The 128033-nt window shown below is 52.0% G+C and overlaps 1 protein-coding gene across 2 annotated transcripts; it reads right to left on the bottom strand.

The window, feature by feature from the left end:
* Positions 1-21203: 21203 nt before the first annotated feature.
* Positions 21204-84378, bottom strand: LOC108921964 (leucine-rich repeat transmembrane neuronal protein 4-like). 2 transcript variants are annotated; one of them, XM_029259579.1, is made up of 3 exons: positions 83711-84378; positions 73006-74601; positions 21204-22442 (listed from the first exon to the last, which is right to left on the bottom strand). In XM_029259579.1, exons 1-2 carry the CDS (start codon positions 83712-83714, stop codon positions 73049-73051), a joined length of 1557 nt encoding a protein of 518 aa, XP_029115412.1. In that variant the 5' UTR covers positions 83715-84378; the 3' UTR covers positions 21204-22442; positions 73006-73048. The 2 variants fall into 2 exon arrangements, with proteins under 2 accessions (XP_029115412.1, XP_018587278.2); XM_018731762.2 differs by having other exon boundaries at positions 73055-74601.
* Between the last annotated feature and the right edge of the window lie 43655 nt (positions 84379-128033).

Genomic DNA, 128033 nt, shown 5'->3' with positions numbered 1-128033 from the left:
GAATGTTTTCAACACAATTAGTTCCTCCGGAGCTCAATCTCTGCTCCTGTTGGAAAATTAACACAACAAACAATGGAGACAAGCAGAAAAAAGTGTGATGTGTGTGTGTGTGTGTCTGTGTGTGTGTGTGGGGGCGTGTGTGTGGGGGCGTGTGCGTGTGCGTGTGTGTGTGTGTGTGTGTGTGTGTGTCTGTGTGTGTGGGGGGGTGTGTGTGTGTCTGTGTGTGTGTGTGTGTGTGTGTGTGTGTGTGTGTGTGTGTGTGGGGGGGGGCGTGTGCGTGTGCGTGTGTGTGTGTGTGTGTGTGTGTCTGTGTGTGTGGGGGGGCGTGTGTGTGTCTGTGTGTGTGTGTGTGTGTGGGGGCGTGTGTGTGTGTGTGTGTGTGTGTGTGTGTGTGTGTGGGGGGGGCGTGTGCGTGTGCGTGTGTGTGTGTGTGTGTCTGTGTGTGTGGGGGGGCGTGTGTGTGTGTGTGTGTGTGTGTGTGTGTGTGTGGGGGGGGGCGTGTGCGTGTGCGTGTGCGTGTGCGTGTGCGTGTGTGTGTGTGTGTGTGTGTGTGTGTGGGGGCGTGTGTGTGCACAGGTCAGAAAGAAGAGGACCAGATTCGTAAATTACAAATAACATTTCATGTATTAATTTCTGTGACAAAAGCTCTTGTGTGATTACTCTTTCTGTGCAGTTTGAGTCCTTCAGCTTTTCAGTAGCACCTTGAATGGCTAATTCAGGGTCCCCCTCCCTGGATCCCCTCACTGGATTCTCACCCCTCCCTACTGGATCCCCATCACTCCCCACTGGATCTCCTCACTGGATCCCCATCGCTAGAACCTCCAGACTCCTCACCGGGTCCTGCTCTCTCCTCCTGGCTCCTCGGTGGGACCTCCAGACGGAAGCCTTATGACGAGAGAAAATTTCAGAAGGACTTTAATAAGAATGGAGAAGCTTTCAGAGACGGAATCGTTAAAAATGTAAATGTATGTAAATTTTCCTCATCGCTCTAATTTTCCACAGGGGAATCACCGAGCGCAACGTGTCGCTTCCTCGTTTGTCTGCCAGTGGAAACGACACACGTGACAGTGAGTGTGACGGCGCCCGTCCCGGGCAGGAGCCGCGCAGCCGACGCAGCCTGGAGGACAAGACGTCTTTCGCGAGGCCTTGTGCGCGTTGCGCGTCTGACGCTGCCGACGACGTCCCGGCAGGGAGGGCGCGGTGGGCGGAGCTCCGCTTTGGGGGGGGGGTCGCGCACGGGGAAGCTGTTACAGGACGACCTTTGCGGTCTCTCGCTGCTACGGAGGAGACGGGGTGAGGGACAGCTGTTGGCGAACCGCCGGACACATCTGGGCGGAGCACAGCCTCCGGCAGGACCGGGGCCCACGTCTCCAGGCGTGTCCTTCGCCAGCGCTGCGGCTCCCGTCCCCGAGTCCGTGCCGAGCGTGTACGGTCTCCCCGTGTCAGCGTGAGTCAGCGGTGTGTTTCTCTCAGCGCCACGCGCACTCACGAATGCACACGCACGCACGCACACAGAGACACAGACGCGCACGCACACGCACACGAACACACACAGACGCCGGCAGCACTAGTAATCACGTTGCACCAGAGGCTGTGCTCACACTCAGTGAGTAGTACTGGTGCAGTAACGCGGTAAAGCGGCTGCGGAAAAGCTCACGGATATGAAAAGAATAAGAGACACACAGACTCCACTTTATAGTGTCGGATTTTTACGCCGCACCAGAAAAACTGTGAGAAAAAGCAATTCTGAAAAGTTTTGTTTTATTATTATTTTTTTCTCAGAAAAGAACTTCTTTGAGTCTAAAAAGAACATCTGCTGGATGGTTTCGCTGTGGAGATAAATGCGAACAGGTCAGAGGTCAACTGCACTTTTAAATTGACTCTGGCATGGCTGAAGAGTTCCTCAGGAAGCACTTATTTCAGCTCCATACATCACTGGCATCTCCATCGCTTGTCACAAGTTTGGCGCGTGAGGGAGAGAACAAGAGATGGGGGGGGAGAGCGAGGGAAAGAGAGGGAGGGGGGAGAGGGAGGGGGAGAGAAAGAGAGATGGGAAGAGAGAGGGGGGGGGGGAAGAGAGGGGGAGAGAGAGATGGGGGAGGGTGGAGAAGAAGGGGGAGAGAGAGGGGGGAGAGAGAGAGAGCGGGAGGGGGGTTGGGGGGTGGGGCCGAGCCCAATCCCAGTTAATGCCACAAAACTGAAACAGCGAGTCGAAGGCGAGTTGTGACGATTCGGGCAAAACACTCGTCGGTTGGCGCTGCAAGCCGCCCTGGGAGGAAGGAGGCTGGGAGACGGTTGGGTGTGTATGTCGCACGTGAACACTTGTGTGACTCAGGCAGTCACGCCCCCTGACCGCACCCCCGACCGCACCCCCGACACCATCCGCTGACGTAATAGCAGGAAGGAGCATGACGGTGACGGCAGCCGTAGCACCGCTCCCAAACCTCTCCCGGTCTCTCCGAGGCAACGTCCCCTCCGTGTTTCAAACTGCTTCCCAACCCGACTCGACCCGACCGGACCGTTGGCTCCCGTCCCCTTCACCTCTTCACCTGCCGAGCCCTGATCCTCGTCCCATTGTCTCGTTCTCCTTCTTTGCTGACCTTCGTTCACCTCCTTCGCTACGACCTCGGACTCTCCCACGAAGCAACGTTCGCACCTCGAGACCCCAAACTGGACCGCTGATCGCGGCCCCAGCGCAGCCTCTACTCGGGAACCCCCGCAAAAGGCCCCAAGACACACGTGGAACTATAGCGCAAGGAACAATAGTGTGATTTTGTGGTCGGTCTGTTTTCTCCTGCTGTTGAACGATTTACCGCAGGCGAAAGAGACGCAGTGACTTGCGGACAAGACAACGAGCGACTGATGGGGAGAAGCGGGAGCGGGAAGGACGGCAGCCGTTCGTCTCGCCGGTTACTCAGGCAGGGCCCTGTTGGGTCCCGGACACTTAAACCTCAATTCGTGCGGAAAAGAAACGGCGACACCGACGATAAGTGCGGCTCGTGTTTCCCTCCGCCCCCCCACACTGGTCACGTGACCTGGGAGAGCCACGGGGGGTGACGTGCGTGTTCGCTCCTCGACGAAGCTCCGCCCCCCCGCTTCCCGCGAAGAGCGGCGGAAAGCGGCTCCCGCCTGTTCGCACGGCCCTCCGCAGCTCTCGGCGCAGAAACAGTGACCTCGGACGAACGAAAGTTGTTTGGAGGAGCGCTGATGAAACACGGTTCGCGTATCGACCGCGTTCTCCGTGCCTCCGAGTAGCTCATTAATTAATTGAGCCTCGTCTCTGAGCTGAAACGAACTTAAACGAATTCCTCCTACGTTAATGAAACGGAACAAGCGATGCACTAATTAGCAACAAAATCCTGCAAACCTCTTTTGTGGTTATTGGAAATGTGTTGTGTGCGCGGAACGCGGTAACGTCTTCATCCGGCACAGAAGGAGGCGAAGCAGACGATAAAAACGCGGTAAATGACAGCCGCGGGGCACGGGTTTATTTCGGGGACTACGTGAGTGTGTGGGAAACGCAAATGCGAAGAGAGCCTGTGTTTCAGGTGCCGGGGGGATACAATGAGAAAGGATCAATAAGGGCTCAGCGAGGCCTCGAGGGGGATGGGGGGGCGGGGGATGCTCTTTCGGGGGAGATCGATCCCGCCTGAACACTAACAGCCTCCTCACGCGACATCGAGCATCGGCGGCGAAACAGGTGGGACTCTGGCAGTGCGGCGCGGCGCGGCGCAGTCCTCACCTCCCTCCCTCGCACTCCGAGTCTCTTCCGCAGCAGTCGGAACTTGACCAGCTGGGCTACGGGCCGTGGCGCCGTCCGCTTGCGGAGAAGTTCAGGAGCCGCTCGGGTCGTCATGAAATATCGACGCAAGCAGAAAGTTCATATTCGGTTCAATCAAATGTGTTTTTATAGAGCTCTTCTCACCCAGTGACACAGAACACTGAACGCAAGCGTGAGGCCAGAAGAACAAGCGCATCACATACAAGACAGCTGACCACTCACACTCACACACATTTTCTGAACCGCTTGTCCCATTCGGGGTCGCGGGGAGCCGGAGCCTAACCCGGCAACACAGGGAGGGGACACACGCAGGACGGGACGCCAGTCCGCAGCAAGGCACCCCAAGCAGCACTCGAACCCCAGACCCACCGGAGAGCAGGACCTGGTCCGACCCGGTCCAACCCACTGCACCACCGCGCCCCCCAGTTGACTACTGACTATCATAATATAGTACTTTTATAGAGCTATAAGTGTGTCTACTGGGCACGGAGGAAAGGAGCAAAAACTCCCAACTGGAAGTTGAGGGAGAGAAAAAACCTCTGGGGGTCCAAGGGTCAGTGGCTTCCCCCCCAACCCCACCCCTCCTGGACATTCGATTATGAGTAATAATGATATTGTTTCTCTATGGCAGCTTGGATCCCCAGCTCAGCATGGAACATCTTGTCCATCATGACAGTTGGTCATCATCTTCAGTCGGCATGGGGTGCGACTGAAACCGTCTGCCGACCTCCTCAGGTCTTGTGTAGGGAGACAATGTTCAACAAGAAGAAATAGTTTGTAAAGCTCTGCTGGTCCATGGCAGAGACCAGGACACCCGCTTAGAAGAATCCACTTGAGCCACATGACCATTGAGGTACAAGACCAGAAGGTCTACAAGAGAGATCTGAAGTTGCACGTATAGGAGCAGGAGCGGACAGGAAGGCCCAGCAGATCGGTGTGAAATAGCAGGTGGTCCAAAGGACAGAGCAGACCACCGAGGTGCAGTCCAGAAGGTCCACAGGACGTATCAGGAGCACAGTGTAGAAGACCAGGTGTCCACAGGAGAGCTCAGCCACGTGCTCTTCCTCTGCCACATCTCTTTGAGCAGCTGAAGTTACTTTCTCTTTGCAAATCGATGCGCAGTTGTGAGAAACTCGTGATTTTGTTCGCAGAGTATTGCGAAGTCTCTGGGCGATGACGTCTTGCGTTTATTCTTTTCCAATTCCGCTTCAAGCACTATTCCACAAGTCTCGTTGTAATACACACACACACACACACACACACACACACACACACACACACACACACACACACACACACACACACACACACACACACACACTTTCAGAACCGCTTGTCCCATACGGGGTCACGGGGAACCGGAGCCTACCCGGTAACACAGGGCGTAAGGCTGGAGGGGGAGGGGACACACCCAGGACGGGACACCAGTCCATCACAAGGCACCCCAAGCGGGACTCGAACCCCAGACCCACCGGAGAGCAGGACTGCGGTCCAACCCACTGCACCACCGCACCCCCCTCTCGTTGTAATATCCATTATTATTATCCTTATTATTGAAATGTTTTGCCATGGCTATTTTCTGTTTGGGTCAATGTGCGGCTGTGTCTGTGTGTATGTGCGTGTGTGTTTGCGCACAGAGGGTTTAGGTAAAGTCCTCCGGTCGTCTCCCAGGTAGGACGAGGAGAAACGGAAACAAACGATCGCGTTTCCAGAAACGTCTCGCGTTCTCGGCTTTTGATGGTCCATCGCCGTGGTTCTCGTGGAGCAAGACGGACGGCTCTGTTCCAGCTGAGACGCCGCAGCGCAAGACCTTCCTCCTCAGACTCGTCACCTCCTTCATTGTTCCAGAAGCCCTCGGTAGCCTGACCTCCTACATGGAACTCTTGTGAAGCAGGTCAACTCTTCTCTCAAAGCTGTTGACTGCAGGCCCTTTGTGAACTTCCACAGACTGTGGGCAGCCAGGGGCGAAGCGGTTAGGGCCCCTGACTTGGGCCTGAAGGACACACTTTCGAATTGTGCTCCTGCTGTAGCCCCTTCGTCGAGGTACAGTGTCTCCCCAGAACGGACAGAGTAAAAATGACCCTGCTGTATAAATGGGTAAATTGGTGGAAGTGTCTCCGTGTAGGGGGTGCGGTGGTGCAGTGGGTTGGACTGCAGTCCTGCTCTCCGGTGGGTCTGGGGTTCGAGTCCTGCTTGGGGTGCCTTGTGACGGACTGGCGTCCCGTCCTGGGTATGTCCTCTCCCCCTCCGGCCTTACGCCCTGTGTTGCCGGGTAGGCTCCGTGACCCCGTATGGGACAAGCGGTTCTGAAAATGTGTGTGTGTGTGTGTGTGTGTGTCTCCGTGTACAAACCTCACGGTGGAAATTACACTGGAGAAAAGTGTCACATAAAGTAACGGTGAAGAATGATAATTAAATCCCAGCACTTTTGTGACACTGAGCTGACGACAGTGTGCACAATGTGGCAGTTTTTGATCTCTCAACACTGAAAATGAAATAATATTTCACTGTGAATTCTAAACAGATCGTTTTCGCTCCGCTTCAACAGAAATGGAAACACTTTTATCCTTCGCTTTATCAGGCATTTGAAATAACTTGAAAGAGCTAAAGGTGATGTCAGAAGAAGCTGATCTTCACGAGGACCCTGAGAGTCAGAAGGCTCGGAACAGACGTGATGTTTCTGGAAGCTCGTACCGCAGCTGGCAGCAGAGACATGGAGCGATCCTTCTTCCTCTATCTGGAGACAGGAGACGTAACGTTCTGCAGCCGGCGGCGGACGGGAGGAGCGGCGGAGAGACAGGTGAGGAGAGACCAGCTTCTGGAGGAGGTGAAGAGCCGAGCCGTAGCATCTGTACATCGCGGTGAAGGCCGCCAGCTGAAGGCCATTCCAATCCCAGGGCCGAGAAAAAAAGCGAATGGAGGAACATCTGGACATCTTCTGCGGAGAGGTGAGAATAGGACTGTTTCTAATGCTGAAGGAGAAAATAAGAGGTCCCAGGACTGAGCCTTGAGGCACACCTCTGGAGAGCTTCTGCCCAGTTTCCTCTGGAGAGAAGACAGGACCAGCTGGAAAGGCAGCATTTTGATAAGTCGAGCACTTTACCGCCGCACAACGGAGGGAAGAGAGGAGCAGAGCGGTCAGCGGCATCACAAAGCCATCAGAGGTCAAGACGGGTGAGGACAGGCGAGAGGGACACACCCTGAGCCGAAAGGCGCGCGGTCTGAAGAGTGACCTCCTCGAGAAGCGGTCCGCGGCGGATCCAGCAGCAGTGCCGAGGGACGGCTGCGATTGGCACGTCCGCAGGAAGCCACGGTCTGCAACTGTGTCACACCTGATTAACCTCATAAAAGGCACTTGAGGTCAATCTCTGAAAACTAATCAACACCTTAATATTCTCATTTAACGGGTTTGTCTGAGTGGCGTTTGAAATTAAATGTGAGTTGTGTGAGAACAAAAATACAATCAGTATTCAGACATGAAGCCGCTGCGTTTATTTGGATGCAATAAGAACTCGGAGCCGAGCGCTTTCCACACACACTCTGCTTTCAAAGCGAAGGCTACAAGGCCGCCGAACACACACCGCAAGAACGCCAGTAAAGAGCTTCTTCGAAGCAGTTTCACAATCCTCACAGGAGCTCGTGTGTCGAGCCCCTTGTCTTTGAGGCACCGCCGAGTGACGGCGGGATCGTGAACACGGTGCTGGCAGGTTGTGCGCTCGACATGTTCCTCAAGAAGAATAAAAAAGCTATTAAATAGCTCTAATAAAAGCGTCGTGGGAATTTACGACCGCACCGTTCAAGAAAATGATACTTGGCGGTGCGGTGGCGAGACGGGTGTGTGCGCGGGTGTCTCTTCTCAGTGACCGGGGGGACGTTTCATCCCTATTTACTCGGCGTGGAGTTTGCATGTTCTCCCCATGTTCGCATGGCTATCCAGGTGCTCTGGTTTCTGCCCACAGTCCAAAGACATGTGCCTCAGGTGGACTGGACTCTCCAAACTGCCATTAGTGTGTGTGTGTGTGTGTGTGTGTGTGCTGTTGGCAAGCAGTGTCAGAAGACCACTTTCTGAATGTTTAAATTTCTGTAACTCAAGGGTCATGTATATATATATATATATATATATCTTGTCTATTTTCCTGCTTGTACCTGTACCCTGTGTTGAGAGTGGCACTCAAAGGTCCTCCAACCTCATTCCAACCTCATTCCAACCTCTTTCCAACCTTTTCACATCTTCCAGGCTCCACGCTGGCAGAAGAACAAACACTTTACAGTTCTGAGCTACGAAAAGGAGCGAAAGGCCCGAGGAAAACAGACCGGCTGAAATATTCTCCGAGTCGACGGTAAACGCCTATACGATGCTTACGACGCTCCTCGAGCCCCGTTTTCGCATTTCGATTTCTCGCCCGTGGAGCTGTCCTGCTCAGGGAGATACCACATATACGCAAATGGCGGAATGAGGCCTTCGCACCACGGAAACCCTCGCGGCTCCAAACCCGGGCTCCTCCCGCGTGCGCTCAACCGCTCCTTCCTTCTCCCGACAAAACTTAATCTGCGGCCGCAGGTGCCGGGTCCCTCCTCCCGACGGACGACTGCGCGGAGACGCCGCTGCCGCGGGGCGGAAACCAGAGCGCCTGAGGATGGGAGAGGAACGCGCCGGCGAACTCTTCCCGTCGCCAAGGGGAGGAGCCTCCCGCACCTTCCGCCGTATCCTCGTTCGCTTCCGACGGTGTGTGAAACGTAACGCGAGCTGGGCGTCATCTTCACTCTGGACACGGCCGACACACTCGCTCATTTGCATACATTGCATTAAAAAAATACACTTTAACACCACATCTGTACAGAGTGCAGGATAAGAGATGTGAGACGTGTGTGTGTGTGTGTGTGTGTGTGTGTGTGTGTGTGTGTGTGTGTGTGTGGAAGACGTGCAGCAGCTTGTTTCAACAAAGAGTGTGTCAGTGACTCACGTGAGAATGTCATGGTTACTCTTTGTTTGTGGGGCATTAACACACACACACACACACACACACACACACACACACACACACACACACACACTGAGCTGAAGCCCTTAACCAGAAGAGGAGGAACACTCTGCAGTGTCTAATTAATAATAATTCACAGAGCTGTCAGTTGGTGTGTGTGTGTCTGTGTGTGTGTGTGTGTGTCACTAATGAACAGGAGTGTTTGGATCTGTGCCCACATTAAAATGTAAGAACTTCATCCTCCTTTGAAGGTCTCACGGTCCCCGTCTGCGAGCATCACGTGCTGCCGGTGCTGATGCTGAAACGAGTCACCAGGTAAGAGTGCAGGTGAACGTTCTGGAAATGTTCTGTCGGCCAGGTGAACACATTTAGAACAGCAGCTTAAGGAAGAGGTACAAAATATCTGCTTTTTTACCTGAGCTCAAAAGAGAGGCGCTCCGAGTACCATTCTGAGTACTGGATACTGGGTACTGTGTACTATGTATTGAGTACTGCGCACTTTGCACTTCAACGTGAGAGGGATTCAGCAGCTCTGAAGGACAGGGGTATCTTTTTCTACCAAAGTGAGTTGCAACCCGAGAACCGACACACTAAGTTTCGGACCCTTGCGGGTGGGACCCCCAAGCGGCCGGCGGTGTATTTTCTGCATTAATGCGCACATATGGACCTCATTAATGTTTACGCTCGGCAGTTACCGCGTTTGAGCTGGTGTTCAGCGGTTCACACAGATCCACGGTGCCAGCTGAGTGCGTGCCAACGGACCCCCGGCAAGGGGTGCTCAGGTGGTGCGATGCCGAGAGACTAATTTGCGCTCGAGCCCCCTCGGACCACTGCCCCACCGTGCGCTAATTCCTCACGAAACCCTCCAGCTGCTGCACGAGGCAGCTGCGAACCACGTCCCCCCCCCCTCCCCGACCCAGGGAGGATGTGCGGTGCGGCAGGAGCTGCTCTCCGAAGCCCTCGATCGCTGCGAGACCCGGAGCAACGTCCATCTACGAAGTTCCCGCACGTGAGCTTGGGGTGAGCTGACGAGGACGCGAAGGAGACACTTACCGTCCCGTCTGTGCTCTCAAGGGACCGCACTCACACCCTCGTCCTGCGCTCGTTCTGTCCCCTCCAGGTTTCAGCAGTCAGCCTTCCTCCTTCTTGCCCGCAGCAGCCGCTGGTGTCGCGGCTAGAATTCCTGCCTTCGGGCCCGAAGGCGACGGGTTTGAATCCCACCTTCGGCTCCGTGAGCACGGGACTTACCCTGCGTTACTGCAGTAATTTAATGCTGCTGTACCCAGTTGTCTGAATGGGTCCATAGCGGTGAGTGGCTGTGGAAAAAGGTACCCTGTGAATGTAAATCCCTCCACTTTGAGGCACTCAGGGTTCCCTCTGTCTCTGAAACTGTCCCAGTGAGGGGTCTCCTCTCGCTCCAAGATGTGCGGTAAAAGTTGACTTGCAGGTGCCTTGCGCATGCTGCTCAGTGACGTGTGTGTGTGTGTGTGTGTGTGTGTGTGTGTGAGATCACACGAGAGCTGTGACACGGAGCCACTGAGCTCCAGGAGCTGGAACAATAGCACTCTTTCATTATTGTTTCACAGTCTTCATGGGCAAGATGAAAACTTTACAGACCCGGACAATTACTTTGGGCCCAGCAGTGTTGTGTTACGTATTACTGTGGATGCGCGCACACGCGCACACGCACACGCACACACGCACACGCACACGCACACGTGCACACGCACACGCACACACGCACACGCACACGCACACGCGCACACGCACACACGCACACACACACACGCACACACGCACTCTGTGTTAAAGGCTGCCATCTGGGCTCTCATTTCAGTCGCTGTTGTTCCATGAAGGTCATCACTTCCCCAGAGTACGCGTTGAAATCTTCGGACCTTGGGAGGAACCTGGGCGTCGTGGCGACCCAGACAAACAGAGGAAAAACACGCAAAGCTCACGCGAAGAGAGCGGCGTTCAAGCGCACATCCAGTCGCAGCAGCCAGGCGCTGCAAATTCCGCCCCTCACGTCTCCCTCTTCGTGTCCTGTTATTTGTTACCTGAAGGGCCCGTAGAGCCGTGGGTTTCTGTGCACGACACACACTGTGTGTGTGTGTGTGTGTGTGTGCGTGTGTGTGTTTTACTCGCAGCTGCTACCCTCTGGGGTCACGGCAAACTGCAGCTCCCGTTAACAAACAAGCTGCGATGGCAGCGGCGGCGCTGCAGTCCCTCGTTTAGCACTAACCCTCGGCTCGGGAAAATACTCGAGAGGAAAAGTGCTGTAAAAACAGCGCAATTTACTGAACGGTAGCGCGTCCTCGGCGCTCTCGGAATCGCCGCTTCGTTATCAAAATAATGCTGCGAGGATGTGTTTGTACAGTTATTGTCGTAAGTGAAGCCCTTATTTTGGGCCTGAATCCTGGACTTAATTTCAGTGCTGCTCATTATTATCCTTATCATTATTATTATTATTTACTCATCTTAATTCATCTTTATTTATTATTTACTCATTCTAAATTTTATCCCAAACGTAGTTCTAATTTTACCCCGTATTTTAGTCCTAATGAAACCCAAAATCTAGTCCTTATTCTTCAAATTTCAATCCTTCTTCTAGTGCTGCTTATCCTGTCTCTTCTAGTCCCGCATCTCCCCGTTTATTAGTCCAAATTCGAGTCCTAAATGACCTTCTAAATGTGGCCCTCATTCTGGTCCTAATTATTCTCCTAAATTGTGTTCTGTACGCAGACCTTGCTTTATTGCACGTTCTAGGTCCCAAATGTAGTCCTTATGTTAGTCTCGAGTTCAGCCCTACAGCCCTTTCTAAACCCTGTCGAGTCCTTGTCTTTGTCCTCATTTTCACCCTAATTCTGTCTTTTCTCAGTCCGAACTCCTAATTCTAGTACTTTTTCTTCACGTAATTTCAGGCCTAAAACCTAGCCCTTGACGCGATCCTAGGTGCGGTCCGATGTCCAGCGCTGACTCCTTACACATCCCGGGTGAAAACCTTCAATATCTCCTTGTTTCTACGGAGTGGCAAAGCGCACACATGCAAACTTAAAAAGCTCCAGAGATTTGAGCTTCTGCTGTTGTGTCGTCATCACACACACACACCATCTGAACCGCTTGTCCCATACGGGGTCGCGGAGCCTACCCGGCAACGCGGGGCGTAAGGCCGGACGGGGAGGGGACGCACCCAGGGCGGGATGCCGGTTGCAATGCACCCGAAGCGGGACTCGAACCCCGGGCCCCCCTGAGAGCGGGACCCGGTCCGACCCGCTACGCCACCTCATGCGGCAACAGTTTAACATTTTAAAACGAAAGAGCAGCTGCTCTCCCGCTTTGCTGCCATTTTTACATCACTTTAAAGCATCGAGCCCCTAGGATGCGCGCAGAGAAACAGATTTCCACGAAAAACAAATTGAGGACACGAAAAGCTTGACTCCGGTCCGATGTCGTGAACAAGTTAAAATCTTCTTTGTTTCCGGTCAGTTTTCGTCACTTTGCACGTAATACAGCGCCTCTTTAGCGGAACATTCACAAGAGCTAACGTCGGAGTAACGGGAAAGGAAATTTTCGTCGCCAAAGGAGGACTGACGTGACGGAACGGATCGCGTTCGTGCCGTAATGCGGCCACTGGGTAACGAAGGCACTGACGTTTCCCGCCCCGTGTGGACCGCGTCTGCGCTTGCAGGGTTTCGTGCCCTCTTATCTCATGTGCGGATTTGCTTCTTCCGCCGTCATGAACTGAACTTCACAGCCCCCCCCTCCCAAGCACTTCCTACGAGCGTTTTCCACTTCCGTTCCGAGCCCTACGCGGCCGCAGCGTGTCGAGATCACGGCTCGGCTGCAGTCCTTACTCTGCGTCGGTGCTTTCGGAGGGGCTCCCGTGAAGCTCGCGAGCTCGTCGATGTGCGGCACGGACCCGGCGACGGGCCCCGGTTGCCGCGGGGAAGAGTAATGACTTGTCGGCAGGCGCCGCGAATTCAATGACGGTTTTATTCCGCAGCAGGATGTGCAGTAATCATATCAATTTGCTCGTACAACACCTAGGAGTCACGGGCGATTTTGGCAGGAGAAAGAAACGAAAGAAGAATGCCTGTTCGGCGCGGAGCGGGCGGACCTGGCAGGAACGTGTCAAATAAGCAACGAAATCAAGGTAAGGCAGCGGAGCTCAGTTTCCGAGAGAAGGTCGCATCGGAAAGCGGGACGTAGAGCAATGATGATTATGCGAGACGGGACAAAACGCAGGGATGTCGCGTCTGCCGAAGGACCTCGCCGGAGAGGAGGGTGAAACCCGCGATTCCGCGCGTGCGGAAGGACCTCGGCCGGACGGGAGCGTCGAAGATCCGCGCCGTGACGCGAGGGCTGGGGAAGCGCTGCTGTAGGATGAGAGCGACGAAACAGTGGAAGCTCCTCACTTTGTGGCTGGTGCTGTGTGCACAGCTGCTCCTTTACCGAAAGAGTGTGAAAACCGCAAAGGCACACACGCATTACTTTTGCCAATGTGTACAACAGCCGTGTGATCAACATTCAGAGCGAAAATAGCACTTGAAGCAGCTGCACCAGAAGCTGCAAATTCACGTCTTTCCAGAACCGCTTATGACAGGACTCCATGAGACACGCAGCACGCATTGGACATTTTCCGCCGCGTCTCCATCTTTGAGACGTTCCGTCCTCAGGTTCTGGAAAACGGTGCTTTCTCACTTTTCGGGACAGATGCCGTGACATTGTGACGCTGTAATTTGAATTATTTGCGCTTCTTCCCGTATTGTTGTCGAGTCTCGTTGACCGCATAGGGCACATGGAGTCTTTCCGGAAAGTTCTGCGCTCCACCGCTGTCCGTGGCGTTAAAGGGCCGTGTCCACCGTCTCCGTGGTCGATCCATTCATCTGGTTGCCGCTTGTCCTCTTCTTCTGTGTCCCCCACCCTGTCCCACCGTCACCGTCTTCTCCAGAGACTCCGACCTCTGTCTCACCACCCGTGCTTCCAGTCACAGTCCTGCACTGATTTGATCCAACAACCACCCGGTTATTTTCCTGCCTGTCCACGTGTTTCCTGTCCTGCTTTTTCAGTGTCCGACTTTCACACCCTTGTAGCGTTACTGAAAATACATCAACGGAACAATTTTAATTTTCCACTAGTGACACATCAGCATGCTGGAGGACTGTTTCCAGATGTTTCTCCGGCCTTCACTGTAACTTCTGATCGCTGTCATATTGCTCCTCCGAAAACGATGGCGGGTCAGAAGACCATCAGAGCTGTGCACACGCTCCTCGCTGTGATCTGCATCATTCCGTCGCGTAAAATTTGGAAGCACTAAATGTGTGTCACGTACAGTACGTGCGTGCGATGCACGGTAAACTCAGCGGACGGCAGGCTTTGCGGACGCAGTGGGCGCCTGCGGGTTGTTTTCATCTTGAGGTCTGCCGGCGCTCATGAGGTGAAGACCGTGTGGCGAAGGGTGTGTGTGTGTGTGTGTGTGTGTGTGTGTGTGCGTGTGGTGGACACACGTCCCGGTGCTCCTCGCTCTGAGGACTCGATGAGACGATTCCACCGAGCTGGACCTTCAGTCGAGGTCAGTTTGACGAGGGCGGCGGAGCCGGACGTTCTCATCATCGCGCCGACATCGTCGGGGCCTTGGCCACGAGACCCGCGACTCCCGGACGAGGACAAAGTCCACGTTCGATGTGCGAGCGACGGTACTCGCGCACAAAGTACCGCCGTCTTTCATCCAGGCATTAAAAATTGAAAACAAAATTCCTTCTGATGTTTCATTGTTGACTCCGGACTGATCGAAATGAGCTTTCATGTCACTCGATGAGGAGAGGAGTTCTCTTCAGGAGAAAGCGCTGCAAGACGAGCTCTTCAGGTATTAAAGGCAACAAGAGTAACTGAGCTGCACGATTAGAGGCTGTAATTAGACTGTAATTAGAGAGGATCTCGCAATTACTTGGGGAGACATGAGCGTGGAAGTCGGCGTCTTCGTCGCTCGCTCTGCTGCGAAGCTGTGAAGCGACCTCACGAGTAGCTGGGGCCTTGAGCACCACCTGTACGCTGGCGTCTCCTCTCGAAGCGCTCCTTCCCGAATGTGTCCCTAGACGGCGGCGCGCGGCCTTCCTTCCTTCCTTCCTTCCTTCCTTCCTTCCCCATTTCCTGCTCAAACGTGACGCTATTTTGGATTTTGCGCCCGTGGGGCGCGCCTCCTCTGATTGTAGTCGTCTGATGAGAGCCGCCCCGCAGATCTCTGCAGGATTTCATCAGACGGCCCATTGTTTCCCGTTTTCTCCTTCATCAGCGTCTCATCTGCGCTGGATGTAGCGAGAAACGTAATTTAACAGAGGAGATGGATTCAGTCGGGAAGCAATTACTGAGATTTATTTGATTAAAATGCCGCCGCTCACATATAATTATAACAGACGTCTTTATCGTTTTCTTCCTCTGTTTTCCCAGTTCGCCGCAGAGCCGCTGCATCAACATCCTGCTGTCAGTCACTCGCGTTCACCACACGGACGCCTGTCCAGGCTGCCCCTCCTGGCACTTGCCCCGGGGGTCCGACCGGGTGTGTGTGTGGGGGGGGTGCCGGGACCCGTACGGCGCAGCTCCGCTCGGACACCGCAGGCTGAGCGGTCCTCAGGAGACGGGTCACACGCCTCACGGCCGCATCTCGCGTCCCTCAAGCAGCCACCTCGTTCAGAGGTTCAGGGTTAGACGCTAGGGATAGGGGTTCGTTGGGTTTATGATTAGGGGTTAGGGTTACTCTTGCGGTGCGACTGATCACACTTGCTGTGGTCTCCATCATCCCTCAGAGCGGTAGGGTGAAGGTGATCGGATTTTGTGAACGTGTCACTGCCTTCCTCCCTCGCTGTGTATCCAGTCCAGTTATCATTTCCATACTTGCTCTTGTCCTCTGTTTGGCCCTCGCAGTGTGTGAGCTAACAATGAGAGCGTTTACCGTGGTGAAGCACAACAACATCAAAGTGCAGCTGCAGGAGAGTCCAGAGAACGCAGTGTGAAGGAACTGTGTGTGTGTGTGTGTGTGTGTGTGTGTGTGTGTGTGTGTGTGTGTGTGTGTGCGCGCGCGCACGCTAAGGAAGTGCAGTTATGCTCATGTCTTGGTCACATTAAGGCTGAATGGACATAAGCGTTCTGCTCCACGGTCGTTCACTGTGCTCCAAAGTCCTGACCGTGATCTCGGCGTGAGCTGTCTGGAGAGGTCAAAGGTCACCGTGTCGCCCGTGAGCACAGCCCCAAGGTGCCCAAAGCCGAAAGAGGCACGACTGGCAGGTAACACCCCGAGCGCGGTCCCTGTCTCCAGTGGTCCAGCGGGCGGTCCCATGGGCCTCCTGTGGGGTCCTGTGTCAGAGAGCAATGGCACAGAGGCGGCAGGCGGTGCGGCGGGCAAAGCTGTGCAGTGCACTTAAAGGAGCCGGGTTCGAATCCCGTACGGTACGTACACATGAGCGATGTGACAAATGACAGGACCAGTGCCGCAGCAGAGGCTCCCTGTGCTCAGCATGAGTCCAGACTGTTTCCTTTAGGGTTAAGTCTTTGCCATCACTCCTGACCTTTTCGGTGTGTCCAGGAGAACCGAGGGGAGGAGCTTTGACCTTCCCTCCCCATCATCCCCTCACGAGTGAACGGCACTCATAAAAACAGAAACTTCCCTTCAGACCCCAGTGCCGATCCAGAACGAAAGTGAGAAACGAGAAGATGCTTTCACACCCTCTTTGTGTAATTTGTCTGCAGGGTGAAGGAAATGACATTGAGTGTTGAGGCTGTGGTGGTGGTGGTGGTGGTGGTGGTGGGCGGGGTCACAGGGGTCACTGTTCCATATCCCTCCATCCTGGAGAGGCTCCTGGATGAAGTACCTCGGCAGGGGCACCATCGGACATAATAGTTAGAGTTGCCACCTTGCGACTGAAAGACTTGGAAGCTGGGTCTGGACTCAGAGGTCGTAGGTTCGAGTCCCACCTCCTCTACAGTAGCCTTGATCAAGAGACTTACCCTGAATCGAAACAGCAAAAACTACCTGGCTGTATAAACAGGTGAACCAGTTTAAGTTGCTTTTTGTACAAAAGGAACATTTTAAGTTGCCTTGGAGACAGATGTTTGATAAATAAAGAAATGTAAACAGACACATGCATCTGTTTCCGTGACAACAGCAGCCCGGATCCGCTACCCCTGGAGCCACGGGACGACGGATCCGAAGGTGCTGCCCCCCCACCCCATGTTCGTATTCCGGAGAGTCGCTCGCGACGTGGGGGGAAAACGAAACATTTCCTTCATTCGCTGATATCACGCGGTTGAGGACGCTCTTTGAATAATTAATGAAACATTTAAATTTCAATTACGAGTGTGTGTCTGCGGGCTCACTTCGGTGTTTCTTTAAAAAGGAGAAGCGAAGGAGTGGAAACCTGAATGGAAGATTTTGAGCTTGTGCTCCATTCTCCGTTCTTCAGGCGATGACTCACCCTTTCGCACCGCGAAGCTCGACTTTCATTTATGATGTCGAAAGTAAAACACAAGTGCAGCACTTTGGATGAGATCTTGGAATTTGTTTTTAATGTCATCATGAAAGTTTTAGAAAAGCGTTTGACGGTACTACAGCGAAAGAGACTGGACAGCGCAGCGGAGCACGTCGCCATAAAACCCACGTTAGAAAAGGCCAAGAAAGAGAGAATACTTACATTTTACCACACTGGTGCTCTGAATGCGGGTACAGACAGTGGAGCCCCTGAAGACCAAAGGGTCTTGCATGTTTGCACCCGCTCTTCATTCAGTCCTCAGTGCAGATCAGTGTGGCGCTGTGTGAGTGTGTGTGTGTGTGTGTGTCATGGTGTGAGCACATGGGACACACAGCTCTCAGACAGTGAGACAGCGGAAGGTGTGTGAAGGGAAGGGAAGTGCACACACACACACACACACACACACACACACACACACACACACACACACACACACACACACACACACTCTCTGCCACACGTGGAACAGAGTCGGGCCACCGGTTCCCCACCTCTTCGGGATCACGGTCCTCTTTGGACAGGTGCTCTCACAGTTTCCTGCAGAATACTGCGGTACAGAGAGGGACTGATGGCGGACAGCGGAACAGCCCCAGGTCTTCGCGGTGCCTCCATGAGGATCCTGCGCTGACGTGCGCTGCTGGGCTTTCGGGTGTTACGCTCAAACATCTCCGGGATGTCGTTCATCGTCCGGAAGGACCGCGATTCATTTCGAAGAGGTGTGCGGCAGCGTTCTTCTAGAAGCTTCCGAGGGCGGCTTCACGTCCCCCGGCGCTGCACTCTCCAGGCTCGGGGTCCAGAGCGCCGACAGAGGCCTGCAGAGCAGGGTGTGTAATGGCGGCGATGACTATCAATACAGAGCACACGCTGTGAGCGTTGCGTGCGGCTACATTCCGTTTGTGTCGGGACCTGCAGTGAACGAGACCAACGTGGGACCTGTGGGAACATGTAAAACCAGAGAATCTTGCGGCGGTAAAGCAGGGTAAAAACCATGGACCATCTGACGAGAAGCAGCTGAACGAAGGCAGGTGTCTTTTGCAAATGTTGGCTGTCCGTGAGAACCGTGCTGTAGCTGCGTTATACGTTATGTTTACGTTACCTCTTTTAGCAGATGCTTTTCTCCAAAGCGACTTCCAGTGAACTCTATGTAGTGTTATCAGCCCGCACCTTATTTACCAGGGTGACTTACACTGCCGGAAGTGGGTCGTTCATCCATACATCAGTGGAACACACACACTCTCTCTGTGACCCACCTGAACAGCATGTCTATGGAGTGTGGGAGGCAACCAGAGCACCCGGAGGAAACCCACTCAGACACGCAAACTCCACGCAGGCCGAGCGGACATCGAACAGTCACGTTACATCCGTGTTCACAGATCTCCTTAGAGCACCTACAGTATGTCTGTTCAGTGATTGTCAAGCGCTCATATGAGGGGTGTATCTCTCCTCTGTGAGAAATGTTCAAAAGGAGAATCGGGGCAGAACCGCAGTCACGTGCACACACTCTTAGGTTCGCAGGGCGTGTGAAACACACTTTAACATTGTCTACAAGGGCAGACACCCACATGTCTGTGTGGCTAATCATGCATGGCCCAGTGAGCACCAGTCATAGACACGAGCACACACAGGCACACACACACACACACACACACACACAGACGCACAACACCTTCCAGCAGCATCGCTGCCAGGGGTCGGCGAACCGACGACGAGGGCCGGGTTCTTCGCAGAACAGCCGCAGTTTGTTGTCTCCCGTCGCCAACGGAGACGCTGCTGAAGCCTCCGAAGACCCAGCGTTAAAGAAGGAGACACGCTGGCGATGCGGCCAGAGGATGAGGGGTCACAGCCCACACTGTGGTTCTCAGGCCTTCGCTCCCTTCGCCCCCGGCAGGTGTAAACATCCACGCGGCACAACGGAGACGCGTGGAGACGTGTGGAGCTGCAGCTGGTTATGGGACCCGAGCGACGCAGTCTGCCGATGGAGCGCAGCGGAGGCGGCAGAGCGTGCAGGAATGCGGTGCGTGAGTCACATGGCCTACAAAGAGTGCAAACTGCGCCGCTATTAAAGAGCTCAAATATCCCAAATTCCTCGTCTCTCGCAGCCTTTCATTCCACGGGGAAGAGGCAACGACTGCGTGTGAATTCAAAGGTCACGGGACACACACACACACTTAAACGTTTTTTTGTGCGGACGCACTTTGGCAGACAGGTTCCGCTGACGTCCGCTGAACTTCGGGGGGCACCGTCCGCTTCACCGCTTTACCGCGGTCAGGCAGCCTGACAACGGGAGCAAAACGCACTCTGGGAAGGTAGACGGCTGCACGCAGTGCATGCTGGGAAGATGGCTTGTATGCGACGCGCGACGGTGGGAAGAACCCATCTGCGCGGCGCGGGACGTCGTCACAGAGGAGACGTCGGTTGCGGTTCGACCGGAACGCTCCTTTCTGCGAAGTTACAGGGAGCAGGAAGAGAAACGACCGCTGCGTCACTGCTGGGAGTGCGAGGGCAGAGCGGCGGCGCTCTCGTCTCTCGCACACCGACACACACTCACGTTCACCTGCTTTTCCAAAGGAATGTGCGAGTTCCTACTGTGACAAACGTATATTTTTAGACATAAAGTACACGTACTGCAGTGTGTACCGCGGTACAGAGCGAGGGGCGTCCGCCTTTGGTCCGTGTGCGGATACACAGACGTCTCGGAACCGAGCGCCGCTGTACACAGCAGCCTTTGATGAAGACACTCTGTGGGACGTGGGGTGAGGAACCTCACATGGAATTGTGCGTTCACCTCTAGAGCGGAGAGACACACACACACTCGCACACACACACCGAGAATAAGACCGCTCTGTGGAACACGTGTGTTTTCAGTCGCACAGCTACAGGACCACTGTGTTTCACGGTCCTTCTCGCTGCTGTCCCTCGAATGCCTCTGAACGTTCGCCTCCTTCCCTGGAGCAAGAAATGCGTTGGCATGAGGTCCAATCCCCCGGGTCGACCAGTTGGGACCCCCAGCCACCTGTTCCCGGGATTTCTAGCCGGACGCACAGCCTTCTGGGTAAAGGCGGCGAGGCGGGCGAGGCGGGGGAGGCGCCGTATAGGCGGCCGACACAAGCATCACCCGGGGCTGCTGGTGCCTCGGGTTCGCCTCCCCGGGGACGCGGGCAGGACTCTCTGATCGGTCAGTGGGTGGCAGGAAGCGAAGCACCTCAATCGCCAACGGTCATCGAGCTCTTTACAGAGCAGTGTGGGAGTGCGGGTGTGTGTCAGTGTGTTCCGTGCAGCGAGGCAACGGCAAAACGAGCGTTTCTAAATAGCGAGCTCTCCCGAGAAGAGCGGACCAGCCCTCGAAGGCCCCGAAAGGCTCCGAAGACGGCCCACGTTTGTGTTTTACTGCGTTTTTGTGGGGTACTCCTGCAGGCTGGAAGTCTGCTTAACATGTGGCCTGGGAGAGCAGTGCTTAGAAACAGTGCCTGGAGGCCTGAAGGTCATGGGTTCAAATCCCACTTCCAGCTGTGGTACCTTTGAGTAAGGTACTTACCCTGATTTACTCACTTAAAATGACCCTGCTGCGGAAGTGAGTAGATACTCGTCATCTTTGCACAAGTGCTCTTAACTCCACAGTGACTTTTACCACTTCATTGCACAGTCGTCCCTTCGTTTATTTCCGTTTACTATTTTGCGTACAAATCTCACATATAGCCATAATAAAAGAAATACTTAATATTTCAGTATTTTAATTAACTTTGAGACACAGTGAAGATCATTTGAACTCGTTGGAAACAGCAGTACATTCTCTCCTATTCGGTGCTCATCGTTCGCTAAGGGAAAAGCGCAAAGTTGTTCGCGCCGATTGGACGCGAGCTGCGAACTCCGTGGCGCCGAATCGAAGGGCGGCGGTTCCCTCCTCTCGCGTGTCGGGGCTCTTTACTGCCACCTATGGGCTCGGAGGGTAAACGCAGGTGGCTTTCCGCTCCGCTGCGGACGGAACTTTAGAAAGAAGGTGAGCGAAGAAAGCGCAGTTTCGAATATCGAGATAAACTGGACAATGTGTGTGTCTTGAGGAGTTCACAGCGCGACGACTCGTAGCAGCAGGAGCCAGTGCGCATCGACGGGGGGGCACGCGCCCACGTGAGCGAAGAGATGACCGCGGTAAACAGAAATACGCATCGTGTAGGAGCGGACGTGCAATGAGTCATAATGAAACAGCGCGGTATTTTAAAAGCAACAGAGTGTATAAAACAGAGCATTAAAACACACAGAAAAAATACAGATACTTGTCGTTTGGTGAGACATACAAGCCATTGTTGCAGATCAACAAACCACAACAGAAGAAGTGAATCGTACATCATTTATAGCGAAATCCCGGCAACATAACAGAGCGGACTCCCTCTGTTCTATAGTCAGACCTGCAGGGTGATTTACCGCGGTCGCCGCCTGCGGGCGCCGCTAGGAGACCTTCGGGAAGGCGTCCATCTGCCGTCCGCTCCTCCTGCGTCTCTCTTCCTTCCCGCTTGGCTTTATTGCACATTTCCATGAGCTACGAAGCACTGAGGGAATTCCTACGTTAATTGTTCAGAAATGTGCCGCGTGGAGCTCAGGGAACAAGTGAAGGAGCAGAAACCGAATCGTTTCTCAATACTTGGGTTTTTTCAACAATTTGCAAAAAAAGGAAAAAAAAAAACTTTCCCAAATAAAGGTGTCACAGAACCGGCGAGTGTCTGCATGGAGGAGGAAGTGCTAACACACTATGTGGACACAGAGAGAGGTGCAGCCTTCGGGGGCGGGGGGGGCGGGGGGGGCGCTCTGGCCTTCGCCGGGACACCGTGGACCGTCTCCGTGTCTCCGGGCGCTCCGAACGCAGGGTCCGCGCCAGTCCGTTCCCGCTTCCGTGTCGCTTCCCGCGAGGTGGACCCCGCAGGGGGGGGGGGGGGGGCCTCACTGCGGAGGGGTCCGGGGAAGGGGACGGGGGAGAGGGGCAGCGGGCCCGGCGGGCGGGGCGATAGTCTTCGCCGTGCCGCGCTCGCGGGGCCCCCGCTCCTCCGGTCCTTGGGGGGGGCCCTCAAAGCCCACGTTGAGGTGCAAAGGCTGGTGGGCCTGGCAGTAGTCCATCATCGGCTGCTCGTACCTGTAGAACGTCAGCGCGCTCACCTGGTGTGGAACCTGCGAGGGGCACAAAGGTGGACAGCGGTTACAGGGGTCTTTGCACGCTCAGGTACGCAGCACTCGCGCGAAACGCACGCGTCCCTCCGCTCGCTAACGCGACAGGGGACAACTCAAGCTGTTTGTTACGTCGACTCGGAGTCTACCGAGGGGAAACAGCACCACGGAGGGTAAAACGGTGACGTAAAGCTAGAGCGGATGAAAAATTCTCCGAATTAAAAACACTCCGAATGAAGGCGGTTCCGCAGAGCTCTCTGAAACTGTGCCCGCCCCCCAAACGCACGCGCACACACGCAGACCCCGCCGCTCAGTTTCAATTCTATCTGAGTGTTTGCTGCTGCCAACTAATGGCGGAAAGTGGAACTGCAGCTCGTTCTACATTTTCAACCTGTTGCGAAACTGCGATAAACAGTCGGGTGGAGAAAAGGCCGTTAAAAATAAGTAAACCGGCATCAAATGTTTTCAGAAAAAATAAAAAACCCACAGGTCACGTGTTCGTAGCGCGAGTGCCACGTTTTCGTCCGGAAGGAGAAGGCGGACTCAATTGCGGAGTACACGGGAGTTTATTTAGGGGCTGGACAGGAACCGTAGTCAGGGACAGGCTTGGGTCTTCGGACCGCAAACGTCGTTTATCGGGAAATCCAGAATCGTGGTCGGTGAACGCAGGCGACGGGTCAAACGCGAGAACACGGATCAGATCGCAGGAAGGGAAGAGGTTTCGGAGAAGGACTCGGGCGGGTCGGCTAGGAACGGGGAACGAGGATCAGAAGCGAGAAGCGGGCTGACTCGAAACGAGCGAGCTGTCGGCGAACAAGGTTCCGCGTCCTTCTACGTTTGCTTCTGCCTTATATCCTGCCAGGTCCCAGGCGTGTCTGATTATGTTGATGGCATGGCTGTGGCAGTGAGGTACACAGAACACAATACGCACGGAACACACAGCCGGCGCAACAGACACAGTGCAGCAGAAGGATGAGAAGCAGCAAAAAGCAAAATTTCAACGTGTCGCCGCTTCATCCTTCAAGGGTCCGAGTGCATCGGGTTCAAGGCCGACGGGTGCGCTGGGTGCGACGGGCTCCCTGTGGGGTCGAAGCATCACCTCCCGGTCATCAGTGAGCCAGAGGACCGCGAACGGAATCGGGTCCCCCCCCCCCACACCCCTCAGCGCTTTTGTGCCCCGTAGGACATGACTAAAATGAGCGTCTTTCCATAAAGTGCTCAAGTGTTTCACAGCGGGTCAGACACACACACACACACAACACAATTCACTGTTTTCTAGGGTTTCCTGTCTTTCGGTGAGCTGTGATCTACAGTCCCTCGTCGAGATTAAAACAGCAGAGTACAGCAGGGTAAAACTGTGCACATGTACCACGGTACATGAGTTCATCATAACCTATTGACTGGCGTGTCGTGTAAATGACACGTGAGGAGATGTGTCTTGTTAAGAGACAAAATTAAATCTCGCTTCTCGAGGCAAAGATTCCTCTTTCGTAACACTGATCAGGGGACAGAAAGTCATTTGTTTTCCTTCATTTGGCTCCGGTGACTTACGGTGCTGTGACAGAAAACGTTTTTACGCTGATTTACGCTCATTTATCTGCCTGATCCTTTTCTTCAAAGCAGTTCTACAATGTTAAGATCATTATTTATACAGCAGGGTAATTTTTACTGTTTCACTTCACACTAAGTACCACGATGAAGGGGACGTGAGCAGGAGGAGGGATTCGAACCTGGGAAACGAACACCGTTTGATCAGTCCCCTTGTCTCTCGGGCAGAATTTCCTATTTGAAAGAGCAAATTCAGCAAGAGAAAAGCTGTGCTGCGTTTGCGAACGACATCAAGCGCGACATGAGCACCATCTTACCCTGCAGTGACTGCAGAGCCATAAAGACGACCCATTTTAAGCTTTTTGTCTAATTTCCCCCCCCCCAGTGTTGGCACTTCTTTCTCTGCTGCCTCCCCGTTACTGAGAAATTAAAAGAAAGCTGAAAACCACAGTGTGCGTGGGACACTTTGCAGCAGACAGGGCGTTGGATCGCATCCCTCCGGCTCGGACCCCACCGCCCGGGCCTCGTTCGCGGTACAAAGGCTTTGCCCCGTGTGCGAATGGCCTCCCCCCTCGCCCCCCAGAGCAGCTCGGCTCCATCAGGTGGAAAGTGCTCATTACATCACAAATTTCACAGCTTCCTTCAGCTTCACGCTCCACTGCTTCGTATTCATTAAGCGATATGAACTTCTGATCGTTTTAGCGAGTTCACTCGAAAGCCTGGACACACACACACACACACACACACATCTCACCTTATGTAAATCCATCAAGAACTCTGAGATAAATACACACGCCCACATTTCACCCGACACATTCACACACTCTGGCAGGGGGGAACCCCTGAACATGGATATGACATAACTCCCGTGTTATCAAGACCCACGTGCGTTTGTCGGACCCCTGGGCCAGCGCCCCCACAATGTCCGTGCTGTCGTCACGGAGCTGATGGAACCTCAGCAGATCTGTCTTAGTGAGGCTCTGGTCCCGACCTTCGAACCGCCATCCGACAGCGTCCCAAACCTGCCAGGGAGGGAAAAAACAAGGGGGCCGGAAAGAAGCATCGGGTTCGACCGAGTCTCCCTGTGGTGAGCAGAGTCACAGCGCCTGTGGGAATTCCTAGAGCCCCCCGCAGGACACGCCATCCTTTACCATGGACTGCCAATTGGGGCAGCAGGGGGCGTAGTAGTTAGAAGAGCCACACTGCAGCTGAAGGTCAAAGGCTGGCATCCCTCCTCCTGCTATAGTACCGTTGATCAAGGTACTTTCCCCGAATCAGTACAGTAACAATGACCCCGCTGCACACATGGGTAAATGAGCGCACGTAGCCGAACGCGGTACACGAGTGTCAGCTAAATGAATGCATGTGGACCGCGGTGAATCCGAACGCATTGGCTGCGAATCGGGAGGGAAGGAAACGTCCGGTTTGGCCCAGCGGACCTGAGATCGGTGTCCGAGTGCCGCGGGACGGCGCCTCCCTGGGACACTCACACTTTTCTACGGAGAAATGTTTTCATTTTGCACGCTTGTCTACACAGTGTGAATTTTTTTATCCTTTGCTTGTCACGTTATTAGACATTTGCTTCACAAAGAGACTCATTTCCACTCGTGGAAAGAGATCAGATGGGGCAGCGGGGGGTCGACGCCGCTTTGAGCCGCACAAACATGATAAAACGACGAGACGATGGGCTTAGTGGCACTTTTGCCTAATCGGAGAGCGAGGCAACGAGGACAAGGTATTTGGTGCTGCGGACGGAATCCGGGATTTCGGCAGCATCCAGCAGACAGACCTTCGATGGTGTTTGCCGCGGGATTCCGGGGAAACTGGTTATCGCGTCTCACAGCCGATGGAACCTAGAGCTCCACCGCGGCACGAGCGCTTCCCAAAGGGCCCGATTTGTGAAATGAGAAATAGGTGAAATCATCACCTCGCAAGGTGCTCATGGGACCGGTGGTGCCTTGGTCACTGCCCTGGTCCTTCACCGGAGGGTTTCTCATGACACTCCAGCTGTTCTTTGTGCAAAGGGATGTTTCCATCATTCCTTCACTGCCGCTCACTTAGGAGCCGTAAGTTTCCTCAGACCTAAAGTGCACCGCTTCCCTAACCCTCTGTGGCGACCCCGGGGAGGTCACGCCTGAAGGTAGTGGCCAGTTCAAGGAAAGCAGCATGAGAAGAAGAGCCTCATCCTGCTGCTTCTGGTAAACTCATCTCCATCCTGGGCACTGCCCCCACCAACCCCGTGCCAAAAATAGGATTATATCTGCAGCTGAGTGATGAATATTTGAAGAATAAAAGGCTTTTTGGCTCAGCGGTGGCAGCAGCAGCAGCACCCTTCCCACTTTAATCAGGGTTATTGGGCCGTTGAGAGCTGGACTTGGCCCGTGGAGCGTCGAGGGTCGGAAGATGTAGCGAGCGACACCGTCTATGGCACCCGACTCTTCGGTCCCGACTGTGGGCTCTCGCTCTCGGCTCTGACCACGGAATCCGACTTGGCTCCTTGACTCTGGGACCTGCGTGGGGCAATTCTGGAGGGCGTAACTCTCCTGTGGTCCCGGGGTCTAATGTGGGACTAGGCTCAGGTGGGTCAACAAACATTCGCTGCCAGTAGCAGGGTCGCGGTGCTCCAGAGCCTATCCTGGAAGCACAGGGGGTGAGACAGGGCACAGCCTGGACTGGACACCAGTCAGTCAGTCATTGGGCAGTCTATCTCTCTCTCTCTCTCTCTCTCGCACACACATACACACACACACACAACAGGCAATTTAGAGGGGACTGTGGGAGGAAACCAGAGCACCTGGAAAAAACAGTATGACATGGGGAGAACATGCAAACTGCACACAGACTGAGCTAGAGTCGAAGCCAACACACACACCATCTCTTCCCCCATCGATTTTTTCTCCGCACAACATTGCACACATTGCACTTTTTTCTTATTTAACCTTTAATATTGGACTCTAGATGGACTGGCGTCCCGTCCTGGGTGTGTCCCCTCCCCCTCCAGCCTTATGCCCTGTGTTGCCAGGTTAGGCTCTGGCTCACCACGACCCCGCTTGGGACATTCGGTTTCAGACTGTGTGTGTGTATTGGACACATATTGCATTTTTCTTCTCAAATACATTCTATTTTGCCCTATATAGCTAATACATTTTTATTACATTTCTATATTATTCCACATTTTTCGACCACTATATTTTTTCTCTTACTTTAGTTATTTTATGCTATTTTCATCATTATATATTCTTAATATTTCTGTAGTATGATTCTAATTTCTACTTTATTTGTACCGCCTTTGTTTATTATCGCTACTATTAGTCTGTATCACGGACAGTCGGAGAAGCATTTCACTGGATGCCGTACTAAGAGCGGTTGTGTATGTGACACATAAAACTTGAACTTGACCCAAAAGGCATTCAGCACGACATCGTCTGAACACAAATTAAAGTTTGGTCCATCAACACAGGCAGCAGTGGGTGTTGTGGTTTGAGGTGCTGCTTACCATTTGAAGGACCCTGATTCGAAACCCCCCTCCTGCTGTAGGACCTTGAATCAAGGTACTTACCCTGAATTGGTGGAGTAAAAATGACCCTGCTGTGTGGGGAGATGGGTAAATAACTGTAAACAGCTTAACACCATCAATGGCTTTGGAGAAAAGCGTCAGATAAATGAATAAATCATAGTTGTGAATCTGCTCTTTCCGTTGTTTTTATTGACATTCAGCAATGGCTGTAATTGGCTGAGGCTCAGGGTGACCGTGAGGACGTGGGGAATGTACACAATAGCTCGGTTTGTCATGGAACGGGTGGGATGTTCATAAACTGCTCAAAGGGATACCTGTCTCCATGCGCATCAAAAACAGATACAAAGTAGCTGAGGTTCATAAACCCTTTTAGTATTCAGTACTTAAGCAGTGATTGATTGAAACAATTACACTTTCATCTTTGCTCTCTAACAAAAGATTTGTCTCCATACATACAAAGTGAAAGGAAGCGCACCCTCCGCGTGTTTGGTTGGGCATGGTGCAAATGATGGGAAGAAGGAGACCAGCACCCCAAGCAGGCCATGAGGATGAGCATGATGACCAAGATGACCAAATGGACCATCGCTGTTCCGTCCGCAGCGAGGTCCTCTCATACCTCCTCGCACCACTTTCACGTTCAGTGGGACAGCGGCAGGAAGGGTATGAAACATGAGGACAGAATGGGTGTGTTTTCGTAAAGCACCCATTTGTGTCACGCAAGGGTGCGTACGCACACACACACACACACACACACACACACACACACACACACGGCACAGGAAGCTCCCCAAAAGGTCTTTGTTTCATTTTTCCCCGAAATGCGGGCCTGGACCCCTCCAGGACATTTCAGCTCCGACTCACTGGACTCTTCATTCATCACCTCGACCGAGCTGCTGATTCTCAGAATCAACCGAATTAAACGACATGAAAAAGAGGAGTTCAAGTGCAGAGAGGAGCAGAGCTCTCAGCGAGAACGGTGTACGTTACCGTAGGAGATGTAGACACAGGAAGCCGAAGCACGGATGTGTTTCGGCTACAGGCCTTCATTAGTGCGCGCTCACATCAATGCGTCACGTAAATGAGGAGGCAACACGAGACGTCACGTGACTCGCAGCGTTACGCAATGAGGAAAATCACTGGCCGAAGAACGGCTGACAGCGAGAGCCCCGAGCGGACAAACGACGAAGCGACGGACTGCACTGCAAACACAGGCGAAGGTGTTTCGGTGTTTTCTGGGTGGAAAAGAACCCAAGTGAGCGTCACGCGAGTCGTTCGCTCACTCGGTCACTCGTGGCCCTTGAACAGCGTAACTCCCCTCAAAGAGTTTAAACTGAGTTTCGAGAGCCTTTCACAGATGTTCAAATGACACTTTGATTTGCTCAAACGCAGCTGCAGCAGCTGCTTCGTCAAAATATTCTCACTTAATGCTCCGTGAACAACATGCGGTTTAAAACCGGTGGAGAAGGATCCGGTGCGAAGCAAAGGGCTCCGTCCAGAGCTCAGCTGGAACCAGAAAACCGTCCCGGGTTCGACCGTTGACCGAGGGAGCAGGAGCAAGAGAGATCCAGCAGGGTACACACACACACACACACACACACCATGGCACTTCAGGATCTACCTGCTGAGGATCCAAAGGTGTAATTGACACTGAGAGTCACGCAGCAGGAGAACGCAATAACACGGAATAATGTGTCTTTCGTTAGAGACAATATTGGGCTTATTCTCGATGTCCAGCTTCCCAAAAGCAGCTGGACAAATGACAGGACTCTTGAGCTCAGAACTAGGAAAGACTCCTCAGCCTGTGAGTTAGAGCACCTGGCGCTCAGGTGGTGTCACACCTGTTCAGCCAACAGTTTTGGGGTCAGTGACTGCAGACTAGTGAAAGGTAAAGGAATTTTATTCCTCATAGTAAAAGTAGGTACAGGCTGGGCTCTCACTATGTGGGACACTCCACACTGTGCACTGCGTCAAGCCTGCTCCCTCCTCCTCGACTTACAGTCCAGAGCTGGAGCCCCACCAAAGAGCTCGAGAAGATGCTCACTCACGAAGAGCTAACGCCCAGGAGGACTGGACACCCAACTGGAACTGGGCCATCTTCTCCTCTGTCAGCGTAGCTTCAGATGGCGTATCGCTCACAAAACCTGCGTCATGATTGAATGCCTGAGAGGAAAGAGACTCAAAAGCGGCGGGAGCTCACGGCGAACACGGACACCCTGCACGGGCAAAGAGGAAGAGCGGTCACGAGCGGGCGCTCACCGACAGGGACGGACCGACACTTCGATGACCAAACGCCCCAGAAGTACAGCCTCAAAAACTACCACAGAATTGAACGAGCACCTCTGTGACGCAGCGTCAACAAACGCTGTACGTCATGAGTTTCAAACGCTCTTAACCTGATGCTGGAGCACAAAACCTGGAGCCCCGATGAGCGAAAAGAGTAATGTGGTCCCATGAGTCGTCTTTCGCCGTTTCCTACATCGACACAGTTCACATCTGGAAAAAACGAAAGGATGCCTCCGACGCACAATGTCTGTTGCCAGCTGAAAAATATGGTTGGGGATCCATGATGCTTCTGGCAGCTGTCTCGCGACGGTCATTTGCACGCTTGCGTAACGCTCGGGGACCGTGAGGCCTTTTTACGGGACCGGGTGCACCTTATGGTACGAACTCTGTTCCCTCATGGTGTTCCCGTGTTTCAGGATGACAGTGCGCCCCTACACTGCTCATGTGTGGTAAAATGGGAAACCACATGATGGCCCTCATAGAGAAGTGTCACTCAGCCTGGTCAGGAGTCGGGACAAGGGACCGACATTTGTTCCATATATGCTAAGGAGGTGTAATAATGTGTGACAAGTGACACGCTGGGCTCTTGAAAACAACACCAGCTTGTTCCCCTCTTTCATATGTCTAATAACTAATTACTCATCACTGAGTAGCAGACAGGTGTGAAGTTTGTAACTAAGCATTCTGATGCTGGAGCCTAGCGTATGCAAATGAGCCATCTAGTTACTACAATTAACCCTGAATCAAAGACCGTCAGGATGAGCGGAGAAACAGTCATCACAGCACCATCTTCAATTTAACCCTTCGCGTAGCAGGCAGCCAGTGTATTTACACATTCTTTTGTATTAAGCATAATATAAACTATATATTAATTATACAGTTTATATAATTATAGAAATATAATACTTTGTATAAAAGTATTCTACTTTTGCCATGGGGGGTGCGGTGGCGCAGTGGGTTGGACCGGGTCCTGCTCTCCAGTGGGTCTGGGGTTCGAGTCGTGCTTGAGGTGCCCCGAGATGGACTGGGGTCCCATCCTGGGTGTGTGTGTGTACTTTTGCCACCTGCTGATTAAACTTATTTTGGGGAGTTGCCGAATATGAACATAGAACTGTGCGGCTACAATGTCTGACTGTGTTCATAGTGAACAGTTTTGAAGAGACAAAAATGCGAGTCAAAACGCCCTCGGTGTCAAAGAAGAGCCTCTTGCCATTTCCTGAGCCGTTCGGCGTTCACCGCGCATCAGAACGCTCAGCTGAGTCACTTGACACGCCTCCCCGATGAGCAGCTGCAGAGTGGGAGGGGCTTCAGCTCCAGTGGGAGGAGTTTGTGAGCTTTGTGTGGAGTGGCCTACTCTCTCTGCCTGCTCCCTTGAGGAGGGGGGAGGACTGTCAGTGGATGGTGCTCCAAGGCAAAAACACAGTCAAGTGCACGTATGAAGTAACGTATAAGCGCACGCGAAGAAACGTAACCAGAGTAACACATATGGTACGTAGCAGGGTAAAAGCCTGGACAGCATGCCAGTCCATCAGAGGGCTGAGAATGTGAGCAGTTTACACTACTGGTAAATGGATGTAAATCCATCAGATCTCTCCTTTGCTTCAGTGACACTGAGAGTGAGCCAGACCTCCCAGTGTGCCCGTGCTGCCAGGTGTGACGGTGCCCGCTGTGCCGTGCGGTGCCGGGTTCAAAAGGCACTCAGAAACAGTCCGCCGGAGCCGGGCGCCGTGCTCGTGCTCAGCGCTAAGCCAGTAATCCAAAGGAAAGTGACGGGAACAGTGTGTACAGTGTGCAGTGTGTACGGCAGTGATGATAATGGGTCCAAACTGAGTGTGAAATCGCTGCTCTGTCTACTGAACGACCTCTTTGTTTGTGAAGGCGGGAAATGAGGGACGGCGGCCAGTTCGCCGTGGGGTGTGCGGGGCCTGGCTGTGTGAGGGTGGCTAGGAAGGAGCATTGAACAGAGACACTCAGCACTGCCACACACACACACACACACACACACACTGTCTGGTGGGAGAGCAGCCCTTCGATGACTCTGCTGAGACGCCTCTGCCAAATGGTAATGAAAAGAGCCTCGGCGCTCAAACCCCTCATGAATATTTAATTAGCCAGCGTTGGGTGTCTCTCGGCGTGACGCCGCGGCAACATCTCCGAGGCTCCTGAGTTAAACAGCTGGATGTGGGGAGATGCTGGGAGTTTGGTTTCCAGAAGCAGCATGGGTGAAGGAGACGGTTAAGGAAGAGGCTGGTGACACCCAATGAGCCGTGCGGAGCAGCACGGGTCAGAAGAGTGAAGGTCAAACAGCACACGAGTGTCCTACATCTGTGGGAGCTGCTGCAGAAGAGCTGGGAGACAGAAAGACGTTTTCCAGCAAGTGAAGGGAACCTTTCACCGGTGCCGTACACTGGCGTGGCGCTTTTAGAGAACTAAAGCGAGAAGAAACGGTGAGACGCCTGTATTTCGCCGCTTTTATGGATTGAGACTCGGCAGCAAACCTGACTTTGGAGTTATGAACAAAACCAGTTATGAAGAGACAGAGTCCAGCTAACGGACCTCGACACACCGACAGAAGTAGACCGTGATACGTGGCTTCGCTGTCGACACAAGAAGATTTTGGTGAAGCAGCGATGATCGACACACAGGTGGTGGTGAAACGCGACCGGCGGTGAGACGTTCACAAGACGCCAAAAAGCAGGCGGCAGTAAGTCGGGGGTTGTTGCCCCGCCGTCCTCGACCACACAGGACCACTGAAGACGCTGCTGAGCCTGCATCCATTCTGTGACGCAGGTCGATCCCAGGGGGTGGAGTCCAGGGCAAACGGACTCTTCTGCAGATTTTGTGGAGCTGTTATGAATTTTGCTGTAATACACAGACAGGCCCCTCCCACCAGCTCTCTGGAACCTTCTGATCCATGTGAAACCCCCTCTGTCCGGCGTGTGTCCGGCGTGAAGCTGCGTGCGACAGCCTGCGGATCGGCTCGCCTCCCGCTGGGTCGCATTGATGGGCGATGATGACGAATGCTGGCGATACTCTGTGGGGTCCTGGCGCTCCGGAAGGGTCGCGGTACGAGCACTAGAGGGGTGGCGGCTGTGCCCCACAATTCATGCAGTTCTACTGTCCCGCACTTTGTTTAAGGCGGTAAAAGAAAGAATAAAGAGGAAAGCTGGACAGCGGGTTCGACCACAGGGCGAACTGAAGCGCTCGACTCAAGGTGGAGAACACGGGTTACTCTCTGAACCCTCGTCAGTCTATGGCAACACAACATGATGGCGTGCGGAAGTCGACCACAAGATGACCAGAGGGCGTGACCATCCACAGCTACGTGTGGAGATGTGGAAGAGGAGAAACCAACGGTGATTATCAGAGGTTTGGTGTGTATGGAGCGCAAAGGGGCTGCTTCTGAGCAAAACGTCTGAAGTTCTTGTGGAAGTCGAGACAAAACAAGCTCATTAGGAGGAGAGCAGAGATTCTGAACCTCAGGAAGCCGAGGTGTGGAGGTCGGCTGGACGGGAGAAGCAGCATCATCTTCTGACGGCTCATATTCTTTAGAAGCGTATTTTTGATGGTAAGGGCTTCATACATCTCGGGATGTTGAGAACATCTCCAGCCTGTTGGACTCGCCCCACTAGCTTCCTGTCTGGGTTCGAGGTCAGCTGTGAACGTGTACAAAGTGCCAGGGAAGATATGGGGTCAAAGCCCCGCATGAACCCCAGAACAAACCCAACAACCTTCGATCTTCCACTTGTTAACTGAGAGGCACCAACAGCAACAATGAGTGACAATCAGGGATGATGAACAAAGTGCTGTCAGAAGCACAGACTCCCAGAGCTCCGCACACTGAGCTTTAAACAACACACACACACACACACACACTGCTCCTTCCAAGCACGGTCGCAGCAATCCGGAGCCCAATCCAGCAACACAGGGTGCAGGGCTGGAGGGGGAGGGGACACACCCAGGACAGGACGCCCACAAGTTACAAGGCACCCCAAGCGGGACTTGAACCCCATACCTACCAGAGAGCAGGACCCAGTCAAACTCACTGCACCACCACTCCCCCTAAACAATATGTAATTAAATTTAATTTCAAGATATTATGACATAAATTGTAGTCAAGCTAATACTGCAGCGATGATTCGGTAGTGTAAATGGAGTAGTGTGAACATGGTAATGTAAACAGCGTAGTGTACAAACAGTAGTGTAGATGCATTAGTGCAGATGTTATGTAGATGGGGGGCTTGGGGGTGACTGTGCTCTTTGGGTCTCTGTGTCTCCAGTTTCACAAGTTGCTGAACTGTACACCCCCCCCCAACCCCCCAGTCGACTCCCCCCAGTCCGGTTCTATCTGGCCAAAATGGGTAACGTCCTCCACGGTGGAGTTTCTGGAAATTTTAGAAGCCCACAGGAAATGACCCCCTGCTCTGCTCTGGAGTGTGACACCCCCCCTCCCCGCTCCCTACGTTCTCCATGTCAGCGCCACAGCCCCCCCCCCCAGCACCCACCCCTGGCCCCCCATGCTGACAGATTCTCTTACTGCAGTCTAGTTTCCATGGTGATGACAGCAGACTGAGGAATGTACATCTGAATCCAAAGCAATAGCTCTCAGACAAATTACAGAGGGTGGTGGCTGGGGGGGTGGTGTGGGAGTGGGGGTGGGAGGCGCTGGGGGTGAGCAGCACTTTGCTTTCTGCTCAGTTCCATCCATCTGTGAGACACGCACTGGAGGACGCATCTTCGGGGTCCTGCGGGACTCCTGGACGAAGAGTCCGGTGTGTTCAGAGGAGGTCAGTACGGAGTGTGTTTGTGTCCAGTGAAGGGCGATGAGTGTGTGTGACGTGTGTCACACCTGCATACCCAGGGATCTGTGCTGCTCATCAGCATCATGTTTTAATGAAGCAGCACTTTCAGCTCCTACAAAACGCAATTTTGCCTCCAACATGTATTATTGAAGTAAGAAATGATGTAAAAGTAGGAGCTCAAGTGCATATCTGTCTGACTGAAGCACTGCATGGTTGCAGTTGGGCTCTGTGTGTGTGTGTGTGTGTGTGTGTGCAGGGTTATCCAAACTGTAGCTGTGACTCTCACTATAGATGATGCAGCACATGGAACCTGAGAGCAGAGAAATTTCCAGCTGCGCTGAAGCTCTGAACCACAGTGCTGCCCGGTTCACAGTGCAGGTGCCGGCTGGGCGGAGCCTACGGAACATCTGGGGAACCGAGCAGCCTGTGAGGAGTCCGGAGTGAATATGGGTGGAGTCTGGACCCAGTGGGTGGGGTCTAAGATGAGAATGGGTGGAGTCTATACTCAGTGGGCGGAGTCTGTACCCAACCTGGGACTGTGACCAACTCACATTCTGGTTGACAGCCGCTCACTGCGAGGTTCATGTTAGGGCTCATATGATGGCAGATGAGCTACACAGCATGCAGGGTAACGCCACAAAGACCATACAGTAACCGGGGGTGCAGACACAAAAATGCCTCCTTACGTCTGGCATTATTTCAGCGACGTACACAGTATGTACTTTACACCGGAGGATAACAGGTGAAATGCAGCATTTAATTAATTTTTCCACATGAGATGTTTGTGGTCACAGTGACACTGACATTCCACAGTTTTACCGGAGAGTCGGGGGTCCCGTCCTTCACCGCACTGCAGCTGTGACCTTCCCTCCGAGCTCTCAGTATGAACTTGTCCCTCGTCCGCGCTGCGCACACACCACCTCCTCAGATTTGTTAGCGCTGAGATGTGTTTCGACTTGCAGCATCTCTGGTAACGCACGCACCATGGCAGTGTCTCCAGAGTGAATTACTGCACTGCTGATGAAACGGTGCCGTGGACGAGCTGAGACACACATTCCTCACATTCCTCCTCCTCATCGCGTCTCGAGCGTCTCCAGGAGCTGCTCGTGGTGTGCGCTAATGAGATCCCCACACACACACACACACACACACACACACACACACACACAGAGGATACGCAAAAAACATCAAACATTTCTGACAATTGGTCTTTACCCTGGTAAGTGTTTGCATGGATCATCTGTCAGGAAGGCATTACGCAGCAGCACAGACAAACAAAAGCAGGTTTCGAAGTCCAGATGTACTGCTTACACTCGTAGGTCAAACGGAAGCTCCTCCACTTATAACACACTTGAGACCGAAGGATGTCAGTCAGTTTAAGCCACTCCATCGCTGTTGTTCACAAAGCACCAGGTCATTGTCAGAACCGCTTGTCCCATACGGGGTCGCGGGGGAACCGGAGCCTACCCGGCAACACAGGGCGTAAGGCCGGAGGGGACACACCCAGGACGGGACGCCAGTCTGTCGCAAGGCATCCCAAGCGGGACTCGAACCCCAGACCCACCGGAGAGCAGGACTGCGGTCCAACCCACTGCGCCACCGCACCCCCCAAAGCACCAGGTATAAAACATTAATAATACAGATGTTCCTTTACTCATCTGCAGGCTAGGCTTGGTACAAATCTTGGATATAGCAATAATTATTAAAAATACATCTTTACATTTACATTTATTCATTGAGATGCTTTTTAAGAACTGTGAGCCATAAAACAATTCAAACTAATTTAAAACGAAGATACGAATACATTGTCTCCGCAAATGTCTCTTCAACGCTCGCCGCTGAGCAGTTTGCCTCACGAACACGGTCAACGTTCCTTGACTTTGATTTTGATCGCTGACGTTCAGGAACCGTAAACACCGTGGAAGTGAGTTGAAGTAAGGTGGTCACTCGGAGAAGCGAAGAAAACGCCAACAAAAAGAAACGAAGAACCCGAGAAGACTGAAAACGTGTAAGAAGAGCACGCCGTCTACGTCACCGTACCTCGCTCTTCAGCACAGTCCGCGCTCGAACATCCGCAGGATCTTAATGGCATTTTAAAACTGTTATAGTGGAAACTTTACGAGTAGAACATGGCACCACGTAACAAGGCAAAGTTTAAAACTTTTCTTTTTTACCCCAGATGTTATAAATCAGCGAGTTCCCATTTTTCCACGAGCTACGCAGACACTCTTAAAAGGCCGTGTGCGTTACAAATGTATAATCAATGGAAACGACTGTAATACCGAATCTCCATCATATTAAAAGCACCGATGAGGGTTAACGTGCACCGCGGTAACGAACCTCTTAGGCCTGAGCGATTCTTCTTCTAAAAATAAAACCACTTTGGAGTCGAGAACATAAGGGGAGGAATACGTGCTACATTTCTTTTGTATCGGAGAAGCGAACGCTGAATTAATTAGAAATGTTAGATTGCCACTTGGGGACCCTTTTAAGAAAAACATTTTCCTAAAGTAGCAAAATGAGTCACAGCGGAGCAGCAGACAGCACATGGAAGAGACCATTTAAACTCACTTACAAAAAAATCGCTACAAAAAACCATCTTCATTTCTGAACACTTTTAAGTGGTTTGGCTTTTGTGGAACTTCTGCGTCTCTGTCGTCTGGAAAGATCTGTATATGAAATTATTTCCATAATGAAAAGGAGGTGACAACCAGAAAGGTAAGAAAAATAACAAGAAATCCAAACATTCATCTGAGACATTCCACCAAAGTGAGATGCGGTGGTGCAGCGGGTTTGACCTGCGCTCGCTCTGTGGTGGGTCCGGCATCCCGTCCTGGGTGCGGCTGCGGGAGGCTCTGGTTTGCCGTGACAAGTCTGTGTGTTTTTTCCCCAAAGTGACTCCCAGTATCCAGTTACTTACCCTGATTTACCTGTTCATACAGCACAGCAATCCTCAGTGTACGAGTTCAGGCTAAGAACCTTGCCCAAGGCCCCTAGAGAGGAGAGGGGACTTGAACTCGGAATCTTGGTAGGGGAGCGGTTAGCGCTGCTCCCTCCGGACCCAAAAAGCGCTGGTTTAAATCCCACCCCTGGCTGTAGGACCCTTGAGCAAAGTACTTTCCCAGCTGTATAGAAAGTAAACACCTATAAGTAGCTTAATAGCGTAAGCTGCTTTGGACCAAAGTGTCAGCTAAATGAATGGATGTAACCACTGCACATATTTTTATATGCAAATGAAGAAATGTAGGTTTAATGTCCCCACAAGGGGAACGCTGTCATGGATGTTAATTAAAGCATCCGACGAGACACCCCAGGATGCAAACCTATGGTGTCTGGTGTCCACCGCGGGCTCACGACCCAGAGGCCGCACTGAGGATCTTGGCTCCAGATGCCCTTCGAACCGTCTCACGAGCCGCACGCGTGATGGCGTCACTCCTGCGTTAGCGTGACGAGGGGTAGTGGAGCACGTCACCGACACGCCAGATGCTAACAAGGGTTGATGGTGTTTATTTTTAGGCGGTGAGGACTGCTGGGTAACGAGGAGGACGACGGTGAGCTGGACAGACAGAGAGAGATGCAGGTATGGCCCAGGATCACACATTTATTGTCCAGAAATAGAGTGACAGTACGGTCCTATTCACACTACACACACACATTTTCAGAACCGCCTGTCGCATACGGGGTCACGGGGAACCGGAGCCTACCCGGTAACACAGGGCGTAAGGCCGGAGGGGGAGGGAACACACCCAGGAGGGGACGCCAGTCCGTCGCAAGACACCCCAAGCGGGACTCGAACCGCAGACCCGGTCCAACCCACTGCGCCACCGCGCCCCCCTCTATTCACACTACTTACAGTATTTTCCGCAACTGAAATATTGCATCATTCTAGACGACAACTTGCTGAATAATAAACAGATGATTAACTTTTCTGGCCTCTTATTTAATATTTATTCATTTAGACTTTGTGTTGCTAATGGAGGCTCTTATGTAAGATGTGATCCATTTCGAAGCCTTTACCGTGTTTTTCTCCACATCGCTTTATCTGAGCAACACATTGAACGCACTGCACGCACTCAGTTCAGCACCCTGGACAGCGACACCGGAGACCTGTAGGGGCACAAGGACACTCTGGACCTCTCGTCTTCACACACACACACACACACACACACACCGTATGGTGGCTGTGTCCCATCTGCCAGTGGACATCACTGGGGTTTACTTAACTTGGCTTTCAGTTGAAATCCTGCTGCTGAACTGCTGTCCAGTTCACATCCTGTTATCCACCCACAGATGAGGGGGGGGCTGCTATTCTGTAATAAATATGCTTAATTCCGTCCATCGCCGGGTTAAAATACACAGACACACACGGCCGCCATAATGACACAGAGTTACTTGCATGGAAGGTCTGCATGTTTTACACAAATACAAAAAAATGAACAATTTCCTTTGGGTTCAATAAACTCTCTATATATCTGTCTGTCTCCAACTTAGGTCAGTCCCCCCTGCGGAGCGCATTTCAGAGCGCAACACACAGCGGCTGCGGTCGAGAGGACCGTGGGACGGGACCCAGGGCCGACAAAGACGTGCCAAACCGCAGTAACGCCGCCCGCTGGACAGTGAGCTCACTGAGGCTCTGCAGCACAGCCGGTCAAACGGTGTGTCGTGAGGAAGCCCTCTGGGCGCGAGACAAGCGGGATTCCTAACCCACGTTCTTCTCTTTCTCAGCGCGCCTCCCGCAGCGAGTCCGGTCCTCCGGCTACCTCACTTTTTCATTTTTTAAAGTGTCGTTCGGGCTGCTTCGCGTTCAAAGACTCGATGGCATCCGAGCCAGAGTACAAGCAGCGTGGCGATGTGCTCACATGCACTGTCACAGGTCACTTTTCGGTGCTCGATTAGCTGTGGAACCGAGGGAACGGGCGGCGAAACCCGCTACGTTACAAATGGTGCGTTGGCGCTCACGGTTCTGCTCGAAGGTCCTGCTCACGGTTCCCATCTACACGTCCAGTACCTTCGGGCTCGGCGGCTACACGCAGTTCTGATGACGGCCTTTTGCAGTTGCCACGGAAACGTGTGCGATGCCATCGCAGCGGCGCCCCGAGACACGTTCACAGATGAACCCTAGTGTTCCGTGAGGGGAGAGGGGGACCTTTGGGCTGGAGGACGGGTGGACAGGTGGACACCTGTCCTGCACAGTCACATTCACTCATTTAGCTGATGTTTTCTTACAGCGTGAATCTGCTTACACTGATTTACCCATTTATACAGCTGGGTAATTTTCACTCTTTCAGATCAAGGGTTCTGCAGCTGGAGGTGGGATTCAAACCCAGATCCTTTTGCCACAAGGTGGTTCCACACTGGTATGCTGCTTGGTTGCTCTTTACTGCCACCTATGGGCTCGGAGGGTGAACACAGGTTGAATTTGATGCGCTACAGAGAGAAATTTTAGTAAATAGATAAATGAGGGAAATGCAATTAAAAAAGCATCAGAAAACTGTAAAAGAGCCGTAACACAAGGAGCCAGAGGCAGATTCTGCTCACAGTGTTTTCCATGTGTTCATTGTGTCGATGCGTTAACCATTAACGAAGGCGGCAGTTTTTGCCTTCTGTAATGGGGCAGCTCAATTACCAGTCAAAATTACCCTGCTGTATAAATGGGTAAAACAGTGTAAACAGCTTTGGAGAAAAGTATCAGATGAATTAAAAAATGTAGGTAAATGTAGGTGGTAAAGCGGTAAATGTAAGGCTGGTATCACCATGCTGCGCTCAGTAAAGCGGGGACCTTCCAGCAACTGGTACTGACCCCCACCCCACCCCACCCCCAGCACGGCGGAACGTTACCAACACTAGGTACTGCTCTCGTACACAAGTTCCGGGGGCCGTTTTCTCGCTCCAACAGGGCAATGCGGCGGCAACCCGGCACTCGGAACCTGGCGTCGTTCCGACGTAGCGCGCACACGCAGCGCCTGCCGCCTCGTGCCGAACGGCGCTCCTCAGAGTGAGTAATTACCACAGGAAGTTACCCTGAGATAAAAGTCACCTTTAGGTGTGAGAGTGCGCAGGGAAAGCGCCCTTTTACTGCTGCCGGGTGAGTTCGGGAGTTAAGCTTCCGTGAGTGACTTTCGAATACATTAGCAGCAACTTCCACGCTTCTCACTAAATAATTTGTGCGACGCGTGTGGAAAATACAGATTTGGCCTCGACGGCGGATTCGCGCCGAGGGAAGAGACCGTGGCGCCGCCAGGCCTGCCCACGAGATCGGCCTTTGCGGGCCCCGCGCTCCGCGTGTGCGCACGCTTTTTATTTCCTACTTAATTCAGAAGAAGCATTCTAATCCAGCGTGGGGCTGGGCATTGTAATTACTGAACACAATTACGGAACAACAGCATTATGCACACCACGGTAATTGCATTATGCATATGTATGGTAATCCGTACCTGGCGAAAACATTGAACAAATGAGTCGAAAAGCCCTCAAAGGTTTCAGCCACATGTCAGCTGACTGCTGCCCGCGATCGGGGGCCTCGCACACCTTCGAAAGAGTCTTCGGCTTCCCCGTGGTGCGAGACGAGCTTTACCCCCTTTCAGGGGACGCGGACTGGCGCCGTCTCTCACGGTTAACGCATCGACTCGACGAACGCGGAGGAAATGCAGAGGAAACACTGCGAGCGGCAGCCGTGCACCGACTCCTTGTCTTACACGCATTTTCCACTTTTCTTACTTCTTCCTAATGGCGTTTTCTTCGCTTTTCTTTCAGCTGCAATTTCTGTTCAACGAGCGGATGTGAAATTTACTGTGTTTACTCTCCAAGTCAAAAGATGGCAGTAAGGAGCACCTGGAACAGGAGTGTGTGACCACCTCGACTCAGCTCAGCTCTTTTCCACGACGACTCCACAGTGACTCGGTGACTCAAAACAGCATGAAGAATTTTCCACGTTTCTGGGATGAATCGGGCAGCTCTGAGTAGGAGACTGTGGACACACCTTCTGCTTTCATTGCTTTTCACTTATTTTTAGGTCACCATTTAGAAAATACAGTACGATCATTAAAAACAAATGTTTTTTTCTGCTATTTAGAAAACATCTGACATTTTTAGTGACCCTGAAAAGTGAAATTGTCGATGACACAAAATATCAAAGCACATCTACATTATTAAGCTTTTTCTCATTGTAGCGAAAGTGAGTTTGAAGTTATGAACAAACGAGTTACAAACAGATGTGTTCTTAAGCTGAGGATCCAGCGTATTAATAACCGCAGCACAAAAGTGTGCCTCACGTTTTGAGCACCAGCATTTTTTTGTGGCACACAGAGTGACCCTAATTAAAAAGAGCGATCGCGGCGCAGCTCAGTAATGGAATTAGCGAAGAGCGCCGCGTTTCCTTATCCGATCTGCTGCAGCTCCATTCTGATTCATTAGGCTGCATTATATTCCATTAGCTGGCGAGTGATATTTACTCTGGGAGTCTGCGGGCTGAGCGAAGCCAGGGGAGCCGGCGATTATCCCGCGATGCGGCCCGACCCGATTACGGGCGGCCCCACGAACACGCAACAAACCGACACGAGGAACGGAGATGCAGGGGGTCAAGACACCGTGTCGTGCCGATACGGATGCATTTAGGAGAGGAGTACGAGTCCCGTATGTCTGTGTGTTGGCTGAAGGACAGAGGGAGGAGGGATGGTGAAAAGCCACCCGGCAGCCCAACGCCTGACTGTTCAGCCCTCCATCGAACGCCGCTCACGTTCAGGTTACAGTCAAGCTGTTTGCTCAGCTAAACACACCAGTGTTCACTTACACAGCTAGGTCATTTTACTGGAGCAATTTAAGGTAAGTACCTGGCTCAAGGGTACCATACCTGGAGGTGGGATTCGAACCTGTGACATTTGCGTTCCAGAGGCCACAGCTGTAAGCGCTGCACAATGAGATGCCCCATAGGTGACCCAGGTGAGAAATAAACCTCAGCAGCGCGGTGGCGATGTGGCCGACCTGAGTGCAGCTGCACAGTCCAAGGGGATTTATTAATTTAGCTTCTTCACAATTAGAACGGGCTTCCACCTGAACAGGGTCCCGTACAATGAAAATTTGATGGAGAGACGGGCAGAAAGCTTGACAGACAGCCGGGACACAACCGGCGATAACGAATTACACGCTGCATGTCTGTACGTTTGTGGGGCTTGATGGGCCGCGGTTGGCTGCTGGCGTCAGGACGGCTCAGCCGTTTACGCTCGGCACCGCGATGAACCCTGACACACTGCCGCAGGGACCGATCGATACGTGTCAACTCCAGCATTTGGGTCCATTGTCACAGAGGACAAAGTCTTCTTTACATTTACGTTTATTCCTTTAGCAGACGCTCTTCTCCAAATCGATGCGCAACTCAGGGAGAGGAAAAGTGCATTTCACCAAGAGAAAGTGCATTGTAGGTCATGCACACTGACACTCCGTTTCTGAAGTACAGTCACAGTGCACTCTTTGCACCGTTTCTGTAATATACGTGTCGCACAATTAGCTGCGTGTGCCGGTTCCTGAAACTCAGCTGAGGTCAGGGTTCACAGCTACACAATGAGAAAGTGGGCTTCATGGGAAAGCAGCAAGATGAACGCCATTGTAAACCAAGAAGAATATAAATACTTGTCTCTCATTTGCCAAGAAGCATCTGGATGAAGACCAAGCCTTCTGGGAGAATCTCTTATGGACAGAAGAGACAAAAGTGGCACAATTTGGATGACATGAGTCCCATTATGTCCGGGATGAAGCAAACAGAGAATTCCACAGCAAGAACATCACACCAGCAGTCAGACGTGGCGGTGGGAGAGTAATGCTGTGGGGCGACTTTGCTGCCTTAGTAGCTGGATGACTTACCACAGTTAAAGGAACCATGAATTCTGCTCTCTGTCAGGACATTCTTCAGGAGGATGTCTGTCTGTCTATCTATCTATGAAATGAGTTGACAGTGAGATGCATAAAGAAGTGCAGATGAAATGTCACATGACCTCATGACCCCATGAACAGAAACGATTCTGAGACTCTGACTCACAGGTGCAAGTGGCATCATCGTGTGTGTGTGTGTGTTTGCGTGTACATCCGTGTGGAAAATTTCTGTGTCGTTGGATCAGTTCTGATTAATGACTTGGTGTTGGAGCTCGGTGAGTAGCTGGCACACGGCTCAGGTCTTACCATCGGTTGGCATAGAAACAGCCAGGGGCCATGGGACCGGGGTGTGGGGGAGGCGGGTGGGGCGAAGCACATGAAGAGAAACACGGGATTAATGGCAGGGGACAGCAGTGAAATTGACAGCTTTGTGCAGACAGGGGTCCAGACCTGGCTGCCGCGCCGCTGCTGACAGGAACCCCGCGGAGACGCCATGCGAGCAACAATTGTACCAGCAGAAGGGGAGCGAGGAGAGAGAGGAAGGACGGGGCAGGACTCACCTGAAGAGGTGGGACAAACACAGAAACCTCGTGGGAAACAAGGCAGGAGGAGCCAAAGGTTTCCGTGGCTCCCTGTACCTCATGGGGACGTCTCCGGCCAATCGGGAGCCTCCGCAGCTGCCTGAGTGACGGTCAGACCAACCCGAGCCCTAATTGTGAGCACGGTACGCAAAGACTGATCGACCAAGAAGAGACGTGATCAAGGTACTAACCCTAAAGTGAAACTGTAACAATTACCACGTTGTTTAAATAGGTAAATCAGGGTAAGTAGCATAACAGTGCAAATCACTTTGGAGAAAAGTGTGAGCTGAGTGTGTAAATGTGGCCACCGTTTTCTGACTAGGCAGCACGGTGGCACGGTGAGTAGCGCTGCGGTCTCACAGCACCAGGGCGGTGCGAGAGAATGCGGGTTCGATCCCTGCTCAGCCTGTGTGGAGTTTGCACGTTCTCCCCTTCTCTGTGTGGGTTTCCTCCCACCCTCCAAAGACATGCTCTTCAGGTTCATCCATAGTGTCTGAGGGTGTTTCACTGATGCATGGATGAGTGACCCATTGTAAGTATTGTATCTAGCAGTATAAATCACCTTGGTGAAGTAGGTGTGTGGGCTGGTAACACTACACAGAGTTCATTGGAAGGTGCTTTGGAGAAAAGTGTCTGCTAAGTGTATAAATGAATAAAAGAGAGTATTCATAGCTGATCATCAGCCTTTAAATAAGGGACATCAGATGGTGCATCTGACTCCAAAAATTCCAGTTGTTTTTATAAAATGTGAAATACAGTGCAGACATGTTTCGGCCTTCGATTTCGCCATTGTGTGCATGTGCGTGTGCGTGTGTGTGTCCCCTTTTATCGGATAATCAGTCATGACTGTTTCACACACAGAGACACAGCAGTGCTTACGCTGCACCGCATGAAAAACAATAGCAGTGCCGATACGGTCAGAGTTCAGAATACAGCTCACAATAGTCGTCCACTCATGACGCCCGATTCCTGCCGGCGTTCACGCAGTGGCCAGCGTGCGTGTGCGTGTGCGTCTCCGCGTGTGTCTCTGTGTGCGTGCACGCGTCGCACGCGGAGACGAGCGCTCGGCCTCTGCAGCGAAGGCGTTTGCCAGCAAGGGCGACGTCTCCGTCCAAAAAGAGACCGAGCGCTGCGGCTCTGCGGCTCTGCGGCTCTGCGGCTCTGCGGCAGATGCTCTGCCTCTCGGGGGACGAGCGTGTCGGTCCGTCTGCTACTCAGAGCTTTACGTGGGAATCGAAAGGTGTCTCGCACATGCGGGACCCTACAGGAGACATACGGCGTTTCACACACTTAATTGGTAACACTCTCATGGCAGCGCAAACATCTGACGTAAACATTTAAACTGTGAATCATCAGGTACAGCATCAGGAGCGGGTTTTACAAACACCTCATCGGTAGTTCCTCCTCCATCAGGCTGTGAAAAGTGACCGATTCTCTCATTTGTCCTTAAACGACAGTAACAACTTGCCGACGAGAGCAGGAGCAGCGGTACCACAGCTCTCTGTGTGTGTGTGTGTGTGTGTGTGTGTGTGTGCGCGCGCACAAAACACTCCAAACACACCCCAGCGGAGGTCCCTCTGTGTCCTCCAGCGCCCCAGCAGCCAGGGCCCCCCCATCATTACTGCTCCTAAGAGGCTGGCAAACAACCCCCACTGAGAGCTGCACACACACTGTGAGACCATGGATTGTGTGTATGTGTGTGTGGAAACAAGACCTGCCAAGTGAAACGTACATAAATATATTTTAGCATAGATGCATAAATGGAGAGAGAGGAATAGAACGAGGGAGACAGAGAGAGAGAGAGAGAGAGTGCTAGAAATTAATAGTAATTTATGCAAATCAATGATTCATGCATTATGATTGAGACAAGTATGTAAGAGACGTTGTGGTGCAGAGACCTGTAGCATCATGAAGAGACAGGACGGGGAAGGAGGGGTTCGGGGGGGGTTACATAAGGGATTACGCAACAGGACGCAGTGGAAGGAAAGGGCTTCAGACACAGACACTCTGGGGCGGGGGGGGGGCAAAACCCCCCAAGGACAGACGGGACCCCCGGAAGGGTGCCACGGCGGTCATGTGATTCCCAGCGAATACCCCCTGAAGACGTCTCTCAGCGAGCATCGCTCCTGGTACAGACAGGCGCACGCACTCACACGAGAAGCAGCGCTCCCCCAACGTACCCCTTTGACCTCTGCGTCTGCATTTCGCTCACTGACATCTTTTACTTTCATTACTGCGCCAAGTGCAAATTGTTTCCCCGAGACGCTTCCGTGACTCAGAGCTGAGCTGCGCCACCGTCAGACACCCCTCCGCACGCTGTCCACGTCCGCCCCTTTCGCTCTTGTCGTGGCATGTCACGTAAACACAGAGTGATGTAAAATTGCTGCGAAACAATCAATCAATCAATCAATCAATCAATCAACCGATCGATCGGTCAATCAGTCAGTCATGTACCTGTCTGTTTGTTGATCTGCGAATGTTTCTCAGATCTTTAATGGTACATTTTTAATGATCCAGCTGATATATGCAATCATCTCCCAAAGTTTCCCAGCTTCACTTCAGACATCCTCACTTTATTATTATTATTATATTTATCATTATGGCAGGTCTGGGGTTCGAGTCCTGTTCGGGGTGCGGTGGCCCTGTCTTTCTCCCTGTGTTTGCCTCCCCCGCCGTGCAGAGGAAGGACCTGGCAACCCCCCTCCCTTGACTTTCGTCGAAAAGCACGCGAGCGGTCGCTATGGCTCGGCTTCGACTCGGCTTCGACTCGGCTTCGACTCGGCACTTAGCGTACCACTACTATCGTCGCGTGCTCTTGTCTTTAGTCGATTCCCCATCTTCTGTTTGTTTTCACTCATCTTGTACTCAGTACAGCGACAGGAGTACGAGCGGAGAATAGATATCTCGCTTCGTTGTTTCATGCGCGGCGCGACGATTTTGCGTCCGAACGGCGTCCGGAACCAGAAGGACGTCGCAGCGCAGAACGTGCAGGGAAAAGTGCCAAATGGAGCAGCGCGATGATTTATTTTAAATAAATGAATAAGTAAATGAATAAGTAAAGCCCCAAACATTCAAATGCAAAACTACTCAAGTCAAAGCGCACAGTGTCACAATTAATACGCCAAAGCTTGATTAGTGGTTAATTACTGGTTAATTAGTAGTTATTCAGTGGTTAAAAGTCCCGATGCCGGCGGCTGATGATAATTAGAGCTTGAGCAATTAATGGTTTTGCTAACGGCTTCGCTGAGGCTCGTGGTAAATATGCGGCCCGAGACACCCCCTCGCCGCCGACGCGCTTCCAAGTGTGGGTCTCCGTCATCGGCGGCACGACGCTCCGCGGCTAAGCCACGATACAGAAAAAGCGCTCGTGTGCACGATAACAAATAGACGGGAAAGGGAGTAATTTACTGTGCCCCCCCAATGAGCCGGACGTGGGCGGGGATGCTTTACCTGCGCGTTGTCTGTCCGACAGCGCGCGCTAACAAGGTGGACGAACGTCCCGAACGGTGACCCGGGGCGAGGCGCGACGCGACACGCTGTTGTAGAGAGAGTAGCTGACGCACACGTGTCCAACGGGCGGCGCCACCGCCACGCCGCCTGGGGATGAGGAGCGGCCGACGAAGGCACGCGCTCCGCCGCATTTCCACATGAAAGGACGCGTGCGCGTGAGCGCGGCTGTCCGCGGTGCTCGGGAATCGCAATATCAATCGGAGCGAAGGCCTTTTGTAACGCTTGACAATGCGTCGCGGAGACGGGAGATCAAGCGACGGATGCGCCGGAAGTAGCGGACTGCGTACGACACAAAGGCCTTTGATGGCGCCGTCGGTGCGTGCGGCCATCTGACCGGCGCTCGTGGAGACGCCGCTGTTCCGTTACCGTGCGAAAAACCGCGTGGGGTCAGAGGTCAGCGTGCATTCGGCGACTGCTACACGTGAAGGAAGAGTGTGGGAACAGCACGGGAGCCACCTGCACACGCTTCTCATTGCCTTTATTTGTTCTATTAAACAATTTACAGCATCACGAGGTATCGGTTACAGTGTCTTACTGTATCAAGTACAGTTTCAATGTGTCACTTGGTTTTACAAGGGACCAAGTACAGCGTTACAGTGTATGACTTCATGGTGTGTCCATTTACCAAAAGTACTTCAGCAGGAGGAAAGATTTTCAGCTTAACCACTGCGCCACCAGCAGCCCACATTAAGGGGAACAACAAGGGCCCAGTAATCCAACTGCCTCAGTAAATATATACAATGTGTGTGTGTGTATAGTGGATGTATATAAATACACATACACACACACACACACACACACATTTTCAGAACCGCTTGTCCCATACGGGGTCGCGGGGAACCGGAACTTACCCGGTAACAGAGAGCGTAAGGCCGGAGGGGGAAGGGGACACACCCAGGACGGGACGCCAGTCCGTCGCAAGGCACCCCAAGCGGGACTCGAACCCCAGACCCACCGGTGAGCAAGACTGTGGTCCAACCCACTGCGCCACCGCACTCCCCTGTATATAAATATACTACATATATACAGTGTCCATAAATATACACAGTATATCAGAATAGACGTGGGTGGTGTTTGTGGTCGGTAAAGAAAAACAATCTGCTGCGCAGAGTCTCGCTGAGACCGCAGGGTCTCCCGAGGCACCGGACAGCGCCGCGCCGGACGTCGCATTCGGAGTCGCGTTCGTCCTCGTCGGCCGTCCCTCGGCGGTTGCGATCGACCACGAGACGTCGCACGGAAGCGGGACGGGCGGCCGCGTCCTCCGCAGGGGCGACCGACGTTCCCGCACGTCCCTCGCGCCTCCATTCATCGGAGCACAAATGTAATTACTGCTGTTGCGGAAAGAGCGCCAATGTAGGTTAGCTCCTATTTTAGGCGTCCTGTTGACGCCGTCCTTCCCGCGTAAAGAATTAATGAGACAATCTAGAGAACATAACCGCTGAAGAAGAGACATGTGGATCGTGACTCGTGTTACGCCTGTGTAATGTACTCCTTTGTCGCGATGGCTCTGTACCCGCGGGACCCCGGGGACCGCGTGGCTTTGGCGTGTCGCGTTACGGCTCCGAGACGAGTCTGAGCACACGAGTCCAAACGACGAGGCAAATAACGCTTTTAATGACAGGGAGAAATAATGAGTCGCTGCTGCGGCCCTCCGGGGAGGGGGGATCGAAAGGGGCTGCTGTCACGCGAGCTCGAGATCTCAATCCGAGAGCCTGGCGCGCAGTCGGTGCGACGCGGGGCCTTCGTACGGACGCAGCGCCGGGCTGCCCGCGAGCGCCAGGCACCTGTCTGCCCGAGACGGAGCCAAACTCCCCCGTCGCCCCCTCCCTCCCTCCCTCCCTCCCTCCGGCTGCATCGCCCCGCCTCCCGACGTGTTCGTGGCCACGGGACCGGAACCCGACCTGATCGGCGTCTCTGCGAGCGGGACCGTTAGCCCTTCCGCCGGCCCGTGGTCCACAGGTGAACCTGCCAGTTATCGCTCACTTTCACACCCTATTTGTTAACCGTAAAAAAGAGCTCGAGCAGCGAGGCGAAACGGCTGACCGTCATAATGGAATTATTTACGTTGCCTGAGTCCTAAACGAAGAGAGCGAAGAGAAAACACACGCAGAGCGGTTGTCACGGGGGGGGAGTAAAGAGAATAGTGGGATGGGACCAGCTTCGTACCCTTGGCAGCGGCATCTGAGCTCACCTGCGTTGGGGGAAATGTTTGCGTTCCGTTTGGCGCAAATAACCGTTTTTGCCGATGCCTTCGGTTCAGTTCGGTCTCCTTCCGCCGCTCCCGCAGAGGGTCGCGCTCATTCTTAGTACCGCTGCCAATATTTCTCTGATGCCTTCATACAAGACGACTCACGCTGTTAGGTTTGGACATTAAACCGCTTACGCTGATTTACTCATTCATTTTACCATATCAGTTGAAGGTAAGTAAGCTGATCAAGGGCACCGCAGCAGGAGGTGGGGTTCGAACCCAGGAACTTTCACCTTCAACACTACAGCTGTAACCACTACGCCGCCTAGTGGTGCCACTAATAAGCAGCAATTGCATTTGATGTGAGCGAGTGCCAGAGAGTCACCAGTGAATCCACTGCGATGTCCTGCTGTGATATTTACCACTGGTCTGGATTTTAGGGATGGATTCTGGAGGAAAGAGACAGTCTGGTGTTTATGGGATAGAGAAGGTGAGGCTGGTCCCACACACTCGCGCCTGCATCACGCACGCTTTCTAACTGTCCGCAAGGTCTGCGGTGCCTAACTCATCTCTGCAAGTCACTGTATAATAAGGAAAGGATCCAGCCACCATTCCAGCCTGCGTAATGCCTTCCGCCCCCCCACCCCATCCCACCCCATCCCACCCCACCCCCGCCCGGAGCTCTGCGAACACGGATATTGATTAGGCTACATCACCAACAGACAGTTTAATTCATTAAATGCTTTCTGTGTTTGCCCTTCAGGTCGAATCTGTTATGTAAGCAGCTGAGGGCGGGGCACCGGGGGGTGCTGGGGGAGGGGGTGTGTTTACAGGACTCGGCACAGAGGAGAACATTTCAATATGCAAATGCTGTGCCTTTAGATAATTTGGACGGCCGCCTGCGCAAATGTTCATGTCTACAATTTACAGCAACGACGACTCCTGCCTCCCTCCTCCAAGGCAGCAGCGCCCGGTGACGGATGAGATGAACGTCCTGGAAGGACCATCAATCCTGATCTGGACCGCAGCCTCTGCTGGACTGCAGGGTTCCGTTATTATGCACCTGCGTTATTTATACGAGCCACGCCTGCCTGCCTCTCGGCACAGGGATCCGCACGAGATCCGCAGGAAGGACGGGAAGAGAAAGGGGTCAGAGGAGCGGGAGATGGGTGACGACCAGTCCTCCGCGGTTCATGTGACACATTTACATCTATCTATCTATCTATCTATCTATCTATCTATCTGGCACTTTTCTCCAAAACGACTTTCAGTGGTAAGGAACTTGGAATTATTCCCCCATTTATACAATGTCCCTGGAGCAATGCAGCGTAAGCACTTTGCTCGAAGGTACTACAGCCGGAGGCGGGGACGGAACGCACGGCGCTCGGTGCTGAGGTAGGTGGCATGGCGTTATGGCAGAGCACTTTTCAGTAGATCATCGAGAGGCTCAAAGGCAGTCAAAATGCGTCTCCTCGCGGACGTCTCCCAACGTGCGCCGTCAACGCGTCCGTCCCTCACCGAACATCTGTCTCCACGGGCCATTTCTCATTAGTCCGTCTTCTAAGGGGTCACCCTTCTCTTGGGCCGTCTCTCAAAGGGGCTTTTCTCAACGAGCTGCGCGTGAGCGGAGCGCGTCACTTTGGGACGTCTCTCCGAGGGTCATTTTTCAGCGAGCTGCGTGCGGACAGAAGAGACTCGACGCTGCATGTGGATTCACGCGGCAGCACAAACTCCGACTCTGTTAAGGTCGGATATTCTGCGTCGACCGCCTGCGTCTTTCGTTTCACCGCATTCAGGTGCTGCGTACAGCAGAGAAATTGTACGAAACACAGCCAACGTGGATTCAGAACCACACGCATCTGCTGGGTTAATTGAGGTAAAACACGGGGAGCTTGGTTGCAAACAGGCAGTTTAACAGTCATTTTAGCAACGTCAATAAACACACGTTTAAGCAATTAAATGAGTCGGATGAAGAGGACGGGTATTTATGTCCCACCGTAACGAGTATGAACATTTAATTACATTTCAACACCTCTACAAAGATGCACAGGAGCGTTATTTGCGAGGAAGATCTCGGTGTCGATCGCACTTGGCCGTGCAAATCGGAGGCACGATTAGCCGCTTTGCCCGTTCGCCGAAACACCTAATAAACACCTAACAAGAAGACGGCCCGTACGGCTTCGGCTGCTCGAGCGCAGTAAATAAAGAGTGCGGCGCGTGGCACTGCCCTCGCAGCTCAGGAGCAATAACCTCTTCTCCGTAACATTTCATCCGGTTAAACAAAATGTGACACGAACAATGTGGGCGACAGGTGGGTAAGCGGACGCCGATTCGCCGGCTTCTCAACCTGCAAACGCAATGCGAGCGGAAATCTGTTCGCAACTCTGTTTGTTCGCAATTGCAAAGTCACTATTAGCTTCTAAAGTGCACGGAATAAAAGCTTAAGGACACAGATGTCCCTCCATTTATTCACGTGGTGTTGCTGTAGCTGTACTCAGTAAAAATACTTTGTATCACAAAAGATGAAAACTATTTTTAAATAGTTAAAGGCGCTGTGTTCGCAAACTCCTGCTCAATGCGCGTTGTTGTCCCATTCCATCCCATAATGACCGTCAGCTCGGAGGTTAAGCGCACGCTGTGCTCACTCTGCCACGGCCGCACATTCTGGGAAACAGGTATGCGAAGAAAACCCAGTAAAATACAAGGAAAAAAGCTGGAACGCGTTTGTCTCGCCGCTAAATCTGAAACTGGAACGTCTGTAAAATGAAGAGCCGGCGTACTCGTCACGGCCACGAGCCCAGCAGCCGCACCTCATGGTAGTCGAGACCAGGGATAAAGGCAGCGCCGTCCCAGCACGAGGTTGCGGAATCTCGCAACGCCCCGGTATGCCGATTCAGCGCTTCGTCCCTTACAGCCTGTTCCCAGTCCTTGCGTTCACCCGGCTTCCGACCTCTGCTCGCTTTCTCGTGTACCGAGTATCGTCTTGCCCCAGAAACGACGTTTGCACCTCGGAAGACCCTCGCCTGTCCTCGACCATCGATTTTGTCCGCCTCTGTGTTTTCGGACCTAGAATAAACACGCCCGCACTTGGGTCCGAACACCTACCTCCCGCCTCCCGTCTCAGTTCGTGACGGTACTGGCTCATCTGCCTCGGTGGTACAATAACTGGGCCCATCCCGCTATTTGACCGCCGCGCACCCGGTGGAACGAAGGCCTTACACTTGTGCTGGAGGGAAGCGGTACGTCGGGCCCGGACCCCCAGCGGCGAGGGAGGGGGTACCCGGGAAGCGGGACCCCCGACCGAGACAAAACCTAGGGCCGAAGCGGAGGTGACGGCAGCGCCGGGAGCCGAGTCCCGGCGGTGTAGCGGTGGGCGTCTTTGTGAGCCGTACGCAGTGGACGGTGGGGCGGCGTCGCGGGGTCAGCGGGAGAAGCTCCCAGAAGGACGAGACCCAGCGAGGGTCGGCTGCGCAGACCTGGTGGTCAGGTGGCCAGTGTGGTTGGAGCTCGAGCACAGATGGCTGTGTCGGGATGGTCTGAGCCACTGTCTCGGTGCTCGCGTGCACACACACACACACACACACACACACACACACACACACACACACACACACACACACACACACACACGCAAACGCAGAGCCAAAGCCCTCGAGTCTCCCAGCTCGCCCTGCTCTCTGCATACTCTGTTATTGGCTGCAGCTGTGGCACATCGGCTTGTACACCAGTACACTATATGGTAGAAGACCCGGGTCACCATGATCTTACTGCAGCACAGGCTGTGGTAAAACTCCTTCGCGTGGCGCGTGTCCGTCACAGCTGCAGGCGGCACAGCCTACGTGACAGAAGGATCGACAAAAACAAGAAACACGGGTGACTCTGAGTCCTGGCCTGAACCACTGTCCTGTAGAGCAGCTTAAGAGCCAGGTAAAGGAGGAAGAGGAAAGCAGGAGACTCTAAAATGGGGTCAAACCCCACAGATGACAGGCGCCGATAAGACGGCTGAAGGTCTGAATCCCGAAACAAAGGAGAGGAGGCAGGAGATGCTGCTTTACTGACTCTGCACACAGTGTCCGTCACTTTGTACAAAGTCTGATGGAGGTGGAGGCTCGAAGGGTGGACCCCTCTCCGCTCGCCCTCTACCTGCGTAGCTGCCGTGGCTCCAGGACCCTCGACGCCACGCAACCTCTGTCAGGTGTGACCGGCGTGACGGCACGGAACTGCCGGAGAGCAGAAGAGGCGAGAGGAGCGCCGTTTTGGCCCTGCTGTATTCCGCTCCGCTGGAGGTGATGCAATCGGGACGACACGAGCGGCACGGAGCCGATCCTGGGATTCGCTTTCGCAACGGATCACAATCCTTCCGCAATACACATCCAGCGTGTTCACCGAAGGAGCATTACAACCCGGATTTATTTCTTCGCCTCTTTATTTTTCATATCGGACTCTTATTACGCGGCGAGCTCCTGCAAAGAACTTCGCGCGCCTTTCTATGTGTGTTCGGTGCACACTAGTGTAAAAAGGGCTCAGAGGTACAAACTAGTAGAGGCCAGAAGGACCTGGACCACTGAGCTTTGAACAAGGACTCTGAGCCTGAAACCTGGACACCTACATGTGTCTTTGACTGAGCTCCTTCACTTCAGTTGGTCCATTAATATTCCCAGCTGTGAATAATTTATGGAACTCGAAAATCAGCCTTGTGATCGTCGCTGAGCCTTAAGAGCTTCTAATCAAAGGCGCTTCCTGTTGTCGTCCTGCGTCTTCTGCGCAGCAGCGGCTCCTCCGCAGTCCGAGAAGAACCCAAAAGAGCCCTGCTGCTCAAACCTTTCAGTGGAGCTCGACTCCCCTTTGATTCTTCACTTTCTCTCTATTGCGACCCAAAGCCGAAGACCCTCAGGCTCCGCTTGCGCCACTTCTTCCCCAAGTACGGAGTGTATATCCCAGACGCCCCCCCCCCCCGCAGGGGGCCAGATGGAGGAAGGAAAGGCAATGCGGAGCTCCGGTGTCCTCTCCGCACGACAAGGAAGAGGAGTCGCGCAGTCTGCCCTTCCATTATGTGGTAAAAGATCCCGTTATGAAGAGCGGTTGTCTTTCGAGGACAACTCGACACAAAGCTTTTGGAGGCTAATGAACACAGATCGAAATTTGTGAGCAGAAAGTTGCCATGACGAGAGCGACAGCGCTGGCACCCGCTGTCCTGTAATTACCTCCTTTGGCCTCGACAAAAGCAATTTGTCTCTTTTCTCTGACAACTGCAATAGAACGACAGGCCAGTGTGAAAGTGTACGCCGTGATGGAACAGCGACACGTCTGTGTGTGTGTGTGTGTGTGTGTGTGTGTGTGTGTGTGTGTGTGTGTGTGTGTGTGTGTGGGGGGGGGGGGGGTCTGCCAGACAGCTCCGCTGTTCAGTTTCATCGCACCACTGCAACTGTCTGTCTGTCTGTCTGTCCATCTTTGTCTATTTAAATGCAGGAAACTGAAAAGTGCACAGCTCTACATTTACCCTGTTTATACCTAGCTGCCCTGCACTGAGTGTGTGCGTGTGTGTGTTTCACTGCGACTGCACACACAATCCCAAATAGATAACCTGAAGACTTCCTGACCATCGCATATGAGAGCAGCTGTTGGGACTTGGGGACGAGGCTCTAAAAAGGAAATTGATTTTCCTTTTCACATGAGCAGGAAGTGTATCACGAGCATTTCATAAATATCTCATAAGTATATCAGAAATACATCCTGCCCTGGTCCAGCAAACATGAGACTCACTGGTGTTATATATTCAGTTAGAATACGTAAAATACGCAAGTGACGTGATTACGAAGTAGGAGGTATTGATTGTGTGTTCATGCAAGGTGGTGGAATAAAGAAGCCACGTTAAGTGAGCCACGTGTCGAATGGCTCATTGAACCACAAACGAAACAGCAAACGTTACAACTGGGTCCCAAAACACAACTGTGCCAAGGAAAATAAAACTGGAAGAGCAAAAAAATTGTGCAACATATCTGAAAATTGATTGAATAAAAAAGCTGGAATTGAGCATTTTCAACGTGTCTCTACATTAAGTTTAAAATGCAGATTTAGCGCCATTCGGATTCACCTGTGTAACGTGAGAAAGCGCACTCGTGGAAGGTGGACCTTCCGGTTACATCCTGGAGACGTGTTGAGCAGAGAGCATGTTGAACGTGGACCGCGGTAAGGTCAGGCGAGAAAAACGAGGCCTTACAGGCAGAGGCCTGTTGGAGAAGAACGCTCCTGAAACTAACGCCCACAAGTGACCCCTTCCGAGAGGTCAAGAACATCAGGGTCACCAGTTCATCTGACACTTTCCTTTCAAGTGACTTACACTGTTAAGCTACTTACACTGCTTTACCCATCTATACAGCAAGGTAATTTTTACTGTATCAGTTGAGGGTTAGTACCTTGATTAATGGTACTACAGCAGAAGGTGGGATTCAAACCTGCAGTTTATGACTGAAGGGCAGAAGCTCCACCCAACATGGAGATGCACTCCTAGTCCTAGGTTTTACTTACGGCATTTCATTATTACTGTTCATTTCATTATTACTGTTGGCAATGCTTACAAAAGCAGAGAAACATTGCTCACGATAAATATATAAATACAAATGTACCCCAGGGGAAGGAAATCAGTTAATCCCAGACACATGACAAACAGCTGCACCGGATGAAAGCGCTCTTTAAAAGAAGGAGACGACCCCCAGCGAATCTCATCGAGAAACATCGCCTCTCCTTGTGCTTTCCTTTGCTCCTCGCTCCTTGTCATTCGACCCTTCGGCTGTCGACCCTCGCACTTCGAACCACCACGATTCTTTGGACTACGACCTTCGCATCGAACCCACGACCCTTCTCCTTTGGACCCTGGAATCGCGACCGCGCCCCTTTGGACCCCCATCCTTCTCCGTTCTGTTTCAAACAGTTGTGCAAAAGGTCCCCGCACTTGTGTTCTAAGCATAAAGTCAGAACTCGGCAAACGTGACATGGAAATACGACTATTAAAAGCAAAGAGTAAAAATGAAAGGTAATTAGCGCAGTTCTGCATTAAAGTGGTTACACAGCATGCTTGATGTCATATTGCTGCGAAAGGGCTCTTACCTTCTTTTACTGTCAGCCCTGCTACTCGTCTCATTTTCATTATTATTTATTAACAGTTATTGAGCTCAGACCTTCAACCAGGGTGCCTTACAATGCGAGATAATCAACACTGCAGTGATTTACCCATTTACACAGCAGGGTAATTTTTACTGTATCAAATCAGAGTAAGTGCCTTGATCCACGGTTCTACAGCAGGAGGGGTTGAATCCAGCTCCTTTGTCTGGAGGCCGAGAGCTCAAACTGCTGCACCCCCGCTGGCCCTATTTATACAAATTGGTGTTAAACATCCTGGTTATTATGGCTGCTGATACAAGGTCCGGGGGGTGGGGGGAGTGGCGTGCGCCGAAACTGGAGGCGAAAGGGACGTCACACAGAGACACGGCTGGTGGGGGGAAGGGACACAAAGCAAACAGGTTTATTACTGTGCTGCTCATGGGTTCAACAGGGTTCGAGCGCGGCCTGATCTCTCAGCCATTACTTCCGGCCTGAGGTCACGACACCCAGGTGTACGAAAGCAGACAGCAAACAAACACCATGCTTCACAGTGACACTGCTCTCCCCAGCCTCCCACTGGAGTAATGAATCCGAGTTACTGCCCTCCCCCTCCCCCTCTGCTCTCATGGTGCCCCACGACCCCAGCTCTGCTCCTGTGGCAGGTCCTCCTCGTCCATCTCCAGAGGACACGGCTGAAGAAATTTGGCCTGCTGCCAGATGAGGAGCATGGACCCAAAGAGGGAGAAGCACTCAGAGGTATGTGGTGATGCAGCCCACCTCCCTTCAGCTGTTTCAGAGACCAGGTGGGTCTGCTCACCGAGACAAGCATGATGGACAGAGGGTCGTGTCACTAGGAGGACAGGAAACATGAAGCTGCTGCAGACCCAACTCTGCTAGCCATGCGTTTAGGGGAGCCCTTTGACGTCGCGCCCCTCGGGACGCAAACACACACTCCTCTTTGATACGGCACCAATTAGCCATGAAGGGGATTCTCTCCTCAAACAGAGCTCCTGATCAATGGTACATTTCCCCTCCGGTTGGACTGACTAAATCAGTCATTCAGTTCATAAAGCGGGAACAATTCCTAATTTGACCTACAGATCATTCGTGAAATGCACAAACACAGAAATAAATCAATAGCACTGAGATCCTTAATACCTTTTCCAATTTGAAAGAGAGACGTGTGTGTGTGGTGTTTATTTGTCCTTAATCTGAGCGATTGTGTCCTCGAAGCCACAGAGGCACTCGTCTAATTACAGCCTTTCAAACAGTGGCGTCCTGCAAAGGAGCTCATTCAGTCTCGAATGTCATAAGTAAGAAAAAGCAGCCTGATGTGGTTTTCACAGCACCAGTGAAAAGTTTGAGTTCAGCTGGACGAAATCAGATTTGTGTGGACTGAAAATGCACAAAGCAGGCGGTTGAGGAGCAGAAATCGAGCTTATAGACAGATAATATAGACACATAGTCAAAATGTGAAATATCCAACTGGTAAATATTTTTAAGATGCAGAGAAGGTGAGTACATGAGCTGTGATTTGTAGCTCCCCCTGTCCTGCTTGGTGGTGGCAGCATCATGTTGTGGGGCTCCTTTGCTAGTCACACACCTGGTGATCCTTACCAAGTCCATTGTACTCAATCAGTAAGGCTATCACAGCATTTTTCAGAGGTATGCCGATCCATCAGGGCTATGGCTGGTTGGGTCGTCCTTCTTTCTTCAAGAAAACTGTGACCCAAAACGCATCTCACTTTTCTCTCTATCAGTTTAGGATGAACACCTCAATCAAGGGGACCACAGCAGCAGTGGAATTTAAACCGGGGACCTTTGACTCCAGTGAAACAAATATAAGACCAGCACCACCTGCTGCACCTAAAACCTGTGGTTCTCTTCTCTCATGTTGTCTTTCCAACAGTGGTGACTGACTGTCATTTTCCCACCTGCTCATTTTTCTTTATTTGTACATTTTGTGTTGTTTTCCAGCAGGCTGCTCTGCTCACGCACCTCTCACTCCTGCTGATATGAGGGGAACTGACTGTGGTCCTGTGATCTCAGAACCCGCTCTGCCCCTCCGGACAGCAGGGCGCAACACCGCCGAACCGCCGCCCCCATCTGACCTTGGGGAGACCGTGGGGGGGTCTTCTCCCAAGAGATGGACAAAGCGCTAACCCTGTGGGCACTGTGAACTTATGAGAGACTAAATCTCTAAACCTCGTAAGTTCAAGCAAGGCTTCGCTCCTCGTCGTCCACCCATTAGTCAGAGTACAAAATGGCCCAGCAACAGCGAACACGATGCCTCGGCATCAAAACGATTCGCATCAAAATGCGTCTCTGTCGGACAACCGGCCGAAGTGGTAATTGGTTCACGCTCCTCGCCACGGGACGCTGGGCCCGCGGCCAAGGTGCAGGGCCTCCGCAGACACGCGAAGGAGTGCAACCAACAACGTTTCCTCGATCGCGACCTAAACAGCTGCTCCGTCTCACAACATGATGGATTTTCCTAGACGGGCCAGCAGGTGGCGTCGTTTTTGGTACATATTTTGCCTTTGTTTTTTTTGCCTCAAACCTCTCGGTAACGGGGGATCTGTGCAGTGTGTGTCTGTTCACTAGAGAGGGGAACCAGGAGGCCTCAGTGCTCAGTGCCTTGGTGCATTGTGGGAGTGGAGTTCTGGCCGCTCTTCAGACAGGTTGTTAAACTGGTGACTCATGGGAAAATGGAGAGAGTTATGGGTGGAAAAGGAGCGGGTCACAGACAGTGTAACTCATGGTGGCCTTGAAGGGGGAATTTGGAGTGCATCGTTCACTTGCTCGCTCGCTCACTCACTCGCTCACTCATACACATGCCCACTCACTCACTCACTCACTCACTCACTCATACACATGCCCACTTGCTCACTCGCTCACTCACTCACTCGCTCACTCATACACACAGCCACTCGCTCGCTCACTAACTCACTCAGTCACTCACTCACTCATCCGGCGCACGGCTGCTGCAGGTGCCTCAGTCACACTCGGCGAAGACGGAAGTCACCTTGGATAAAAAGCGCGTGACTAAGAAATAAAGCGGCAGCATTTTCCCGTCGTTCTCGCGGATCCTAAGTGACGAGTCACCACAAGGCCTTTTTTATGCACATATTTGTTCGGCGAGACAGCGGGTTTGGTGAATTATACATCACTCATTCATTCAATCATCCATTTTGGTAACCAGGCCCATGAATACACAGAGCTGCGGCGTGGTAAATCACAGCAGCGTTTCACTGCGATATACAACGCGGGGGGAAGGGGGGGGGGGGGTATCACGCTGAGCGCTGTTTGCTGCATTTCGGTGTTTGCCGTTTCCCGTTGACACTGCACTCGGCCTGTGTTATTACCGTCTGCTCATATTAATGTGCAGATCTGCAGCTCAGAAGACAGTTTTGCAGCCTTTCTGACGTTCAATCTCGGCATAAATGTCGGGAGAACAAAAAGCAGAGCCATTAGTAATAGTTATAAATAAGCGCGTGGGCCATTTAAATACCGTATAACTGTCTTGAATTAACTTGAAAATGATCACTAGTTTGAGCAGAGCTGCTTCCAGACAATTCTCTTGTGTGTGTGCTGAGCGTGACTATGTTTCCACCACACTGACAACACACACACACACACACACACACACACACACAAATACCGAATACTATCATGAAATCACTACACTGATGACACAGATCATTGTTTGTTTCCGTTCCTCCCAGAAAAGGTGTTTTTTATACCATCTCATTGAAACAATGACAAAAGGTCCCAGAGCAATAAAGCAGTGTAAAGCAGTGTAAAAATCATGGTGCCAGATGCAATGGAGCCCAAGAGCAGTGCTTCCTCTCCCTGGAGGGTGCTGTTCACAGCGAGGACCTCAGGGCTGAAGAACTGATCAATCGTCTTATCGGTATATATAAATGAGTACATTTCTGGAGAGAAGTACCAGCTGAACAAGTAAAGGGCATTTCTGTGTAATAGGACCTTAAACTGTGTGTGTATGAGGGTTCAGTTATTCCAAAACAGAGTCACTGCGAGAGATTAATCTGTATTTACCTGACTCTTCTGTCCCAGATGCCTGACAGCGGTAGATAATCAACTTTACAATGATTCAGACATTTATACAGCAGAGTAACTTCTACTGTATCAGTGAAGAGCAAGTACCTTCATCCAAGGTACTGCAGCGGCAGGTGGGATTTAAATGTGGGGTCTTCAGATTGTAGAGGGACGACCTGAACCACTACGCCCCCTGCTGCCCCATCTATCCAGGCAGTGATATATATGGTGGCCATTCAGCTGGAGGTGCTCTGGTCTTCAACTGTAAGGAAGGTCTCACTTTGGGTTCCCCACAGTCAGTGTAACACAGACCAAGGTCTCCACATCTTCTCACGCAGTATCTGGGAGACATTAAATCCATTAAAGCACTTTTTAGCAAAAGCCTCTTTCAGGTTTAACACATCACCTACATGCAGACACCTGTCTTCTCCAGCAAGGGACATGGCTTCCAACCAGGGCCACTGAGCTCACAGCTCTGGAGGACCAAGTCCAGCAGGTTCTTGTACAATCCAGGCACTGAATCACTTCATTCCGTTTTCAGCGTCCTTCACCGAATCCATTTGGCTCTCTTTCCGAGGTCCTTGTGCTCTTAGATGAGTTGGAGACGCAGCAGGAGAACCCACACGGCTTGGTCTTCCAGGACCATGATCGCAGCAGCCTCTGGCTTTGGGTTTCCCACAAAATATCCATCTTACAAATATTATTTGATCTATATTCTGCTTGGATGATCTCATGAATATTTTCACTTTGGATGGCTAAACATACTAAATGGAGACCAGGCTGCCATTCACTTGACACTTGAACATCTCTCCCAAAAGAACATTTCAGGTCACACAGGAGGGAGCTGATAAACCCAGCATCACAAACCTTCACGCGGCCTGCGAGCGACAGAGAAAACGTAGGCTGAGTGCAGCTATGACGGGAAACGGTGAAACGGGTAAAACGGGTTAAAGAAGGTAAAAAAGAGTGAAGCCCAGGAGCAGAGCTGCTGAAGGGAGAGAAACTGTTGTCTCTGGACCGTGGGAGGAAACGCACGCAAACACAGGAAGAAGAAGCAAGCAGCACACACGCTGAGCTGTGCCACCACCCCGAGGGCGCAGGGACCACTAGCTACTGTGACCGAGCCGCTCGTTGGACAGTGGGCCCAGCAGGCTGTTTGCAAGATGCAAGATGGCTCAGCAGTGATAGAACCAGGCGCGTGTTGAAGTGGGCGGCGCTCTGCTTTGAGCGCAGGGACACCTGGAAGCTGTCGGCCGACGGGTGGGGCCTGGCACGAGGATGCCGGCCTCTCCGCCCCCCGCCCCTCTCTGCGCACGTGGCATCTGGTGGCCCTGCGGAGCGGCATCTGGTGTCTCCTGGCTCGACTGCGCCTTCCCGAGAGCCTCTCCGCCCTGCCGTGTTGTTTCCTCCTCCCCCCTCCCCGGCCCACCTCGCGCTTCGCTAATACGGGCTGTCTCCAGGCAACTCAGCCATCAATCATGCAAGGACAGCCAATTAGCCTCTTGGCCTCACCTCGTGCGGGGCTCCATTAAGACTCTGTGGCAGAGCGCCGTGTCAATTGACAACAATATATTTCTTGATGGCGTTCCTCGGGAAACGCGCTCTCGGAGCTCGGCCAGAATTTCGGGGCTCTGCCTCTGAGCCGTGGCGAGCACCACAAACGGCGGAATAACCGATTGCTTTTCAAACACGGAGCCTCTGTCAACATCTAAGGACACGTTTTGCTGTCTCTGAAATTGGGGTCACTTCCCTCATGTCCTCATCGGTACACAGCACGCCTGCTTCTCCTATCTCGCCCTTTGCCTTCTCATTTCCAGCTGGTTCCGCGCTCCACGCAAGATGTTCTGCCACCAAATGTCCGCAGACGAGCGACCGAGATGGAGCTCCCGACACCCCCCCAACGCCGGTCTGAACGAAACAATTTAATTGCTTGTTTATTGCCTCTTAATTTATGCTGCCACTTTGGCGTTTATGCAGTTGGATGAGCGTCTGCTGCCTCCGTGTGCAGCATAATTCATAGCGGGAGGTTCCCTCTCCGGCATCCTGCCTTCTCACCTGCGACCGATCATGCTGGGGGGGCAAATCACCGCACCGACAACTGAGCACTCGCGGCAAAATAAGGCACCGTGAGCCGTCTGCTCGGTCCCGGGCAAACTGGCCCTCGGCCGCCAGCACCGCAGCAGGCCACGCGCGTGCCGCATGTTTCCTCTACGGGGCTCCGTCCTCCACTGCAAACAGCGAACAAGCTGTTTTTTGTGATTTTGTCAGCAGCAGAGGAGTTTGACCAGCAAACCGGTGTTTAATCAGTTCTAATAATATGGAAGAGGTGCAGAAGGTGCCCTGGGCTCCTCATCGTGCCCCTGCTGTCTTCCCTCAGGAAATGGGGGAACCGTCTCTCTTTGTGTCACAGCAGATAACAAAGAGCTGCTCTTCTTGTTCATATGTGATGCGGTACTTCTGTACTGAACAACCGAAGGGTCATCCGGGTACGGTCGCGTGCGCCGATCCAGGATGTTCACCCTCTCGATCTCTTCTTTAACAAGGTCAATACCTGCAGTTCTCTTTGGGCAGCTGGCTGGTAGAACCAAGTGTTCACTGGCAGCGAACGGGGAGGAGGCACCCAAAGGAAAAAGAGAGGAAGTGATGGAAAGGGAAGAAAATGCAGAGCAAACTCAGAGAGAGTTTCTGGGAAGGTCTTGGATGGAAGGACCATATTAATGCTGTAAAGAGTTATTTATAACTGGGCGTCGGAGCTCCAGGGGAACACTGCACCTCTCCTGCCGCTCATCAGGGGCTCATTAGACAGAGATCAGTGCTCTGTCAAAGGTAAACGGAGGCAGCGGGCCTTGAGTAAGTACCGTGGAGTGGTCATGGAGGGGCCCGTGATCGACTCCGCCTCCCGAGGCTCCTGTCGCCGCTTTTCAGACATCTCCCTGGGGTAGAGCTGGGACCTGTAGGCAGAGCTCCATCGATGCACAAGTCACATCTCGGCCCAGATCGGGGGTCCCTCGGCCTTGCAAACTTGATGGAGTCAGATGTTTGTGTCCCATCTGTTCCACTGCGGTCCCTTCGCTCTTGGTGAGACAACCTGTGGTCCGATGCACTTTTGTCACCCAGGGCAACTTTGAAGATTCCATGGAAAACACTTTCTGTCCCAGAGCAGTATCGAACCTCAGTGAGAAAGCTGGAGGAAACCGCAGAGCACCTGGGTGTCTCAGCAGCGCTCGACCTCATGACCTCGCATGCTGTACATGGAGGACAGACTATGGGCCACTGTGAGTACACAACTGCGACAGCAAAGACTGCTGGAAAAATGAGGCCATGTCCTTCCATACTGTGCTTGATCTAGTGTGAACCCAAAGCAACTGGAAGCAAAAAGAAATGAACGGTGTGTTCTGTACGGTAAATGCGTGTCTTCAAAGGCTCCTGCTGAGCCAGGCTGAACCAGGGATCTGCAGAGGCTGCATCACCGGGGAGATTGGTGGACAAATGCGACATGACAGGCGCACCATGCAATTTGAGTAGCAAACATGTTGTACGAGACATTGCAAGTTTCCTTGTGTGAGTTCGAGATTAGCGGCAGGAGCGGTGGGAAACCTTCTCACGCTGGTCTCCACAGCCCGGGAGCATCTCAGGGACCACGGCGACAGGACAGGCTGCGAGACAGAGAGATCACAGTTTTCTCTCCTCCTCAATTCTAAAGCACCTTGGTCTTTATCAGAGTGGAAGCCTGAAAAACAGTCAACGGGGTCCTTCTCACAAACTGAGTTTGGGTTCTTGAGCACTTTGTCATCGCTGGGATGTCCGGCAAAAGGTACATCTGAACAAGTGCTTCACAGCTGAACCACAACAAAGCTGACAAGGATATTACTGTAAGCTACTCTCTTGCTTTCCCTCTGCTTCTTGACACCCTTGAAGGGTCCTCAGAGATCTTGTGGTGTTTGAGGGTTTCTCTGGTGGCGTTCTTCTGATCCAGGCAGCCTCTGGCCACAGCTGTGCATCTAGTTAGTGATGCCTTTTTACAACTCCCAGGGCTAAGAACTGAACACAAGATTGAAGCGACTGTGGCTCTAAACTGCCATAAGACCCCACCACCCACACGCACGCACGCACGCACACACACACACACACACACACACACACACACACACACACACACACACACACACACACACACACACTCCTGCCTACGGTCTTGTGGAATATGGGCATCAGCTAGCTCACTAAACAGATGGGGATTGATGGAGATCCTGGGCTGGAAGCTAACCGAGGCGGGCGGGCGGGGGGGGGACCCGGCGATGTCAAGCACCAGCGATGCCAGGGGATCGATACTGGCCCTGGTCTGCCATTGATGGAACGGGCCTGTCCCCTCCTCTCGCCTTGGGATCATCTCGCCCGCTGATTTATCTCTGGTGGGAGCACTTTCCAGAATGTGGCTTATTGATTTCCCTCCTCAGCTCTCCAGAAGATAACTTATGAGTTATAGCGATACACGATGTGTATGAGCCCTCCAAATGCGCAGGCTGGAGAGCGAGCGGTGCGGACACGGCTGAATCTGGGCTGACGCGGAGCCTCGGGCTGCCGGTTTCACAGCAGATGTTTTCTCAGCTTCGCAGAAAGCACATCGCGCACGGCTGATCCGCTTGCTGACTCACAACTGGAAGAAGATCCCAGAGCCCCGAAGTCACAGAGAGGCCTCAAGACAACAAGTGCTTTCCTTGGTGCCATGGGGGGGCGGAACAGAGGGCGGAGGTCACCGTGAACCACCTCGGCTGTATAGAGACTGCCTCTGGCACGACAGCTGCGCTCGCTGCGCTCACCGCGATGGCTGCTTGCACTTCTCGGCTTCCAGTCCTTTGCGTTTGCCGCTGGCCGAGCAGGCCGTATAAACATCGTGTTTGGGAAAGCACGCGTTTCCTGGCACACTTTTGGCTTCCCCTCATCCTGCTGTGATTCGCGGCTGTTGGTTTGAGGACCTGCATGTTTTGCCACAGTTTGTGAACGTCAAAATGAGCTGACAGCTTGCCCAGGGCGTGCCGAGTTGCCACGGTTCCTTGGCGTGTCAAGGGGAGCCTGCGTGAAGTGTCACATCCAAGGCACTTGTGTCAAAATCCGTTCTTAAACTGCACGACAATGATGAGAACAATAGAAAAAAGTTTGAATAATAATGACAATAATGGATGCAGTTCCACACTGAAGTGTGGCTGCCTCGATATGACTCATCGTGGTCTAATGGCATATTTAGACGTGAAGAACGTAACACAGGAGGCAGGACTCAAGGTATGTAATGATCTGACCCTTTGGATTCGGTAATGCTCCTGGCATCATGTGTCAACAGCTCTCCAAGTCCTCCAGCGAAGGGAAGTCACCACTTGTGAAGAACAGAGTCACTGAGCTCCACTGAGCTGCACTTGAAACTCAACGTGGAGACAAGGCATCATGCAACAGGTCAGAGAGTACCTGCTTAGCAATCTGAAGGTTTTGGTTTCAATCCCCACTCCTGTTGTAGTACCCTTGGCCAGAGTACCTACCCTAAAATGATACAGTAAAAATCACTGTGCTGTATCAATGGATGAACCATTGTATGTGTGTGTGTGTGTGTGTGTGTGTATGTGTGTATCAGCCTGCAGAAAGGTGTCAGACATGAGTGAATAACTGAACTGCCTTTAGTTCGAGTAGGTCTGTCATTTGCACTACTGTTTTCTGTACTGCGGTCTTAATGCAGGTAGAGATGGGATCCATTCCAAAATCACAAGCTGTACTTTACTATTGACTATTAAAATGTGTTTAAACAGATGAGGGCTGTAGTTTGGCTGAGAAGAGCCAGCTAAAGGTAGAAAGTTGGACAGGCGCATTGTTGACAAAAGGGAAAGATGGCATCCGGTCTCCCTTGAGTCGAGCCGGTACTGGAATGAGCCAGAAAGGCTTCACTGGACGGGAGGTTTAGAATTGCCACAGCCTTGCCGGATTGTCTGTGAGATGACTGGAGGAGCAGTTGCACCCTGAAAACACCTCACCTGGCAGGAAGGACAAAAGGTCGTGTTTCAAGCATCATTGCCGCCACCATCACCATCATCACCACCACCACCATCAACATCACCATCATCACCATCACCATTACCACCACCATCAATATCAACATCACCACCACAACCACCACCACCACCATCACCACCATCACCACCAAGATTTTAATACTTTTGCCAGTAGCATGTGCGCTGTGTTGAGCGATGAGCAGGATGCAACTTTCCTCCGCTTCCTTCAGGAGAAAACAGAATTCGCAGTAACTGGTGAGCGAAACGCTCGGCGGAGACAGGATCGGTCTTATCTGTGTTTGCCAGTGCTGGCCGTGGGGCAAAGGGTCCCGAGCAGAACTGGGCTCTGCGACAAATCTGGCGAGCATTCGTGGCTGCTTGGCCATGAGAAGAAGAAAGGAGGAGGTCTTCCACTTCACAGGCCTGCAGCGATAGCCCAAAGTCACAAAGACACACAGAGCTGGGCAAGAATAATATGGATTATGACGAGTGCTTTGAATCGTAGGGGTGCAAAGAACAACATGTGGACCTTCAGAAAGCTGAGTTTGCTCGTCGCTCAGGACTCATTGTGACTGAAAGACTCCGTCGGCATCGAGCCTGAGTCTGTGTGAAACACCCCACAGGAACGACGCCAAGATAGAACCGAAGCCCTTCAGTAACAGGAGACCAACTCTTTGATGAGTGTCTGTAAAAACACGGGCCGCTCGCACACACACACACACACACACACACACGAGTGTGGCAGTGCTCAAGCGTCGATCGGGCGTCCGTGAGCGAGGAGCAGGTGCTGAGGGGATGAGATGGAAAGGTCTGCTGCAGGAGAATTGCTGGCACTTACAACAATTGAAGTGTTTACAGCGCAGAGAAGAGCTCCGGTCAGGCCGCCTCTCCAACATGGATGGCACTTTCTCCCCGGCGGCCGCTCGCGCCCCTCACAAAGCTCGTTTCACAAATTTTATTGTCTCTCTTTCTGAGAATCTAATTAAACTCGAAAAGTAACACCTCTCTTCTCCAACCTCAATGGCACTAATAAAGAAGTAAACGGTAAACAGGTCATTAACCGCCTCGCCTAATTCGGAAGATGAAATGCACTGTGGTTTCACTGGTTGCAAGTGGAATTCGCGTGAGGACACTGTTTGGTGCATCACAAAGCTTTGGACAGTGGCGCGAGGTCTTCGAAACGCCGCAGCTTTGGTTCCGAGGGCAAACTGCGCTGTGGCATCCGGCAGCGTCGTGGTATGACCTCCAGCCGTAAGCAGTAAGACAAACCAGAGCAGGACAGCGGGTCTACGGAGCAGCGGTGGACAGCAAGGTCGATGGACCGGGGGTGGACAGGAGGCAAAGCAGCGTGCGCTGCCTTCAGTAGAGTGACAGCGACGGCGAGATGACTGGGAGCACGGGGCAGCTTTCGCTTCGCCATCACTATGTTCTTTTCTGGTTCTCCCCACACCATGGACAGAGAGTCAGTACAAGACAAGAAGTGCTAATGAGCTACAAAGAAGCTCTGGTTATATTCTGGTTTCTCAAAGTGCACAAATACAGTATATTTGCTGAGATTTGTACAGAGACCGATTCTCCTGAAGCTCTATTCGTTTCCAGCGACTCCAAAACACATTGTACACATTTTATGCGAACTGATGAGGGTCCACTTTTCATTCGTCTAGAGGAGCACAAGTGGGGGAAATCAAAACATGCTCAACATGCTTAACAAAGAAGACTTTATTGACTCAGCAGTGCACGTGCTTCTTTTTTGTTGTTTACACTATGGGTTATTAATACCATCTCTCGCACTGCCGCCTCGCTGAAAACCATCAGTGTTGAGCTCCAGTCCCGCTCTGAGCCGCTTGGCCAACGTGTCTCCGGAGTCAAAGAAACAGCTTAATTGGCCCTTGGAACTGAATTAACGATTCATTAACTAAACCCAAAGTGGGTCTCATGTGCCCCTCACACCCCATCATGGAGGGGCACCTGCATCACTGCTGCAGCTGGGGCAGGGGCAGGGCTGAGGGTGGAGCAGAGGCAGCGTGGGGGCGGCGCTAGGGCCAGGTGGAGCACTGCTTCCGCCGTGATGGTGACCTAAAACGGCCCGTTTCTGAGGGATCTAAGTGCCCTATGGGAGTGTGTCCAGCTCAGACAGGGGGCCACGGCACCATCCTTCATCGCTGCGGATCACAGCCTCCGACCGCTCGGGAACGGGGCGTGCCACTTGAGCGACCGACAGTAAACACCACCTGTCGCTGCCGAGCCTCAAACCGGCCCCCCGCCGTATCGGCGCCGCGGAGCCCCATCTGCCGCTTGTCCACCCAATGTTACCACAGCAGCTCCCTGTCCGGTGCTGTCAGCGCTCACATGTGCAGCAGATCCGTTCTCCTCCCATCCAGCGCAGAACAGCTGCCAGCACAACATGACATGCGAATGAGTCGGTCGGCAAATTCGTCATTGAAATCACGAGCTGATGAGCGAGTGTGCGATTTAGGCGTTCGGGGAGGCGGCCACGCGGCACACGGCTCTGGGGTACAAGAGCAGGACCTCGGTCCCTCGCATGTTGTTTTCTTCGTGTTGCATCTCCACCTGCGGTATTTGTCGAGAAGAAATTGTCGATTAAACTGGTCCCCCCGCACCACTAATCCTGTTTGTGTCGGATTATCAGGTCAGTAACCAAATCACTGCCGTGTTCTCCACCAAGACCCCCCGGGCTGCCCCCGAAGCGGGGCCCTAATCCGCTTTTATCACCTATGAGGTAAGAGCTTTGATTGCCGCTGCTATCGTCCACATCACACCGTTATTTGGGAGGACAGGAACACAGTGAATGTGATTAAAATGGGCACACAGATGGCAATCGGGTTCATGTCATAATGCGGCGCCACGCAGGTGGGCTGCAAATTCTGCGCTTCTTTAAAGGCTTCGTAAAAACAGCCCCACTTTTCATATTCTGCTTAATGTACATCACCGACTTCTGATTTATGATTTAAGAAGTACTTTGCAGCAACTTCAAACACACGAGTAAATATGTGATATTAAATAACGAACAGGAGAAAAATAACTTTCCAGAGGAAGCATTACATGCATGATCAGTGTGGCTGTGTTGTGGAGAAACAGTGATGCCACCAGGTCTCCTGGCTGCTCTGAGGTGTCCAGGACCCTCCACAGGACATGAGGACACCAGGGACATCACGCTGCTTAATTCACACACAATTAAAACCTTAACCATTGATAATATATATTATTACTCTTTGGAGCCACCACATGTCTTGAGACTCACTGAGTTCCAAACCCTTCTTTCTATCTCTGCATTATGTTTGAGTTATGAATTGTGAAACATTTCTGATTCACACAGCTGTCAGTTACCCTCTACAGCAACAAGTGCTTGTCCTACAAGAAAATGGATGTGCAGACTGCTGATGGATCTTAAAATAGCTCTTACTTTTGTCATATAAAAGTGCTTTAAAATGCTCCAAGCAGAAAGGGGAGGTTTGTAAATGATACGGGGTAAAGAACATGGGCTCACATTACGTGTAATGATTCTCCAGAACAGGAGATGCAGTTCATTGACATAAAGACACTCCATCTCACCTCATCTGTTTCATGTTCCATCACAAAGAAAACACGTTTTAATCCATCTATAATAACCTACATGAGTCAGGGACCTCTGGCGAGGACCAAGATGGACTAAAACCCAATGTCTGCAACTGCTCCAGTAATGGTACGGAGAGGAGAGCAGAGAACCAACAAAAATCTTCTCTCGCTTGAGCTTAAATGGAATCTAACAAGAGCAATTTCAGAAATCATTTACTATACATAGGTCATGTGAAATTATCATTATCTCTGAAACCCGCTGTTACTGAAACAATGTGCGAATTCACTGAAAATCGGGTTTGTTGAGGTGAAACAAAAAAAAAAGTTTCTTCCGTCTTTAACAAGGTAAGAAAAATGCTGAGAACACAGGGCTCCCATCCACTGAGGGTGAAAAGCAAGCAGTGAGCAGCAGCCTTTATCGTTCTCTTCTCTGATACCATTTTAAACCAAATTCATAACCGAAGGACACAGCATAACACTTACAACCCCCCCCAACACACACACACACACACACACACACAACCCGCACCTATGATAGCAAGAAAACGGTTCCTTTGAGGCAGCTGCGGCACAAAAGCAGAAGATGGAAGAGAACAAAGGAATTGAGGATTGAGGAGGAGAAGGAGAAAGAATTAAGCAAAGATACAGGGTGGGGAGGTTAGAAGGGTCTGGACGGGTGGTGTGATGGGGGCCATTAGGGGTCTCTTACTGCTCCTTTCAGGCCCTGGAATCAGGGCCCCTCTTCCTGCCTGCTGATGGAAATCCTATACTGGTAATCCAGCCCTTTTTAGGAGGGCATTAGACTCTGAGGTGGGCAGATGGAACGGAGGATAGCGGGACTGGGGGGATCCAGCAAACGGCAAAACGGGGCTTGAAAATACACAGGTTCGACTCGACTTGCACGCCACCATATACTGGCCACATCTAGGCCAAGTGCTCTTGGTGGGAAATGCTGAAAAGCCCGGAGAAACATGTCCTCATGTCAACAGCTGAGAACGTTTAGCGATGGACTGGGATAGGCAGCAAGAGTCAGGGAGCGTAAGGTATCACGGATGAGGCCCCTGCGAGAGCTATGCATGGCACTTCTCCTATGAAAATGCAGAAAACCATGAACAAAGAAGAACAACAACGAAGAACACCAACACAGGAGACTACAACTGACAGAGAGCACCACATAGCCACAGCAGGGAAACACAGCACAGAGAAACTTCTGGAAAATACAGCACACACTAAACAACAGAGGTGGACACAGCAAAGGACTCCGGCACATCAAAGATCACACCTGGGGGCTCCAGGTCAGACTACGCCATCTTTGTAAGGGTAACTAGAGCTGCGAAGGGTTGCCGAAGGACGGAGCTGAAGCCGCATGTCCTCCAGGACCCTGGACAGCGCCGTCTTCTGACATCACTTCCGCTCTCGGCGTTTGGGAACGAGGTGCAGAGAGAGACGCTCTAAGAATACAGGTGGGACCCTCAGACCAAGTAAGCCAAGAGTATCCTATGATGCACCGGATTTTGTCAGACTACAAAATCATATTCCTCGCTGGAGGCTGCTGCACTGTTTACCCTGGTATTATTATTCAGGGCTCAACACTAATTTTTGCATTTGGTTGTCTTCAGAACAGGTACACTGCTGTCCCTACCCTGTCAAATTTTGCACATGTCCAATTTGGAAATGTACCGAAGAGAGGCAAACGAGTGAATGATTAACATATCCGTGTGACCGTAATCGAAGTGAGACAACCAGGGTGTCGCCTGAAAGGAAGCGCACCTACGATAAGGCTCCAGAAAAATAAAACCACTCAGAACAGTGAGATAGCGGGGCCTTATCGTCTCACCTTATTTTTGACAAATTCGGATGCTTAAAGGGAAAAAATGATTTCGAAACGCAATTAGTGACGTCACACTTCCTTCATTATGATGGCGGCCCTTGTTTTTGCATCAAATTTCTTGATATTTCACTGAATGGGCATTGGAAAGATTCTTCCTGTCCGACTATGAAAATTGAAGCAAATTACTTGCCGCGGACAGTCAGTCGGCCGTTAATGTCGAGCCCCTTTATTAGCGTTAACAGTCCAGAAGAGGTTACTTTTAATTCGGTACAATTCAGACAAAATGAGCCGGTGCAGCCGTGGCCTTCGGCTTAGCCTCAGATACCACAAGGGGGGTGTCGGCGAGGCCTGCGCTGGGGTCCGTGGGAAGCGAGCGGGATAGGAACTGAGCCCCTGCACTGTACCTTGATCCAAGAGGGGCGCTCCTGTGCCAGTGCTTTGCCCTTATTGCAGCTGCTAAGCTCTTGACACGTCCAGCCTTTTACTGACAACCAATTACGGACAGCAACTTGTTTTGCCTGAGCGGACAGGAGAGGCTGGAGAAGCCCCAGAAGGTGCGAGTCAAGCTACGTTGCAGCGGGATCCGTATTTCCTACCCCACAAACACAGACAGCCGGGAGACGGGGGGTAAAATCACAGATTTGATCTTCAAAAACACTGGAAGATTTACCTCTCTTTCCCCGCTGTGGAAATGGGTTTAGGAGGAGCTCGGATCATACCTCACATTCCCTGGAGCCCGAGATGGTGTATGTGCAGGGTGTGGACCCATTGACCAGCACGTCCATGGTCTCAGAGTTAGTGGGCTTGTAGTCCACATAGTATTCCTGCAGGGGGGAGCTGAGCGTGCGCTCCGTCTCGCGTGCCTTTTTCCGCCGCTTGCGGCCCAGCGAGTGCTCCTGCAGCTGCTTCACGCTGCCCGGGTAGCGCTTCCATGACACGTAGGTCACTAGCAGGATCATGGCCACTGACAGGAAGAGCGCCACGCTGCCTGCAATGATCTTGTGGAAGGACACGTGTTCAAACTCCTGCTCAGGAACCAGGGAGGAGGCCCCCGAGGGAGAGGGGCTGGCCTGACGCCCGCCGCGGGACAAGTCCTCGCCCACCCTGGATGATGTCGGTATGGGCGGTCTCCTTGGCTTCAGCGAGGTGCTGGAGAGCGTGGACAGCGTGAAGACGGAAGGGGGTGGAGTGACTTTGCAAATGCTGTACGTTTCCACCGCCTCCATCACCTTCTCCCCCTGGACTTCTTTAGGCCCAGCACATATCATTGTGGTCTCCTTGTTCCCCTTGAAGTTCCTCAGCCAGGCCACCAGAGGGCAGATGCTGGGGCTGCAGTCCCACACGTTTCCTGCCAGGCTGATGGTGGTCAGCGAGATCCAGCTGGCCACCGCGTCTTGGGACACGTTGCTGAGCTTGTTTGAGTCTAGGTTGAGAGTCTGGAGGTTGGGCAGACACCGGTAGATGTTTACATCGACAACCTGAAGGTCATTTCCCGAGAGGTCCAGCTTCTGCAGAGAGGTCCATGTCCACGTGAGGCCTTGGCTGATGGACCGGATGCGATTCCACTGCAGATAGAGGGCACGGAGATTGTTGAGGCGGGGGAAGTGCGAGAAGTTGATCTTGGAGAACTGGTTGTGCTCCAGGTGCAGCTCAGTGAGCTTGAGGAGCCCTGCAAAGACGTTGCGGGTGAGGCTGCGCAGCCGGTTGTAGCCCAGGTCCAGGAACTCCAGGTTGCGGCAGTCCTGGAACACCCGCACGGGGATGCTCTTCAGCGAGTTGGAGCGGATGTGCAAGCTCAGCAGCTTGCGCAGGCCCTGGAATTGCCCCGGTTGAAGTGTTTGTAGCTTGTTGTAGGACAGGTCCAGGTTGCGCAGGTTGGGCACGGTGTGGAATGTGTCATTGTGGAGCTGCGAGATCTTGTTGGAGCTCAGGATGAGCTCCTTGAGGCGCCGCACACCCTGGAAGGCCCGGCCGTCCACCGCGCTGATATAGTTGTGGTCCAGGTAGAGCCAGACCAGCTGGCCGAGGCTGGCGAACTGACCGGCTCGGAGATTCGCCAGGCTGTTGTAGCGCAGCGACAGGCCCTGGCAGCCCGTAGACACGTTCTTGGGCACGTCGCGGAAGGCGCTGGACTCGCAGTAGACAATCTTGCCGTCGCAGCGGCAGCTCCTGGGGCACGGGCGCTCGCGGAGCCCGCTCGGAGCAGCCAGGATCCAGGCATGCAGCAGGAGCGGTATAAGGAGCCACCGGACTTGCACCAGGGACCCTGCAGTCAGACAGAAGATGGGAGAGAGACTCACAGTGTGGTCGCCATGGTCACCACCGTACCCACAATCCCACATCGTCATCGACGGCCTCACCAGTTTGCTACAAATTTGTGGTGATTTTGAGGAGACGGCAGATGACTGCGACTGCGCAAACGCAGTCAAGGTCAAGTCAAGGTTTCCTTTATTCTTTATTCTACACGAATGACTCCACTTCATTATTTTTAGCTCAAGGAACAACATGCAAGGGACTCGGTCAAACGCGGTTCCCACATAACAACTCAGTCAACTCTGACCCTCTCGCTCTCTCTCTTTACCCTAGTAATTACTGCTAATACGCTCATCTGACACCTGTCTCCAAGGTGACTCGCAATGCCAGGTTTGGGGGCAGAGCAACTTTTACTCCATCAGTTCAGGGTAAGTACCACGGTCAAGGTTCCTTCAGCAGGAGCACAGACTCGAACACAGGGCTTCCGGTTACAGCTCTGAACACTGCGCAACCTACTGCCAGTTTGCACTGTGACTCCCTGCTAAAATGAACAAACTGAACTGAGTCTGAACCGAACAGGTTCGTCCCGAAAACAACGGTGCGACGGTCCTCATCTTGTAACCGGTCACCGAAACTCGGGGAAATCAGACACGAGCTGCAAACACCGTGCAAGTGAGCTGAGCTCCCTGATGCGTGCGGGCTCCTTACTGCCGCATATCGACTCGGAGGGTAAACGTACGTCGCCTTTGTCGGCTGCCAACGGGGGAAAACAATTAGAAATAAAGAAACGTAAAATTGTCTCCGTCTTCGTATCGTGCGGAGCCAGGTTATGTCCACTGCATGTGAATTCAGGCCTTTTATTGCGCTCCTCTTTAATGTAGCCTCTTTCTCACGTTCTGTTTCAAGCGTTTGGTGGAATGCTGGTTCACTTTGGATGCTCAGAGGCGGTGCGTTTGTTACGAGGCCCTGCAGCGATGTCAGGAACCCTTGATTTGCACACGGAATGTAAACGCTAAACAGCCGCTTACCAGTAACCTCTGGAATTCCTCACCAGGACTTCCAGCGATGAAACCAGCTCACAGTTTCAGAGCTAATCCATCCGCCAGGTGCTCACGCCCGGAATGCGATGGTAACCGAAGAACTCTGAGTCCTGAAGCGCACGGAGAGCAAATTTCTCCGTCGGCTGCAGCGGAACGGAGACGTCTCCATCTGGCCAGTTAATTAACTAGAGTATCGCGCTGTTATTTTACACCCCTTTCGGAATAATTAAAGCAAAAGTCATCGGTCATCGCCCCTCCATCCATTTCGCTGTGCTCCCCCATATTATCGAGACAGGGAAGATCCGAGAGTGTCGGGATTGTGGAGAAGGAGCAAACCCCAACTCTGAAGTATAAAAGAGCAGTTTAATTAATCAGAAGCTCATAAGTGAAAGAAAATCAAGGTAAAATGTGACACACATTTACAGGACGTGACTCAGTTGTAGCAGGAAAAGTGGACGGATGTTAATCCATGTAAAGGGGGCGGAATGCAGGGAAGAAAGACGCCTGCGGTGCAACCACGTCTGGTCATTGAGCTTCTCCACCGCTGCTTCCTGGCTCGCTGACACTAGTGAGCGCGGCGTCAGGAAACACGCTTTGTGCCGCATGTCGACTCCATATGGCCGTCGGAGTCACATTCTGTTCAGGGGTCTCCGATATTGCCCAGCGCACTCATCGGTGAAGAGCTGTCGATAATTTGGGAGCTGAACTGGTGTTTCCTCACTCGTATTTATTTCAGCTTTTCTTAGCGCACGAAATAAGCAGACGAAGCCCCCACACAAACTACTTTTCAGCTGCAAGCGAAGCCCGAGGGGAAGCTCTTCTGTTCATGAAGAGCACAGACCTTTTTTCTGCTGCTAAACACACTGGCGACTCGCGTCATGGACGATGGACATGTGAATCTGTGCAGATACCAACAGTTACAACTTATTTTTTTACTTGCGTTTTGACTTTGTGCACTTTTTCGGAAAGATCACCTGCAGAATGAAGACAAAGTGTGTTTGGCCAATAGGTGGCAGTAAAGAGCACCCACAGCGCTCACGAGCGACCGCCTTAATGCAACACACTTCCACAGTGTCCGCAGCTCGTGTCTGGTGTTGCTGAGTGTCGGAGATCAATAAGATGTGGAACGTTGCAGAAGCTTTTGGGATGAGCTGCCCTTGAACGAGAGTTTGTAGAGAGAATCTATTTTTACTTTTAGTCGTTTTACAATAGTGTTCAATTTAACGTAACTTCAGACACAAATATTAAGAAGAATATTAAATATTCTGTCTTGCATGCAAAAATTCATTTTTTATCGAGCGTAACTACATGTGTGATATTTACAGATACTTTATAGTGAATGAACAGGGATGTGCGCATTAAGTGAAGCCTTTGCTGATTTGTGACTTAGCGGGAGAATGAATTTGGAACGAGGAAAAGACGAACTTCGCTGCGCTCAGAACCCTGTATCTGCGTTGACAGTAATCAGCATCTTCAGCATCAAGCAGGTGACAAGTGTGGCTTAAGGAGGGTGAGTAAAAGGGAGTAATTGCTCACTGCGTTATCTGGAGTCCTGCTGTTCTGCGCACCTTCCTCGCCGCTGACCGTACCGCAGCCGCCCTGCGTGGACTCACAAGCGCAGTAAGAGACCAGTAGGGGGCGCTTGCGGAGAGAGATCCGCTACGAGACACAGCCCGGTGCGGAATGTAAGTCCTCGCCCCCCTCTGCCCCTCGAGCAGGAAGCCTGCGGGCTGAGGGGTGTCTCTGACCGAGCCTCAGCGGCCCGCGGGGGGCGCTGCGAACAACGAGCCCCGCCGCACTCGTAGAGAACACGTGCGACACGTCCCTCTGCGCAAATGAACGCGCTCAATAAGTGCGCTCCTCTGCGCTCAAGGCTGCCGTAGCAGGTTCATCCACACGGTGCCTCTGAATTGAGAAAAAAACACACCCCCCTGTCTGTGAGGAAGCAAGACTTGAGACACAACATCTTTGTTGCAGATGAAAATCTGACTGCAGGCGTCTTCATTGCTCCTCCAAGAGCTCAGGCAAGAGCAGCACGTCTCATTGTCTCTTATTTTTGAACAAAAAAATCGATGGAACCGTCGACCGTCTGAGCCGGGTCCATCCTGCTGCTACCGGAATCACCGCGAAGCACGAGAGGCCGGAGCACCGGTGCTGCGCGTCGTCCGGGTGACGTCAGCAGGACTCACGCACATTTATGGCGGCAGTCGTGTAACTCGGAGATGTTATCGGGAGAGACGGGATAAGAGCCTGGACATGAAGCACTTTGTGCGTCTCTGTAAATTTCTGTCTTTGTGAGCCAGTTTGTCTACAGTTATCTGTTCCGTGTGTGTGTGTGTGAAAGAGAGGGAGAGGGAGAGAACCCCACTGCTGACTGTGCTACGGGACCCTCTGGCCTTCACCAAGTGTCTTTGCTGGCCTGCTGTGTCTCTCCAGGTAGGACACAGATGAATGCAGCCCAACGTTCACGTGGTCGAATGTTCGCACCCCTTCACGGTCGCCGTGTTCAAGCCCTGCGCTGCGCTTGACTGTGTTCACAGAGCTCCAGCACTGAGGGATCGATCATGATTCTGTGCTTTTGTTCACCTGCAATGGCACCTTAAGTGCTGCCTAAAGATACACGAAAGGCTGAAGCGTCACGACGCCTCTGAGAGGTGGGACACCTCAGTGCTGCGGACGTCATCGTCCAATTAGAGGGTGAGCTGCCAGAGTGCATGTGGAGCAGCGAGGACTCCAGTGTCTGTGGACATGAGAGTTCTTGGTAACATTTACAAATGGGAAGCAGAGAGAGAGGGAGAGTGTGTGTGTGTGTGTGTGTGTGTGTGTGTGTGTGTGTGTGTGTGTGTGTGTTTGTGTGTGTGCGTGTGCTCGTGGCATTGCTGCTCCCCAACAGGCCTTCCGCTGTGACAGCCACTCCTCTCCTCGACCCGGGGAGCTTCTCGCGCAGCCCATACGGGACATTCGTCTACGTCGCCTCTTCCGACTGCCACATACCTCCTTGAAGGAGTGAAAGGGCTTTGAGCCAAAGGGTCAAGACCCTCCCAACCTTGCAGAGGCACCAAACGTGTTAGTCCCGGTGGCTCTGAAATTGCACTGATTGAACTGACCGACACCCCTCGGACTCGTACATCGACTGTTTTTCAAACGTGCTCCTCGTTTTCTGAGTGGTTGTGTGTGGTCACGTTTTGAAGATATGGCGTTTTCCTGGCTCTTTATCTCTTTTTTGGTTGCGTTTTCTTTTCTATTCACCTTTCTACTTTATAAGACCTCTGTGATCTGTGTTTAGCCTCCCAGCCAGTAGAGGGCAGTGAAGATCATCCAAACAGGCATTTCGGATCGCCTTCATTCAACTCTCTTCCACAGCGCTTACAGCTCATGCCTGGTGTCCTCAGTGTGGCTCATCAATAAGAGGGTGGGCTTGTTGGTAGCTGGGGTTGAACAGGTGGTCAAGATGAATTTTTGCTTTCAAAAAGTTGATTAGTTCCAGGGGGACCCGGTGGCGCAGCGTGTTTGGCCGGATCCTGCTCTCTGGTGAGTCTGGGGTTCAAGTCCCACTGGGGGTGCCTTGTGATGGTTGGAGTTTCCTGTGCTGGGTGTGTCCCTTCTGCCTCCAGCCTTTCACCCCGTGTTGCCAGGTTAGGCTTCTGCTTGGGACCAGTGATTTTAGACAGTGTGTGTATGTGGTTGTGATTAGTTTAAAATTGATACCTTTGGATCAGTAGGTCATGGGTTCAAATCCCACTGATTGCTGTAGCCCACTTAAGCAAGGTACTAACCCTATATTGCTCCAGTAAAATTACCCTGGTGTATAAAGGGGTAAACAATTACAGGTAGATCAATGTTGTTTGTCGCTTTGGAGAAAAGTGTCAGATAAGTGAATGGCTGTAAATTTGAATGTAACTGTGGGTAACAGTGACTTTCCCTTCACGGACAAGTCGAGACAGAAGCAGACCTCTGATCCCAGGTGTGGTTTCCGAAGTCGAAAAGCAGGCGCGTAACATTTTTAGGAGCACCTGTCAGTCCCACTGACCCACACACAGCCAGTGAGGTACACGGCGGTGTCGTTTTACCCTCCATTTCACCGGCTGCCTCGTAGAGCAGAGTAAGAAATCCAGATAGGGAAGTCCACTAACCGGCGTCCCTGCGGAGGACACGAGGGAACGGAGTGGGCTCATTTGCCACGGAGCAGATTGTGCTGGAACAGAACACTAATCTAGCAGCAGATAGCATGGAGATGGAGCCAGGAATTCATATCATATGGATATGGAGGAGAGTGAAGAAACGCTGCGAGGGATTAGAGTCGTACTCAACGTGGGTTAGGAGAAGCTCCTCACCGGAGGCGCCGCGTTCCACCTACTGTGATACCAGACAAGAACCAAATTACTTCCCCTGTGAACCGTTCTCATGTAAGAAGCTCCTTCGGTGTGTTTTGCGGTTACGTCATTCGATAACGGAGGGAGGAAATCTTTAAAAATTAATGTCACTTATGCCACTTCTGCCTCTCAAAATGTTGCTCAGGGCCACTGGCAAAAAAGCAGTTCTAAAAGTCAAATAAAAAGCTCATTTCTGTCCTGATTTAAGGAAATGATTTAATTCTTCAAAAAGGTGAAAAACAAAAGCTGTACATGTTGAGGTTTATGATCGCTGAGCCGTGCGAAACCTGCTCAGTTCGTCACCGTCTCCAGAACATTCACATTTACGTTTATTTATTTATCAGATGTTTTTCTCCAAAGTGCAAGGGGGTGCGGTGGCGCAGTGGGTTGGACCAGGTCCTGCTCTCCGGTGGGTCTGGGGTTTGAATCCCGCTTGGGGTGCCTTGCGACAGACTGGCGTCCCGTCCTGGGTGTGTCCCCTCCCCCTCCGGCCTTACGCCCTGTGTTGCCAGGTTAGGCTCCGGCTCCCCGCGACCCCGTATGGGACGAGTGGTTCAGATAGTCTGTGTGTGTGTGTGTGTGTGTGTGTGTGTGTGTGTGTGTGTGTGTGTGTGTGTGTGTGTGTGTTTTCTCCAAAGTGACTTCCAACAAACTCTATGGAGTGTTTTCAGCTCGTACCTCATTCACCAGGGTGACTTACACTGCTGGTACTGGACGCCACTTAACGACACCGCTCGCCTGAGCACAAACACCGGAGGCGAGCTGTAAACACTGTGACGATGAGGTTGATGAAGGCGGCCCCACCCTCCTCCTCAGTTTCACTGCTCTTTACTGCCACCTATTGGCGCTGTCTGTGACCACAGGTGGCACGCGCTCCTCGCCACACAATGTTTAGAAAATATATTAGCGAGGAAAATGCAGTTAAAACTAAATAAACTGTAGAATGTTTGTCTCCAAAAATGTGTAAGTCGACTGTTGACGAGGCGAGGCGCCTGCGCGCCTGTACATTCGGGGGCTCCGCACTACATGTGAAACGTAACGCTTGCGAAGAAACGGCGTCTTTGTTATTTTTCCCCGCCCACAGCAGCCATGTTGCCGATCTGGTCGCTCACGTTCGGCACCACCAGCCACGAGGCGCCGAAAGCTTCGCGCACCCTCGGCAGGGGTGCCGCAGGGCTCCGTCCTCGGACTCGCCGCTTTCCGCACGGTGACAAGGAGCTTCCTGTGGCAATACTCCCTTTCCGTAGCACGGCAGGGATGAGTCACATCGGGGAAGTCAAACCCGCTCCACCGGGGAACCACTACAGCTCTATATTGTTAGAAGTCTGCCGCTAAAAATAAGAGCTTCTCCGCATCCCACAAAAGCGAGCTGCGAGCAAGCGAGCGAGCGAGGAAGCGAGCCTCCTCCGACAGAGACACGGGTACACAGAGCAAGAGGCCCCCCTGTCCTCCTCGGAGATTCAGGGCTATTTTTACACCTGTAGCCCTGCCGCTCGCACAAGGCATTCTTCACGCCTTATAGCCCTCGTGGGACTCGGTCCCCCGGTCTTTCCGTGATGGAATGCGGTTTACATCACAAGCTGCATCCTGCTGCTTCCCATCTAGGGCCCTGCTTCTTATCCAGGATGCTGACCTGGTCCTCGAGTTGCCATGACAGCGCAGTCCAACTGCACAGAGGTGTATTACTCTAGGAGCAGAGTGCGGTAATCACCTTTCCCACACAGCCACTTGCTCACTTCCTGCCCAGCCTTACCCAGCCTTGCCCAGCCCCCGAAAAGTTCCCCCTCTTTTGCCGGTGGCCTCCTCGATTGCTCGCCGCAAAGGTTCACCGGTCCCTCGTGCAGCGCTTGCCCGGACGAAGACGGTCGTGTTCTGTGACTCGAGACGCTCCTGCGCTTCGTACTTTAAAGAGATTCTGCCGATTGTCTGCTTTTGCTCCACGTTCCCCTGCAGCGGCTCCAAGCGCTCGCTCTTCCCGTGCTCGCGAATTCCATCTCGCTTTCGCTCGAGCTGCAGTCTCAGACATGTGGCTCTGGATAACGTTCCCTGATGAGTGTATGAATAAATTAATACATAGGCAAACTTATAAAGTTTCATTTTTTCTTCCCTTCTCTTTTTTTTTTAAATGCAATCACTAAGTAAGCAAGTGTGCAGAACTGCTGTAATTTTATCAAATTTTTATAAAAAATGCCATAAGAGCACAGTGTGCAGGGAGTCTTTACAGCGCCCAGGGATGACGATAAATTGCAAAAGTGTGTAACTCGTGCGCCGTCCGTCTTCACAGTTATTTCTACGTATTTGTGGAGCAGCGAAGGTGCCGACAGCGGCAGTGGGGGCCTCACCGCGCACCTGTTCAATACACCTGTTTGAACAGAACGCCCCCGCTGCCTCTTCACCTCCCATCTCGTGCGGCCGGAGCAAGAGCTCGGCGCGCTGCGCACTGCTTTTACACTGCTTTTACACTGCCGTTACACCGCCGTTACACCACTGGCCCGGTGTCGTCACACTGCCGTTGCAGCGCTGGCTGTTCTACAGCTGGAGAAGCACCGGTGCAGCGCTACTCAGCTCGGAGCGCAAAGCCAGTGTCAGATACATGTCAATATTGGTTGTTAACGATTATTTTTCAGTTGTTCATTCATGTCTGTTGGTAAATAAGAGCTATAAATCATTTATCTTCAGTTCATTTTGGAAATGAGCCGCAAAGCCTGGGGACCTTTCAGCCACTGGACTCCAGTGGTCTGCAGTGGATGGGAATGGACTGCAGTGGACTCTGGAGCGCTGGGCTGCTCTCCTCGGACACTCTGCAAAGCCCCTCGTCCAGCTGCGGGACCGCGGCGCGCGCACACGGTGACGCGCAACTCGTTCACGCGACGTGCCGCCTTGCCTGGTCTCGGTCCCGGGTTTTAACCACAGAGACGTTAATAATAAGGTGATCATGGGAGCGCGAGAGGCTCGATATGACAACAGCATAAAATTACAGCACATAACAACATCATCGGCATCGTAACACATGATCATGCGTGTGCGCGCACACACACTCCTATATACCGTACCCGAAACAGCCCACACACACACACGTCGCTCTCTCCCGCTCTCTCTCTCTCTCTCTCTCTCTCTCTCTCTCTCTCTCTCTCTCATACACACACACACACACACACAAACACACACACACACATTCCGACACGTAGAGCACACCAGTAAACACCGTATGCGGAGGAACCTGTTGAACATCAACCGCAGCTCTTTATAGCCCCGCTACAATAACATTGCACACCTGTGTTACACACGCGCGCGCGCGCACACACACACACACAGCGCTCGCGCCAGCAGGGCACGGACTGTGAACACTTCTATAGGAGCCGAGTTGTACCATCATTTATAAACATGATTAACGGATCAGTATCCGTTCTGACACACACTCTCTTCATCATCTGTGTGTTCACACTTCTCATACACAAACACCGCTCCCCTTCACACACACACACACACACACACACACCACATACATACACATACGCTGAAGGAAGGAACACACTGTCACACTAACACTGTGTTTGATACACCGCACTGCTACAGCACTACAATCTCTCAGACACACACAAACACAGATACACTGTTGCAGAGTACAAACGGACACTTTCCAAACGCGTGTGCGTGCCAGTCTGTAGTGTGTGTGTGTGTGTGTGTGTGTGTGTGTGTGTTTACGTACCCATCTCGGCTGGTCTCTCCTGCGATTCAGAGCCCAGTAGCGCGCGACCCCGGCAGCCGAGCGCGAGCCCGAGCCCGAGCCCGCATGACACGCGCTCCTCGAGCGGACGGCTCCCACACGTCGGTGAGCGCGAGGCAGCTCGTGGCGCGATCCCAGAGTCCCGCGAGCGGCAGCCAATAATCCCAGAGATCGGCGCGATTCGTTCGGGCTGTTATTTGTGCAGCGACGCCGGTTGAAATAAAAAGTTTATAAAAGCCACGTCCCGAGACCCTTATTCGTCAGCGCGCCTCATCCGCGCGTCGCGCCAGCCCAGCGGAGCGCGCGACGAAACGCCAACTGGGTGCGCGTCGACACACACGCAGACGCACACAGAGAGAGAGAGACACACACACATTCCGGGGGGAGAGCAGATCCGCGTCCTCGAGCCCGGTCCAGGGCTCCTCGGTCCGGGGTTCGGGGCGCCGCTGCACGCGCCTCACGCGGCATCGGAGCAGGTGGCGCGCGCGACGCCTACGACGGGGACGGAGGAGATGCGGCTCGTGCGCGTCTGCGGGTCCAGAGTGGGCGGCTGAGCGCGCGCGACACCGAGGCGCGATTCCTGCGCCGCGAGGAGGAGCGGCGGAGAGGAGGACTCCGGCGCGCGCTGCGATGCTCAGCGCGATGCTCAGTTCCAGTGCCCCCTTCTGGCGGCAGGAGAACAGGAGACGAGAGTGGCGATCGGACCACCCCCCCACCCCGCACAGAAAGAGCAATGCCAGCCCTGCGCCCCCTCCCCTCCCCTCCCCTCCCCTCCCTCACACTGCCGCTCTCGCATCTTCCATTGTTTCTAAAGGAAGGAGCAACGCACCCCCGCACCCCCCCAAAAGCTCGCACTGCACTCACTGCACTCCTCCTTCCTCCCTCCCTCTCCAGTGCTGCGCGGAACTTGGCCCGCGAGGCTGCCCACGCGCACACACACACACTACCACTGTAACACACTGCGATGCCCAGGAGGGGGAGCAGCCAGTGCTACTCGGACCCCCAGAGGTTTATTTTTCCTCCAGGAATCCCGCCAGTTTTTTTGTTTTCCTCTCCTCGGCTGCCAGGCGGCTCGTTGCAGTGGCCCGGTAAACACTCTTTGTTCATTTGCACTTTGCGTTCTGAACTCTGACACTTGCGTGTCGCTGCGCGTGTGTTGTGTAGCTCAGCGCGGGGCGTCGCGCTGCTGCGGCTTCTCGGGAACAAACAGACTCAGCAGCGAATGCTGTCCTCACTGTCCTCACCGCGTTCACCGCATTCAGAGCAAAGCCCCGGGTGGCGTGCGGACGGGTCGTGGCCTCGTTCCTCCGTGATCCGTATGCAGGGTGAGTGCGGCGCAGTGCGGAGAACTTCATGGGTTCAGCGCCCTGCAGCAGGTTCACTTCACTGCACGCAGGTTCACACACGATTTACACTGTAAGACAAGCGGTCAAGTGGGATTCGGGTTTGGACAGTTCATCCTCACACTTGTCACTGCAGTTGTTGACACATTTATTCATCTCTGACACTTTTCTCCACAGCAACTTACCGTGTGACGTTTGTACACTAGACCTACGCCGATTTACCACCTATAGAGCGGGGTAATTTCCACTGTATCACTTCAAGGAAAGTACCGCGATCGAGGGCGCTACGGCAAGAGGGGGATTTAAACCCAGGACCTTCGAGTTCCTGACAACTGTTCTCACCACCACAAGGCCGCCTGCCTCTGCTCTTGTTGTCATCGCTGTCGTCACCGTCATCAGTTCCAGTGCCCTCTCCGAGTCCGGGGCCCTCGTTCCTGCGGCAGGAGGAGCCGTGTTTTTCCTGCTCCCATAACCGCGCTGCCCCCCCCCCCCCACCCCAGGAGGAGGCCGTCCCTCGCGCTCCCTGCCAGCCTCCACAATTTGCATGTCATTAGCATGGAGGAGCGCGGCTCCGGGGACGCCGGACACTTTGCGAGAGCAACAGACCCATCTGGCCCGTGAGCAGCGAAGCGGTCCCCGGCCCTCGGCACACACTGCTCTCTAATTATATTTTTATCGCAATAATTGCAATTTGGTGGAAACAAAGGCGTGCGCAGTGCGAGCGTGTCCATGTTTATTAGGGACGCGTCTCGGAAGGAGGAGCGCGGTGCTCCCCGCTGTCCGCACGCTACGTCTGCGCACGCGTTCTTTTCTGGCACGGCTCCCGCGGAGACGTCGCTTCTGGTCCAGACCAAACGTTTCGAAAGATCCCGGTGTTTGTGTGCAAGCGCTGTGAAGAAGCCAAGATGAGGAATAATGTGAAAGAACTGCTTATTTGTCATCATCATCATCATCATCATCATCACCATTATTATTATTATTATTATTATTATTATTGTTGTTGTTGTTGTTGTTGTTGTTGTTCTACTGCACCGTTTGCACTGCGACTTTCAGCAGCCTGTGTCGGGATGGCGTGGGCTCCAGCTGGGGGCCTTGAGGTCACATGTTAATGACCCTGTGGTTGGGGGGGCTCCGGTGTCTCAGACGGGTTGCGGGCGCGACAGTGAGTCGCAGCGTCTCCTTCGCACATCCAGCGTCCAAGCAGAGTGTCTCCCGAGTCGAGGCTCATCGCCATGGTCCCGGTCATCTGTTCTGCTGCCCTTCCGTCCGATCGCCACGGTTGGGGTTATAGAGCAGGCCCTGGCAGCAGGACACGCCTCCATTCGAACCCTGCGGACGGAGAACAAGACCGTCTGAGTGGTGTTTACATCCATTGATTTAACAGTCAACTTCATCCAGAACAACATCTGTTTTTGTTTGCTTAACGGATGTTTTTTTTACCTGTTGCTGGAAGTTCGATAACTCATAGTTGTTTGCATTTATGCAGCTGGACGTTACACTTTAACTGTCCCCATTGGACCCCCGAACATCTGTTTCCGTTGGCTGTGTGTCCAGTGCAGGGTCATGCTGGTCCAGAGCCTATCCTGGCAGCATCGGGTGTGAGGTGGGGTACATTCTGGACTGGAGAGTCACCCGTCACAGGGTAACTTCTTTTTCGTTCTCTCTCTCTCTCTCTCTCTCTCTCTCTCTCTTGCTCTCTCTCTCTCTCTCTTCGTCTTTTGCTCTCTCGCTCACACACACACACACACAGGGCTGTTTACACGTGAAACACAACATTACAATGTGGGAGAAAACCACTGTGAACGTGAGGTAAACATCTGAACTCCACACACAGTGAGCTGCATTCGAACCCAGAGCCCAGAAGTTGTGAAGTGTGTCCTCCACTTTACACTGATCACACCAGTGTATTAGTTACTGTGTTTCAAGTCACATAAACTGGACACACTTTATCTTCTTTGACTGTTGGCCTGTAAGACTCTTTAGCCATTACTTGGTCATTGTCAGGGTCATGGGGGCCCAGTGCCTATCCCAGGGCCACTAGGTGCTAGGCTTGGGGGGGGGCACCATACGGACGGGATGCCGATCCATCGCAGCCGTTACAGTCACTCACCGCAGCATTAGACGTCATATGACGCTGTTGTCGTGAGGTGTGTGTCGACGGCGGAGCAGCCCAGTAAACGGGTTCCACGAGGAACATGAAGGTAACCGTGACCGTGACTGTGACCGTGTGAAGTGTAACGTGTGACGTGGGAGTGTGTCTTCGACCTTCAGGGTGTCCCCGTGCGCAGGAGGGAGACGCATCGCCGTGGTCTTGTTCGCGGTCCCTCCTGCTCGCAGTGAATGACCGCACCGCTCCTCATGCGCTCTGCATGGGAAGGCGACACAGGTCCACTGGCACCGGGACCCAACGCCAGAACCCAGCATGTTCAGGAAGGGCCCAAATCAATAATCGCAGCATGAACCGTTCACAGAAACCACAGAGTCAAACCTTTGGAGCTAAACGAACGGCACGCTGGTCACGTGTGACTCGCTAACGTTCTGTAACCAGCTGCCCCGGGATGAAGCCTTTAACCGGGACGCCCCCTGCTGTCCAGAGGAAGAGGAGGAGTTGCCGTAGCAGAAACTCTGTCCTGCATGAAAGCTCCACCGCTCTGACAGAGGCTGCAGGACGAATATGGAAATGTGGAAATATGGAAATATGTGTCTACATGCACTGGGGAGTCAAGTGGAAACTGTGACCCCCCCATCCCACCCCACACACATACACACACACACACACACACACACACACACACACACACACACACACAGAAAATCAAGAGTACCGTGTGTAGTAAGACCGGAGACTCTTATTTGGGTCTCGATCAATATTCGTTCTGCAGCTTATAAGTGATTACTGGGCTGCAACAAAAACAGGCGTCGGTGCACAACCCTGGGGACGAGTGCAGTTACCTCCCCGAGACGTCCCTCCGCGGGGGGTCACACTCCTGTGTGTGGGGGTCGCAGCTCTACTAACTAGGGCGGGGAATTTACCAAAAGGCTCTGGGTTCAAGGAGGAGCCGTGCTTTGCGCTTCTCTGCTGTTGTTTTCGTCGAGTCCTTGTTCGCTCCTGTTGACAACATATCTGAAGTTCTTCCAGAAAGTTCTGTGCTCCACTGGTGTCCGTGGTGTTAAAGGGCTGCGTCCACTGTCTCTGTGGTTGATCCATCCGTCCGGTTGCTGCTCGTCCTCTTCTTCTGGGTCCCCCACCCTGTCCCATCGTCACCGTCTTCTCCAGAGACTCCAAGCTTCCGATGATGTGGCCAAAGTACGAAAACCTGTGTCATCATCAGTGACAGCTCCGGTTTCATCTGATGTCAACCCATCAGTCAATGGGGTACAGTATTCTGAACTGACGTAGTAAAAATACCATGCTGAATCAATGGGTAAATCATATTGAAAACACTGTAAATGAGGTCTGAGGTGTGATGCACGTCTGACCCATAAACTCTTTGACAAGGAACTAGTGTGTAGTTGTTCTGAGTTTCGGATCCTACACCCACCCCGCTGGACACCCTCTTCTTCTGTGTGTGTGTGTGTGTGTGTGTGACAGACTCCTGACGAGCAGCACAGCCTCACATCCGATGCCTGAATGACCGCGGGGTCTGTATGCTAATGAGCTGGCAGTGACTGGCAGGTGAGGAAGAGCTTCACAGAACCGCTTCTGCATGGCGTCATAAAAACATCCCATGATTTATGCGTATGGAAGCTCTGCTGACCTGCTCTCTCTCTCACGCGCACGCACACACACACTTCATTTACACTGCTGTAGATTTTTTTGTGGGTTCATTTTATATATGAGAAGAACAGATGCGGTGTGTGCGTGTGTGTGCGTACACACAATAAGAACCAATGAAAATTGATCTTTTTCACCTTTACTCGTTTTATGTGAGTAAAATAAGGTGAAATTGCCCACTAAGCAGAGTCACACCCATTTTAACTGGTGACATCGCTCTGTGGGACTAGAACCCACAACATGTCTGTCTTCCTGGTCAACAGTTAGTGGAATACACTCCGCAGGCATCACCACAGTTACCCTGATTTTACTCTCTAATATATGTGCAGAACATCTGCAAAGACACGAGCTGCTGTTTGCCAACTTGGACGGGTTTTGAGAGCAGCTGCACCGGGTCACGGGTTCGCGGCACTTTCCCCATGCTGAGTCAGCAGCCATTAGAAGCGCCATGCGGACACGACCGTTGATATTTCCCTCATAATTCAGCGCCTAGTGACCAGTTCTCAGCGCTCCAGGGTCTCCCTCTGAGCGCTCAGACGGGCCTTGACCACTAATGACCGTTAATGCCGCCTGCGCTGCCCTTTAGAGAGCGCTCACCCCGTCAATGACCGTCAGTCAACGCCTCCGCGCTATTGACTTCCCATCGGTCGCGCTCATTAAGCGGCGGTCGCAGCGTCTCGTCCGGGGAGCTCTGTGTGGACCGTCGGTCGCGCGTGTGCGTGCAGGAGCTGCAGGGCGGATGTGGGAATGTTCGCTGAGGAATCCCGACCAGGCACGGTCTCGCCAGAACTGCGCTGTGCGTGTGCGTGTCCAGCGCGATTCTGCTAGGAAAACACAGAACGGCCATGGTGCGAGAGAGGGCCCCTCATCCCGACGAAATGTCCGCAGGAGCCACCAGGAGACACAATGTCTCACACCCAAAGCAACCCGTCTCCTTGGCAACGGTACACTGTAAACATTTGATTAGCGGACGACGTTTGTCCGCTTTGACGGGTTCCTTCGGACCGTCCCTGTGGAGGAGGCTCTGGTCCCACAGGTGCTGCGAGCTGCTGCTCCTCCTTTCTGACTTATTATTATTAATCAATATGTGAATGTCTCTCTCTAAGGCGCCGTTTTTACCCCCTTATGGCCCATCCTCAGATGATGGGGGTCCAGTCGTGCGACTGACCGATCGTTCCACTATACCATACACACAATTTCTGTTGCAATATTGCAAACGTTGGATTGTGACCACAGCACCGTGGTAAGAGGGAGGGGTTCTCTGCTGCTCAAAAGGAATATGAGTCCTTCCCCTTCTTTTCACGATGTGCCATGGGGCAGCAGGGGGCGCAGCGGTTAGTGCCGTTGCCTTGTGGTCTAAGGTTTGAATCCCCCCGGTCTAGTAGCCTTGATCAAGTTATTCACCCTGAAATGGTGTAGTAAAAATTACCCCACTGTAAAAATGGGTAAATCCCTGTAAGCTGCTTTGGAGAAAAGAGCAGTATTAATAAACATAACATGTTGAGATGTTTGTGCTTGAAAATCCATTCAATGAAAGTTGGTTTTTAACAGTCTGGGTTTCATCTCTCCCATTAACCAGCCACTCAAGAGAAAAATTGCCACTGATCACGATACCCGTGCGATATTTACGACACTTTCTCACCAAACCTGCATTTATAATACAATATTTTTTCGGTTATTATTTACACTTCCATTGAAGCAAAACACTTGAAATATTGGAATGAAGTGATTTTTGAAAAACTTTCTGTTCTACTTTGATGATTTCCTCCAATTTCTTTGCTTTAAAATTTAGAAAATCTATTAAAAAACAACATCGTGATGCTCTGGACTCTGGTCATTCGCAGCCCGGTCACGTGCACGTGATCTCCACCTACACTGATTTTTACACTGACTCATTTATACAGCAGGGTAATTTTTACGATATTCTTCCAGGGTAAGTACCTTGATCATGGATACTACAGCAGGGGGTGAGATTTGAACCTGGGGGGCCACCTGCTCCTCCCCCTCTCTCTATTTTTCCCTTTGCACAACTGACTGCCCAGAGCAGCAAACATACTATTTATTTTTAATGAAATTTATTCGACATTGTTTACAGTCGAAATTTTACGCTCACCGAAATTTATGGACACGTCCTCAGTACCAGAAATAAAATACTGAATAATAATTCTTGGTTGTTGCTGCTCTGCTGTGTTGATGTGTCTTGCTGCCCCTGTAAATTAATTTTAAAAGCTGAATCAGAAATGTTGATCTTGACAATGAGCCGCTGCTTCTTCCTAAATTATTAAGGTAAAAAAACCCCACGGTGCACTTTTTTACCGCAGAACATCATTAATGTGCTGCTCAATTATTAATTATTAGGGCTATTTTAATGTTGGCACTACGGCTGACTGCCGTTGGACCGAGACACGTCCCTCCGCTCCAGCTCCCCCGAGTCCCACGAGGAGCGGCTAATGGGAGGACGGGGCCTCGAGTCTTTGCCTTCGCACCGTGGTCCAGGGTGCAGACGGTCACCTGTTGGACCGTGAAGTTTACACGCCTTAAATTCCACAGGTACGATAGACACAGTTTGGACGGCCGGATGGTCAAAGTCAGAAAGCTCAGTGACGACGCTAAGTGGGGCCACTTGTTCAGTGGAAATCTCTTCCATGGCACTTCATATTGTTCTGCTTCTTATTCTTAATAATAATAACTCTTTCATCAGCTTCCTTGGTCCAAGTTGATTCACACTGTGAGGTTTGTACACTGAGGCACTCACACTAATTTCCTCATTTATAGAGAAGGGTGATTTTTACTCTTTTACCAGGTCCAGGTCAGTATCTTGTTCAGGGGAACTACAGCAGCAGGTGGCATTCGAACTCGGGAGCCACGTTTGCGATTTTGGTTTGTTGCAAGTCGAACCCGCAGCCAAGTCGACTTACTGACCCGGTTTCCTAGGACCCCGGGGAATCGATGGAGAAACAGGACAGGTGTGGAGGCGAGTGCCGAGGCCGCGATCTCCTTACCGAACGGTGCGGGCAGACAGCCGCGCCTACGAGGCCGAGCAGACGGAGCCGGTCGGAACCCCCCCTGCGGGGCAGCGGCGCTCGCGCTTAGCGACAGGTCAGCGCCCATCGATCCCGTGTCCGTCGCTCTCGGTTCTCCTAGTTCTTGCCGCCCATCGGGCCCGGTGCCGTGTGCTGACGCGTCCTCCGTGGTGCTGCCGCACCCACTTGACGGCGCCCCCCTGTGGTGCCTCGCTCAGAGTGCAACGTGGCCCCAACATCTCAAAGTACTTCTTGAAGAGCAGAGTGAAACTTGACCGTAGGCACAAATACTGCATTTACCCTGGTAAATTGTAGACCTCATGAAATTTGTGAAAAAAAAAAGCCTCATGAGACACACTGTGGGAGGATCAGGAGGCGTGTGGCCGTCCAACCAGGGGATGATTCTTGAGACACGAATAAACATGTTGGAAAAGACTGAACGCGCCGAATATGTTCTGAAACTATACCCGGTGTAATTCGTGGTAAAATGTATGGGAAAATGTACATTTCACTGAACCGTCTTCATGTGCAGGAGTGAGTTTTACTGTCAGTGTAAAGGGGAAAACGGGAAGGACGACGACCTTCATTGTTCCCTTTTTCAGCAACGTAATTCCAGCTTCAGCCCTTTGAATGGTCCGTTTTCCCACAATGTCTGTGTCTGATATTCTACATGCGATAGGTCTGTGGTGCTACCTGTCTGTAGTGATACATGTCTGTGATGTGGCTTGGAGCTCAGGCTGAGCTCTGCTGTTTATCAGTTAAATGTCACCATCAGTTCCCTTTTGCACTGAATTATGACAGTACCACATTTCTTGGACACATTAAACGTGATAGAAATCAATAAACTATTGGCGGCTCTGTATAGAGGGGGGTGCAGTGGCGCAGTGGGTTGGATCGGGTCCTGCTCTTCCGTGGGTCTGGGGTTCGAGTCCCGCTTGGAGTGCCTTGCGACGGACCGGCGTCCCGTCCTGGGTGTGTCCCCTCCAGCCTTGTGCCCTGAGTTGCTGGGTTAGGCTCCGGTTCCCCACGACCCCATATGGGACAAGCAGTTCAGAAAGTGTGTGTGTGGAGAGAAAGAGAGAGAGTCCCAGTGGACAGGGGTTACATGCAGGTCTATTTAAAACAGGTCCTGATGAGAGAGTTTACCTTAAAGCAGCATTTAGATAAAAAAACATGCGAAGAAAAGTTGCGATGGAACGTCGATTTAGGGGAAGCGGTTCGACCGGTGCCGAGCGCCGCACAGTAACCAGAAGCGTCATCTAAAGACCGGCGTTTCACGCCTTAGTGTCACTTTTCTCATTTGAAACATACGTGTGCTGGCATGTGTAAAGCGTGCGAAGCTGTGTTCGTGTCCTGGACCAGGTGCACCAGGTGTGTGTTGTCACTGCCCTCCACCACAGGCACTCGTACCTGCGTACTGGGGCATCATTTGAGAGACGCATCACATTTGACAGCATTTTCCTGCAGAAGGAAGGAAGGAAGGAAGGAAGGAAGGAAGGAAGGAAGGAAGGCTGTACTCCTGTAAAGTACTCTGCTCTTCACTTTAACATCAATTAGCAGTAACCCCCCCTCCCCCCAGCACCCCAACCCCCCCGGGCGGCGAGATTAACGGCCCCCTCGGACCCAGCGGGCACCCCTTAATTATTTACACCTCGGCGCAGTGCGGCTCGCGTGCCTCTCGATTCCTCGCCGAGCGCAAATAGCGATGCGGTGAAAATAAATAATAACAATAAAAAGGCCAAATATGGACATTATGGGCCAAGATAAACAGACCGTTAATTTAATTTAATTTACTGCGTGGCAAATCAAATAAAAGCAGTGAAATACCAACCGTACTGAGTGTGCAGTGAACATCCAGTGTCCTGTAGGCCACGTTCACACATCACACACTGGAGTCCAGCAAACAGAACAACTTCAGAACTGAAACACAGAGATGAGAGGCATCATCACACGTTTGCTTCACACACACACACACACACACACACACACACATCACTCAAGGAACCCTCATTTAGTTCTGTGTCTAGCAGGAGCTGATATCAAGCCCCATGTGAACATCTAGCGAACTCTGAGCGCTTTTCACACACCTGCTCTGTGGGGGGGGGGGTCACACACCACTTGCTCCACATCTCTCTCTACACACGGCCTTGTGTCATTGTGTGTTTGCGCTCAGTTATCATCAATTCCCACAAGCACCACTTCAATACACACTCAGTCTTCCTGGACGCGGCCATTTGGAGTTCTGCAGTGGGTCTGTCCTCACAGGTGCTGTCGAACCCGGCGATCGGAGAAAAGGATGTTTGCTTGGGGTGGGGGTGGTGCTGGAGAGGTGGGTGGCCCTCTGCTCAAAAGTGCTACGCTCTAGAAATTTTCAAATTAGATCAAGATGGAGGTGGAGCAGGAATTGGAGAAGTAGAAGGAGCAGGAGAAGGAGAAGGAGCAGGAGATGGAGATGGAGGTGGAGCAGGAATTGGAGAAGGAGAAGGAGATGGAGCAGGAGATATAGATGTTCACAGAGAAACACAAGTGGATCAATAAATCAGTGGCAGTGAAGTGGAGGAGCTGCAAAATATTGATCCTTCATTCATACAAATCCAATTTCGCACTTATTTCAACTGTCACTATTAGTGGATTTTCTAACTTCAGTTACAAAATATGTTAATTGAACACGAATAACAGGAAAACACGTCAATCATATTTAATTGGACAGAATTGCCTCTTTCATCTGCATTATTGAATTCAAACGCAGAGTGAAGTCGTTCCCATCGCTCTCCTCACCTGCCAAGTTCAGCCTCTCAGTAGAGGGTCTAACTCTCAGGTGTCCCTCACCAGGACTCACACAGTTTTCACTACACAAACTCATGACAGGTAGGATATTGAAAGTGCCCAGGTGTCTGGTTACCGTGGGAACAAGAGGAAAGATGCAGTAGTGTGTGTGTGGGGGGGGGCAGGGTGTTTGAGGAAGGTGTCAAACAGAAAACCTTGTAGGCTATTAATGAGCTGTGGCGGTAGGTCATTGGATCACTGGGTCACTGAGTCACTCCTCCATCCCCCCCCGACCCCCCCATGGGGGCATTTCGGACGTGTGCTACGTCTGTTCTGTCCTCCAGGTGTTTCCTCTTGTAGTGATGGGGGTTTCTTGGTAGCTCCCTTCACTCCTTACCACAGTAAATCCTATCATTATCACCCTGTCATCACACTTAAGGGCCTGATGAAAGGAACCCCCCCCCACCCCAACCCCGCATTAGCATGTTTGTAAGTCACACTTTCTCTTTGTTTGCTCACCCAATTTCATGAATGTTGAGTCGGCTCCTCATTAGACACACCATTCGCTAATAAACACTGGCCTGAAACTTGCTGAAGGTATTTGCATTCCTCCAGAAACACACACTCCTGCCTGTCGCCGCGGAAACAGCCTGTTAAAAAGTCGACCCCCTTGCTCTCCGAAACACCCCGAGTTGGGGCACATCGCAGGCACGACACACGTGAGGCCATCTCTCGACCTGTGTGGGATTCGCGCCCGCAGCCCTGGCAGTGCCGCGCAGCAGACGTCCGGCCTCCGCGATCGATCGCACGGTGGGGCCGAAGCGGGGGGGCTGCCGCCCAGCAACATCCATTAGCGTTAAATGACTGTGGTGTGTATGATTATTATCTCATGCAAATTTAATCCATTACCAAAGTTTACAGAGTTTTTTCAACAGTAACGCACGATGTACCATGTTTTTAAATATGAACACGTGAGGTGCGCCTGCAGCTCTAATTGTGCTCCGCTGCATCACACTCGTGTTTGAAGACACACTATTCATATTCCTTGTGTATTCATGTTTCTGTGCGCCTCTGTCCTTGTTACTAATTGGCCTCTCAGAGATAATTAATCATTGTCTTGCTTTGCTGTTCTCATTTCCCTCTACCCCCCCCCCCACCCACCACCACCACCACCACCACCACCACCAGCAGCCAAACAAAGTAAACAAGCAGTACAAGAAACTTCTTCGACCACTGTGAAGATTGTGTGTCTAGGAAAGAGCTGCCTTTGTGTTGAATGGACTGCAATGTTGGGTCTGATCTCTTCCAGACAGTTTGTGGTTGGTATTGGGGAGCAGATCCATTGATGGTTTTGTTGCCGTAACCATAGTATAGAATTTCAGGTAGATGAATTTCCAGGCAGCTGTAGGAAGCCAATGCAGAGAGACGGGGGGAAAGGATACATAGGAACGCTTTGGTAGGTCAAACGCAACTCGTACCGTGGTATTCTGTATCAGCCGGAGAGGTTACAAGGCCAGAGAGGAGAGAGTTGCAGTCGTCCAGGTGGGATATCGCCGTGGTCCGGACCAGGAGTTGCGTACAGTTTTTTTTGAGATGGAGCGGATCCTGCGGATGTTACGTAGGATGTATCTGCATGACCGGATTGTGGGCTCGATATGTTGAGAGAAAGACAGACTTCAGTCAATCGTTACTCCCAGGCTCTTAGACGATGAGGAAGGCGAAATGAGCGAATTGTCCAGATTGAAGAGTCTCGACAGGAGGAAGGAGCAGCTGGGAGGTGAAGGATCTCTGTTTTGGAGAAGCAGAGGCAAGCACTGATATATGAGGAAACATCTGTAGCTCCAGGGGAAAATAGAGGAAGAGCTGAATATCGTCGGAATAGCAGCTGTAGGAGAAACCGTGGGAGGGAATGACAGGGACCGGGGAAGAGGTGTAGAGGAGAGTAGGGGACCAATTACTGAACCCTGAGGAACCCTAGTTGAGATAGATTGAGGAGAAGACAGCTAACCACAGCAGATAACATGCTAGGTATGACTCAGACCCACTGCAGTGATGATTTTTTGATGTCCTCTTGTCAAAGAGAGGACAACAGAAAGTGGTGGTTGACAGTGTCAGGTGTGGCAGGTGAGTGGAGAAGAAAGAGGACACAGGAGAGCAGGGATGATCAAGTTGACTGAAAATCTTCTGACTCTGAGGAGGGCAAGCTTGAATCCAGACTAAGAATGTCAATAGGAATATGTAACAGGTAAAAAGAGTAAATAGCAGAGTAAATAATAAGAACAATAAAGTAAAATAATGAAAGTGTAAACAAGGCTTTCAGACTGTGGATGTGACTTTGTGACAACAGTGAACACCTGAACAAGAAGTGCTTAAAGATGTTCGATCTGTCCACCATCCAATCAGCGTTCAGCTTTACAACTATCATGCAGCTGGAGAATTTTTACCGCATTAGTTCAGGGTAAGTAGCGTGCTAAAGGGAACCTGCAGATGGGAAGAGAGCAACCCTAAGCACTATGCCACCTGCTGTCCCTTGACTTTCTGCTAACATGAAGGATATGAGGAGCTGAAAGCAGCTCGTGGCAGGAACTCGTGTTTTAGACGTTATGGCTCTAGTTTAGCATTAGTGCAGTAAAACAGTAAAACTTGGTTTAACCGCAGTGGTGCCAAACAAGGTCCAGAAGCCTCCTTCCCCAGGACAGTGTGTATGTCCTCCGGAGCGCTACCTCACTCCTTCTTAAGGGGTCCCTTGCGGAGCTCAGGAGCTTTCGTTTCACTTGATGCTGGAGCTTTCGGGAATCGCGAGGGCAGTGTTGTCCTGGGCGATTTGTTTCTGGGAAAAAGGGCTATTCTTGGAACGAAAATGAACAATTACTCAGAAAATGGTAAAACTACATCAGTAAAGCTGAGAAATGTACTGAAGAGACTTTTCTTTTCCTTGACACCTCCATTTAGTTCACTTGCGTAGACTTGCTGGAAGCACCTCTTGGCTTGTTGCTATGGTGACTGCTGATGCCAAACACCTCCCACCTTCATGAAACCCCTTTGATCAGTTTATAGAGTGAAAACGACCCTGCTGTAGCAATGAGTAAATCAGTGTAAATTCATCACAGAGTTATTCACCTTGGACTATAATAGATAATGATGGGTAAAAGACAGTAAAGTGACAGTACCGGTGACTCCGCAGGCTCTGAGATTCTGCTGTGGGATCCAGATGCACTGGAGTCCCAGAGTGAAGGAGAGCTCATGGAGAGAAGGAGAACAAACTGCTTCTGCTCTTCAAGAATACGAGCTTTCGGGGTCTTGGGGTCTTCAGGAGCTTCATTCAGCTTCATTCCTGAGTTCTACCTGAAGATGTTGGTGCTGAGAGGAGCTGGGTGCTGCCATGTGTCATTGGCTATTCTCCCCCTTTCTCTCGGCTCTCTCTGCGGGTACGAGCCCTGCTGGTCCTCCGCAGGCTTCCTGGGATGATGGTAGCGTAGTGTTTAGCGTTACTGTCTTTGCATCCAAAGGTTTCAGGTTTAATCCCCACCTCTGGTTGTAGTGCCCTTGAGCAAAGTACTTACCCTAAGTTGCTCCAGTAAAATTACCCAGCTGTTCAGAAGAGAAAATAATTGTAACCATAACATGGTAAGTTGCTTTGGAGAAAAGCATCAGCTGAATGAATAAATGTAATGCAGCGCGAGCCCTGTGTGTGTGTGTGTGTGTGTGTGTGTGTGTATGTTGTGCTGCAACTGCAGCAGAAGAGCACGTTAACACCACTTTTACTGGCACTAGAGTAAAGCACCTTGCTTTTCCTTCTGTTGACACACACTTGTGAAGTGAAGCGAGAGAGAGACACAATGATGATGGAGACATAAAGAGAGAGATGTTCTGGATTGTTTGGCTTTACAGGTAAATTTGCATCAATCTGTTTGATTTGTGCCACTGACATTTGCACATTAAGCGGTCGAACCTGAGCGTTTCCCTGCTAAAAGCGCATCTCGTCTCTGAGTGACACACTGTGACACCCGACAGGACTCTCCGTCTGCGATGGGTCGCCGTGGCGAGCCGCCGTGGGATTTCACGCACGGCCCTGTAATTACACAATGTCTCTGGCACCGGACCCGCCGGTGATCTTGAACCCGAGCGGCTCAGGCACACGCTCCTGATGTCGCACAACACGCTGCCGGAGGCCGACCTACAAGTGTGCACTCATTATACCGTGGTGAGTGTCGCTTATGTCCAGGGCTCCAGCGCAGCAGCACTCAGGACACTTAATGAATTTCTGTGACACTTTGGTGAAGAAAGGAGCTTCTGTCGCCCGGATGAGCTGCTCCTCGGTGCCACGAACCAGGGTCCGCTTGCAACTGACACAAGGACCGGACTCCCACCCCCCACCCGGGGACCCCACAGTCGCTGAGGTTTCCAGCGGAGCTGCTGGACCCAAAGGAACGTGGAAAGGAGCTGTTTTAAAATGAAATCAGTGAAGACAGAGTGAGGATCAGCTGAGGTTTGCCAGGTGCTCCTGCACGTCTCTCCTGTTGTGTTTGTGCTTCTCTTGTTTTTGACCAAGTGCTCATTATTGAACAAGGGAAAGGCCTCCCTCTTCTGCCTGGACAACGAGTCTCAATGTCTCAGGACGTGGGGAGGGAGACGGCATTGTGGGGACACGTGACCGCAGGTGGGACCACGCTTGGGATGGGCTGCGCTGCCCTGTGTCCCTACCCTCCCACTCGAATAGAATGCTGTCCTTCGAACCTGTGCACCTCAGGCAGTGACTCCAGCGGACACTCCAGTGGAAGCTGTCGAAACCTGCGTCCCCTGGATTCCCTGAGTGCTGGTCCTGTGGTTCTGCAACCTGGTGTCACTCGGTGAAGAACAGCTTTGGAGCTCAGGGGGCTCCAGTGACTTGACGCACTTCTTGTTTTTATTGATTCAAATAAATGTATGGAATGTAACATACATGTCATCTGGTGGCCAAGCGCTTAGAGCTTCTGCCTTCGGACCCAAAGGCTGCAGGTTTGAAGCCCGTCTCCACCTGTCTTACTCTTGAGTAAGCTACTTACCATGAATACTGCAGTAAAATTAACCAGCTGTCTGAATGGGTAAATAATTGTAACTTGCTTTGCAAAAATTAGTAAATGTAACAGTCATTCATAGAAGAATGGTCAGATTAAGTGATCAGTGTTGTTCACTGACATGTCTTTGTTGAACATATTGCTCAAATTCTCATGGTTGAGGAAGGAACAAGTCCGTGGACCTCTGGGAAATCTTCTCCCACGGATCCAACACGGCAGCGGCACTTCGTTTGGCAACGCAGAAGATCCTCCGCTGAAGGCCCATCGGTTTCGCGCCGAGAGCGGAGCCCATCTCCATCTCCGCCGCTTTGCGAAAAAGACTCTGCACTTGAAGTCAGCGCTGTATGAATCACGAGTCGCTGCCACGACAAACACTGGAAGTGGACGCGAGCGACACGGAAGGGATGCGATTATGACGGAAAGAGGCGTGGGGCAGGAGAGCACGTTTCCCGCATCACTCGGAGAGGAAGGCGCCGTGAGCAAAGCTGTCACGCAGGGTGTAATCTGCCGCTCATAAATGGCCTCTCGAAATAGGGGTCAAGAGAAGGGTATTAAGAGGAGTGCGGCGCAGGTTGCCGGCTGTGCGTGGCTTTAAAGCCTGATGCTTATCCGCTTTGAGGCGGGTCACCAGATGTGGGGGCGGATCATCTCCCAAAGACGGCAGGGTGATCAGGAATGAGAGGGAGCGGCGCATCCCGCATCCCTAAATCCCGTTTTCAAGTGTGCTCTTTACGCTCTCGTTCCTTATTATTGGTTTACGTTTTCCAGTGACATTTTTTCAGATCAGACGGCCTTCTCTCAGATCTTCACTTCGCTGGTGATGAGATGCATGTTTCAAAACGAATATCTTCATGTTAGCAAATGCGATTGTTGTATTTTACATTGTATCAGCATTCAGTAACCAATACCATGTTTTTTCTGGGCCATTTATATATGTTTTTTCCTTACTGGAGCTTAGCGACAAAAAAATGCCAGTGGTCATACTAGTGTAATGAAAAAGTCAATAGTTAAATGTATTTATAATATCTTTTAGGAATTACATTTCTCTCTGGAATATGCGTAAAGCTTTCATTATGGATTGAACACATTATGTCTAATCTCAAAGTGTCTTACATGTCTACATTTGCGGATTGATACGAAGGTCAAAGTTATGTGTAATTTATGAAAACAAAATTGCTTCTGTGTTTCGGATTTAAATACAATTTAAAAGAAAATGAATTAAGAAGGACCTGGGCTCAGTCAATGTGTTTACTGCACATTTGTGACCTTGTTCTCAGATCCCTGACGTGTATCTGTGTGGGTGCTGTCAGTGCCAACAGGTTCTGTGGTCATTCTTTCCGGATTCATTTTGATAAAACGCACATCTCCAGAGCTGCAGCCATCGACTCGTCCTGCCCAGCCTCACCGATGTCGATGAAGCTGCCCTGTGATGCTCCAGTTGCAGTTGCACAAATTATTACGTACAAGTGCAGTTATTAATCTCTCAGAATCTTTCCTCCGAAGCGACGGACACCTGAGAGAACAACGCGAAGAGCTCAGTCCAGCAACAGAAGGAGACATTTGGATGCAGACACTGATTCTACAGAACAGTCAGTTTGTTTCTTACCACCGTATGAATCAGTATACATTACAGACGTGAGGCTTTCCTTGAATTATTGAACATACACGTCCCAGGGTTATTCTTCTTATTCTCCTTCTACTTATTCTTACTGCTCTTATTCTTATTATTATTACTCTTCACTTTTCACTCTGAGATACTGGCTGAACAGGATCCATCTTCTCAACAGGAGTTCCTCAGGGCTCCGTTCTGAGACCTATCGTTTTTATAGAGGATCTCTGCAATCTCTATGTCCTGTCATCATCATCTTCATCATCATCACCATCACACATTACGCTGATTACACAAAGCTCTTCTTTTCCCTCTCCTTTCTAATTTGCAAACCTCCTCTGGGACACGTTCTATATCTGGACATCGTACCATCACCCGAAGGCCAGGCTCTCCGTAAATGAGCTCATCTGTATTCCTGGCAGACACTCTGCTCACCTTGACATGTTGCACAAGGACTCTTGTTGTTGGCCTTTATGACCAGATACCCATCCGCTGTCCACCACGTCACAGCAGTAACCAGGGTTTGGAAAACCTGCTGCTAAAATGTGACGAGAGCAGCACTTTCCACGTGTCCTTCAGAGCTCCTGGTGCCACGTACAAATGGTGTACACAGCCTGACTGCACTTGAACATTCCTGACAATCACTTGCACTGATTAGTAAGTAATAATAAATTAATATTAAATATCAAATTCAAAACCCTGGTTACTGTGTACAAATGCATCAGTAGAACTGCTCCCGGCTATTGACAGGACTTGATCAACCGGTACACCCCAGCCGGGCCCCTTCGCTCATCTACTTCTGCTCGCTTGGTGGTCCCGCACACAAAAGGCAAAGCTCGAAGGTTCTCGGTTCTGGGTCCGTTGCGGTGGAACGACCTTCCCCTGTCACTCAGAACTGCGGAAACTCTGATTGTTTTCAGAGGGGGTGCGGGGGCGCAGTGGGTTGGACCGCAGTCCTGCTCTCCGGTGGGTCTGGGGTTCAAGTCCCGCTTGGGGTGCCTTGCGGCGGACTGGCGTCCCGTCCTGGGTGTGTCCCCTTCCCCCTCCGGCCTTACGCCCTGTGTTGCCGGGTAGGCTCTGGTTCCCCGTGACCCTGCAAGGGACAAGCGGTTCTGAAAATGTGTGTGTGTGTGTGTGTGTGTGTGTGTGTGTGTGTGTGTGTGATTGTTTTCAAGAAGGGTCTGAAAACCCACCTTTTCCAGATCCACTTCGCCCAAGATCTCTCCAGCTCATTTATGGTGTAACTGTTCACACATCGTAACTCCATAAGCATCCCCGGATACAACCTTTATTCAGCCATTACTCTGATATTGTACTGCTCATTTGTGTATCTTATAATATTTAATAAAAAAAAAAATTGGTGTGGGTATCGGGATTTGTCTGCGTCTTATGCACCTACTCGAACGATGAACCTCGGTGCAGCAAGCGGTAGGTAACAAACTAGGTTTGCTTGAGACTTTCATGTCTGCAACTATGTCTCCTCTTAATGTAATGCATAAATTGTACTTTCACTGAGATGTACGTCGCTTTGGACAAAAGCGTCTGCTAAATGAATAAATGTAAATGTAAATGTAAATGAATATAGCGTGTGTTGCTAGAGTGATGTGAATGTGTGTTTATGTGGCTTGGTGTGAAATGTAAATACTTTGAAACGGTCATGTGGAAATTCTCTACATATTCCAAGTGAAGGTTTAGGAGGATGACTTTCTGTCACCGGTGTCTTTACACTGTTTCACCACGCTCTCCGTGTATGCAAGTTTTGCTCTACTCCTCCAAAATCATATATAATCCTCTTCAAATCCATTTTAATTCAATTTATTTTGGTATAATGCCCTTCCCAACATGTTGCCTCGGGGCTCTTAAGAGAGAATAATCCAAACACAAATGCAAAAGCACACAGAGACATGGAAAAAATTTTCATGTTCAGGGGAAATGCTGCTCTCTGTGTCAGGAACACGTCGGTAAAACAGGGTAATTCTGTGGAAAACACACACAGCACCTGAGGCCTCAAGTGGGATCTGCTAGGGTTCACATGTGTAAAATTGCTGCCAGTAAATTTACTGCTGAACGAAGGAAGTTCGAGACACAAGTTACCCAGAATGCCCCACTGTGGGACATGACAACGAAAGCTCTGCTTCAGTCCAGGCCTTTCAGGGTGTCAGAGACGATGTTGCTCTCGCCGCACCGGAGACTCCACGACAACATTCACAAGCATTTGAGTGGACTTCACACGTTGCGGGAGAACAGAAGCGAGTAGGTAACACAATATTTTTGTGTGCGTTACGAATGCCGGGCAGCGGGGGTTAGCGCTCTGAAGGCCTGCCGCAGATTCCCGGGGAAACGCTGTGAAATCGCACGAACGGGCCGTCGGCACGGCAACAGATGCTTCTACAATTACATTATATCCACGGACGCGCGATGGCTTTCAACGAACGCTCCGTCTTTCGAGGAACGGCGGGAAAGTGGCGCAAGTGACGCTCATTGAGGGAGAAGAGAATTAGAGCGACACCCATTCGGGCCGCTGATTGGAATCTGCGGTGGCGTTCGCATCGACCGTTTACGGCCTCTTTAGCCGCATAAAAGCTGCGCAGCGCCACTTTTAAACTGCTCAGCGCTCACACGGACCCAAGGGGAGCAGCGATCGGAGACGTCTCGCACGAAACGTAACAGGGACCCGGGAGGCGCCTTGAGCTCTGCGGGAGCCGCCTGGGGTTCGACACCGACCTCGCGACCCGACATCGTCTGTTCTACTTCTCTCTGTGTTCCTTTGGCGCCTTTGTGTGCGCACAACAAGAGTCACATAAGAAAAGCCGCAGGGGCAGGACCATTGAAGGACCTGGGTTCCAATGAGCACTCCTGTGCAGTACCCTTCATCAGGGTACTTTCCTGGAACTGATACAGAAGAAAATACCCTTGTGTTTAATGGGCATCTCAGTAGAGATCAAATCCATATGGGGCAGCTGATAACCCATTGGTTAGAGCTTCTGCTTTTGGACCCAAAGGTCATGGGTCCCAGCTGTAGTACCCTTGAGCAAGGTATTTACCCTGAATTGCTCAGTAAAATTACATCCCAGCTGTATAAATGGGTAAATCACTGTGGGGAGCTTGTGTTGCAGGTGAAAGAACAGGTACATTTTACTTACTCACCCAACGCTCTTCTCCAAAGAGACTCACAATGGTGAGATACCTACACCTATTTACCCGCCTGGGTAATTTTTCTGGAGCAGTTTAGGGTAAGTGCCTTGCTAGAGGGTACCACAGCTGGAGATGGGATTGAACCCTGTGACCTAACCACGACACTACCAGCTGCCCCATGACGCCACGCAAGGACCTAATTTCAGGTCGATCACGACCATTAAGAGTCATGCCAATTAACACGAGTTAAATGAAGGAGTCGCTGCAACAGAAGGGTCTCTTAGAGAATATGGTAAAACCCACTTAACGGATGTTGACTGAAACCTTACATATACAGTATTTTACCAGAAGTGTTTCCACATCACGTAATCAACACCTTCATCATCGGTGGGCTTTGGCTCAGAGTCGCCACCGTGGATGGAAGGCGACTGACCCGACAGGAGCCTGCGGGGGGCTGTGGGAGCAGATCACCTCTTTCCTGACACTCCTGTAGCGCACTCTCTGAAAACGGATTTGGCAAATGGACCCTGACGGGCCCGAGACACGTATCACAGGCAGAGGAGCTGCAATGCATCATGGGGTCTGGGGGGACGAATCCGCCAGAGCAGCTCTTACACAGCAAATGAGATCCTTGACTTGCTCAAGGAATTGACCATTTATAATGGTAAAACTTCATAGACACAGGACCGCAGGGGAGGAACGGAGAGAGACGGCGAGTGAGACAGCGCTGCAGGCCAGCGGAGACCACGAGGAGTCCTAGGAAAGAGCTCCTCCAGGTCATACCACGCTGATGTTACAGCTGTACCACGGTACTACCCTAGCCATGCCCTGGCTGTGCCCCACTCGTACCCTGGTACTAGAGAGTGTTTAGAGAGCACTGATGCTTGGCAGCCCCACAGGAAGCAGCGCTGTCCCCACACACACATTGAGGGTAACACCTGTCACTCATTCTTTCCGCCCACTTTTCGGACCAACCTTTGTTTGACAGAGCAGCGTCGCACTGCCCTCTGTGCTCTGCACACTTACTGAACCGCTGCTCTAAGCAATAAACGTAACTGTTTTAATGCACATCGTTTCAGTGTCATTTTTGAATGAAATATAAATATTTCGTTATTTATATATTGAAAAATTATTTTCATTTAGAGGGGGTGCGGTGGCGCAGTGGGTTGGACCGCAGTCCTGCTGTCCAGTGGGTCTGGGGTTCAAGTCCCGCTTGGGGTACCTTGCGACGGACTGGCGTCCCGTCCTGGGTGTGTCCCCTCCCCCCTCCGGCCTTACGCCCTGTGTTGCCGGGTAGGCTCCGGTTCCCCGTGACCCTGTAAGGGACAAGCGGTTCTGATAATGTGTGTGTGTGTGTATTTTCATTTATTGAAATCGCCACTGTTGTCTTCCACTAGTTTGCTCGTCCGTTTCGTAGCGCGAGAAAGTGCTCTTCGCTGGTTCACATACGTGTTAAAGCTCCGCTCATGATTTATTCATGTACAAATAGGAGGCTCACGATGTGCGGAATATTCCTCAAGATGAAAAGATGTCAAGCGGTGGAATCTCACAACAAGCGATGATTCGCAACCCAAAGAGTACAAATTCTGTACATGGGGAACAACACGCAGTCCCCGAATGTGCGGCGCTGGATAAAAGAACACTTTTACTGTGCGTGTTGTACTTTTACTGTTTTTTTACCTGCCTGCTGCTTTGGAAAGATGAGCCTCTTTTACAGCGTTTTCCGGAACTTTTCACACTGAGTCAGAGAGAAGAAGGACGTTTAGCATCGTGTTCATTTCTGTCCACGTTGATGTGATTTTTTTTTCCATAAACAAACACACACACACACACACACACACACACACACACACACACATCGCGTGTGGTGGTGCTCAGGGTGTGTTCACGGACACACTCCCCCTTGCTCACTGGACACCGACGGTGGATCTCACGAGAAGGAAGGTTTTTTCACAGGGACACATTCTCACCTCCTCCACCGTGGCGTTATTGTTGTACGTGTTGCATGAAAGCATCAGTGGCGCTTGTGTGTCCGCTCAGCGCTTGTGTGTCCGCTCTCCGTTGACACTCCTGCTCCACTCAGCACACTGACCACCCTTTCTCCAGCGCAGTTTGACCCTTGACCTTTCGAGGCTCCTGCGTCGCTGTGGGCCGAGGGGGGGTGGGGAGTCCGTTTCTGCCCTGCTCCGCACCCCCGGCGACATCATCAAACATTGAAAAGTGTGGAGTTTTGAACATGAAACTTTGATGGCGCTCTCGCCGAGAGCCGCGCTGGCTCAGCGGAGCAGCCGGACCGCTGGTGCGTCGGGCCTTTTGTTCGCCGGCTCCGTTTCGTCCCCCTCTCCGGGTCTCTCCAGGGGCGCGGTACAATACCTCATCACGCCGCTTACAGGCTGGGCTGCGTACTGCAATTAATATGGCCGGGGATATAATGGAACAGGAGTGCGACGAGCGGAATACGTGACGTCCAGTGAGCTGAAGTGAACTAGTGCTTGTGGGGGGGTCACAGGGAAAGATTCATACCAACAAACACACTGGCATTTTCTATAATAAGAGCAGCGGACTGATGAAAACTGAACGGCTGAAGGGCCTCACATGTCTGTAGACGACTAACGCACAACTCATTGATGACTCGTAGATAACTAATTGACAACTCGTAATTCATAAGTAAGCTACAGATAGCTGATTCATACATAATGCGCTGGTAGCTCATAACTCAGGTAATTCACAAGTAATTCATAAGGATCTCAAATGTATGAGTCATAAATGAATGCGCATCAGGACATTTCGACACTCTGCCATGAGACATTGACACATTGACTTTTCATTGGCTGGGACTTCATAGGCAGCCAGGTTAAGAGCCAATCAGAGCAAAGGGGTGGGATCTGCTTGGCTTTGCTCCGCCTCTCGCCTAGTGCTTCATACGCTCTTCGTGGTACAGAGAGAAAGTGATGCTGTGCATTTATTGTTTGGGAACTGAGTGCTCTAAAGTATAACGCAACACGTTCCATGTTTTACCGTGTTTCAGTGCGTTCTACGAGTTGCTAGTTAATGTACGGAACGTCCGATTGGAGCCCTTCCCCTGTTTTTTCTCGAGAAGAGACACACTGGTCTGTGTGGGAGTCCCTGATGAATATGCAAGTGGTACAGAGAGCTGCCTTGGCTCCCTCTGTGAAGGCCTTCTTTAGACAAACATTGTAAGTCGCCACTTATTGCTCTGCAGACATGCGGTTGCCATGGCAACGCAGCGCTTTTTGGCCCCGTCTGTTTCTGCTGAAGTTTCCTGAGTTTTAGAGCCGTTCCATGTGGTCAATAAAGAACACAACCGACCGCAACTGCGCGTCTTACGGTCAGAACTGGAGTTACCGACCCCATTTGTACACAGCGGTCCCTCCCGGCGGCTCCGTTCGTCTCCGACAGCAGAGAGGAGTGGTGGAGCTCAGAGGAGTCGCTCGGTTGCATCCCAGTGACACCAACCTGCTCCTTTCCCTGCCATCGCCGTCTAACAAACAGCGGGCAGAAATAAGCACTTTGGCTGCACTTGGACCTGAAACGGTTCTTAAAATGCTGCGAGCCAACGGGAGCGGGGGGGTGATGGCAGCGAGGCGCAACGTCCAGGAGCTTTAGGACCTCCGGGAGCTCAAGGACCCTGTTCGCTGGAGAGGACTTCAAAGTGTGTGGATAACAGGCTTGGGGAGAAGCCCATGAAAGGTTTGCGGGGAGCAGAGGATAACCCTCCTCAACACCCACACCCACACACACGTACTCACACACACACACACACACACACACACACACACACACACACACTCGATGTCCCTCAGCGAAGTGAGAGCTGATGTACGAGAAGAAACCATATGTTCTGCACCCCGCTTCCATTTACATTTACTGTCCTTCCCACTTCCACATGTTCCGCGGCCTCTGTTCAGGTTGAGCTCAGCTCATGGTGGAGACCGTGCCCCAGGGATTGCTGTTGACCACAGTCCAGCGGTTTGACCCAAAACAAAGTGGAGGATTGCTGTTGGACACACTGACTGCACTTGGACTGTCCGGCATCTAAAGTGTCTGAAACTCTTCATCTCTTCTTGATTCTCTTTTTTCCTCTGAGATGGTTGTCGCTTTGGAGAAAAGGAAAAGAACAAAAGTAAGATATTCTACTCAGACGTTCTCTCATATGGTCACAATGACCGCACTCAGCAGTCTGAATGCAAGCGGTCATCTGGTGTGGTGGACTGGGGGGCAGCGGCAGATATGAGCATTAACCCATCTGGAGGTGTTTTCAACATCATGTCATATTGAGCTTTTCTGCTCTGTTCTAATTAAGGGGTCCATCCCCAAAGGACCCGGTGGCCCTGACCATAATCCAGAGAAACCGGGATTATAGTTTAATTCCCCATTGGAGCCGTAGCACAGCCAGTCACTCCAGGGACAGAGGGACACCCCCCCTCCCCCCCCACTGTCAAGGGAATTCCTCAGAGAGCAACTTAACGAAGAGGAATTACATTGCAAGGAATTAATTTGTCTGCGATTTTCCTGGTTTTCCACCCCACACAAGAGTCTAGACTCTGTACTAAGGTAAAACCTCACACTCTCTGCTGCAAATCAGCTTGCAAGGGAATCTTTTCCTTCACATTCTGCAAGTGATGGACGCGGAGACACCTTTGATGTCCAGTGATTTACCGGACACATGTTGTTCCTGCAAAACTGTACAGAACAATGTGACACAGAGCAGCTGGAGCCGCTGTGCCTGCGGAACGAGGACACAAGGACCAGCGCTCACGGTCGTCGTGGTCGTGCTTGTGGGCGTGGTCATTGCTGCTGTTCTTGTGAGTCAGTTTTGTTTCATATACAGTACAGACATATCTGAGTCTGGAAACATTGACTTGCAAGAAAGAGGCTTTGCAGCACTATGAAGGAACACGTTTCTGGGTGAACAGAAGATCCAGACAAAGTGACAGGACTGCATGGAGTGGGGGACAACTCTTTTGACTGCTGACCCCTGGGGCAGCTCCACTGACCGCTGACCACCGGGACGGCTCTATTGACCACTGACCACTGGGACAGCTCCTTTGACCGCTGACCCCTGGAACATTTCCCTTGACTGCTAACCCAGTGTCACTAACCACAGTGTCTAAACCACGTGACCATCCTGATCATGTATCACTGTTCCTTCAGACCTGAACTCTTGTCAACATGAGCTTCATCATGAACGCTCTAGTGACCATGAGAGATTTCGCTGAAGATCCCTGCAGATTCAGCTGCCTTGACCGGGAGATGTGAACACCGAAGGGTCCCTCACGCTTGTGCCATGGCTGTTCCATACAACCGCAGCTACATGACGATCAATGCGGTCCTTCAGATGGGAATCCAGAGAAAAGGATTGAAGCTGGACCGTGTGGAAGCAGATTGGATACATAAACTCCAGCGTGAGAGGCCATATTTCATTGGAAGCGCAAACACTGTGGGTATATTTCACATGGGCCGTTGAGGAAGGGGATCCAAATGCATCCTGAAGGGTCAAGATACAGACAGCTGAGATATTGGGTGACCTAACAGGCACTGATGGGTTTAACATCTTCGGTACAACATGGTGATTTTTCTGCTCTCTAACATTGCCTGGCATTACTGGAGCTCCTATCTGAGGAGATGAGGAAACGGTGAGGAGAAGGTGAGGAGATGGTGTGGAGACGGACGGTGTGGAGATGGTAAGGAGAAGGTGTAGAGATGGTGAGGAGAAGGTGTGGAGGAGGTGTGGAGGCGGTGAGGAGAAGGTGAGGAGATGGTGTGGAAGAGGTGTGGAGACCCGTCATACTTGGCTGCAAATGTTTCCTGTGCTCCTTCTAGAAAAATCGTTTTGTCATCGGACCAATAATGTCATCAGACATAAGCAGAGAAGAACATCTTTGCCCTCTCACGTTGAGCACACAAAGTTCTGCCCGTAGTCGCGTCGTCCGAGGCGTGGTGCTCCCGCAGGGACATCTCTGCTCTCCGGAGCTCTGTGTGGCTGCTGCTTCCGAAGCCCTTTATGGCATTATGGATAACCCTAACCCTAACTCTCACCCTAAATCTAACTCTAACTCTAACCGTCTCCCTCTCTTGATATGTCACATTCGGCATCTGCGGTGATGAAAACGTCGCCCGAGTAGCATGACAGCGGCGATGGAGACAAAAAGAATCAGACAAGGTACGAGGCAATATGCTTCACCCCTTAATGGATATGTCAACACAAAACAGTTATTTTGGAAAAAATGAAAAAAGCTTAATTAAATTTGGGCAATAAATCATTTGAATGTTTAATCACTGTCGGCCTACCTGTTTATGTCAGACTGCTATTAATATTCTTAAAACACATCCTTTCTATGTATGAGCAATTATTATTCTAGAAGCAGTTCAACTGTTATTAATTATTTATCAAATAGTCGTTTCGGTCTTGGCGTGTAATTCTCTCCTTAAAGGTTTTAATTATGGCTTAATGATATAGTGCTGGTAATAATTTGCAACATTAACTGTAGTTTTGTGACATTTATTATTAATTAGAAAGTGTATTAATATCTGCATACAACTACTATATAACACATACTTAACTGAAGTCAGAACATTAATTAATTTCAGCTTTAATAAATATGTGTTCCCGGTCATTAGTCCATGGCATTATGCAACAACAACAATAACATCAGCGATAATAATAATAATAATAATAATAATAATAATAGTAAACAAGTTGGAAAGGGCTGTCCAAAATATAAATATAGGTAGATATAAAAACACAAGCTGAAAACATCCATTTGCTGATGCGTTCATTACAACCCAATGAAATGAGCTGAAAAGCGTGCGCAGTTCAGTCGCGTGTGAACTTTAACATGGTTCAAATGGTCTTTTTCAACCTGCGAGCAGATCAATGAAACTTCATTAATTGCAAGTGTATGTTGAGGCAGCAGCGCGCAGGTCGGCCCGTTCGGAAGATGAATTGAAGCACTAAGGATTTAACGCTCCTCTTTCTGTGTTTCTCGGTACTTGTTAGTCCAGTTGTTCAGTGCCGTTAGTCACATTAGTCCTGTTAGTCCCGTTATTCCCTGTCCAAACAGCTTTCTGGGTCATGTCTGTGTTTTTAATTTTTTTTTAATTTTTTTACCCTTTCAGCGTTATGCTTGGAATTAATCATTAATCCATATTGTTCATGTGTACAGTTGCACTGCGGTGGCAAACAGACAAATTTTGCTCCATCGTGTTGAACTTCGGCGGCCTCACGTTTCGAGTTTCAAATTCGAGAAATACAGTAAAACTCTTGTGCCACGGTTCTCTTTACCTACAGCACGGTACATGAGGGGTTGGGGTTAGGGTTATGAACAGCAAGAGAGAAAGAAAACAAAGGACAGTGCAGTGGTACAAGGACAGTACAACGCTGTACAGCAGCACACTTCACAGCACCAGGGGTGTAAAACGGGGAAGATTTATTTACGCTCTCAGCGAGAAAGAGTTTCAAAGGACACTGAAACGGGTCACATGATACTTGTATGATGGAACAAATGCTGGTGTAAAGATTACTTTGTACCTTTGTATTCTTCCCCGTTTGCTCTTCTTACACCTTTCCTCACAAGGACCTCTGACCACTCGCCTGCTGGAGAAGCGCAGAAATGAAGGGAAACGTTACTCTGGAGCATCCATCCACCCTGGTGACCATGGTGACACAGAGACAGTGGACGCAGCCCTTTAACACCACGGACACCAGCGGAGCACAGAACGTTCTGGAGAAAGTCTACATGTGAGGTCAACAGAAGTCAGTGTGGACTGAACAGCCCTGAAGAATGGGATGGACCACCCTGAGGCCCACCTTCGTTCCATGCAGAGCCAGGAAGAACCTCGGCAGCCCAGTGACCCCCGGACACCCGTCCTCCTCACCCATCCCGCGTGCTTTCACACCTACTGCACTAGGAGCCAAGGCCTTTAGCTAACTGCAGTGGGTAAACCTGAATGATTTACCTTCTGACAGCCATTATTCACCGCAGAAGGGCCCTAATCGGAACCCCCCCCCATTGTCATCCAGTATCCCTGCTGAGACTCTGATCTGTGCTGGAAGCACAAAACCAGAAACCTGGAGAGAAAACTGCGCGTTCAGGGGCAGATGGCTGATGGCTTTAAAAGACACGGGTTGCACCATGTTTACCATGTCTGATTAAAAATGACGTTCATGAAAAAACAGAAAGACACAAGAAGACATTTCAGACGAAGACGTGTGAAGCGTCAGCGCGTGAGAGCTCCACCGAGAAGAGGTGTCGGCCAAGGGCACCGTAATCAAGTTGTGATTAAAACAGGCTGTTAATCAGAGCGAAGCCTTTTTCCTCGCTCTCCCGATCAGAGCTTCACTTCGGGGGATGGTGGACGTCTGGAGGACCGCGCTCGTAAGGGCTCTAGCCGCTGCGCCACCTCCTGGTCCCAGCGACATCCACCAGACACGCATCGTGTCGTGGCCTTCGGGGTTTCCTGTGCTTCAGTCCCATGAAGTGCTCGGTTCTGAAAATGTGTTTTTCCCCCTTTTGGTTGCACTCGTTTCCAAGGAGAACAAACAGCAAACGGCGTGAGTTTTTATCGCCCAGCGTCGTCTCCGTGAAATCGAACGAGGTCACCGGCGAGACGCGGCTCTCTGCTTTATGGCCTTTGACTCCAGGGGCCCGGGGGACCCGTCCGTATCCGCGGCGAACAGGAGCCGGATCCCGTCGACAAGATGGAGATGCCAGCTGGGATTCCAATCTCAGCGGGAACAAAGTGCGGCGCGTGGCATTCGCCTCGAACCCCTTTCTTTCATTAATCATAAAACGGCCGAGCAAATTGTGTTTCTTTCCACATATTTATAGGTGTGTTTGTTTGTGTGCAAATGAGGCCCCGACAGCCGCAGCCTTTCTCCTCAGGTGTGACGGGATCTCATTTAGCGAATGTCCAAACAAATGAAACGCCGGCGCCGCCGCTGCCCGTTCCCGTCCCGTTTGGAGTGGCGGCAGCCGGTGGGGGGGGGGGGGTGCTTCGGACTTGAATCTCTCGGCTCTCAGGTGTCGAGTGTCGGGTCTCCATTCCTCCACGTCCAGCCTGCCGTAGGAGCGCAAACCCAGCAAACAGGTAAATGCACCGGCCTATCGGAGGCGCCGCGAATCAAGGTTTCCTTCGAAATTCATTAGAGCGATCGGCTAACTGGGGGGTCAGACGGCGGGGCTGCGGAGGCGCTGGCTGAGCTCTGCTGAGCCCGAGGGAGATGCGTGTGGAGGAACCGTCCAACCTGATGTGGACCAACGTGGGCGTGACCTCCGAACACAGGGACCGGGACACTTCCCTCGGTGTCCAAGGGCTGATGGCAAGGCGACGTGTTTCTCCTCACTCTTCAGCGGGGGCGGGGACGACCATGATCGTTTCTCATACCATGAGCTACTGGAGCTGGAGCCCAGCGGACAGAACTGCCCTCATCCTCGTGGTGTGGAGATGTGTCAGCGCTGGTGGACGTGGTGATGATGGGTGGAGGTGGAGATGTGCCGGAACACATCTCTCAACTTCGCACACCATCTGCGTGACAGCACCGGAGGCCATGGGTGCTCCGCCTGTTTCTTCTCGGCTGGAGGACGAAACACATACGTCTCGGAGAGGCCCGACGACGCTCCTCAGAGCTCTTCCTGTTCAACCTGAGGCAGAGCAGCAGATCCAAGAACAAGGAAACGCAGAGGTCAGGAAAACCCTCAGTGTGGATCCCAGCAGGAAGAGCCCTTCAACGGTCCAGTTGGACCAGCTGGGTTCGACCCATTTGCATGAAGCATGAAGCACATGCAGATTCCGTAATGGACCCATGACTGAGTTCTTGCTCCTCGGTGAGATTCACAGGTGATTCGTGCTCTGATTCCCGACACCCTGAGCTCTTTGTGGAGTCGGCGTCCGTCCAGCACACAGGTGAACTGGCCCGTCGCCCTGCTTTACGAGGACAGCAGACGTCTGCGCCGCCCCTTTTATGGACGGCAGCTCAACTGGGGCCCCGTGTGACCTTTCCGCGTGTCCACCTGCGCCCTGCCTGCTGTAATATATGACCGGAGAGAGAGTGTGTGCGTGTGTGTGTGTGTGTGTGTGTGTGTGTGTGTGTGTGTGTGTGTGTGTGTGTGTGTGTGTGGCGTCACTGCGGATTGCTGCCTCCTCACCAGCACTCACACTGAGAGGAGACGTCTGGACACGTTCAGTTCCACAGCACCGGCCTGGGAGGGGGAACACGGGGGTCTCACTAAGGGAGCGTCACAGAACTCTCTCACACAAGCCCAGGACCTGTGACTAAGGGACCGTCTCACATTTACTCTCCATTAACTGCACACAAACCAGATGCTCCAGATGTCGACTATTTTACATTTGCATTTACATTTACATTTACATTTATTTATTTAGAAAAATCCAATTAAAATACAGTTTGATGAGATGCAGGGTTCATTTTTGGTCGTACTGAACTTTCCTGCCTCTGTCAGTGTTGCTTAGCAGATATGTCTGAGCAAAAGAGCTGAACATTAATATTTCATTAAATATCATTTTAACTGCTATTTCTTTGAGGCCTTCTGCAAGAGCACACGAGCCCTCGGTGTTATGAAGAGTTAAGTTGGGAGGTTTTGAAGGTACAAGCATTTTTCGGTTTATGTATTTACTCCCCACTGAATTTTCTTTAACTCAGAGATGTGTGTTTGCCCACCGAGCTGATAGACTTTTTTTAAGTTAAAAAGAACCTAACCTGTAGTAAAAAAAATAAATAAATAACATTAATAATCCCAGAGATGTCTTTGGGGGGGGGTGCGGTGGTGCAGAGGGTTTGGCTGGGTCTTGCTCTCTGGTGGGTCTGGGGTTCAAGTCTCATGTGGGGTGTCTTGTGATGGACTGGCGTTCTGTCCAGGGTGTGTCCTCTTGCACCCTGCGTTGCTGGATTAGGCTCTGGCTCGCTGCGACCCTGCTCGGGACAAGCGGCTTTAGTGTGTGTGTGTGTGTGTCAGAGATCTGCTCTGTATTATTAAACTTTCATAGACTGTGACTTTGGAATTACAAACAAAATGAGTTACAAACAGCCTTTGAGCCCCAGTTGTGTTTGCAGTGCGGTGTATGTTTGAAAGGAGCACAGCTAAGAGCCACGTAGGTCTCGGAACAGCAATGCAAACCTTGGGTAATGCAGCACCTTCAGTTCCTGAACCACAGAGTTCCCGGTACTTTTTTGGAAGCCAACTCCTTCGCACGTTGAGAGCGGCACTTTGAAGCTTCGGTGGCCAAACCCCGAGAAGTCGCATGTTCTGAGCCTAAATGTAGCGTCCGGACGGGAGTCCGACACGGACGCGCGTTGCTATTACGTCCAAACACAGACGAAATATATAATGACTTCACGTGCAGTGTGAGGTTAGACGTGTACGGTGAGTATTGTAAGACACTCGGTGGAAGTGAAACAAGAAACACGAGACCAGGAAACACACACGGTGTTGGAACTACGGTGAACAGTGAAACGCTAATCTGTGAGTCTGACCGCAACCCTGAGACGTGACGAAATACCGGACAGGAACGATGGACCAGGACTGAAGAACAAGAGGCAGGAACTGACGGGACGGGCACTCGGGACTGGAACATGCACACCTAGGAAACAAACTGAGGGAACAAGAGACTACCAATCGCCAACGAAGCACAAGAGAACTGCTGATTAAGAATCCGCGACTAGTTCTGCTCCGCTGGCTCCTTTTATACCTCCATGTCCTACGAGACTGTGAGGTGATAGGTAAGCGTTAGCTAGCGGCACTGAGTGGCGCCGCCTCTGACCAGGAGGGGCAGTGACCCCGTGGGATGTGACACTAAAAGTCCATCTTGATGGGATCTCCCAGAACATACACTTCTACGGTATGAGGGAAGGAAGATGTGCCGCACTCAGGGATGAAGGAAACATCATTTCATCAGTGGCTGCTCATGGAACGCAGCTCTTGACGACCGCATGACGCCGCTTTCAGAGCGTTCCACTTGCCCCTTGTTCAAGTCACACTCAGAAATTAATTCACTGGTGAAAGAGCTGCCAGGTGGTCGGGGCCTCGTCCAGAACCACGGCACATCCTCCACGTTGGCCAGCGCAGGTTCCTCTATCGGGAAAGGGGCCCCACTGGGCGGGGCATGCGGGTGGGGTGTGGGGAGGGTTAGCGTCCCAATCGGTAACCTGTCCGCCGACGGTGTTCGAAGAGTTTTGAACCCATCGCTCGGGGAAAAGAGAGGGCGGGCGGCTTGCTGCTACTTATTCTTCTCCACAAGGCTAGAGCACATAGTGCCTCGAGTTCATCGGTACCAGGTTTGAATCCCACCTCCTGCTGTTGTGCCCCTTCATCATGGTACTTACCCTGAACGGAAACAGTAAAAATTACCATGCTGTCTAAATGGGTAAATCAGTGTAAGCAGTTAAAAACTGTAAGTCACTTTGGAGAAAAGTTTCAGATATGTATTTACATCCATCCATCCATCTTCCTCCGCTTTTATCCGGGGCCGGGTCGCGGGGGCAGCAGTCCGAGCAGAGTACTCCAGACCTCCCTCTCCCCGCACACCTCCTCCAGTTCCTCTGGGGGAACCCCAAGGCGTTCCCAGGCCAGCCGGGAGACATAGTCTCTCCAACGTGTCCTGGGTCTGCCCCGAGGCCTCCTCCCAGTGGGACAAGCCCGGAGCACCTCCCCAGGGAGGCGTCCAGGAGGCATCCGGAACAGATGCCCGAGCCACCTCAACTGGCTCCTCTCGATGCGGAGGAGCAGTGGCTCTACTCCGAGCTCCTCCCGGGTGACTGAGCTCCTCACCCTATCCCTAAGGGTGCGCCCAGCCACTCTGCGGAGGAAACTCATTTCTGCCGCTTGTATCCGCGATCTCATTCTTTCGGTCATGATCCAGAGTTCATGACCATAGGTGAGGGTAGGAACGTAGATCGACCGGTAAATTGAGAGCTTCGCCTTACGACTCAGCTCCCTCTTCACCACAACAGACCGGTACAATGACCGCATTACTGCAGACGCCGCACCGATCCGTCTGTCGACCTGCCGCTCCATTTTTCCCTCACTCGTGAACAAGACCCCAAGATACTTAAACTCCTCCACTTGAGGGAGCAACTCCCCCCTAACCCGGAGGGAGCAATCCACCTTTTTCCGACTGAGAACCATGGCCTCGGATTTGGAGGTGCTGATTCTCATCCCCGCCGCTTCGCACTCGGCTGCAAACCTCCCCAGTGCACGCTGCAAGTCTTGACTTGATGAAGCCAACAGGACCACATCGTCCGCAAAAAGCAGAGACGAGATCTCGCGGCCACCAAAACAGACACCCTCCGTTCCCTGACTGCGCCTAGAAATTCTGTCCATAAAAATAATGAACAGAATCGGTGACAAAGGGCAGCCCTGGCGGAGTCCAACATGCACCGGGAACAGGTCTGACTTACTGCCGGCAATGCGAACCAAGCTCCTGCTCCGGTCATACAGGGAACGAACAGCCCGTAGCAACGAGCCCCGAACCCCATAATCCCGAAGCACCCCCCACAGGATGCCACGAGGGACACGGTCGAATGCCTTCTCCAGGTCCACAAAACACATATGGACTGGTTGGGCAAACTCCCACGAACCCTCCAACACCCTAGTGAGGGTATAGAGCTGGTCCAGTGTTCCACGGCCAGGGCGAAAACCGCATTGCTCCTCCTGAATCCGAGGTTCGACTATCGGTCGGATTCTCCTTTCCAGTACCCTGGCATAGACTTTCCCAGGGAGGCTAAGGAGTGTGATCCCCCTGTAGTTGGAACACAATCTCCGGTCCCCCTTCTTAAAAAGAGGGACCACCACCCCGGTCTGCCAGTCCAGAGGCACCGTTCCCGAACTCCACGCGATGCTGCAGAGGCGTGTCAGCCAAGACAGCCCCACAACATCCAGAGACTTGAGAAACTCGGGGCGGATCTCATCCACCCCCGGAGCCTTGCCACCGAGGAGTTTTTTGACTACCTCAGCAACGTCAGCCAGGGTAATGGACGAGTCCCCCTCCGAGTCCCCAGCCTCAGCTTCCTCTACGGAAGGCGTGTCGGAGGGATTGAGGAGATCCTCAAAGTACTCCTTCCACCGCCCGAGAACATCCTCAGCTGAGGTCAGCAGCGCACCACTTCCACTGTAAACAGTGTTCGTGGAACACCGCTTCCCCCCTCTGAGTCGCCGGACGGTTTGCCAGAATCTCTTTGAGGCCGACCGAAAGTCTTCCTCCATGGCCTCACCGAACTCCTCCCAAGCCCGAGTTTTTGCCGCGGCGACTGCCAGAGCCGCGCTCCGTTTGGCCCGTCGGTACCTGTCAGCTGCTTCAGGAGTCCCATGAGCCAGCCAGGCCCGATAGAACTCCTTCTTCAGCTTGACGGCATCCCTTACTTCCGGTGTCCACCACCGTGTTCGGGGATTGCCGCCGCGACAGGCACCGGAGACCTTATGGCCGCAGCTCCGGACAGCCGCACCGACAATGGAGGAGCGGAACACAGTCCATTCAGACTCAATGTCCCCCACCTCCCTCGGGACCTGGTTGAAGCTCTGTCGGAGGTGGGAGTTGAAGACCTCTCTGACAGGGGCCTCCGCCAAACGTTCCCAACAGACCCTCACTATGCGTTTGGGCCTGCCAGGTCTGTCCAGCTTTTTCCCCCCGCCATCGAATCCAACTCACCACCAGGTGGTGATCAGTTGACAGCTCAGCCCCTCTCTTCACCCGAGTGTCCAAGACATATGGCCGAAGGTCAGAAGAAACGACTACAAAGTCGATCATCGACCTCCGACCTAGGGTGTCCTGGTGCCAAGTGCACTGGTGGACACCCTTATGCATGAACATGGTGTTCGTTATGGATAAACCGCGACTAGCACAGAAATCCAATAACAACTCACCGCTCGGGTTCAGATCAGGGAGGCCGTTCCTCCCAATCACGCCCCTCCAGGTATCACTGTCGCTGCCCACGTGGGCGTTAAAGTCCCCCAGTAGAATGACAGAGTCCCCAGTGGGAGCGCTTTCCAGCACGCCCCCCAGGGACTCTAAAAAGGCCGGGTACTCTACACTGCCGCTAGGCGCATAAGCACAAACGACAGTGAGAGACCGTTCCCTGACCCGAAGGCGTAGGGAGATGACCCTCTCATTCACCGGGGTAGACTCCAACACATGGCGGCTGAACTGGGGGGCTATTAATAAGCCCACACCAGCCCGCCGCCTCTCACCTTGGGCAACGCCAGAATAGTGGAGAGTCCACCCTCGATCGAGTAGAGTGGTTCCAGAACCCAAGCTGTGAGTGGAAGTGAGCCCGACTATATCTAGACGGTATCTCTCAACTTCCCGCACCAGCTCAGGCTCCTTCCCCGCCAGTGAGGTGACATTCCAAGTCCCAAAAACCAGAGTTGGCGCCCGAGGTTTGGGTCGGCCGGGCACTCGGCCCCGACCACCGCCCAAATCACAACGCACCGGCCCCTTATGGTTTCTCCGGCAGGTGGTGAGCCCACCGAAGAATGTATTTACACATAAAGTGAAAAAGAAGCATGGGGATGCGGTGGCGCAGTGGATTGGACCGGGTCCTGCTTTCCGGTAGGTCTGGGGTTCGATTCTCGCTTGGGGTGCTTTGCGACGGACTGGCGTCCCGTCCTGGGTGTGTCCCCTCCCCCTCCAGTGTTGCTGTGTTAGGCTCTGGCTCCCTGCGACCCTGTATGGGACGAGCGGTTCAGAAAATGTGTGTGTGTGTGTGTGTGAAAAAGAGGCTCAAAAATACACGTGTATCCATGAGGAACAGTGTCGAACCTCTTGTTATTGTCTTTAGATGATTTAATGCAACAAATGAATAAAGTAATATAAATCATTATTAATGAATTACAAGTAAAATTTTAACAGCTTAATCACCGTCATCATCACTACGATACCAAAAGCGTTCTTGTTGTTCGAAAACAATCTTTTCATATTTTCTAGCTTTCAACTGCGTCCTCAATAAAACGAATGAGGACGAACAGGTGAAGCACGTCTGTGAGAGCAGAACGTAAGAGCGTCACACCCGTCCGCCCGCTTTCCCCTCGTCAGGGTCTGGTATTTCGGTTTTTCGCCGGTCATCAGTGAGGCCCCGGCGATGCGACCGCTCATGAATTCCTCCTTCGCGCCGCATTTGCCAGAGCGGACAGCAGCGCCATGGAAACCATCGCCACGGGAACCGCTTCCAAGCCCGTATGCCTCCGTGTCCGAGGCTGGGCGGGGAGGGGAGGGTGGGAGTAGCGCCGAAGGGGCCTGGAAAGGTTCCCCTGCGGGAAATGTCACACACTTCCTTTGGGTGAGAAAGCGGGACGCTGAGTCAGCGACACTTCTGAGAAATTCATAAGGAATGACGGTGGTGCAGAGAGCCGGGTGGCGCTTAAAGGTTAGGAGCCAAAGTCAGACATGAATGAACTCGGAGCTTCACCTAATTGCCCTACTTTGCAATACGAAGCTCAATATAGGGCCAGGAAAAGAGAAATAATGCATTAATAAATGTCAGCTATAAAACACACTCCCCCTCCCCCCACCTCCACCCCGCTGCAGTGTAAATAATGGTCTTAACCTTCGGCTGCAGTTTCCGCACGTTCGCTGTGAGCTCAATCTGTTTATGGCGTTTTGCGCCGGCCCCCAACGGTACCCCCACGTGCGGCTCCCACGATGCTCGGCATCAGCTGAGGGGAGCCGGTGCGGGGAGCTGCGGCCCGGAGGTGAGCCAATCGGTCAAGCGAAGCGACCGCAGCTCCGAAGCAACGCGGAGACCCCGTCTCGGGACGCCCCGCTCTCTCCGTCGGTCCCCTGTGAACCCGCAGCTCCATCTGACGCCGATTATTTCTTTTTCCGCCTCCGGCGTGAGACGTCTCGCGGAGACGGCAGGAATTCTGCACAACGGTGTCTCATTCCCCTGAGACGCGCTGACTCCTTCTTGTCCACTCTAGAGGACGTTTCTTTTCAGCCGATCTCCCAGACTGTCCGTATTGCAGCGCCGAGCACCAACACACCCTATGGGCGTCCCGTGTTGGGGGCGGGGCCCTGTCTGGCAGTTGTAGAAGCTGGGGGACTGTTACGGGAGACTATTATTGTATTATATTGTATATATTTAGTACTTCAGTCAGTATTTTGTATGTCGTGTATGTCATGTACTTCCTGCATTTAGCTCACACCTCTGTGCTGATTCTGCGAGTCATAACTCACCGTTAAGATTTAAGACACGGCGTCGGTATTACCGCGTCCTCCTCAATGTGTCTCGTGTGTATTAGGAAGCTCTCGAGCTGCTCGGCTGCCGTGTGACAGAGAGCTCAATAAGCGAAGGAAAAACCGCCTCGGACGACTGCTTTGATCGATGGTCCCGCGCGCACCTGGGAACAGGAAACGGCTGTAAAAAAAAATACACGCGCTGCTTGAGGAAGGACGTGGAGCAACGCCTGCGACGCGCAGCCCGGGGATCCGCACGATGGGACACAACGGGAGCCGAGACATAAATTAAAGTGTGTCGCGCGCCGCGCCGCTGGGAATCTTCGAGAACTCAGGCCTGAGAGGAAACCCCAGCGGTGTGTGTGTGTGTGTGCGTGCGTGTGTGTGGAGGACGCTGGGGGGACGGAGCCCCGCAGGGGGCCGAACGCACGTGTGGGGCCGAAGAGTCGTGTCCTCGTTCCAGCGCCCCCTGTGGGTGGAAGTCTTCTCCCTCAGTGTCCTTTCCTACAGTGCGTGTGCGTGTGCGTGTGCGTGCGTGGGAAGTACAACTAAAAGAAAAGGGGCAGAAGCAAGCAGTGAAATAAGTTCAATAAAAAGGAACGAAAGAGTGATGAAGAACGCACTTCGGGATGATGAGGGGATGATGAAGAGAGCGGCTGCCGGGGGAATAAGATAAAATCCCGACGTGAAACTGGACTAACGAGGCTCTCGGGCCGCGGTCAGTCGCCGTGTCGACGGGGTTGACCTAAGAGAACCTAACCCCCCCCGGGCACAAGTGTACTTAGAAGAATAGACAGAGCAATTACCTGGTGCACGAAGACAGTTTAATGTATTCTTCATTAATTTATCTGACACTCTTCTCAAAGCTCAGTTACAGCGTTGCCAGGTTTGTACACTAAGACACTTACTGTGATTTACTTATTCATGCAGCAGGGTAATTTTTTGCTGTACCAGTTCAGGGTAAGTACCTTGATCAAGGGCACAACCGCAGGAGGTGGGACTCAAACCCGGGTCCCTCAATTTCAAGGTGACACCGCTAACCAGTACGCCCCCTGCTGGTCCCCATTTGCAGTGCCGCTATGACAGTGTTCACTGATCCCAGGTCAGCATTTGCTCACCATCAGTTTGACTTTTGACTTTCAGCTGTTGCCCTGTGTTCTGAGCGAGGGCCGAATTTACACCGCTTTCACTTCTTCTCGCCTTTTATCCGAACATTTTCACGGTGCTGAAACTGCACGTGATCTTAATTAGAGTTCCTGTGTGATTAATTTCCACACAACTCTGAATTAATTAATCTTAAATCCATTTTCCCAGGTTTAATTTCAGTCGCCGACTTTCAGCTCGAACCATGAAGCTACCAGCACTTTCACCCAATTTATACCCTCAGATGTTTGGTGAAACTGCTCATAATTTTCCACTTTATTAAAGTGATACGGGAAATGTAGCCGAGTAGCTGAGTTTGCGCAGTGCGGTGTCTCCTGGTGGCGCGTCCTTTTGCCGTCCCTTTGGTTACCCAGGACGAGGGGGCCGTGAACCCCTGCTCTCGGGCCGCTTGTCAGCTGCTTCCGTCTATGGCCCCCGGCGCCGCCCCCTGGTCCCGGCACGTCACGCCCGGTCTCAGGCGTCCAGGCGTCCAGATGTCCAGGTTTCCAGGCGTCCAAGCGTTCAAGATGTTCAACCTGCAACCTTCTTTGAAGGCTCATGGCTCACAGAGGTGTCGCACGTAAATGTTAAGCAGCAGGTGGCGTAGTAGTTGGAGTTGATGCCCTGCACTCTGAAGATCCTGGGTTCAAATCCTACCTTATGCTGTAGCAGCGGCGGCCCGTGTTTTTACCTTAAACCGGCGCAGTAAAAGTGCGCAAATGTACATACCTATGGCTTGGTGCTCAAGAGTGGCCACACTACCCTCAAACGTCCCAGGTGTGAATATCATGTCCTCCTATAGCACCTTAGATAAGTTCCCGCTGCTTGATTCCCTGAACTGTGATTCAGTCTCAGGAAACAGACATGTAGTATTTCACATATTTTTATAATAATTACAGCGTTATGTTAATTAAGTGCATCGTAGAGCAGATTCTTGAGCTCTTGGCCATTTCGCTGTTCATGGTGAGAGTTACTGAGTCCACACTGACAGACAAAATAAAATAAAATAAAATAAAATAAAATAAAATAAAATGAGAGAAAGGGGCAAGGGCTGCAGGCAGAAAACTGTCCATCGGCACAAGCAGCGTTTTCTCACTTTGTCCTCCAGCTCGCAAATTATATTCTCTTCCACCTTGACGTTAAAATTGCCTCTATTGTCATTTCTAAATAAAAAAGGCCGTTTCTAAGCGCTTGCCCCCCCCCCCCCCCCCCCCGACTCCTCCGGAAAGAGATGCACAGAAATGGGTTGTCAGTCACTGTCAGTCATCTGCCACTCAGAGGTGTTATTGCTGAGATTGACTGTCCAATTTGCAGCCGTCACCAAAAAATTGTGAGTCGACTGTAAAACTGCAATATGTGTCATAGTGGTAATAATAATAATAATAATAATAATAATAATAATGAACATGTAGAAAACACGAGGCAGGGCCAGGAGCCCTTTTAAAAATGAAGCAAATGCATACAGACATTGTGGAAACGATCCCCCCCCACAATGAGCCTCCGTCCGCCATCCATTCCCATTTGCTTTCTCGCAGTGTTTGTTGAGCGCCGCGCGTTTGGTGACAGCCCTGCGCCGTAATTAATAACCGCGGCCCCAGAAATGAACACAGGTGAAAAATTGGCCCTTTGATATTGAGAGATTGGAACGGCTCGCGCCGCCGTCAGCCCACACATATTGATATATTTCACTTAGAGCCGCAGAACGTGACTGGACTTATTAGCGGGACGCAGGACGGGGGACACTGTGCGTGTGTGGGGGGGGTGGGGGGGGCTTCCCACAGAGCGCCTCCGGTGTGAGGCAAGGGGACGAAGGGATCCGCGTGTTGCTGGAGCTCCGAAGATGCTGCCTGTGGCCATCGCTGCTCGAAATGAGACGCAGTTCTTGCCGAAAAAGACCTGCTCTTACGGGTCCGGGGTGTGTTTCCGAGGGGCCGCCGGTCGGCTGGGAGGTGAAACACGACCGCAGCTCACCTGCTCTTCCGGGCTCTGCGGCTCTGCGGCTCTGCGGCTCTACGCTGCTCTGCTCTCCACTCTCTGGCTTTACCGCGGTCTAATGGCTGGAATCGTCCCTCGATCGGCACCGCGGAGACACACACCGGTCAATAGTCAAGCAAACAAGTGTTACACTGTGATGGGAGTGGCGTGTGTGCAAATACACACAGGCTGCCCACACACAAGCACAGCGGTCGAGGAGCCGTCTCGCACACCTTGCTGGAGCAGCCGAGTCTCCGCGGGGGCGGGGGGAGAGCTGAGCCCCTGACGTTAATAAAGGCCGTCAGATGGCCTGCTATTAGGGCAAGGAGAGGGGATCCGTCGCTGATCGATCCCATGCCAGGGTACCGTCCCGTGCCGTTCAGGACATTTGCAAGAGCACCCGAGGGCTCCTTGAAGAGCTGTGCACGTGTAGGGCAGCGGAGTGCACGTGGACCTCCTGGGGGGGTGCGATGCACGGAGGGGCGAGCAGATGGTCACCAGTTCTTCGGGATTTTGCCCAGTGTGTCCGACACACTGCGAGGTGCACAGTGCTCAGGATGGGCATTCAAGGCAAAGCGAGTCGATGGCAGATCGAACAGATCGTCTCTCATCGCACCATTGGCCCTGGGTCACCTCTCCATCCGCAGGACTCCGACCTGAGAGGCTGAGAAGGAGAAGATTTCATCCATAACTGGGTTTAGAGCTCAGGATGAATCATAAAGACAAGGAAAGATCAATCCGTTGTTAATACCTGTTCGTCTAACGTGGGGTCATGGTGGTCCTCAGCCTACCCTGGGAACATAGGGGATGCTCTGGATGGAGTACCAGTCTACCAAAGGGTAATCGCATGCTAAGGGCAGTTTGGGTCACCAGTCAACTTAGGACACTTGTCTTAGGAGTATGGCAGGAAACCAGAGCACCTTGAAGAAACCCAAGAACATGGCAAGAACATTTCTACAGACTGAACCAGAGTCAAACCCACATTTGGATCACACTAAGAAACTGCAAGGCACCAGCGCTACCTGCTGTGCCACCGCAGAGAGCCATACAGGTGCGACTATTTATTCGTTTTTCTGGTGCTTTTTTTCAGAGCAACTGACAACTTTTTACCGATTGACACAGCAGGGTGTTTAACTGGAGCAACTGAACTGTACTGGAGGGTAGTGCAGCTAGAGGTGAGATTTAAACCGACAACCTTCAGCAGCAGTAAGCACTACTCTACCAGCTGGCAGGCAGGTGAACAAACGCACAGGTAGTGTGCCAGTGCCAGTACCAGTGCCAGTGGTGTAAACACGTGTGACCAGTCCTGGCCGTGCTGTGAAACGGGTTATTATGAACTGACCCAAACCAACGGCTGTGTGCGAATGAGTATGATTCCGCCTCTGGTTTCAACATGAACCTCGCTGCTCCTTCCGGTGTTTTCTCTTTGATTGGTAATCGATCGGTTTCGCTCCCGGGGAGCGGGGGTCTGCAGCACGACTCTGCGGAGCCAGTAACTGGATGTCAGGTTGTCATGGGCGACTGCCTCTTATTGGGTGTTGTTAGGTCAGCGGGGGATACAGGTGTTGACCTGTAGCACCGACACACACACACACACACACACACACACACACGGTCTACCAGAGCGTCTGTCACTCAGTGACATGTGACACACTCATTGTCATTCATCACACCCGTTTACATATTTTTACATAAACTTTGCGTGTCGCATGCAGGTAGCTCTTTATATTTCTGTTGAAATATACATGCTTCATGTGCATTTGCGTGTGTGTGTGTGTGTGTGTGTGTGTGTGTGTGTGTGTCTGAGATTGGCGATGGTCTCACCACAGAAAAGGGAACCACCCCACCCAACAGAGTGTCCACAGCTACAAGGTCATCGCACAGCACCATCTCCAGGTCCATCTGGCAGGTCCAACTCTCTTCCGGCACGCTGGTTGTGGGCTCCTCAAACTTCTCGATGGTGAAGACCAGCTCCGTGCGGCCTCGGTGGGTTCTCCTCCTCCAACTCAAGCACTCGGAGGGAAGTGGAAGGAAGACCTTTGTTCTCCACATCAAGATGACTCTGCATTGCGGGAGGCGAAAGCTGTGCGGACCGTCTGCTCTCACGCGCACCCCGCTGAGGAGACCCGACCCGAGCAGACAGCGAGACGGGACTTTGGGCCAAACCTGTGAGACGGCTTTGATGAACTGAGGAGACACGAACCTCCGCTTGCCATTAAAGTGAGGCAAGAACCCAGAGATGCACTGGATCTCAGCATCGCATTTATGAGCACATGTGCAATGGCGGCAGGGTACTTTACCTCAAGTGATACAGTAAAGGTACCTATACATACAGGTGAGTGATATACTAGCAATTGCAAATTGCACCATGAGTCCATAACTCCCTGAGGGCTGTTGGTGGTTCCTGCTAGAGGTGACCTGCGTGGACACGCTCGGCTCTTCTCCAAGCCATTGATGCAGAAATGATGCGAGAAGTTCACGTTCCAATAACCTCAGCAGACATATGGTACATATCATTGAGAGGGAATCCATCTTCACATGTTCCTGTTCCATCACAGCAGAGAGCAGAGAGCCATGAACGCCCTTTCAGAGTAAACCTCAGCAAACGACTCACGGTGAGGAGAAAGGAAAAATGCTTTTATAAATAATTCCTCTGAAGAAAATTAATCTATGCTCTATGCATCTGACGTTCCTCAGACAGATGATGTTTTACCTTCACGTGATGGCATTTCTAACGTCTCAAATTCACATCTTTTATTCAGCATTTGCTCGTGTGAAGACACGGACAGAGCGTGTCCATGGCGATGCGCTTCTCCTCCTGGGGTTTGAGTCTCACACCTTTTGGACTCTCTGCCACTTCCTGAACGGCTGCGCATCTGCCGCCCATATGGAGGCGGACTGCGCATGTTGCACGTAAATAAAACATCATTCCTGCCTCCCGTTTGCGCCTGCAGCTGCGACTCGCTTCCTCTGAATGTGATACACGGGAAGCCATTTGTATGCGAAGGTGGGGGAAGCGTGTCGAGGAGACACGGGTGAGAAGCGTGCGCCTCGTCAGGGATCGCACTACTTCTGGACGAGCCTTTCGGCTTAAAGGAGCTCCTCACTTATTTTCTGCCAGCGTATTTATTTCTAGGGGGTGCGGTGGCGCAGTGGGTTGGACCTCCGTCCTGCTCTCCGGTGGGTCTGGGGTTCGAGTCTCGCTTGGGGTGCCTTGCGACGGACTGGCGTCCCGTCCTGGGTGTGTCCCCTCCCCCTCTGGCCTTATGCCC

This window comes from Scleropages formosus, chromosome 17 (genome assembly GCF_900964775.1).
Source record: "Scleropages formosus chromosome 17, fSclFor1.1, whole genome shotgun sequence".
Classification (NCBI taxonomy): domain Eukaryota; kingdom Metazoa; phylum Chordata; class Actinopteri; order Osteoglossiformes; family Osteoglossidae; genus Scleropages; species Scleropages formosus.
The sequence above is the reverse complement of the archived record's forward strand: the minus strand, read 5'-3'. Positions and strand labels throughout refer to the sequence as shown.

Bases quoted from the DNA above. Each gene is read 5' to 3' on its own strand.
- LOC108921964 (XM_018731762.2), bottom strand. The intron at 22,443-73,054 runs GTATGATCCGAG...TGCCCCTCGCAG, and splicing joins CGGGCTCCAGGGAATGTGAG to GTTCCACACCAGGTGAGCGC.